Raw genomic sequence first — 141666 nt, 5'->3', positions numbered from 1 at the left:
GGGGGTGTGGCCTTTTTGGAGGGCGTATGTCATTGGAGTGAGAGGTACTTTGAGGTTTCAAAAGCATTATTCCCAATTAGCTCTCTCTGCCTCGTGCTTATGGCTAAGGATGTAGCTCCCAGCTACTGTACCATGCCTGCCTGCCTGCTGCCATACTCTCTGCCATGATGGTCATGGATTTGCCCTCTGAAAATCGTAAGCCCAATAAACTCATTCCTATGTAAGTTGCCTTGATCATGGTGTCTCTTCACAGCAATGGCAAAGTAACTTACATAAGACACAGTTAAGATTTGAATATAAAAGGAAGCCATTTTAGGGTCCTCCCAATGTCCTTAAAATCTGGCTGTGGGCTCCACCTTCACTTCCAACGGGGTCGTTCGAGACTGGAAGGTACAGAAATGAATTTTGCCATATGGCACTGGCTGGATAACCTAGCACTAACCCATGGAAAGACATATGCTTCTGATCCTTCGACGGTGTCACCTGTGGCTGGTTTGGGGGCAGCCGTGAAGTGATTGGCAACAGCAGTGGTACCAGCTAGGTTGGTGGCCCCTTCATTACAAAATGCGAGAGAATTTTTTTTTTAAACAAAATAACATATTTGCAGTCAGGCATGGTGACACACACCTGTAATTTTAGTACTTAAGATGTGGAGGCAGGAGAATCAGGGGTTCAAGTCCTGTCTGGGCTCCATAGTAAGTTTATAAGACCCCATCTCACAACTCAAAAAAGTTTTCTGAATGAAAACATTCAGATACCCAAGCATATGGAGCCAGCATCCACCCATCAATAGATTTCCTTCAGCTGCAATTTATGCTGTCAGTTGGATGAGCACTGTGCATGAAGACAGACAGACAAACCTGCCTTTGCCTGTGTGGGCATCAGGCTAAAGCCAGGAGGAGAAGCAGGATCTTGCTCGGTCCTCTGACCAAAGGGAAGGGAAGACATTTATTTCTCTTGCTGTTTGCCCTCTGCGGACAGATAAATAAGCTGGTTGGGGGCTGGTTGGGGTCTGCAGGCTTCTGGAAGCTTCCTGTTTCTGGTGGGGGCCTGGTCCTGGCTCTCCAGTGATGTGTTTACACAGCTGTGAGGACCAAGAGACTCCACAGATTCAGGCACAGTCCTCCCTCTTCTACAGATGCCCTATCTCTGGCCCCGTTGATGGGATCCAGTCCCCAGCCATGGTTGCTAAGAGTCATGTACAGGTCACAATTCAAAGCAATGCCCAGTTCCTCCTACCACCTGCCCAATGCTCTGTGCATCGGAGGACCCAAGACTATCTGATGTATGTCTTGGGGTATGCAGGGAATAGGCACTCAGAGACAGAATGAGGGGTCTTTGGGGAGAACCAGACCTTGCTTCTTTTTTTAAAAAAATTTATTTATTTTATGTACGTTGATGCTTTTCCTGCATGCATGTCTGTATGAGGGCATCAGATCCCCTGCAACAGGAGTTACAGACAGCTGTGAGCTGCCATGTGGATACTGGGAATTGAATCCCGGTCCTCTGGATGAGGAGCCAATGCTCTTACCTGCTGAGCCATCTCTCTAGCCCCAGACCTTGCTTCTTGCAGAGTCTGGAAGGCCAAACCTTGCTTCTCCTTTCAGACCGTGGTCATGAGGACAATCTGGGGAGAGCTAACCTCCCTGGATGCAGAGCACGATCATTACCTGGCAAACTCTCGGAGTACAGGCCATGTGCCTAGGCCCAGGTCTTCACCCAGCTCTGCCCAGGCCAGGCAGGGAAGGCTCTAAAGGACACACACACACAGCTCTTCCTCTGCAAGGACACTGGGCCATTTATCAGGGAGATAAGCAGTGGCCAGAGAGCGGAGCTGGAAGGAGCTGTCTGCAGGAGATTGCCCAGGGTCACTCAGAGGTCATAGGAGGAATCACATCTCCGCCCTGGGCCCACTTCAACCCCCACCCCACGCTGTGAATGCCTGCTCCCGCAACTGCAGGCCACAGGCACCTGGTCCTTGGTGAATAGGCTGCTTTGGCCCATGCAGATTATGCATGTTTCCTTTTGGCTAAGTTCTGCACTAGCAGGACCCCTGTGATTCTGTCTCACTGACATAAATGGGAAACTGAGGGACAGGGTCTGGCTTTGGCTTCCTCTGCTCAGAGGAAGCCAACACAGGGCCATGGCCTGCCCTTTGCCCTGCTGAACAGGGTGGGAGGGAAGAAAACTCATGAAACACCTTACTAGGTGAAGGGATAAACGGCGCTGGTTGTCTGGCGGAAGTCACAAACCATGGCCACCGGAGTTAGAATGGGCTTTCTTAGAGAGAAGAGGGGATGGCAGAAGCCAGGCCTGGCAGAGAGGAAACAGAGAGAGAGTGTGGGGGTTCAGTCCGGCTTAGGGCTGGGACGCGGTTGTCCACTGATGACGTAATAAGGCGCCAGACAAGACCCCGAGCTGGGCATGTACAGAATCCTAACGCTGGGCACTTACTATAGACATTCATGTGACCTCTGTGTGGTTCCCACCATGGTCTGGAGAAGACAGACAGTGCCCAGATTAAATTCACTAGGCCTAGGCCACATCTCTTACACGTAACCAATTTGAATTTGAAGGCTGGGCACTTGGAGAAGTGTTCCAAGCCAGAGTGGACCCCTGTCAGTCCATCGTGGTCCTGGGTACTGACTGGCAGAGGCTAGGACAAACCCACCAGGTGGAGGAAGTTCTAGGGTCCTCCTGCCCGGGTAGAAGCTATCAACCCCAAGCTGTCTAAATGTCCCGCATTGTTCTGCCTCTCCTCCCTCCTTGGGCATTCAGCAGGGTTCAGCAAATGCTTTTGGACAGCCAAACGTGGTGACACATGCTTGCAATCCTAGCACTCAGGAAGCTGAGGCAGGAGAATCGAGAGTTGGAGGCCAGCCTGGACTAGGTAAGAGAGACTCTGTCAAAAAAGAAAGAGAAAAGAAAAAAGAACAACAACTGAACAGTTGACTCAGTGAGGAGTAAACACGTGAGCATAAACAATGACAATTTTTTTTTTGTTTTTGTTTTTGTTTTTCAAGACAGGGTTGCTCTGTGTAGCCCTGGCTGTCCTGGAACTCACTCTGTAGACCAAGCTGGCCTTGAATTCAGAGATTCACCTGCCTCTGCCTCCTGAGTGCTGGGATTAGAGGTGTGCGCCACCACGGCCCGGCGGATGACAACCTTTTAAGAGGGTTTTTATTACATTTCTCTATTTATAGTGTGTGTATACACATGCACACGCCATGGTACACATGTGAAAGTCAGAGGTAGCCTGCAGGGGATACTTCTGTCCTTCCACTCTGTGGGCTCTGGATACTGAACTCAGGTACCTTTACCCTCTGATCTATCTTTCTAGCATATGACAAGTTCCTTACTGGGGACACGTGTGTCCATCATCTGCTGGGTCCCCATGAATGCCCCATTAAAAAATGACAGTGCCCTCTTTGAAAGCTAAGGAGTTGAGCCTAGGCCTTGGATTACAGAGATGGGGAAGAGGAGGAGGAAGGAGGAGTGATATGCTTCTCCTAGCTGGCACCAGACTTACCATCCCACTCTGGTGAACACTTTCGAGGCTCCCTCAGCTGGCATGCCTGAGGGCTAGTGTATTCAGGTGTTAGACCTCAGGATCTAGGGCAAGTCTTGGAGAGGAAATGGCAACTTCCTCCACACTCCAGTAGATACAACCCAGATATTTGCCTTTGAGTTCGTCTGACAGGCGAAAGAAATCCCAGGGGGGATTGGAGGGACCTGGGGCTCACAACTGTCTTCTAGGAGATTCTGGATCCTCTTTAGCCTGGGCCTTGCTGGGAAGGCATGAAGGTCCAGATTCGGATTGGAAGGGTCCCTGAGCTTCAGAAGGGAGCTTGTGGTCATTACAGTCATGCAGAAAGAATTTCACAGATCTGCTGGATGGGTGCCATCCTAACCACCCTAGGCCCCTGAAGGCTCCCATACTGAGTGGCCCTTCCTTCAGTCTGTCCAGGGGCCTCCACCCGCACTCCAAGATGGGCTCATTTGGACTGGGAGATATGAAAAGGATTTTTGCTACATGGCAGTGGTCTAGTGACCTGACATTAAACCATGAGGAGACACAGTCTCCAATCTTTAGGACGCATGGATTTTGGCTGGCCCCTGACCAGAAACCAGAGCAAACCTTTCTCAGAAGTGGTTCTGGTATTTGTATGGGGAGACGAAGGTGGTGCTGGCTCCAGGGCTCCAGACAGAGCAGGTAGGTCTCCTCGGGGGACAGAGCAGCTATGATCACAGGACAACCAAAGGAACCTAGGGAACAGCACATTCTGCCCTGGCCCTGCCCCAGACACTGGCTGAGCTCAGTTTTCCGGTACTCTCTTGTTTAATTAATTCTCATGACCCTGGGAGATTTGCACAATTATTAATCCCTGTTTACAGATGAGGAGCTAAGGCCCAGAGGGGCTAAACCCTGCCCAGAATCACAGAGCATCAATAATCCTCATACCCAGTGCACACACTCAGAGGGACTGACACTCCCCAGGGAGGACCTCATTGCTTAAGAGCCCAGGCCTGGCGAGGGGTTCTGGGCCAGCAAGATCCCCGATGTGGGATCCTGGGACACTTGATATCCCCATCTCAGGCCCTTCCACTGGATGCCGGTGAGGTGGGTGCAGGAGCTGGTGGTGGGACCGGGACGAGCCAGAGAAGCAACCCAAGCCCATTGCTAGAGAAAAAAATGGTTTCAGCTGATGTGGACCAACCCCCTAGCACGCCCGTTATCCCAGTGGAGGGCAGATGTGGCCTTGACTACATACCACAGGGGCATTCACAGACATCCCAAGAGACATCCTCGGGGCCCTCCCTCTCTGTGCCTGCGCACACACAGATCCCCCACCAGGGGCTCCTCAAAGTCTCCCTTGTCGACCATGACTCTGCATACTTGCTGTGGACAAAGGGAGATGAACAGAGCTGAGGCCCCAGGAACACGTCCTGACTAGGGCTTCGGGGCTGGCCCAGACATGAAAGACAGCTTAAGAACCTTGACTCTGCCATGCCCCGGCTCCTTCCTCCTCCATCTCGCCTCTCTCCCCTTTCCCCTACGGTGTGCTCCCACCTTCCTGTCACCTCAGACACTCTTCAGTCACAAGGCAGACGTGGTGCTCTCCTCTACCTCTGGGTAGCTAGCTGTCTGGGGTGAGGTTGACCTGTGATGTCCAGAGCCTCAGCTAGGCTTCATGCTTGCCTCGGGCAGAGCTTGAATCGCAAGGAACAGGGGACCCTCAGGCCTTCGTCTGTCCCCGTAGCCGTCCTGGGCCCAGTTGCACAGTGGGAAGATGGGGGTGCTCAGGGTGGGTGTGGCATCAGAAGCTGGAAAGGAGGAGCTGAAGCTTCAGGAGCGAAAGGGGGGCTGGAGAGGGCTACGCTCACCGCCAGGGCTCTCCAGAGTGGGTCACGGCTCTGGGACTTCCCCATCTCTGCCCCTAGCCCAGCACCTTCCTATTTCCTGTGGCCCAGGAGACCAAGGTCAGGCAAAGCAAGCCACTTGTGACACACACACACGTCCTGTGGCCTTGGACCAGTCAGGGCATTATACTCAGCTCAGCCTCTCCATCTATCAAACGGGACAAGGGATGGAAGAGTGTGTGCAAAGGTGTAGGCCTCAGGGACATCCACCTGGATCAAGAGACAACCCGTGGGCCAGGCATAGTGTTGCATGTCTTTAATCCCAGCACTCGGGAGGCAGAGGCAGAGGCAGGTGGATCTCTGTGAGTTCAAGGCCAGCCTGGTCTACAGATAGAGCTCCAGGACAGCCAGAACTACATGGAGTCCTTGCTTAAACAAACAAACAAGACAACTAGCGACTGCAGGCTTGTCACAGCCCTTTCATCGCGGCCTGCTGGGTCCCCTTCCGTTGAAATCCTGCAACTTACTTCACCCAGCCTGGCCTGAGATTGCTCAGCTGGAGAACACTGGCAGGGCTGCCTCTCAGTCATCTGTGGCCTGAGTGCAGTGAGGGCCGCCGAGGGCCCGCCCAAGAGGGGGCCACCGGAACCCTGTGCTAGCCAGAAGAGGCCCCAGTCACTGTGTGCCCCGAGGCTGCCAATCTCAGAGCGGTGAGGCACAGAGCCACTCTGGGCTGCCACAGAATACTAGAGAACTAGTCACAAGGGCCACTGGGCTCTCTCTGATCACCGGCCAGTCCTAAAGCCTAAGGCCCAAGCCAGGAAGTCCTCTCCTCATCCCTGCCTCGACTGGGCTGTTCTTTTGCTTTCTTTGCCTAATGGCAGCTGACCAGCTCCATCCAGATGTTGCCCCTACCATTTTCCTTGGCCTCCCCACTCATGACGGCAATAAGACCCACCCACTCCCAAGTGGGCTCAGGCTCCATCCCTATCCCCCGAATTCCACCACTGGGGGCCTCTCAGGTGCCCAGTGTCAGGTCTGGTGGATCTTTGGGTTGAGGCTGGCTAAGGGACCAAGAAGCGTGTCACGTGATGAGGGAAGCAAAGGGCTGGGGCAGAGGACCACGGGGAGCTTTCTCTTCGATCCTTATCTGGGAGGGTGTAGGGCGAGCAGGCAAGGCTGAGCCTCGGCCTGGAGTCTCCAGCCTCGAACTGGCACTTTCTCCATAGGAAGGAGGAAGCTGCCAGGGCAGATCAGGCCTCCTGTTGCCCTCATGGCTGACTATTCCTCATCCGCTGGGGGCTGGGGTGGCAGGGCAAGGAATCCATTCATGCTGGTGACTTCTCCGGGAGCCATGCCAGCTCCATGTGCAGGCTGGAGAGCCGTGATTGATCGTTCTGTTGGGCCAGCACTGGGGGGAGGGGACGAGGCAGGAGCTGCACCTGTGTCTCGGGGACAGTCAGGGTCTGCACAGGAGTCTGCTTACTTGGGATCAAGGACCTAAGCCTACCACCTCCTGAGCACATCAGGCTGAGCAGCACTGAGGAGGCCAGGACTGGGAGCCGTGACGGGGGGGGGGGGGGGGGGGGGGGGGGTTGGGGGGGGTTGGGGGGGGTTGGGGGCTGAGGGCTCAGGCGGCTGCTAAGAGTGGATGGGGCCCAGGAACAATCTCCCTTTGCAGCACTTTGGATAGTTGACCAAGACCAACCCTGGGCTCTGAAGAAGCTGGTCTAGCCCCAGCCTATGCTTGGACTGCCATCTTCAAGGGCTTCCCATCCAGCTCTCATTCCTGTCCCCACCCCACCCCGCACTGTCTTTTCAAGTAAACGTTCCCTCACCCCTATCACTGTCCTCACAACAAGGTGACTCAGCCCGCGCTGCCTGTCTGTGACCCATGGAGCACACCACATGCTTGAGGAGAATAGGTGTGTCTCATGGGATTTTTTGTGATGATTCAGTGTGCACACAAAAGGCTTTGTGCAGAGCCTGAACAGAGTGAGGCCACACTCAGGTGGCAGTGGCAGGAGCTTTCATGGTCACATCGGGTCTTGTCCCGCCTGCCTCTCCCAAACTCCTTAGGTTCTGTTCAGACTCTCCCCATTTACCAAACAGGAGTCTGGGACATACTAGGGTTAAGTGCGCGAAATTGCGTAGCTGTAGGGGGCACAGTTGGGGGCTATCCTGACCTGAGTCCACATGAGGGGCATCTGTGGCTCTCAGGGTACTGCTAAACTCTAGGTTCCCAGGGGAGGAGCATTGGCTTTCGCCTGGCTCTGCCTTCAGCCCTCTGGACAGCGCATGTGGGTGGCTTGGCAGCCATTACCTCGAAGAGATGGGTCCAGGGCTCTGCAGGAATCCTGCCTCTCTCTCCCGTGCTACTTTTCCAGGTCTGGAGGTGGAATGGGAGTTGACTCATTCTCCGTTTCTCCAAGATGAGGGGAGGGTCCCCTGAGGCCGGGCTGATGCTGCGGTGGTGGTGTGCCGTGTTAAGAGAGGGATTGACCTTGCGGCTCTGGCCAGACATCTCTGCAGCTCGGCGTTGGGATTCCAGGCACATCCAGAGGCTGCAGCAGAGGCTGTGGGGTGACACCAGCGCTTGGGTGTGCGTGGCCAAGAGAGGGACGAGAGACAGACAGACAGACAGACAGACATCAGCCTCTGCCTCTAGCACCTGCTATGGCCTTGTGAAGGGGGGTGCTGAAACACTCCAGGGAGGCTGTGGGGGGCCTGGAGGAGCTTCCATACCCTCCCTGGCCACATGTCTCTTAGGATTCCCTCTGCTGCCTGCAGGATTACAGCTGAGTTCTCTGGCTCTGTGCCTCAGCAGCCCTGGATGCCTTGGCTTTGTTGCATGAAAAACAGGGCGAATAAAACCTTGCTGTGAGGACAGGACGGAGCGTTGTGTGTCTAGAATGGAGCTTGGCACACAGGAGGGCTAAAGCTCACAGCCTGCTTTTCCCTGCCTCTGTGGACATCTGTATTCCTGGGAAACAGAGATCCTGCCTGGGTGGACAGGGAAGGGCATAGGTGTGGGACCACAGGCTGGTGGGAGGGGACGATCCCCGTGAAGGAGTCTGGACAAAGCTGACAGGCTGACGTGAGTCAGGGATCACAGAGCAAGTTAGAGGCTGCCCCTTCTGTGCGTTCAGGCGGCAGTTTCCTCGGGGCAGACACACTGGGGTAGATGGATTTCTGGGCTAAAGGCTGTGCATATTTTCAGATCTTTTGACTCAAGTGGCCAAATGGCTTCCAGAAAGCAGCTCAATATGCCTTGTACCTGAGGAGTTATAGGATAGCTGGGGAGAACTAAACCAGGTCTGACTGAGCTACCCACCCCCGTGCTGGTAGCTCAGTCACACCTGGGGCCAGGGTGAGTCCACCTAGGGCCCTACCACCATGATCTCAAGGCTCCATGGCCTCATGGTCTCTTCTCTTGGCTCCTCCCACTTTACTTCCTTCTTTAGAGACTTGAGAGGGAAGGAGTTAGCCCTGCCTTGGGGCAGGAGGCAGGGAGGAGGGGCACAGTCAAGCCGCAGCCTTCATCTATCCCTGGAAGAGGTGATACCAGCTCAAGCAGGAGGCAGCCGCTGGCACAGAGGGATAGCCTGAACCGGGGTCCATGGGACAGCCTGGTTCCTAAGCCTCTCTGTAAAGCCAGGGCCCAAGACAATGCAGCTCAAGCCTATCCTTCCTGTCCAGGCAAAGGCCGGGTCTTTGGGGCCCCCCATCCCACCCCATTTTATTGAACACTGGCTTCAGTGTCCACACTCATGCTAAGTATGAACCTAACGGAGTAAGTTGGAGAGCTTTGAGTCAAGTCCTGGCCCCAGATGTCAGGGAGGAGATTCCTTCTGGGAGGGGAGTTTGGCAGAGTCCGTTGCCGCCAGTTCAGGCACAGGCTCAGGCTATCATGGTCAGGGGAGAGCTAACCTTCCTTCACAGGTGTGCCCCTAGGCACCATGGCCTGGCACACTTCCTTCCACCATTCTACAGGGTCACCAGAGTGCATGCCTTGTTTAGAGGCAGGCTGTCTATCCCTGTGTCCTCCAGCCACGGCAGATGCCAAGGCGGGGCTATTTGCACTTTGCATGGCCCCAACAGTGCAACTCCAAACCCTGGGAGGAGAAGCCTTTGCGGTTGGGGTCAGCAGCACCAGGCACTGATGGGTACCCGGGAACCACTGCAGCCATTCCCTGTGCCATAGTCCATGCCACCCGCCCTTAGGGTGATGGCCTGGGACAGGTAGAAAGCCCATCACAGTTGGCCCCAGCAGCCTGCACCCCTAAAACTTTTTGAGCACCCTCTGTGCATGCACTACTACTGTCCTGGGAGGGGCTGTCTCCTCTTCCCTGGGGCCCCAGGGTACCCCATGTCTGATGAGGTATCGTCATTGTCCTCATTCAAGTGAGACTCAAAGAATTGAAATGACCTGCCCAAGAGTCACACAGAGGGTCCCTCCTGACGGTGGGCTACAGACCAGTCTGAGGGCAAAGCCAGACTGAGCTGTCTCCACAGACATTGCTCCTCTGAGATCTCCGATTCTGCCCATATCCTTTAAGGAGGGCAGGAACTCACGGCGTAGGACTTGCAGTTACAGGCTAGAGAGGGCAGGGCTGGCCCTGGATCACGTAGCCTGGAGTCACTGACTGGCCCAGGAAGCCATGAGTGAATAATATACAAGGAGGCACTAAGGAGTTTCACGGGTACAGGTTGCTGGCCCAGCAGCCATGGGGCTTTCTGTTTGTCCCATGCCGACCCTGGCTGCACTGTTTTATGGTTTGAGTGGTAAAAATGCTTTCAGGTTACTCTGCATAAATCTCAGTGTGACTGTTGTTTCCGGACTTAGGCAAGCTGCTCTATGCCTAGTCTCCATCTAAGAATATCTTAGATGTTGCCACTGGACCCAGCGACAATGCTGGCTGGCCTTGCCGTTACTGAATCTTTGTCCCCTTCCACTCCATTGGGGGCGGGGGACAGAGTGGAATCCCCTCGTTGGAACTCTCCAGAAACATGCTGGCTACACGACACCAGAGTGTTTGGCTTAGCAGGTATTTTGTAAGCACTCAGAATCTGAACCAGGGTCATCGTCAATAGCAGTCTGGCCAATGTGCAGCCTTAAGGGACCCTGGGATCGAGACCAGGAAGGACCTGGCTGCAAGCCTGTGTCCCTTCGGGGGTGGAGCTACAGTAAGAATGCAGAAATGTAGCCTCCTGGCCCTTCTGAGGACCTCTGTGGCTTGTTGCACCTCTTCTTGGGGTTTCAGTGGCCTCTGCTTAGGACAGGCCCTCCCTGGGCAGGTGCCCTTGACCTAGAAGCTGTCCAAAGCCTGAGTCTCATTACCTCAGCCGGATGGCAGCTACAGAGGATCATCTGAGCTTCCTAGAGGGGCCTGGTCTCCATTGGCTGTAGGCCAGGCTCCCATTCCTCCAGGCATCTAGGCAGTTTCGCCCTCTCAGCCTCTTGGATAGAGACTGTTCCTGAGTGGCACTGCCTAGGAATTGAAGGAAGTTGAACATGTCCGAAAGTGCAAGCCTCGCTCCTCTGCTGGGGGCAGGGCCCCCAACTTCCTCCCAAGGCTCTGCATTCTTCGACACCAAGAACTCTAAAAGCTAGGGTATCAGCAAAACTGGTGACTGGGGCAGGGTATCCTTGGCCAGCCTGGTGTGAGAGGGCACCCACTTCTACCCCAGACTACCTAATGACGGCCCAGGCTGAGCTCAGCAGCCTTCAGCCAAGGCAGTACCTCTAACCCTACGTTCCTAGGAGGCCTGGGCAAGCGCCCAGGTAAGGATGCCAGGGCACGTGGCTCTGGGGAGGGCTGAGCTGGGCATTTCTTGCTGAGGGATGCCAGGGCTCCACTCCCCTGGAGGGGTAATTCTTTAGGGTTAGTCAGAGGAAGTGAGGCAGGGTAAATGGGTAATGTGTACGCAGGGCCGCCAGGCCTGCAGGGACTATAGCAGCCCAGCCTAGCAGGTCTCCCACACCCACACATACTGTGTTTGCCCTCCACATCCAGCATACTGCCCAGTGTTCAGGGGCCACCCTGAGCCCAGTCCCATATTCCAGCTCTCTCCTCATCTCTGCCTCTTACCTGCCAGAGACGTTAGAGTCACAGTACATATGGGTTTTTATTATTTTAAGATTTTATTTTTTAAAAATGATGTGTATGTGTTGGGGAGTATGCACACATGTGTGGGGGTGCCTGGGGATGCCAGCATTTGAACCCCCTGAAGCTGGAGTTACAGGTGGTTGTGAGCTGCTGATATGGGTGCTGGGACCCAAACTTAAGCAGTGTGTGCTCTTAACGGCTGAGGTATTCCAGCTCTGTCAGTATGGTTCAGGTGGCCACTACCTCAGGGCCTCAGGTTCTTATCTGTGAAATGGGGATGATGGTGAATCCATCCATCCCCAACACATGAAGGCTACTCTCCAAGTGTGTTCCACTCTCAGGGTCCTGAGTTTGAAAAAGCCTGTCCTGGTAAAGTCTATACCCATGCTGTGCAGAAGGGCCAAAAAGTGCTCCTGTTGGAGCAGGCTGCTTGGATGGCTTAGACTGTGTGGCTCTAGACAGCTGGGATCCCCAGACCCATTGCCTTGACCCATTGCCAAGACCCCTGGGTCTTTGGACCCATGGAAACTATCAATGCCATTATGGCCTTCAGGCCAGAGGTACATGGAACTACAGCTTGTCCTGTGTCTCATAGTCCTTGCTTCTTTGGGAGGAAGTTGGGCCCCAGATGGCTGGATTCTAGTCCTGATCACAGGAGGTAGTGTGGTGGTGGTGGTGGTGGTGGTGGTGGTGATGGTGGTGGTGGTGTGCATTTTGTGTCTTGGTTTCCAGATAAGAGTTTCTTCACAAAAAGCAAGGTAAGGGCTCATCTCAGTCTTCCCTTTAGCCAGTCCTAGCTCAAGCCAACCTCTTGAGCCTCTGTGTAGTCAGTCAGGCATCCACAGTGGGCTGAGGCTAACCCCAAAATGAGTCAATCTGGCTTTGGACTAGCTCACATTATGGAAAGCCACTACCATCAGAAGGCTACACAGGGGCAAGAACTCAGACAAGAGTCTGCTTTCTCTACCCTCGGCACAGGGCCCCTTCCAAAGGCTGTGCTGCCCGGTTCCATCTCAACGCTCCCTCCTTGGGGTCAGGCAGACTGGGGACAGAAGGCAGGTGGAAGATGCACATCTCAGCATAGCCCACCTGGATGGACCCTGATAGCCCATGGCCCTGCCCCCTCCCCACACGGGGAGACGGAGGCTTAGAAGCAGGGCTAGTATCCTCATAGCGAGCCATAGAGAGGAAGATAGGGATCAGGAGGGTCCCTGGGACCCATGTGGTTGGACCAGACAGAGTCCTGGGCCTGGCTGGGGGTGGGGGGGCAATAGAGCTCTGTCCGGCAAGCTGTTGATTCAATCCAACAATGATGAAACGGCCCCTTTGTCCTGCGGCGCCAAAGTTGCTGTGACTGGAGGAGGCGTGACGTGAAAGGGTCATTGTTCCCACTTGGGCAGCCACTCAGGGAGCTGGAGGACCAGCCCATGGCAGGCTTTGTGCCAAGGCTGTAGCCCTTGCCTGCTGCCCGTGGCTGCTTGGGATGTCCTGGGCTTTCTGCCTCTGACCCATGGCCAATCCCTCTTCCTCTTGAGCCAGGCTAGACACAGGTGTCCCTCTGAGACCCTGGAATCAGAATTGTGTAGATCCTGAATGGAGTGCTGGGCAGTTCACTTCACACACTGGTGAACCTCAGGGACTGTAAGTGCCACCCAGAGCTGAAGGTGAAGAAGGTGCTTTGTCCTGGGGCAAGGAAACATGTCAGTGACATTCATATCCCAAGGCTGTAGCCTCAGGGGCATCTCCTCCCACCCACCACCCTGGGGCACCTTGCCAATGAGGAAAGAGAAGCAGAGGAAGAACTTGGGTGCTCCTAGCCAGCGCAGTGGGAGTTTATCTTTATATCCCCAGACCTGATGGATGTCCTTGCCCCATGGACACCCAGTTCCTACCCTTTGCCCCAGTTCCTAGCCTTCTCTTCTTCCTCCAAGCCCCTCTCCTGAACTCTTTGTAAAGCCCAAACCTGATCAGGTGCTTCCCCTGCTGCCAACAAGCCGCAGCCTGCCCCCCCACCCCCACCCCAGATCTCATGTTCTGGTGCTGGCATTCAAAGCCTCCCCCAAGGCACAGAAGCAGCAGTCTTTGGGGACAAGGTTACCTGGATCCTCCCAGTCCCGTGCAGGAACACTGACCCAGACTTCCCAGGCCAGATGCAACTTCAACTGCTCCAGCTCTCCTGCGCTTCTTTCTCTCCCCTCAGGCTCTACAGCTCATGGTGGGTGTGCTCAGGAATGTCATGGGGGTCCAGGACAAATAAAGCCCCCTTCCCCCTGCCCCAGGGGAACTGTCTGGCTCCAGAGCCCAGAACGCCTCTGTGCACCGCTCCAGCCCCCCCTCCACTGCCTTCTCAGCCATTGAGCATCAAGCTTCAGGCTGGGCCTGACCCCAGCTAATGAACCCCTCCCCCAGCCCTAGCTAGGCTTTGGCTCTGCTCTAGACTTCTCTCCCTGGAGGGATGCAGCTAATTAACCGAGAGGGTTTAATTAATCAATTAGTGTGGCCTCCAGACCCCTCCACTTAACTGGGGCAATGGCAGATCTTTTTGAACAGGAGTGGCCAGAACCTTCTCTGGCTGGAACCTAGCCAAGGGCAGGGTAGCAATGAGGGTGGGCAGAGGCAGCAGGGGCAGCCCCGTGGGGGGTGCCCGGTGCCACCTCCTCAGCATCACTGTAAGCCTGGACAGGCAGCGTTGGGTAACCCGACCATGTGAAGGGATGAAAGGGGGCAAGCCCTCTGGGGACCTAGGCAAGACCTCTTTGTGTGCAGTTCACACAGACAGATAGATATTCAGAGCCGACCATGGTCCCCAGGTACCCCGGGGGATGGCAATGAGCCTGGCCCAGGGTTGATACTGCACAGGGGCTCATGGAAACCAGAAGAGACGTCAGACCCTCACTTGGAGAATGAAGTTAAGGAAGGGCTTCCTAGAGGTGAGGGCACTGGAGATGGGCTCAGAGAAATGACGGATAGGAGGGAGCCACTTGAAAGGGCTGGTGGGAAATCCTACCTTCCAGAAAGAGAAAGTCATACACACAAAGCCTGGAGGCGGGATGCTTAGAAAGTTCGGGTTCGCTGGAAGATGTCGCCCCCTCTGAGGAGCCTCTTAGGCTGTGTTTCCTATTAGAGCTGGCTGCCTCTGCCTCTCTGGTCTTCCAGCTTATGTGCTCTGGGAGGACAGTGCTGGCTCCATTCCAAGTTCCCTTCACTGTTGCTAACTGTCCCCTTCCCAGTAACCTACAGACACACTGGAACCCCTCAGCGGGGCCTCCATGTTCCACTTCCAGAGACACGGCTCCTGGTGATGTTACGGTTTAGGAGGGGAATCGAGACCAAAGTCTCCTTTAGGAGTCGGTGAGATGGGTCCGTGTGCTTGCTGTCAAGTCTGACAACTGGAGTTCGAGCCCCACATGATGAAAGAAGAGAGGTGTCTCCTCTAAGTTGTCCTCTGACCTCCACAACATGCCCAAGTGCATGAATGACCATACAAACAAATTCTTTAAAAAACCTCAAACACCGGAGGTCGCTTTTGTCTAGCAGCCCAAGCTCAGTGCAGCATCGTCCTAATCATGGCTGCGCTGCTCTGTTTCAGCTTCCTCATCGCCCATTAGGGTTAGCCCAGCCCCTCCTCTGAAGGCTGCAGGGAGGATTACATGAGTTTATCATCTTAAGCCTGCAGGACACCGAGACCCAGAACGAGGGCCACGCTGGGTGTGTTATTATTATCATCACTCTTGCTGCGGTCAGAACTGCTGAGGATCCCACGAATCAGCACAACCCCCGGGTAGAGCCAACCAGGAGGGGCATGCAGGCCAGACAGGGGCTCGGGCCACAGAGGGGTGCTTAGCTAGGTCTCTAGCCTCTGCCAAGGACAGGGGACTTTCGGTTTTTGCAAGTCAGCGACCATAGTCCAGCAGGAAAGCCAAATAGTCCTGTTCTTTTCCTTCGGAAGCCAAGTCAAAACAACAGAGCACAGGTGTTTGTCCCAGAAATGCCATTTCTGGGCACAGTGCCCTAGGGAGAGAATCACAGATGTACAGAAAGCACACTCCAACTCTCTGTCCGGAGGTATGGAAGGGACAAGGCAGAAGTTGGACTATCAGAATGTCTAATGACCAAGGGGGTAGTTATCATTCAGCCTCTCTTTCCCCCACAGGAACAGGGTAGAGAAGAGTAGAGTTCCAGCTCTAGGGGTCTGGGGCAGGTATGAGCAAGGCTTTGCCTCTGGGCCTTGCCCATGCCTGACACACACCATTCCTAGCTCCCAGCTCTTCAGAGAGGAAGCGAGGCAGAGCTAGGTAGAAACCAGGTCTTGGTTGGGTCAGAGGGCCTAGAGGGGGCTCCCAGAGGTGCTGGGCGGGGGTAGTCGGGTCGGGAGGCTGTGGGGAAGGAGATAGGGGTAGTATAGGAGACGAGCAGATCCAAAGACAAGACTGGAAAGGAGTGGGCTGGGAGATGGCCTTTTCTAATGGTTAACATGGGGATAGCCAGAATCCATGCTGAACTCCAGAGCAGAGCCCGGAGGAGCAGTTGATAGAGCTGGGACCAGAGACTAAGCACCCTCTGCTAAGAGCATTCTGACTCCCTAGACCTCAGGACCAAGTGAAGAAGGGTGTCCCCTAGAAAGAGAGGAGGGAGCTGGGCGGTGGTGGCGCATGCCTTTAATCCCAGCACTTGGAGGCAGAGCCACGAAGATCTCTGTGAGTTCGAGGCCAGCCTGGTCTACAGAGTGAGATCCAGGACAGGCACCAAAACTACACAGAGAAACCCTGTCTCAAAAACCATTTAAAAAAAAAGGAAGGAAGGAAAGAAGGAAGGGAGGGAGGGAGGGAGGGAGGGAGGGAGGGAGGGAGGGAGGGAGGGAGGGAGGGAGGGAGGGAGAGGGACAGGCTGCTGGAATCTGAAGGGGTCTGCTGCTGGAGTGGAAAAAAGCCTGGCCTGGTCCCACCTTGTCCTGGCAGCCCTTAGACTCCCCCCCCTCCCCACCCCCACCCCTCCGCCAGGGACTTCAGCACTGGCCCTTGGGCTCCTCTTGGGTACCGAGGCCCAAGTCCTTGGGACAAGACTGAGGGATGGAGTTTGAGGGCCAGGTCTCTCCAGGCCATTGTCCTCATCAGGCTGGGCAATGACTATATGAAGGTGGCCTGCCCAAAGTCCTCAGTGAGTTGGTAGCGGCTGTCCCCTGAAGGGTGCCCTTTCAGCAAGGGTGGGGCATCCTATGTAAATCCCTATGGCTCACATTCCTAAGTCTCTGAGAAGGACCGTGGGGTTGTGCTTTCCTGGGACAGGGAAGGATGGGGAGGGAAGAACCCGAGGATGCTGCCTCTCCTGGGACCCAGTGTAGAACATAGGGAAGAGTGGTACAAGGTCCCCTCCGGAGGTACAAGAAGGGGCTGAGACCCATACAAGTGTGTGTGTGTGCGCACGCGCGTGCGTGCATGGTGTGTGTGTGTGTGTGTGTGTGTGTGTTCATGTGTATGATTTGGCTAGACTGGCTGGCCAGCAAGCTTGAGGGATCCTCTTGTCTCTCTCTCTCTGCCTTCCTAGCTGGGATAGCAGGCTAGTGCAATGATTGGCGTTTATTCTGATGCCGGAGATCGGAATTCAAGTCCACGACTAAACATCTCATCTTCCCAGCCCCAAGGACCATCTCCTAAGGTTTGGACCCACGAGGCTGGCAGTCAGGATTTAGGCCCTGGACATGGATCCAGACAAATTGGGACCCTCTGCTCACTCACATATGACATCTGCTTCCTGTAGGGCCAAGTCTTGTCAGTCCAGAAGATAGGTTGTCTCACTGTCAGCTCCTGGGCCACGTGATCCAGCCCTTCTGACCCATCATGAGTGACTGCCTAGCCTCATCATCATCCCCTGACCCGTACACTTGCTCTCAGCATTTAGGACATCTGACAGTGCCAATTAGACCTTGACAGCCTTGAACCGGAAGTCACTAAGGGGCCTTTTGCCCCCTTAAGAGGTCTCCTGTGGAAAGAAACGGCTCTCATTGCAGGCCCTCGGGTGAGAGGATGCGTGGAAGAGCCCATAGAGTGCAGAAGCTCTGTTGCAGACAGTATCCTTGGAGGTGTGTCACAGAAGCCCCAGGGAAGGGGGTGGCCACCTAGGCAAGGTGGATTCCCGCCTGGCCTAGAGGCCTTGATGCGGCTCCTGTGGCCCAGTCAAGAGACAATGAGAAGGCCCCGAGAGCTTTTAAATGCTGGGATTTAACGTCCAGGTCTGGGAAGGGCTGATGTCACTCAGGCATACACGGTGGGAGGAGGTTGCCGCCAGAGGCAGGCTCCCTCCTTCATCTCTGTGGGACTTGCTCCGACCTGTTTAGCCTGAGAAATAAGGAGGCCTCACACATGCACATGAGTGCGTGTGCGTCTGGCCTCTCACAGGGCCCAAGGGAGAAAGGTTTCCAGACTGATGGAGGAGGCAGGGCATTGAGAAAAGACTCCAGCTGAGGAGTGACTTACTCCCTGGTACCCCTCTGCCCCGCTGTGGGGATACCTGAAGATTCTGAAGGTTTCTTGGGTCTGCTAGGTCTCTGCATCAGACAGGACCAGTCCAGGGAGGCTTCTGGGACAGGAAGGGTGCTACATTTTGGTGCATGGAACAAGCAGGGAGAAACGTGCCGGAAACAGGCGCTCTCCCTGTACCAGGGAGTCGAGGTTCACGTAAACGCGCTCCTTAGAGAAGGCCGACTCCCGCACACCCTGTGGCTTCTTGTTTGAAGGGTTGATGACCCAGGGACAGCCGGAAGGGGACACAGACCCCAGCCCCTGAGTTTGCTGTGCACTAACAGTGGGAGGGAGAGGTCAGGTTCCACCAGGGCCTGCTGCCCTCCCCCCATACACCCGCCCCGTTTGGGAGGCATGAGTGTCTTCAACCTTGAGGGTGGCAGATAGGTAGAGTGGCCCCTATCCTAAAGGCTGTCTTTGCCATCCCAGGCTCAGAGCAGGGCCACCCTAGGGAAACGAGCATCTTTCGTGTGGTCTTCTTGTTCACACCCCCCTCAAGGTGACTCGTCCATAGTGCTTCAAGTTCTTCTTGGTGTCCAGCCTTAGTCACTCTTGCTGTTGCAATCGGATTCATTTATCAGAAGACAAGTTGAGGGCCCATTATCCTGCCACCCAGGCTGACATCACAGAGCTTTCCCTGGGGCATGTTCCCATTCCTGGGACTGCCCAGCCAGCACAGGAAATGGCTGGTGCATGAATGTGCCAGTGAGTAAGTGGCTTGATCCTTCTCCCATGAGAATGCTAAAAAGCGGCAAAGCAGTGGAATTCTTTGGGTTCCTGGGGGAAGAGTCTGAGAAGGCAGAAACAGGGACCTTAGAGGGCTAAGAGGGCCAGAAGGAGAGTGACAGGGTAGAGCGGCCCAGGATGCTGCCCGAGAGCCAGTAAAGCCAGTGTTCACCCAAAGTTCAGGGAAGGCTGGCGTCTGGGGATGCAGCCAAGGATGGGCTTGGGATGAGCAGAACCCATGGAATGGAGGATCGGCTGTGACAGGGCAGAATAACAGAGTCCACAGGGGTGGACTCTGGTCCAGAGCTGCATGGCCTCACCTAAGGTTTCAGAGTGGGGAACCAGGGCACAGCTACTCAGCCATGATCTGGACCACCGCCCCCTAGTCTTAGCTAGGCAGTGTGAGGTTGGAAAGATTTTTTTTTTTTTTTTTCTCCAAGACAGGGTTTCTCTGTGTAGTTTTGGTGCCTGTCCTGAATCTCGCTCCATAGACCAGTCTGGCCTCGAACTCAGAGATCAGCCTGGCTCTGCCTCCTGAGTGCTGGGATTAAAGGCGTGTGCCACCACCGCCTGGCTGGAAGGAATTTCTACACAATGAGGACATCGAGGGTCAGAGAGACCACTGGGCTTAAGAGTTTATGGTTGGGAAGTGATGGGGTTGGCCCCCTTCATGCACTCCTAAGCCCTCTCAGTCCTCAGCTTGAGGAGTCTGTTCAGGAAGTGACTGCCGTTCCCACCCCCAGAATGTCCTCGGGCACACTGGCACTGCCAGGCACTTACTCGGCCTGTTAAGGGCCCAGCCCCCAGCCAGGCGCCCGCGGGCTTCCCCGGCCGCAGGCAAGGGCACTGAGAGGGAACAAAGGCGCAGTCTCTGCCTTCTCAGACACCCACCCCTGCCTGCCCCTGGCACAGAAGGACCACAGCCCTGAGTAGCAACCGCCCCTTAGCCAGCATTGAGAACCTCCACTTCTCTGGCCTCCGACCCGCAGGGATGTGAGGTCCTTGACTCTGAAGTCCCAAACACTGAACTGAGGCTGCCCGTCACAGCAGATAGTTGAGGCACCGATGGTGGAAGAACTTGGTGTCTCTCACAGGCCAAGCGGCGAAGGCAGTGACTGTCCCGGTGCTCTGTAACTCGTGAGCAGCAAGGAGACGAGGTCAGAGAGGAGCCTGGAGACAGAGGGGCAAGTCCTGGGAGAGGGGAGGCTGCCCTCACCTGAGCCTGCCTACCCACCTTGCTCCTCTGTCCACCTGATGCAGGCCCAGCCTAAGGGGATGGAAGCACATCTCCCAAAGGGGCTGCTGCCCACTGTGGCCCTCGCTCCCCAGAGCCGCCTATCAGTGGAGCCCCAATGGAGGCCTGAGCATGCCCATACCCTCACCAGAAAAACAAGCGAATCATGCCAAACACGAGAAGATGAGTGTCTCCGTGAGCTTGGCTCTACCTAAGCTTTTTCAAAACAGGGGTTCCTCTGTGTAGCCCTTGGCTGTCCTGGAACTCACTCTGTAGACCAGGCTGGCCTCGAACTCACAGAGATCTACCTGCTTCTGCCTCCCAAGTGTGTGCCACCACTGCCCGGCTTGACTCTACTTTAAAGATAGTGACCGAGAAAGGCTTCATCCAGAAGCCTGGGCTGCTCCCTCCTAGACTGGAGCACAGAGTCCCGACAGACCCTAGGCAAGGTGAGGCTCACTCTCATGGAAACAGGCCACACTACTTCTGCCTCACCTCCCCAGGCCCTTATTGAACACCATGACTCCATTTAAAGAAAAAATAATATTTATTTGCAATATAAACAAAGTCCCGTTGCTGGCTCGGGATATATATATATATATGTGTGTGTGTGTATGTGTGTATATATATATATATGTAGGGTCACAAATTTTCCTTCATAAGATCACAAAGCAAAACTGGCCACCCTCTGGTATACCCTCATTTACACTCTGATCCATCTTTCTAAATTGGTTTTTTTTTTAATGAGAGAGAGAGACAGACAGACATACCATGTACAGCATGGAAGCTTTTTTGTCAATTTCTCGACTGTGGCAAGATTTTTAACCTGCTGCCCTAAAGAATCCCTGAAAACCACCCCTGTGAGGTAAGATGTGGTGGGGTGGCATTTCTGTGGCCTCGTTCGCTGCCCACTGTGGGTGCTGGCTCCACCAGGATCCCAGCACTCCCCTTTCCGTTTTGCATGGTTTCTGATGAGAGGAGGCTTGAAAAGGAATAAAGCCGGAGGAGCATTATGGAACCCGTGGCTTTGTGCTATGGATACTGGGTGGCAGCCAGAGCCTCAAACTCCCTCCACTGGCCTGTCCTTGCCCCACCTGCCCCAGCGCTTCCTTGGGTTGCAGTGGGTGTTCAGTTGCCCGCAGGTAAAAGGCACAGGCAGCACAGGCCAGGGCAGGCCAGGGCAGGTGTGCACCTGGACTAAGGGGCTGGGAGTGGTGACCGGATCAAAGCCACGGAGAGGGTGAGGGAAGAGACTGGGAAGGCAGGGTGGACCCCACCATCCATGCTTTACCCAGGCACTGGGGGGGGGGGGGGTCCTCTCTTCCCAGTTAGAGACAGAGGTGATGACATAGTAGAAGGGAAATTAATACAGGGCCAGGGCCCAGCCCTCTTAGGGACTGAGCCCACATGGCTAACACTACTGCTTGGCATTCCCCTGTGGCAGCACCTCCAGCCCTAAGATGTGGCAGAACCACCACCTTCTGCCTCGGAGAGGTCTGCAGGACTCTGAGAAGGTGGGCAGGAGGGCAGATAATCCAGAGACCACCAGTGCCCACCGAGTACAACTCGCAGCAACTGGCCAGTGCACGTGAGGCACTGAGCTGGTCTGGGCCACAGGTAGGATAGGTGTGACCAGGGGTCCTGATGCCTGGAGAGCAGCCTCCCACCCACTCCTTCAAGAATGGCCTGCTGGGAAAACAGAGGCTTCACACATGTGCAAAATGCATCTGGTGAAGAACACGTGGTTTGTCTTTTCCACTGAAAACAAAAAGAAAACACGCCAATGGTTGCTTTTTGAAATAGGAAGAAAAGAAACTGAGAACACATCTCTCTCTCTCTTGCAGATTAAGGGGTGAAATACTGGTTTATACATCCACTGTTGCATGTAGTCCGAAAAATAACACTTTTTGTTAAAAAAGAAAGAAAGAAAAATCAAGAAGATCTCGAATCATCTTGGTGCTCCAGGGAGCTTGGATTTATCTGCCAGAAGTAGTAAACTCAGGTCTCTGGATATGTCTTTAAAAACAGTCACAATGGCTGGGCCATCAGCAGAATGGATGTCCTGGGGCAGAGACAAAGCCCCACTGGCCCCCAAGCCACAAGTCTGAAAGTTGAGGCCAATGCTCACTTCAGCAACCCACGTCTGGAGAGCTAAAGCCACTCCGGCAAGTGCCACCACAAGCGGCCTGGCTGTGGGCCCTGCCCGGGACAACATGGGAGCTCAGCCTGGTTCTCTGGACACAGGTGACATCTGTGGGTTCTTCAGGCCAGGGGAGCAGCAGGCTAGGCCTCCCCCCGCCATCAGGCCCTGTGGAAGGCTGGGAGACCCTGGTGCTGCGCCCATCAGTTCCTCAGGCCTCACGTGGACTCGAGTGTGTTGATTGGGAACAGGTTGTGGTTGGTGGGTGTGGAGAAGTAGAGCTGTTCACTGGGAGCATGGTTGTCGCATGGGCTGCTGAGCCCCAGCGTCCGCTCAAAGTCCAGCAGCTGCCCCATGAAGTTGAAGTTGGGCGAGATGTTAGACTTTTTCCTTTTAACGAAGTCATAGGCATCGTTGAGGGACAGGTTCATCTTTTGCATCAGGTAGGCTACAGTAACTGTCACGGAACGGCTGATGCCTGCCAGGCAGTGCACCAAGACACCACACTTCTTGGAGCGGGCTTCATCTGAAACAACAGGAACACGGGTCAGAGTAGAGCCATCTCCAAGAGACCTCCCAACAGGTGGGCGGAGGGGTCACAGCAGAAGAGCTGAGGCACAGAGGGCAGTGGCTGGCCAGCACAGCCTGACGCTTGAAGGGCCTGATAAAGCCCAGCCCAGATGGCGTGGCAGAAGACAATACCATGCTACAGCTGAGCCCTGGCTGCCCCTGTGCCTCAGGGTCCTCCTCGATGCAGCTTGACTTCATTTATTCTCAGGACTTTCGTAGGGACCTGAGCCAAGGAAGGCTTCACCAAGCACGATTACTGTCACCGTGGGGATCACTACTGGCCCCACCATGGCTGCAAGTGGTACAAAGGGTGTCACCCACATCCTCCTGATGGCACCACGGCCAATAAACCCATGTGTCAATGTGAGAACAGAGGCAGAAACAAAGTGACAAGGCCACACACACACACACACACACACAGAGGGTCCTTCTACTTAGCACCTGCTCCCATGGGGACTCCTAGCACATCCTAGAGAGTGGGCTTGGGACAGGCATCTGTGGAAAGAAGTGGGTAGCCGGGCCTGGCATGGCCATGTACTCTACCCAATCAGTCCCCAACACCTTAACTCTAGCTCCTGAAGACCCAGGGATGAGACGACATCTCTGACCACAGCTAGTTCCCTTTCTTCCGCTCGTGACCCTTTGGTTTCCCTCAGGGCCGCTCCAGACCCCTCTGCCTGGCACACAGTAGGAACTCCACAAACACCGACAGAGCTACTGGCCCGTGGTGCCGGGACCTTCTCCCCTAGATCCCACGGCAGCAGCCTCTTTCTGTACCATTGCAGCCAGTGACATGAACAAGAGACGGACCCAGGGTCCTTAAGATCCCTGCTTCCACGCCTCCTGGAAGCCAGGCATACAGTAGGCAAGTGATGCTCTCCCATAAGATACACTTGGTCACCCATAATTCTTTACTGCCTCTGGCCTGGCAGGTTTCTCCTCATGGTCTCTGTTCGTCTGAGGGAATCTACTCCTAAGCACACAGTAGGACTGACGGGCTGGCCACCGGCTTTGGTACTGGGGGCAGGATTGGCAGGAGAGGGGACAGATAGGGAGGGCTCTGTGAAGGGTCAGGCGGTCTGACTTTGAAATTTGGGGAAGGGGTGAAGGGAAAAGCCCCCAGAAGGCTACATCACAGTCACTCCCAGATGACCCACACTGAAACTTTTCCTTCAGTTTTCAGGCTCAATCCTGTCTCACTGGGTCCTAATGGGAGGCTGGGACCCCGAGATTCCTTCACTTGTCAAGTAAGGGGAATCTTCCCTTCCACCTCTGTATCCTGCTCTGTTTCCTTGTGCCTCACCAGAAATGGAGGAGAGCTTTTAAGAATAAAACCACCCACAAGCCAGGTTTAGTCCTGAGCAAACTGGGGTCCCCCTCTCGGCACCCTCCATCTTTGTGGGAGCCCAAACGCCGAGGTAGCACCGCCAGAGTGCTTGGCTCCGTCCCCTGGGGCAGGGCTGGAAGCCCTGGGCAGCCCCTCCCTCCCCCAGGCCTCAGCTTCCTTCCTTCCTCCCAGCCTGGGCACCTAGTTTTGGTTCCCAGTAAGCGGATGAGGCGGGGAAGCCTCCCACTTCCTGTTGTTAAAGTTAGCCCAGCCCAGCTGACACCAAACGCCCTCGGCTGGACACAGTGGCCATCAATCTGGAAAACACTGCCCAGGTCCTCTCTCCCTCTGCCTCTGGAGGCTGGGCAGAAACAGAAGCGCCAGGCTCAAAGGGCACAGGGTTTATGTTTATCCCGAGCCTGCATCCTTTCCTGGCTGCCTGGCTAAGACTCGAGGCCAGAGGAGATGACCTCCAAGCCAGCTGGCCAAGGAGGAAGCAGGAGGGGGAGCCTGAGTCAGCTGAGGTCGGGGATGGAGGCCTTCCCCAAGCTGCCTCCACTTTCTTCCATGTAGGCAGCTAAGAGCATCTGGGTCCCACAGGGGCACGTGGGGGCATCCCATGTCCGAAGCTGCCCGTTTGGGGTCAGTCTGGCTCCAGGGCTACCTTCTAGCCCTTTCAGATCCACAATAAAGCCCAAAGAGGCATCGTGACAGCCCCATCCTGGAGGGACACATGTGCCGAGGCGTGATGCAGAGCAAGTGAGACCCGTGGGAGTCTGTAAGCTGTGATGTTTCAGCTTGCTGCGCTCGAAACTACAGCAAAGCCAGAAAAACACAGGTCGGACCAGAGAGAGCGCCCAGGAGGGGATGAGAGCTGGGGGAGTCCAGGATTCAGGGGACCGCTCAGGTCCTAACAGGTAGAGGGGCCTGAGGGACTCGGTGAGTCACAGCAAGCATGGGTACACCCACGGGCACACGCTGGCACATGCAGAGCACACACAGGTCTTGACAGGCCCAGTTGGGCAGGGGCGACACCCAGCGTCCCTCACACACCTTGCCTCGCCCACCCACCCACCCACTCTGCCCATGTGCACAAAGACACTTACCGATGAAGCTGATGGCCTCAGGGAAGAACTGAGAGAGGTTTTGGCTCCAGTGGTCCGAGATGGGGATCTGCTTGTAGGTGAACTCGCCACCATGCTCAAAGGCATTGGGCAAGTTGGGTGTGACATTGAGGATATATTTGATGCCGTACTTGCCAAGTATATCCAGGTTGGTAGAGTCCTTGGCACAGCCGAGGTAGAGGTAGGGCAGGATCTGGACCGGGAAGGCTGGCTGGCTGGACGGCACAGGGCTGCCATCCGACTCAGTGGCACTGCTGGGCAGCTCCCGGTCTGACTCGCCATCCGAGCAGTCAGAACTGATGCGCAGGCCCCCCAGGCCCAGCACAGAGGTGGGTGGCGAGCCGCTCGGAGAGGACGAGCTGTCCACGTTTGTCTCGCAATGCTCTGAGTATTCCGTCTGGAACTTGTTGAAACCACCTGTGGCCAGGGCAAGATGGGGGGCAGGGGGGGGGTGTCTGGTGAGTCCAAAAGGGCCACAGAAGACTATTAACGGCCAGGATTCCCCATGTCAAAGGCCCATACACAGCATGTCCACGCCAAAGGACAATGTGACCATGCCAAACACATGGCACGTGAACCCACTCAATGTGGGTCTTGCCATCAAAACTAATACCACCTCACAGATAAGGAAACTGAGGCCTAAGGTCTGAGTCCTTTCCCATAACTCCAGGGATTATTATGGGGTTGATTCTTGACAAAGAGCATCTGAGGACAGGCCCACATCTCTCTACCACACCTGAGTGCCCAGCAGGAGCTAATGGGTAAAGAAAAGCCAACGCTCCATCTCAGGCTAGCACCTGTAGGTCAGCAAAACCCATTCCAAAATGAGAGAGGAGCCAGAGCACATCCCTGGGCCAGTCAGAGGCAGAGAGCCTAGGCAACCGCACTTTGTGGAGGATGGTGTGAAGGTACCGCTGGTCCCTTCCCCCAGCAAGAGGGGAAATGGGTACTAGTGATCCACGTTTCTCGGGAGCCCTTCCTCAACACAAGCACCCCCCCCCCATGTGACCCACAGAGAAGGGCCATGGGGGCTATACAAGGACACGAGAGACAAGGAGCACCATGCAGCTAGGCATGGCCCTGCGGCACCCGAGGGTGCCGCAGGACTCCCCTCCCCTCCCCGCCTGTCTGCTACCAGCAAGAGGCCATTTTGGAATGTTAATTGGAAACACCGGCTGCAGCCACTAGCCCCCCTGCCGGCCGCCTGCCAGCCTCCCCCCTTCTATAAACTCGGGGGCAACCGACTGAGGACACCCCCCCTCCCCAACACACACACCTGGGCCACTGCCCACATCCTGCCCAAGTGCCTCCAAGAAGCTGCAATCCTGGCTGGTAGGGGCCATACTCGGATCCCCGAGAAACCAACATACACGGCCCCCATGCACAGGAGGCTGGGTGATACTGTGAAAGGCGCCTTCCCGATCCTAGCCTTCTAATGACACGGATTCCAGGCGAGCTTGCGGGCCCTGCTCCTTTCTGGGTCCCAGCAGCGATCTCTCCCCTCCTCGGAGGAGCTCAGGGGGAGCCTGTGCGCTGTTGCCTCCCCATCAACAGGGGGTGGGGAGAATTAATAGGAAGGGGAAAAGTTTGTTTCGGCCACCGAATGGTGCCGAGAAAGAAGACCCAGATTGGGTACCCTGTGCCTGGCTAAACCCACGCCTTGGGGGATGGCTCCCAGAAGAAGGGCGGATTCGGGCCAGGGGCGACGTGGCGCCCGGCCTGGCCAAGCGTGTGGAAAGGAAACAGCCTGCAGCGAGGGCGCCAGGGAGCAGCCGCGCAACCCCAATGCCGTCTGGGATCTAGGTTCTGCTCTCACCTTGGAGGTAGTAGGCCTGGCAGCCGTCGTCTCGCAGCTTCTGCAGGAGCAGGCCGAGAACCGAGGCGGGAGCGCCGGGCTCCGGCTGCCACTCAGCCGTGGCCTCGTCGTAGAGCAGCACCGTGGCTGCCTTGCAGCGCGTGGCGAAGCGCTCCTTGTCAGCATGGTTGGGAATGATGGAGCGGATGGGCAGATTGCCCTTGCGCAGGCGGCGCAGCATGAGACCCGGGATGGCCAGGTTGATGGCCGTCTCGATGTGCGAGGACTCGAAGAGCTCGTGCGGCCGGCAATCCAGCAGCAGAAGGGACGCGCCACCGCGCGCCTCCAGCTCCTCCTGCAGCCACTCGGCGCTCTTGCAGGGCATGGCCCCCGCTCCCGTCGTCGCTCCCGCCCCGATGCCCGCGCCGGACCCAGATCCCGCACCGGGCTCCGACCCCGCCCGGGTGCCCCCAGCCGCCGCCGCCCCCGAAGCCGACATGTGCGCCCGCACTGGGGGCCCGCGGAGCTGGTTTTTCATGGGGAGCCCGGGGCCGGGGCCGGGGCCGGGCAACCCAGCCCTGGGACGGCGCCCCGGCCGCGCTGGCCCCAGCCGCGTCTCCGGGCGCCCGCCTCCCGCCGAGCCGCGCGCCCGCCGCCCCGGCCTCCCAGCCTCCGGCCTCAGTCCCGCCCGGCCGGCCCTCCGCGCGTGCCGCGGCCTGACAGCCCCAATTAAACCGCGGCTCCGGCGGCCGCGCGCCCGGGCGTCCTCCGGGAGGCGGGGCCGCGAGGCCGGCGCCTGGGCTTAAAGGCACCGCGCCTCCGCAGCCCCTCCCCCGCAAGCTGCGCGGGAGCGCCCTCGGCCGGCTCCTGCGGTCCCGCCTCGCCGGGACCTGGCTGCGACCCTGCCCAGGGGGGCCCAGCCAAGGTGCCCTCGTGGATCCCCTCAGGCTGAGCGCCCAGATCTGTGCCCTGCAGGAAGGCTGCACGGGGACCCCACCCAACGTTTACAGAAGCAGAGTTTCTCCGGGATTGGGGCGTGGGGGGCGGCCACCCAGAGCCAGCCTTTCCTCCTCTCGTCTGTTATCCCCATTCATTCTCTGACCTCGTTCATTCAACAAATGGAAGCTGAATTCCTACTACGTGCCGTGCTCTGGGTCGGGCGGTCTCAGTTTTAGAGGACCCCATCATCCCCCTGATGGCCATAGGTTCCAGACCCGAGTTGGGAGGGTCTTAACCCCAGCAAGTCTGCTGAGGGAGTCATCACCTAGGTGACTCGGGGGTGGGATGGTTCAAGGACCACTGTCACCCACCGCAGGCGCAGCTGGAAAAAAAAACCCTGAAAGGACCATCCCTAGGTAAGGGAGCGCGAGCGCTTTAAGAAAGCTTTTTACAAGTGCGGCGGTGACTAGCGCGGAGTGAAGCGCCACGTGACTTTCCCACTGGGGCGGGTGGGAGGGAGAAAGCGCTCCATAATCAGCTCTCCTCCACCTCCCTCCCTCTCCGTGCACCAATCGGCTTTTGCGGTGGGCGGGCACGCGCGCGGCAGCTAGTCAATCACCGCCGAAAGAGGCGGTGGGGAAAGGAGGCGGGGCCCGCGGCCGGCTCCACCCAGCTGGGAGTGGGCGGGGTCTCGCGGAGCTTGGGATATAAGCGCTCAGGCGGGCGGGGACCGAGGAGGTACATGGCTCTGCAGGTAGGGCTGAGACAAAGCGGTTGCGCTTCGGCGGCGGCGCGCGCAGGACCTACCGTGCGTTCTTTACCAAACTGAGGTGGTCTTTCCTGGGAGAGAGCTGTGTCCCCCCGCAAGTCCCAGGTGCATTATCTTGACAGGCAGGGTGGCCCAACTTGAAGCTTAATCCCCCACTCTGATGGCCAGTCTTCTCTGAGCCGCCTTGCTCCCAACCCCGGATAGGGGGGCCGTGGTGTCAGGTCAGGCTGTAGTTAGAGTCCCACTTAGAGGGTCTCCTCCCCGACAGCCGTGGGAGCTCTCTTCTCCGTTCACTCCCAGAAAGGTCACAGCAGGGCAGCCAGAGGTCTTGTTAGCGGGGGAATTGTAGATGTAAAGGGGAATTGACCCTTTGGGGAGTACTGTTCTGGGGTCGCAGGACACTGCTTGTAGACAGAGCTGGAGTCCCACTGGCAGGACCCAATCTGTCCCGCCACTTGCTCATGTGTCGTATGACCTGAGAATGTTTCTCCCTTCTTGGCCTCAGTTTTGCCAACAAAAGCGCCAATTTGGGCGGGCTGTGGTGGCGCCTGCCTGCCTTTAATCTCAGCACTCGGGAGGCAGAGGCAGAGGCAGGTGGATCTCTGAGTTCGAGGCCAGCCTGGTCTACAGAGCGAGATCCAGGACAGCCAGGGCTACACAGAGAAATCCTGTCTCAAAAAAAGAGAGAGAGAGAGAGAGAGAGAAGGAGAGAGGAAGGAGGGAGGGAGGGAGGGAGGGAGGGAGGGAGGGAGGGAGGGTGTGCACACTAATTCAGACAATACTCAAACTGTCTCTCCATCCATCGTCCTTCCAGCTAGAGAACAACCACTCAGGATGTACTCCTGGGGGCAGTCTGGGCGCTGGTTGTTGGAGATGGATGGATGCAGCAGCAGTCCCCCAGGGGAGAACGAATGTGGACTGTGACTCATTCATAGCAGACCTGAGGGCTGGGCCCCTGGAGCGGAAACAACTGTTCCTCCTCCAGGCACCAGGCTTAGCATCCTAGGTGCTTGTCCCTCTGTGCTACCAGGGTGAAACGCTCATCTCTGTTCTCCCCAGACCCTCAGCAGCCTAAATAGTCTCTTTTCTTTTAATTTTTTGTTTGTTGGGTTTTCAAGACAGGATTTCTCTGTGTAGCCCTGGCCAACCTGGAACTAACTGTGTAGACCAGGTCGGCCTCGAACTCACAGAGATATTTACCTGCCTTTGGCTCCTGAGTGCTGGGATTAAAGGCCACCACCACCTGGCTTTAATTTAAAAAAAAAAATGTTGACATGTTCTGTCGGCTTGTACATTCGTGTATTACTTGTGTGGGTGCCTGATGCCCACAGAGGCCAGAAGTCAGCACGGGATCCCCTGGGACTAGAATTACAAATGGTTTCGAGCCACACAAACCCAGAGACCTTTTTCTTTAGGAGGAAGGTTGGGCTTAGGGCCTCTCCTCAGGTGAGTCCGTAATTTACTAACATGCTGTCACGGAGACATCCCCAGAGGGGCGAGCTAGAGTCATATTAGCAAGAGTCCACAGGTCAGGCCAGATCCCACTGCGGGCAGGCATGCTTCCCAAGGCCTGGGAACAGGAGGTGGGGAATCAGTGGGTTGGCCCAGTGATGCCTCAGTTAAAAGTGACAGCTTTGGGGTGTTCCTGTGGCCCACTGCTTGCTCCCTCTCCCCTCTGGAGCCCCTCAAAGGACATATACCTTCAGGGTGGTGGGAATTGGAAATGCTCCTGGGTGGGGATGGGAGTGGGAGTGCACTCAGTAGGGATGGAAAAAGCAGTTTAGGTGAGGGCGACCACATGGGGAGGGGATGACCATGGGAACAAAGGGATGCAGGAGAAGCCTGTGAGAGGCGGGCAGGGTCAGGGCATCACCCAGGTTAGAGGAAAGTCCCAAAGCCTTGGTTCTGAGTGAACACTCAGGGCCTGGGAGTCTCATAGATGTTGGGAGAAGGGCCTTGAAAGAGATGTTCTGTTTATCGTGCTGGGAACCTGGTGCTCCCTCCCTTTGGACATTCTTTTTTATCTCTCTTGCATCTCACAGAAGTGCCTACCTTACCAGGGTGACCCTGAGGGAAAGGTAGAGCAGAGGAAGGCTTCTTTCATAGGTCTGCACCCCTGAGGAAAGCAGACCCCAGAAGGGGGTACACAGGTGGGTTTACCTTAGCTCTCTGCAGGGAGAGTGAGCCTCTTCCACACGTCCAGGCCTTTGCACCATTGTTGTGTGACAAAACTTCCCAAGGAGATGGCAACACACACACACACACACACACACACACACACACATCTACTTACTGCAGATCAGATAGAGAGCCCATGACAGACCAAGGTACCAATACCACCAAAGTCCAGTTTGGTGAACCAATGACTTTTATTGGGTTACTTACAGGGATATGGGTGAGGAGTCACTTTGGGAGCAGAAATAACTCACAGACAGCGGCATCACCAAAGCCCACCCCAGCACAGGTGACAGCTCACAAAGCTGGGAACCTGGAGCACCCTGCACAGCCTGCAGGCAGACCCACAGGCTGGAGAGCGTCCTTTCCAAGGGACTCTGCTCTAAACCTCTCCCAGGCAGCTCAGCTGGCTTCTGCTTCTTCCTGGCAGCTGGGCTGGTTTCAGGGTCTTCTTTGCAACTTGTCTCCGCTCTTCTGTGAGGACAGCGCAGCCTTTATTGCTGACTCTGACAGGGAGGGGCCTGGTGAATCTGGTCGGTGTCAGGGACTTCCTGGAGCTATTTTGAGTTGTTTACCTTCCTGCTTAAGGAGCTTCCCTGCAGGATGGAATATTTCAATCTCAGAGGAAACTGTTGCACAACAACCATCCCCTGCAAAGGCCTGGACAGTTCTTGCCCCTAGCCATTGCCTACTTTCTGATCTCAGCCTAGATGTCACTTTCCAGGAGCCTCCTCTGATCCTGCAGTCCGATTAGCTGCAGCAAGCTTCCAGGATCCTTGTCCCCATCGGGTCTGCATTCCGTCACAGTGACCGGACAGTACACCTACAGATTTCCTCAGTTTGGATGCCCAGGGATATGTATGGTCATCTGCTTCCTCTGTCCCTGTCTCATCCCTAATTACCTGGAACCCACAAGGCGCGTTTGAAGCTGCTTTCCCTGTCTGTGCACATCCAACCCAGAATGACGGAGGACAAGCCTGGCCATGATGGGGGGGGGGGCATTTCCTGCCTTTCGCTGCTCTCTGGCAGGACAGATGTGAACTGGTGTGCCCCTATCCCCTGTGTGGCTTGGTGACCCCCCCTGCTGTGTCACCAAACATGGATTTTTTCAAGATGGACAATCATGTTGAGTAGCATGTCCTGTAGGTAAGGGTCACCTTCCTGCCCTCCTGAGCCCAAAGAAGCTAGCACACATTTAGGGTGAGCACCTATTTACTTTATGTATTCTTTCTCCTTTCTGTAACCCCTCCAACTTTTTTTCTTGTTTTTTGTTTGTTTGGTTTTTTGTTTTGTTTTGTTTTGCTTTTGAGACAAGACCTCTCTTTCGTAGCCTGGGTTGTAGCCCAGGCTGGCTTCAAATTACAAGCCTCATTTCTGCCTCCTGAAGGCTGGGACCACAGGTGTATCCTATGATTCCAGCTAAGAGGGTGACTTCCTAGGAGACCTACCTACCATCCCCTATTAGAAATGAGTAGGGGCTGGGGCCGTGAGGAACACTGCAGTCAACGACTCCTGCTGCTGTTGGCTCGGCCACCCTGTGCCCAGTGAAGCTCCCCCATGCCACTATTGGAAACTCATACTCACTCTGCTTACCCTTGCCCCTTGGAACAGCTTGCTCAGCCTTTGGTGGGTCATTCACCTGGGTAGACGTCCAGGCAAGTAGGTGGGCAGTAATCTGTGAAAGACTAGTCCTGAACAGAACTCTTGCTATACATGCTCATATGTTTGCATCTACACACACATATACATTCAAGAACACACAACATAGGCCCTGAGACATGCATGCATCTCCCGAGGGTCCATGCATGCTCACAGCCACCTAAGTGAATGTGCACATACATTGTTTGGATGCATGCACATACTCAGCTCCAGCCTGGCACTTGCTGCTCCTCTTAGGTGGGGCAGACGGGCTAGCCAGAGGAACTGTCCCACCAAACCAATGGGAACCTCACTCCTTCCCCCAACCCAGACCCACTGTCTCCTGTTGGTTGGTTCTAGGGTCTCAGTGGTTTGAAGTTCTTGAAGGATGAGGATTCCACTCTTGGCTTACCCCCTGCCCTCCCCCTAGCCCCAAATGACAGTCCTAGGGCACAGGGTAGCTGGGAACCACATCTGCCCAGATGTGTGGGCTGAGCAGGTGAGAATGCAGAGCCTTGGGGAACAAATCATCAGAGCAAGAGATAGGGCCACGTTCAGGTCAATCAGAGCTTGGAACATGACAGGACAGAAGCGAGAGCCTGGGAATATCTGTGGGAATCTGATCCCAAGGCTGCCTAAAGAAAGCAAAGGAGAAGGAGAGAAAAGAGCCAGCTCTTAGGCCAGCCTCCCACCTGCTCCCTCTCAAACACTTGTTTGTGTTTGTTTGTTCTTCAAGATAGGGTTCTTTGTGTAGCCTTGGCTGTCCTGGAACTAGCTCTGTTCACAGAGATAGAGATCCACCTGCCTGGGCCTGGGCCTCTGCCTCTGCCTCTGCCGAGATTAAAGGCATGCACTACCACTGCCCAGCTTCTCAAACACTTGTTGAGCGCCTGCTCTGTGCTAGGAAAGATACAAGGCAGGAATGGACTTTCATGTAAGAGCAGAATAATCTAAGTCCTCCCCACCCAGCAGGACAAAACAGAACCTCTCTACATGGAGTCCCCGTGGCTACTCACTCTGAGAGTGTGCCTCTCTCAGCCACAGGCCCCATCTCCAGGAACCAGTCTGAGAATGGGAAACAGGAGGCAGGAATCCACATGGGGCAGTCATCCATGTTTTACTCCAGGCAGGCATTACTAGTCAATTGCAGCACTTCTTGCTAAGCCATACCCTGGTTTCCAAAACCTTTACAGCAAACATTACCAGACCAAATAATTGTGATAGGAAAAGGGCATAAAACCCACTTGTAGCCAGGCCTGGTGACACAAGTCTGAAGTCCCCAGCTATCCAGGAGGCTGAGGTGGGAGGCTCCCAAGCTCAAGGCCTGACTCGACTATAGAGTGAACTGAAGGCCAGCTTGGGCAACCTAGCGAGACCTTGGCTCAAAAATAAGAAGTAGGGGCTGGTGAAATGATTCATTAGGTATAAGCACTTGCCACTGAGCCTGTGGATCTGAGTTCGATCCCGGGGACTCACAGGTTCTTCTCTGACTCCATACTCATGCCCTTGTACTGCAAAAACACAAAGCCCCTTCTTTGTGGTGGGCTCTCAATTCACAGCCATACCAGCTGTGGCCTCTTGGCTCGCCCCCTCACTCACGACCTTTGACCCTCCCACTCCCTGTTCCAGACACAGTGCTCCTGCCCCCACCCTCTGAACTCATCCCATCCTCTTCCCAAGTACTGGATGGAGATTGAACTTCGGGACTCTCTCACAGTAGACAGGCACTCTGCCATTGAGCTCTATCTCTAAGCCGTTTTGTTTTTGAGAAAGGGGCTCATTGTGTACCTAAGGCTGGCCTTGAACCCTCAAGCCTCCCACTTCAGGCCCATTCTCTCTCTGGAATTACATGTTTATGCCACAGTGCCCATCATCACCTCTTGAGTTCCCGAGGTGCCCCCGGCTCAGGAAGTTTTTCTGCCTGGCCACGGCAGGGTCTGTTCAAGCTCCGAATTCTCCCTTTCAGGGTCCAGCAGTTCCCACCCTTTACCCACTTATAAGGCACTTCATCCCCCGGGGCCTGGTCCCTTCCATCGCTTGAGTACCACCACCCACAGTGTCAATCCAGAGTCCTGGAGCAGCTAGGCCTCTCATTGGCCATTCCAAGTTCTTGGTATCCCTGAGAAGATGGGGACAGCTGTGCCGGCTGGTTCTGGGCAGGTGAGGCCTGCGCTGCCCTCTCTTCATGGCCATTTCTTGCTTTCACCTCCTCAGCAATTGTCCCAGACTCCTCAATGAGGTGAGCAAAGAAGGCCTCCGACCGTTGTACAGATGGGAAAGCTGAGGCCCAGGAAGGGAAGTGTCTTGCCCATTGGCTTGGCACTGGTCCCAGCCACTTACTCATATACCCACAGGGCCGGGGGTGAGTCATGGTGGCCCAGGTGATGGGAAGGAAACATATAAACATGAGCAAGTGGGAAGGGCAGTCTAGGGAGAGGGTGGAGGACTGCCTGGGGCTTCCAGTAGGAGTTCCCACACACCAGCCCCCTTGGGCTTACTGGCCAGGTGCACATCTGACTGTGTCCAACATGTTCCCCGGGCTTTGCGTCAGCTCTGGGACCATTGCCAACTCCTTGGACAGATGAAGAAACTGAGGCCCACGGTCACAAGTCAAGCTGTGGCCAAGGCCTGGGTCCGGACTAAAATCCAGAGCTCCTCCTTCTCTGCCAGGGTTCTCAGTTGGTTCCAGGCTCCTCTGCCCTCCCCCACATCTCCCACCCCCAGGTCGGAAGACTGTCCACCACACTCTTGGACTCTTTGGCTAGCCTCTGACGAGGTTCATCTGGCTTCCTCTTGGACACTTCGCTGGTTCTTGCTTGGGTGGTGGCGCCCTTATCGGTCCCTGTACTAGAACCTGCCTTCCTGCTTTTGCCTTGGACTACCTTCCTTTCTTCCCCAGACTCCCCTTCTGAGCCAGAGCAGACACCTGTGAAGTAGCTGTGTCGGGATTAGAACCCACCCCAGCATGCTTCTAGAAGCTTCTATGTTGTCAGCCATAAGCATCTGCTCCTATGATTTAAAATGTGTTGGGGCCTCCCTGTCACGTGGTATGATTCTGGAAGCCTCTCACTTTCCATTCCCCACGTGGCCTTCAGTATGTCCCTTCTGACCTACCTGGAGATGCTCAGTAGGAGAACCTGGAGCCCAAAGGCTCCCTGCCCCAGCCCCTGCTCTCCCCTTTGCCAGGGCCTCAAATTCCTGTCAGAGTTCCTCCTTCCCCTGCCAGGATCAGTATGGCATACCCTTCCTCCACAGGCCGAACCAGAACTCTAGCCTCTTTGTGGAACTTGAATCCTTAGAATCCCGAGCCTGGGTCTAGGCCCATACCAGCACCCCTTAAGCCCAAAGAAGCAGTGAGGGGGGGTTGATTCAGCCAGATGCTCCATCCGCCAACACTGAAGTCATCTCTGGAGAGCCAGGAGCCACTCCACAGCCTGGGGACATCAGGTAGGCTGCTGAACATTTTCTCGGGACGCAGAGGCAGGCTGGGCAGAGAGGGAAAGGGGTCCCCACACTGAAGTACCCTGTCCTTCCCTCCTCTGTGGAAGGCCCTGGCCAGGCAGCACCCCCATGAGCCCTGCCTGGACTCTGAAGGAAGCAGTGCTTTGGAAAGCAGGGTGGTTAGCTGCCTGCTGCTGCTCACCCTGTCGTCCTTGGCCTCTGTCCCTGCGCTTCTGGTCCTTTTGTGGCTACCTCAGCCAGGAAGGGCCTAGAGTGCCTATGGGTTGGGCCCTGCTGACTCCCCTAACTCAACTGTAAAAAGTAGTGATGGAGTTGGGGGTCCCCTGGTTCTGTCTCTCCAAACGTGCCTATGGTTTTTAAACTGGGAGAGCAGGAGTCAAAAGGTTCTTGACAATCAAACCAGTCCCACCTCTGAGGCTGGGAGGGTGGAGCAGGCCAGGAATTCCCAGGGCACCTGGCCGGGGCTGGCGGATGTGCCAGGGGCCTGGGCTGGGCTTGCCTTGGGTGGGCAGGTCTCTCAGTAACTGCTCGGCCTAATTGCCTCATTAGAATCTGCCTGTCGCCCGGGCCTGTCTGGTCCCCTCCCTAGCAGCCTACGCAGCCCTGTTTTTCAGGAATCCCTCCTATGAGGCATTGATAGTGACAATGACGGTGACCATGATGATGCCAGGGAAATGGCCTGGGAACCACCTGGCCTGGCCAGACCCGGGCGCCGGCTTGAGGTCCCTGTCCCAGGTTTCACACCTAGTACAACTCACATAGGCTGGGCTGACCTGGAGCTGCCTGTCTCCAGATTGGTGGCGCCAGGAAACAGATTGGGGATGCCCCTATCTGGTGGCTGCCCCGAGGCCTACTTCTGCCATATCAGCAAGTGTCCCAAGGAAGGTCCCCCTCCATCCCAGAAAGCACATAAAAGATTGTGGAAGGGTGCAGAGGTTCAGTGAACTTTGACTCTGTTCTCTAATGTGAGGACAGGATGGGCACGAGGCTGGCTTTGCCGGAAGCTGCCCGGTCTTCCTCCTGGCTCTCAGCTCTAGCTCATGAGGAGAGCATGAGCCAGAAGGAATGGTCCACACCTTAATCCCAGCACTCAGGAGGCAGAGGCAGGCGGATCTTGGATTTCTATGAGTTTGGGCTAGCCTGGTCTACATAGTGAGTTCCAGGCCAGTTAGAGCTGCATAGTGAGACTCTGTCTCCTAAAAAAAAGTAAAAAAGAAAAAAAAAAAAAAAAAGAGGAAGAAAAAGAAAGAAAGAAAACAAAGCGAGGGAGGAAGGAAGGAGACGGCAAAACCAGAACTAAAATCATCGCTCTGACTCTCATTTCCAGACAGGATGTGGGACTTCCAGGCAGCTCCAGGAGCCACACGGAGACCCGGAGAGCTGAGAAGACATGGGCAGTCCTGTCACTTGGGATGGCTCCAGGCGGGGCTCCAGCCCTTGGCCCTGCATCTCTCCCTTGGCCTCGCTAACTCCCAGAGGGAAGCCTGGCAGGTTCTTAGTCAGAAATGCCGGGGAAGCACCTCCGTGGCCCAGGGGGCCGCCTGAGCATAGATGCTGTTTTGTTCTCATGCCCTATAGGAGGTAGCAGGAGCCGTCTTGGCCTGGTCCAACTGTGTCAGACAAGGTCAAGTACAGACACCTGCCAGGCCATACACTGTGACTTTCAGGACGGAGTAGGGATGACATGGGGTGGGTGGGGTGGAAACTGGAAAGCCCGAGACAGCTGGTCCCAACCCCAGCCCATCACGGCCTCTCCCCCAACCTGTTTCTTTCTCTGTAAAGGGGATTGTGGGATGCCATGCAAGGCCTCTAGGAAGCAGGAAAGGCCTACGCATGTGCGAAAAGCCTAGCCTTCCCCTGCCCAGCCCTCTTTGTGTTCAGGCAGGAGGGGAGAGAGAACCAGTAGAGGACGCTGGGGGGTGGGGGGCTCTGGAGCCGAGTGCCGGGAGGGTGCGGGACACCTGGGGGGGGCGTCTGGAGCGGAGTGCCGGGAGGATGCGGGACACCTGGGGGGGGGGTCTGGAGCGGAGTGCCGGGAGGGTGCGGGACACCTGGGGGGGGGTCTGGAGCGGAGTGCCGGGAGGGTGCGGGACACCTGGGGGGGGCGTCTGGAGCGGAGTGCCGGGAGGATGCGGGACACCTGGGGGGGGGTCTGGAGCGGAGTGCCGGGAGGGTGCGGGACACCTGGGGGGGGGTCTGGAGCGGAGTGCCGGGAGGGTGCGGGACACCTGGGGGGGGGGGTCTGGAGCGGAGTGCCGGGAGGGTGCGGGACACCTGTGCCGGCATGTGGCTAGAGTGGGCTCTGGGCAGAGGCTGGCCCCAACCGGCGGTGAGGCAGAGACAAAGGCGCTCTTTTGAACCTCGAGCCAGTGGCTGCCCCATCCCCAGGCTGATATTGCCGTGGGGTGGCAGCGTGGACACTCCCAACAGCCTGGGCCTGCCCGTGCAGGCCTCGCTGCATGGGAAAGGCCCTGCCTGCCAGCTGGGGCCTCAGCACCCATGCTGTCCCGCCCACTGCCTGCTCTCCATAAGGAAGGAAGATCAGGCGGGGAACCACCAGGGCCCCCGGCCTGACTCAGGCATCCTTCAACCTCTAGTCTTGGCCACAGTGTCCCCACCTCCACCCCCGCCACCATGGGCTCCCGCCCCGCTCTCTTCTTAGCTGTCCCCGCCATTCAGTGCCCACCTTTCCTAAGAGCCAGAGGAAAATGACTGTTCTGACAGTATTTTCCAGAATGGGTTCCAAAGAACTCTAGGCCCACTAGGTACACCTCTGTACAAGAGCTCCCGTGGTCACGCCTCTGGAAACAACTCCACCGGATAGGAATACACGGAAGGCTCTGACGAGTCCCGCAGGGAGGCTGCGGCGATACCTGTCCATCCTGGCATTTCCCAAACTTCGGTGATCAGAGTGATCAGCACCAGATTTTTTTTTTTTTTTCATAACCTCCAGGGAATGGGTCTTTTAGGAGAATGTGGCCTTAGGTTGCTTGGTGGCTATTCAACATTTTTCAGATGGGAAGCTGCAGCTCCCTAAGTTAGTAGTGGCTCAGAACCCCCAAAGTCTGCCCCAGGGACCCTGGGCTTTGCCTTTTACACGGGTCCAGCTCCCCACTGGGAGCAGAGCTCCTAGTCCAGCTACTTGGGAGACTGAGGTACTTCAAGGGAGGGAAGAGGAAGAGCCAAGACGGCCTGCCTGGCTATACTTCCTTCCATCAACAAGCCGACTCTTGGTCATGGCCAGTTCTTTGTGGTCTCAGCTTAGAGCTGGTCCGGGCCAGACAGGGACGAGGTGGGGAATGTAGGGGAAGCTGCCCCTCTGCACACGGGCCTCGGACAGAGCACCCTCCCCAAGCCGGGGCCAGAGTTGGGTTACGAGCCCTGAGGGTCTCTTAATGAGTTCCACATGGAGTGGATGGCTGAGCGAGGAAATGGGAAGGGGCTGGGGAGGAGGAGAGGGGCCCTGGGAAGGGATTGGAAACATATGGCTGTGGAGGAAGCCAAGGCAGACTCGGTCCCCAGAAGCTCTACCACAACTCCAGATTGGCAGACAGGCTCCCAGGCCCCTGCAGGAGGCCCCAGGCCAGTGGTTGGATGGGGGTGGTGCAAGAGGCCCCGAGGAGGCCGCTCTTGTCTCTCAGCCAGAAAAAGCCCCAATCCTGACTCTGCTTATCCAGGGTCCCGGACCACAGTGGGTCGGGGGAAAGGACCTGGGAAGCAGGAGAAATTGGGGACCGAAGGAGCCTCACTTCTGGTGACTAGTGACAGTGTTCTCTCAAGCCCTGCCCTCTCACCAGGCCCGCTGGTCTGAGGAGCTAACCACCAGCCTGAACACCACCTTGGCTTTCTCAGCTAGGGCATGGGGAGGCCTGCCTGGCACATGAGTTGTGTGGAGGCACCTGGCTTGGCCTGGTGGTTGGAAGTCCACTGGGGAAAGGCCATACTGGTATGTGGTGGGTGGTCGAGTCCAGTAAAAGATGTGTGGCACTGGGCAAGGGCATGTGAAGGCACCATGGAGCACAATGGACCCCCCCCCCCCCCAGGAATACTGGCCGAGCCCCAGTGGAGTCAACAGAGGCTGAGCTGGCTGGCTGGCATGGGAACAGCAATAATCCAGGCCCACCTCTTGAGTTCCTATCTCCTCCCCGGGCCATGGATCCTGTTCCACTGGAGACAAACCCAGCTCTTGGAACTGTGCATGAATTGTCTCAGCAAGTCTCCAGAGGACCACAAGGCTCCTTCGGCCGCCCCTCCATGCTATCAGTATGAAGGCTGAGACTCAGCGGTGAGGTCCTGCATTCCTGGCTGCAGAGGCAGTGTGTGTGAAGGCCCTGGGACTGAGGGGGATGGGACTGAGGGGCCCACTTGGCCTGGCTTTGGAGGAGGCTGAGCAGGAGCGCCATGAGCTGTCCATAAGCTTCCTGTTACCTACTGTCTTTCAGTTTGACCCTTTGGCAGCTTGAGAGCTGTGCTGAGAACCAATGGGGTTGCCGGGGGCAGGCGTGGGAGACCAGGTTGGAAAGGCCTGGGCTCCTTGCCAGGCTCGCTGTTGATCTGCAGGAGGGCTGACGAGGCTCATGCTCTTGGGGAGGTTGGTGGTCGGCACCTGGCATCCCTGCCTGAGGCTTCCACTCCCACCAGAGGGGTCTAAGGACCTGCATTTCCTTCAGATCAGAGGCCCTGGTTTTCAACAGGAGACTAGACACCTCTCCAAAGGGCTGTGAGCATTCTTGTGGGATCTCATGACTGGCCTTATTCTCGGTGCATCTCAACCACTTGGGGGAGATGGTCACAACCCACATTCCAGGGGCAGCCTCAGAACAGAGGTCAGTCTCCCAGCTCCTGCCGGAGTCCACAGCAGCCTGGTTTTGAGGACAGAAAGTTCCTTCTGTTTCCAGGGAGCAGGCATAGGTGTGGGCGCATGCGAGCTGCTGCCTGGGGAGGCAAGAGTGCTAGTTACATGCTTTTCAGCTCCAGGTTTCAGAGGCTTCCGAGGGACAAATTCTGCAGCAGCTGTCATGGGAAAGATTCTGAGCCCTGCGCAGGGCTGGGGAGAGATGAACATGTCCTGCCCTGAGCACGAGGGTTGGGTCCTTGGCTGGGGTCAGTCTAAGGAACTCAGCGTGGAGGTGGGCTGGGTTAGTGCAGCAGTTTCTTGAAGAGCAGGGTTGTTCTAGAGGGATCTGTCAAGCAAGACCCTGGGCCAAGCCAAGCCTGGTGGAAGGCAGAGGAGGCAGGGGAGCGGAGCATTTAGAAGCAAGGACACCATTCTTCCAGGGCTAGGGCTGAGATCGAGGGAACACACAGGCCTGGTTAAACATGAGCCCAGGAGCTCAGGGACATCTAAATCACCAAGTGCAGATGTCCATCTGGAAGGTGGAGATGGGTAGGGTGTTGGTGTGTGTGGCTTCATTACACTAACCTGTGGGCCCACCGGGGACCCACCAAACAGACTAAAGGACCCCCTTCCAAGAACAGATGCTGTGCCCGAAAGAGAGAAGTGGAGGCTGAGAACAGGAAGCGCAGGAAAGCGGGCTTCCTTCCTTCCTCCCTCCCAGTGAACAGACTTCTCCATGCAGTAGGAGTGGGAGGGTGGGGTGGGGGAGGGGTGGGGGTTCTTTCACAACTGACTGCAGGCCACTGGCTGGTGGCCTCATCTCAGTGAAAACACCTACCCTTGCTCTATAAATAGGCTCTCTGGAGAGCGCTTCCACATGCAGGAGGCGCTGGCCCCCCCATGCTTCCTAGCAGCTAGGCATCATGCACTCTGGGCCGGCTCATGGTCCACCCCAGCATAGGTCCACCCCAGCACAGTCATGAGTGCCCCACAGCCTGGGCCAAAAGGCAGAGTGGAGCTTCTAGAGGGGCACTTCCTTAGTGTGCTGGAAGTAAGCCCACAGCGCTCACGGTGCCGGGGCTGGGGTGGGCTAGTCTCCCAGGTCAAGGAACCAGGCCCCATGGCCAAGCAGCAATGTTCACAGGAAATGGAATTATGCCCTGGGGCAATGATACTGCCTGTCACTGGCTCCCTCAGCAAACTTCTCCTCAGCAACCCAAGGTGGGTGTGGCAGGGGGAGGGGGCTGTTGGTGAGAAGCTGCCCCTGTGGCCTCTGGCCCCCCTTGGATGGTCCCACACCAGTTTAGGCTGGGGCCATCTAGGGCCTATCTTGAGCCAATCATTAGGAAGATGAGGTTGATGACGGAGCTGGGATGGCAGGGTGAGGGTGACTCAACCTGCACTCGCTTGCTCAGCGGGCTGGGTTTCCGGGGTTCTCGTAATCACAAACATCCACTCCCAAACCTAGGCTAGCCCTAGTGGTGGCCGAAGTGGCTTTTTGCCTCCTCACCGCTGGAGATGCCTGTGGCAGGAGCTACTGAACAAGGAATGAAGGCCACCTGGAGTTCTGAGCCAGAGACCCTGGGCCCACGAGTCCCCTCTCTCCATAGATATGTAGAGCCAAGTGCCGGGAAAGAGGCCTGGCTGTGGGGTGATAGACAGTCATATGCTATCCACACTCACACCGAGTATTTTACAGAGTCCAGAAAATAGGAGGGGGCTTTTCTTGCTTTCTTTTTTTTGAGACAGGGTTTCTCTGTGAAGTCCCAGCTGTCCCAGAACTTGTTCTGTAGATCAGACTGGCCTTGAACTCATGGAGACTCACCAGCCTCTGTTTCCCGGATGCTGGGATTAAAGGCATGCGTGTGCCATCAACTGCCCAGCTGAGGGGACTTTTCAAGACCAAAGAGCCAGAACCTGGGCAATGATGAGGAAGATCATCATCTCACCTCTGCTGCTCTGCCCACTACCAGGAAGAAATCATGAGCCGTGGCAAAGTCGTAAGACAGAGACCCCAGGACAGAAGGCAGGAAAATGGGAGAGTGCTTGCTCCAAGGCAGAGACTGTGGAAATAGCCACAGGCCTTTGGGGGCTCTTGGACCACACCTGTTAGATGCCCTTGAGTGTGTGTGGGGGGGTGGCACTCAAAGATGAGGGGCAGGTGGCTTGCCAAGTGTGGTTAGTTGTGGTTAACTTGACAAGCTAGAGTCATTTGGGAAGAAGGGTGGACCCTCAACTGAGAAGATACTTCTATCGTATTGGCCTGTAGGCAAATCTGTGGGACACTTTCTTGATTGATTGGTGTGGGAGGGTCCAGCCCCTTGTGGTGCCCCCCTCAGCTAGTGGTCCTGGGCTGTATAAAAAGGCTGAGTGAGCCATGGACAGCAAGCTGGGTTTCTCCATGGCTTCTGCTTGAGTTCCTGCCCTGACTTCCCTGAGATCTGGATGGGTAAGATAAGTTAACCTTTCCCTCCCCAGGATGCTTGGGGTCAGAATGTCTCATCATAGCAGTGGAGGCAAACCATGGCTGGGAGCAGGCTTGGCCACTTATTCCTGGGGCTGCCTGGCACCATTGTCTCTCTGATAGTGCAGGCCCATGCCCAGGAACCCCCGCAAGCTGGCCAGGGCAACTTAACCAGATATTTCTTAGGGGAGGGAAAGAGTTAGAGCCTCTCTGGGAGCTCAGTTATTAAATCCAATCGGGAGCCATCGCTGAACTTTCAGAGGGCTGCTTTTGTGCTTGGAGCAAGGGGGAGGGGGTGGGAGCAGAGGCGCTATCAGGCAGGGCCGATCTATCATTTGGGGATATAAATACTGTAAGAAAGGTCCATCTACATGACCTCCAACCTTGCAAGGCCCCCAAGTCCATTCAGGCCCTCCCCCGGCCCCCGTGTTGGACTCCCTAGCGTTCCAGACAGTTGTCCAGCTCAGGGAGCTGGAAAGTCTTCACAGGGGTAGCAGATGCCAGTGTAGCTAGTCAACGCCCGGAGTGGTAAGAGGACTGTAGACCTCCTCCCCAACCAGGTGCAACTTGGGTCCCCAGCTTCTTGGAGCAGGGAAGTTCTGAGTTGGTTCTTGTGGGAGCAAAAAGGACCCTTTGGGAAGAACTTGGCCCTAAATGAGCTTTGGCCCTTCCTAAGTCTGCCCTGGGCATGGAAGTAAAGATCACCCCTCATTCCAATGGAGGCTGAAAAAGCCCAGTGGTAGGTAGAATGTGAGCCTACTGAGAACTGTACTTTCCCTAATCCCGAGGTCACTGCGGCTCTACTAAGGAAGGTGTGTGTGAGCTGTGGAAACACCCCAGGAAGGCCGCTCTCACTTGGCAACAGCAACTCCAGGAAGGAAAGGTTCATTTGGTTCACAGTCCATCATGGTGGGGTAGTCAAGCAGCATGAGCTTGAAGCAGCTGGTCACCTTGCACCTGCAGCCAGGAGGCAGAGGGGGATGGAGGCTGACTCTCAGCTCCCACCTCTACCTGTTTTTTGAGACAGGGTCTCACTGTGAGAACAGGCTCAAACTTGGAGATTCACCTGTCTCTGCCTCCTAAGTGCTGGGACTAAAGGCGTGCGCCACACTCGGCCTGCGCCACACTCGGCCTGCCTTCACCAAAGGAGCCCATGCCGGGTGGCAGATCAGCATGGGAGGGGTGACCAGGTTGGCTCCACGAGCTGCACCCTTTGGGTAGCAGCCAGCTAAAGCTCCTGGGACGGGGTGCTTGCTACCTCCTGAAGCAGCTGAGAGGCTCTCCTGCCTGCCAGTGCAGGCTACCAGGCTCTGCCCTGCAGCTTCCCAGGGAACCCCAGCTGCTGTCCCTGACAATGGGCTCTGCCATCTAGTGGGACTGGACAGAGTGACAGGGTCCCTTGAGTCACTACCCTGCACTGGCACAGGGCAGCACCTAGAGGAACAGAGGTCATTGCTTCAAAACTCTGTAACCATCAGAGCCTCAGATAGGTTGGACCGAGTATTGAGGGGCACAGCTGGGGGCAGGCAGCTGTACCCCTCAGGCAGCTGTATCCCCAAGGTCTGACTCTGGAATTCAGCTCTCCCCGCCTAGGGCAAGCTGGAGGAGGCAACCTCCCACACTTGTGGTTTATCAGAAATCAACACAGGCTGGCCCTCTTGCCAGCCTGCACTCTTAGACATTCAGGCTCTCCTTCTGGAAGCTGCAAGGGCTGTGAGCATGCTAACTAGCCGGTACTGACGGCTTTCGGGGAGTTCTAGCACCGCACCCACCCCAGGGCAGGGCAGGACAGTATGTTACGGGATAAGGACCTCCCTGGTTGGCTGAGCCTCAAGACGCTGAAGGCTGAAGGTACAGGCAATGCAGACATGGAAAGCACTCACTCTGGCTTTCCCAGTCCAGATGTAGAGGAGGGGCCCCTGGAAACCCTCATGAATGAATGGAAATGGGGTGCTCGGGGCCTCCACACCCTGACAGAAGCCAGTTAGGGGAAGGTGGGTAGTACACAGGGCTCTGGCTACCCTTGCCCTCCAGCACCCCTAAACAGCACAAACAAGGGTATCCTTGGTCTCAGAAACAATCCTCCAACAACGCACCCCCAACCCCCCTGTTGCTGTTGTGATTCTCTTTACGGGCCCTGGGATGGAGGACTGATCAGGTCTTACCCAGAACAAGCCATTCCTGCAACAAGTCAGTCAAATTGGTTTTAATTTTCAGATTCCTTTGTTCTCATGAAGAAGTCACAGGCCCTGGTGAATCTATGTGGTGACAGAAATTAAAGAATTTGCAAAGGCCCTGCCCATCCCACCAAGCTTGTTCCTGAACAAACCTGACTCAGATGGGCCGACTGGGGGGTGGTCAGATGGAGAGAGAATTCTTGGTTCATCCAAGCAATGAGCTGCCAACTTAGAAGCCAGTCAGGGACCTGAAGGTGAGGTGAATGAAAACCTAGCAAGGCTCTCTAGACAGTGCGCCGCCATCTTAGGACTCTGAGGAAGCGCACAGTCCAAGTGGTTCCTTTTGGTTAAACCGAGTGTGGTCCTGCCAGCAGGGTCTCAAGTCTCCCTCTGTGTGGCACTGCCCACCGGGAGCGTCCTATGGTCGGGTGGGGAGGCTCCAGTACAAACAGCACTTGGGGGTGAGGGAGCAGGAGCACCCAATCCCAGCCTGGGTACGGATGTGGCTCCCTTTATTTATTTACTCATGTCCTGTACAAATCCCTAATGGACTGAGCTCCTGATTCTTGCCCCCGATCATGATGGCGTTCTCTGCATGATTAGCTGCTGGTTCTCCAGGCACTGCTTCAGCTTGTCTTCTGCCAGGGTCAACCGCTGCTCCAGGATGGACACTGTCTGCAAAACAAAGGGGTCAGTTCAGGACGCAGAGCCCACCTTGCTGCCCTGGGGATCACCATAAGCCACCAAGCCTGCTGCCCAATGCCAGTGCCTCGCTTCCCACCAGCGGGCTCTGCCTGGCCTCTCGTGCCTTCTGTGCGCATCTCTGGAGTTTGTGGGCAGAAAAAGATGCCTTGTGGGGAGGCAGGTGGCAGATCTCACAGCCCTTAGCCCTTCTCCCAAGACAATCATGGCATAAGGAATTTTGACCCCTAGCCTGGCCCAGGCTCTGTCCATCACCAGAGACCATGGACCACCTCTTTCTGGGAAGGAAGTTACCCCGCAAATGACACTACTTCACCGGGTCCTGCCCAGGACACAGCCCTGTGCTGAGGGAACTCTTCCCAAGGTGGGCAGGGGCTAAAGCTGGGAGTGAGTCCCCGGAGCCCAGAGGGTGGGCGCTCTACTTGTGTGGGTCCTATGAGGACAGAGTGAGACAGTGCCACCTGGGGGTGAGGATGGGGGTGATCACTGGCAAGTGGCAATGCCACGTTGATCCACTTACTTCCACACACCCAGCACCAAGGCTGCCTACGGATCCAGTCACCTGAGGCTGTGTGACTTCACGGACCAAGACCCGTCTTGCAGACAGGGCTCCCACACAAGTGGTCTACTTCCTCTGGCTTTGGGCGGTGTCAGGAGCGGACAGCTGCATACTTCTCAGAGCGGCCACCCATCCCAGCCTGTCCCACCAGTCACGCCTACCCTAACACTTGCTGGGTTGACCCACGCTCAGCTGGTCATTTCATTTCCCCCACTGAGGGTTGCTGAGTGCCTACTGCATACATGAAGGCCACACCAGCCACTGGGGATAAGGTCACTGCAGGCCAGGCCACTGTGAGCGCAGCAGGCTTGGTGACCACAGGCACTAGGAAGGTCATGTAATTTCACCAGTGAGATCTCTCAAGAGAGACTGTCCCGTTCCCTGAGGTCCCATGAAGGCTCGAGCTTGATCCAGAAGAGAGCTTTCATGCACTTGATAAAATGGAGACATTCTGGAAGAGTTTCCCCTTCACTGCAGCTGTGAATGTGGACAGCCTCCTGCGAAGACGTCAGACGTCACTGAGGTGCCCCTTCTGAATGAGCTAGCCAGGGATGGGAGGACCGGGCCATAGGGCAGAACCTGGGAAGACCTCTGCCTGTGGAACATGAACTGGACCTCCAGAGGCAGAGCGAAGCTCAAAGAACTCATCATATCCCCAAGCTGGCCAGCCAGCCAGCCAGGACCGGGTCTGCATCTCGTAAAAGTGGCAGTGGAAACAGCCCCCGGCTGGCCCGAGCAGCATTCCTGGAAGTTTCCATTGGCTGCTGTGAAACTCACACTGCCAAAATAATTCTTCTTCCAGACCCTTTCCGACAGACAGTCGAGACTCAAGGCCACAGTGGGGGAGCCTGGCTGGTGCCATTTCCTTTTCTGACTTTTTTTTCCTTCCTTTTAAAATTTTTAACAGGAACCCAATTTCCAAATGCAGAGACTGTGGACTCCGAAAACAAGAGACGTTGGACCAATGGCAATACTGGGGCCTCCACTTGGTTCCCTCGGAGGGAGGCCCATACTTCAGGCCAGCAGGAATGCGGTCCTTAAATACGTCCATATTAGATTAAATGGAAGAGAAAAGCACCCTCTGGTTCACAGCCACTCACTAATGGAGGGTGCTGGGCCCACCGGAGACACTTGGTTTCCAGTTCTGAAGGGGGGGGACGCCTTCCTTGCTTCGAAGCCTTGATCTAAGCACTCCAAATTAACCTCAAACTCGTGGCAATCCTCCTGCCTCAACCTTTCCACTGGTGGGGTGCTAGACAAGCACGCCAGGCCTAGCAAAGGACACTCTATAGGGTGCCCCTCACACCTGCATCTCCCCACTACTCTCTAGCTTCACTCCCTGCCAGGCTTGAAGAGTCACGCCATCCTTATGTTTGGACAACACTTCCCCTGTCCGTTCTGCCCCGAAGCCTGTTCTGCCAAGGGGCCAGGTGGCAGTGACCACCAGGGGTAACTACCAGGCAGTTCCAAGACCCATTGATCTTAATGTGTTTTGAGCCTTAAGGATGGGCTTGGACAGAAGGGGCTTTCTAGATATCTGTACATTAGAATGCTGCCTGGCATCATCAGCTTCACATTTTCTCCTTGATGACCCTACTCTAATAAAGCACACAAGTTCATTTTCACAAAAAACCATGATCCCCATGACAAAGCTGGGACCTGGAAACCATGTTTTTTGTTTTTTTTAAACACCTTAAAATAATATTCTACAACAGAGAGAGAACAAAAGAAAAAAAAATCCTGCATTGTTACAGGGTTTTGCATAATGTTGAATGCTTTCTATATTCTTGGAGGAGGTCTGGCTGGCTGTCATGGATTCTCCCATGAAGTCTGGTTACTGCGTTGTAACTTGGCTTTTTTTTTTTTTTTTAAATGCCGAATGCCGTTTATTGAAGGAGGGAGGAGGTCTTAAATACAGGCTTACAGCACAATGGGGGAACCCCGGAGGGCAGAAGTTCGCTACCGATGTTTTACAATCTTGCATCTAAGCTGAAACCATGTTCTTGACGTCTGCTGTGGTATCTCAGTGAGACTGTAACTCACATTAATTTGGATTGTATACCCTCCCAGAAAAACTCGAGTTTTTTCTTCTTTTTCCTTTGTTTTGGGCCAAGGTCTCCTGCAGCCCAGGCTGGCCTTGAACTCACTATTAAGCTGAGGATGGCCTTGAACTTCTTTCCTGCCTCTGACTCTTAGTGCTAGGATCATAGGCATACATGAGTCACCAAGCCTGGTTAACGCCCAGTTTGGTGCTGGGTATCAAGTCAAGGCTTTGTGCAAGCTAGACGCACGCACTCTACCGACTCGGCTCTATCTCCAGCACATGATGTGCCTTTCTCCCCGGCAATGGAACAGTCCCGCCAGGGCATCTGAGTAGCAGGGTTGGGCACGCTCAGCCTGATGATGGAGCTGAGCAAGGCCCTGGCAGGGGTCTGCATGGGTCACAGCACTGTGGGAGAGGCTGCCGCTGTGCCAGCACCTAGCGGGGAGGAAAAGGGCATCTGGGTGGCATGTAGGACATCTGGGGCACCCCTGGTAAGGACTAACCTAGGCCACTGCATGTGGCCTTTTCATAGTGTGACTTTTACCTGTGACGAGCACATGCCTACACTAGCGTCAGGTGCTCAGAAGGCTCAGTAAATACTGCCTCACTGTCCAAGGACTAAAGCAGTTGCTGTTCCCTCTTCGTGCCCAGTGCCCATGCAGGGGAGCCCAGTCACGGGGTGGCTAGCTGCTCACCTCATTTCAATCCCCTGGGGCTTCTCCTGTCACAGAGGGTCTGGACTGGCTGGGCTAGGAAATAAGGTCACACCTTACTCTCAGAGTGTGAGTGGGACTTTAAAGGTGCACCTGCACTATTAGGCGTCCATGCCACAGCCCACCAGCCTTGATTTTCTTTTCTACAAAGGCAGATGAGAACTAGCCTTCCAGGCCCTCCGGTGATCCACGCCGTCTCCCAGCGTGCTCTGGCCAGAGAGCAGAGCCCTAGCCCAGTCCCTCAGAGGGAATTGTGTCAGGTCAGGTGGCAGGTGCCCAAGGGAGAGCACCTGTCACAGCAACTTCCAGCCCCAATGTCTAAACACAAGCCACTAAACCAAAGTGTCTAAACCAAAGACACTCACTGCTCAGGGCTAGCCAGCAGCCCTGCCGCATACCTGATAACACTGAGAGTACTTTCCAGATCACTGGCGTCCCCTCCTGCGCCTCAGGCAAACCATCTTTTATTTGCCTGAACACTCAGGTTTGGCGGTATGGCAGAAGCCATAAAAGCAAGAAAAGATAAATGTTGGGGTTGGTGAGATGGCTCCCCAGATAAAAGCACTTGCCACAGCAGACTGCCACTCTGAGTCTGAGCCCTAGAATCCATGGTTGAAGGACAAAATCAACGCCCAGAGTTGTCCACTGACCTTGACATGCATGCTGCGGTATGCTTGTGTGTGTGGGTACATCATACATACACAATTTATTATTATTATTATTATTATTATTATTATTATTATTATTATTTTAAAGAAGCTGGGCAGTGGTGGCGCAGGCCTTTAATCCTAGCACTCGGGAGGTGGAGGCAGGCGGATCTCTGTGAGTTCGAGAGTCAAGGGCAGCCTGGTCTACAGAGTAGAAAAAGAGGTAATGTTATAGGGACAAGTTTATCCAGGAATCAGTAGGCGGACAGGTGCCCACTGGTTTAAGGAGGCACAAGGCAAGCTTTACACTGGCCAGGGGCTGTGCTGGCCTGCCTGGCCTCAAGCTATGCCAAGGAAATGAGGCAGAGCAGGAGCTGAGGAGGAGCTCACCAGGCAAGAGACAACCTCAGGCGGCCAAGGAGAGAGGGCCTCAGGCCCACAGCCCACTGCATCCCAGAGCAGCAGGAAAGAGCCGCAAGGCACTCTGGCTGCTGCCTAGGAATAGTCTGGAAGAGGCTGCACCGCTGTGGGAAGGCAAGGTGGAATCAGGGATGTGAGGGCGGGTGGTGGAGGGGGGCGCTCAGACTGCAGAAAGGGAAGCCCTGGAGGAAAGTAGACAAAATTAGAGAGCTCTCTGAAGGGTGAGCCAAGACTCAGGTTAGAGAAGAAGAAAGCCCAGAAAGACAGGGAGTGTGAGGCCTGTAGTGGTCTGAGAAGAGGCACAGTGAGCAGCAGAGGAAGTGTTTCTGAGTGGATCTTCACTGTGTGTGTGTGTGTGTGGGGGTGCAGCTGGAGGGGACAGAAGAGGAGGGGAGGACAGTGAATCCACAGCCCCTGATGCAGGAAAGGAGAATCCAGTCTGGCAGGGCCAAGGGCAATGCTGGGGTGCTGCTGAGCCCTGTAGGCGAGGGCCAGGGAGGGATTGGCCAGCCCTGGAACTGATGGGAAGGAAGTATTAAGGTACTGGGGTCCAAAACCAAGAGCACAGTGAGAAGCGCCTGGGCAGCCCTTAGCTCTGGGCAGCAGATGAGGATCCAGGAGCTGGGGCTGGGGGTGGGGCTTCCAGTATGACTCATCCTGGGCTTCTGGAGGAAAATCCTCCCAGGACTGGTTCAACAATGGTGTTCTCTTTTCATTCTGATTTTCCTGCAAGGGGAGGGAGGCAGTGATCTGTCTCCCTTTAGGGCAACATTCACAGGGCAAGTGTGTCTTCTCTCACTCACAGTTCAAGGCAAGTAAGACATTTTATTTAACACCATGAAGGGCCTTATAAACAGTCCAAAAGGAGCTGACTTTAAAGTGACAACCTTTATTTTTAGTCACCTAAGAACTATGGTGATTCTCAAAGAAGCTGTACCAAAATGCCAAGCCTGAGAGGTCTGACACCTAGGCTCCCCACCCCAAGTGGCAGAGGAACACAGCACCAGGGTCGTTTTGATAGATGACTCTCTGTACCAGCAGTAGTTATGAGGCATTTGCTGAAGGCCTGCTAGTTTCCCAAGAGAGCTCTGGGACCCCAAACAGCTGAATCCAGCTCCTGCATGTGACCAAAAGCCCACACTGGTCACATCAGATGCTCTGCATAGGACCGAATCTGGGCTTGGGTATCTCTGTTGGCCTGAGGTGACTGAGGAGAGAGTCTTGGCTTCTCTGACTGGTGTGACTGGGATTCAGGCATTCTTTGACTGACCAAAGGAAGCCAGGGCAAATTTATAGGGCCTCCTCACAGGTGGCCACAGAGCACTTATAGGCTCTCCCTAATTCCAGAGAAGAGCTCTCTGAGTACGGTAAAGAGCAGTGAGAAAATCCAGAACCCCGAGACTACACTTTCCTCTGAAAAAGGGTGAAAAGTGAAAAAAGGTCGGGTACAACTTGTATGGTTGTCCCTCACACCTCAGGGAGTGGCACATAGCCCTTGACATCCACATATTCTCTCCCTGGGTCTTGTGGCCTTTTATTTGTCCCTTCTTTCTCCTGATGGCCATCTCCTGCCCAGTCTCCTACCTCCTCACCACTGACCTCCCCTTCCTGTAGTCTCCCTGGCCTCTTTCCCTCTCTGGCCGGTTTTCTCTTGAGGTGGGCTGGTCCTGCATCTTTCTACAACATTTTCTTCTTAATTCTTGCTTATTTCTCCTTCTTCTTCTCCTTTTTTTTTTTTTCCCTGAGACAGGGTTTCTCTGTGTAGTTTTGGTACCTGTCCTGGATTTTCAACACAAAGTGAAAAGTAGGATAAAAGAAGAAATAAGCTGCCGGGTGGTGGTGGCTCACGCCTTTAATCCCAGCACTCGGGAGGCAGAGGCAGGTGGATCTCTGTGAGTTCGAGGCCAGCCTGGGCTACAGAGCGAGTTCCAGGACAGCCAGGGCTACAGAGAAACCCTATATGAACTGCCCCCCCGCCCCAATAAAAGGGAAAAAGAAGGAAGTTAGAGTAGAGGTTCCAGCCCTGCAGCCGAGAGGAAAGGGAGGGAGGAAGTCTCCACTGCTTGTTGCTGTCACTGTGCACAGGTCTGAGCAGGTACGATCAAGGACGATGATATATATGATGCTGGGACCATCATGCAGGCTGATGGCTGCTGAATGAACTCTGGGCGAAGAACGGACCCTAGTCACCTGGTCCCACAAGCAGAGGAGTGGATGGCACTTCAGAACACAGGGCACAGGGCACACGTTCAGAGGCACGAACCTCCCACAGCCGCTGTCACCACGAGCTATGCAGAAGGCCTCTCTTGTGGAAGCTGGAGCCTGAAGAACCACAGGACACTCAGTGGGTCCAAAGGACCCACTCAGGACACCCACCAGCTCTCATTACCACACACTTGCCAGGCACCTACACACACAGCACAAGGGGCTCTGGTTCCTGAGGGCTTCTGGACACTGCCGTGGCCAGCACAAGTCTGGAAGGGCTGAGTTTTGGCGAAACTGCTCACCATCACTGACGGTAAGTGCCATGATAGCAGGAAGGAAGAAGTGAGTTTTCAGGCATGTGGTAGGCCAGCCACTCTAGCTCTGCTCCTTACACACATGGCTAGACTCTCAGAAGGGCTTCCGCATGTGCAGAACTCACTGCGGCTTCCCTCGGTCACCCCTACTGCCACTCGGCTCTGGGGCCCTTTTTCCTAGCAGTTGCTGCTTGCCCTGGCCAGAGCACTTCCCTATGTCCAGGTCTTGTTCCCTGGGAGATAGCAGAGTCCAAGGAGGAGGAGCCAACCTCCTGGGCTTGTTCTGAGAGCTGGAAAGCAGGAACCGTGCTCATGAACAAGGTGCTAGGCCAGGTGACCAGATGGAAACGGAACGCCAACATCCAGCCATATACCAAGCCTTCCGCCTGGGCAAGAGGAGGAGGAGGAACTAGTCTAGAGGGAAGCCTGGGCCTGGGCCTGGGCCATCTTCCCTAGTCTGATGGGGCAAGATCCACTCTGGCTAGGAAAAGGCAGGACTGTTGGACAGAGGTAGCACTTGGGTGTTTTACCCTCGTAAACAAGGTAGCCAGCAGGGCCTTTACATGAGGCCTCTGTAGAGAAGGGGCTACTGACAGGTTCAGGTGGCTACCTATGCTCCTCTGGCCTCCTTCTGCACCAGGACACACCACACCCAGCCAGCACCGTGGCCCCATACCTCCCTTGTCCTACTCCGGGGTTTATGTCCTGCCTGTCCCCAACACACACATCTCAGCTTCCTAGTGACTCCTTCTCTTAGGTCACCTTGATGTCTAGTCTTCCCACTGCTTCTGACATATCCCTCTCCTACCCAGGACTTCAGACTCCTTGCTGTGACACTCCCGGGGCACTTGTGGCCCTGGGCAGACGATCAGCACTGCTTCTCAAAGGCACAGTCCAACCTCTCTCCCAGGATTCCTTCCTGGGCTCCAGTTCATGCTTGGGGTCTGCCTTCCTCCCCTTCAGCGTGGCTACAGAAGGGGTGTGAGCCCCCAGGAAATGTCACAGCGATCCCCAGTGAGCTTTGGCCCGAATGACAAAAGAACAGGCTCCAGACTTTGATGGTCCGTGCTCATATCTGAATTTGACCGGCTTGCCGACTGGCCTTGGCTAAGCTGCCTGACTCAGTTTTCCTGTATGTAAAAACACAGGTTTCAGAGCTCCTACAACACACAATCAACAGCTCGTGTTTATTCACTTACTGTTGGGCTTCGAACAGGGTGCACTGTGGGAAACATGACACCCCTAGTTCTTGCCCTGGCTGAGCTTTGGGACAGTGGGGAAATCCACTGGAGTCCCAAAGAGGGTATCCTGTGGTCAGTCCTGAGAGGGTCTGAGCCACTGGAGTGCACAGGGTCTGTGGCTTCTTATAACTCCATCAGACATAAGTCTGCTTTTAATCGTTTCCAGAACTGGGGCTGATTTGGGTTCCTGAGGAGATCTCTCTGGAGGGTCTGGGGTTCCCCAGTAACCCCCTCCCTCCACCAAACACAGGATTCAATTATTAGCGGCTAAGGAGTGGGAGCTGCTCTTGGTCAGAGGGAATGGGTGCAGTTACCCTGGCCCACCGCTGTGAGTGAGAGCAGCGGGCTGGGGAGATGAGCCGAGGCTAGCCATGGCTTCAAGAGCCTGGCCTGGACGGTGCTACACATGATCTAATTCCTTTGGTTCCTTCCATTTTAAAGATAGGAAGTGTGGAATTAATCTCACTGTAGCACAGTTTGACTCCGCTCAGACGCTCAACATCTAAAACAGATGCAGCAAATGGGGAACCTCTCTCTGCTGTGAGGTCTTGTGGGATGCTGGGTATGCAGCCTGCCTCAGCTCTGCTCTGTCCCTAGCAGGCCCCAGCCTCATCTCTTGGTACATGTCCCTATGTGTGTGCACACATGTGCACATAGGAAGCCCTGCCTTGCTAATGGTGCCCTGGCCAGTTATATGTCAAGGTGACAAGGGACTGGAGGGGCCAACTTGGTTCCCTGGGGACAGGCTGCCAGTTTGGTTCCCTGGGGACAGGCTGCTGGTTTGGTTCCCTGGGGACAGGCTGCCGGTTTGGTTCCCTGGGGACAGGCTGCTGGTTTGGGTTCAATCTTTCCCACCACTCAGCCTGCCTCCTAGGTCACAGCCCACATCTAATGATTTGTTGCAGAGGGGTTTTCGACTCTGAGGGTGCCAACACTGGCCTTCAAGCAGCCTCTCAGTCAGTCGTCCAGTGTCCGTACCACAAGGGCAGGGTTTTGGAAAAGTCTTGTTCACAGACAAGTCCCAAGACACACTTAGAAAGTACTCGATGGACAAATGTTGAGTCCTGAGTGCTGGGCGAGTGTCAAGAACACAGCTCCCCGAGACCAAAGGACAGCTCAAGTGGGTGGTGAGTCTGCCTGGCTGCTGAACAGCACTCACTTCATTTGAATCCCTGGATATGACAAGCGTGAAGGGATGGGAGGGGAGGGAGATGGGGGACAGAGACCAAATACCCTACCCTCGGTGTAGCCCTCCTCTGGCTAGCCTTAGGAGAAACAGCCTGACTTCAGCAGAGCAGGAAATGGGGGAGACAACATCAGAGCCAGAATCAAAGAATCTGTGGGTTCCTCCTTGTCCAACCTCAGCTCTGATTTGATGACTTACAGCTTCACAGCCTGAACTCCGGAGGGAAGGAATGGAGGTCCCCTCTTATGATGACATCTGACATGCTGGAGTGCCCAGGCGCACACACAGCTGGCCCATAAAACACAAGAATCTATAGAAATCCCTCAGAATCGCTAACCATTCCCCCTCAGCCCACAGGCTGCGGCAAGCACAAGCTTTTGGCTCCTGGAGCCATGGGTCCGAGCTCTGTTTCCCATTATCTCAGGGATATAGGATTTCTCTGATGTTTTCACATGCCCAGGCCCCATCTCTACTGAGGATTAGCTCTCTTTGGGATGTATAGGAAATGCTATTTTCTATCAGTGGATTAGCTACTGGATTAAGGAATTTTGACTAATTTACCTTCTCATGGCTTCATAGCAATTCCTTTCCGACAAGCACAGCCTTTCCTTAAAAGGAGACACCTTTCCTTAAAGGGCCCACCCCCTGCATCTGTAAAGCCAGATGCTCCTGGGCCCTATAGAGTGCTGCTCACACCAAAAAGGATACCAAACCACGGCCCTGCCAACGTGGACCTGGGTTTGGGCACCTCTCCTTGTCAGCCGTGTGTGGCCCACCCGGGAAGCCAGGTGTCTGACAGAACCCAGGATACAGTACAGGAAGCCAGGCAAGTTTGTCCAGTGTTCTGTACGCTGGTTCTATGTGAAGTCCAACAGCACTAAGTAGGGGCAGAAACCCTGGCCACCTTTTGCAGCCTCAAGCCTGGGAGACTGCTCTGTAGCTGGGAGGCCTGGAAACCCCTAGCATGGCCAGGCAAGCTGGCTGCAGCTCATGCCCAACAGGACAGCTGCAGGGACAGAGAAGCGCATGTGTCATCAGGTGGGTCTTTAGAAGTTTCCCCTGCCCTGCCAAGTGTCCACTGACCCACCAGTGAAAATCTGCTTCGCCGCCCTGAGTCTTCTAGAGGTACTAGCTAGGCCCAGATCAGAATGAGTCAAAGAACTGTTCTTTCCAACCGCCATGCTAGTGAAAGCTCAACACGTCTCTCTCTTCTTGCTCCAGCCCCCAAGCTATGAAGAGGGTTTGTGCTTAGAGTGCAGGCTGGGATCAAAGTGAGTGAGTGGAAAGAGCAGGACCTGTGGCAGCTTTCCCTGGCTTCGCTGCAGTGGAACTGCAGCAGAGAGAGAGCTGCAGCCACAGGGTCGGCTGTGGCTTGGTTAATCTCAGAGCAGAATAGGCCTGTCTGCAGCTGCCTGCCATAAAGCTCTCACAGGCCCCTTCTTGTGCTCTGTGCTTGACCCTTCCTTTAGAGGGCTCCAGATGAACAAGGACAAATTACAGGAGTTCCCTTACCCGTCTCTAACCACATCCTGCACCAGCCCGAATGAGGGGTCCATGCATGTGTCTCATATGTCCCCACCCCCCACTCCTGCTCACCATCTTCCAGCCCTCCCCACTCCTCAGATCTGCTTGGAGCCTCAGAAGAAATCTCGTATGACTGGCTGTGAACATTCCCAGGCTCCAGAGGTAACCACAGCCATTGCCCAGCCCATTTCAATCTGCTGCTTCTTTGTGTTGGGGGTTGGGGGGGTACTTTTCACCACAACCGCAGACGGGATAGAGGATGGAGAGCAAGAGATGTCTGCCAGATCCCCAAGGGAGCTGCCATCCAGCCCCCCATGCAATAACAAACACGAGCTAGTTTTGGAGAGCAGCTAATAAGCTTTGTGCCACGAGGGGAGGCTGCATTCTGCCCTGACTTGGTACTTGAGGAGGGAACAGCCTCCCCGACCCTTCCCTATTGTAAAGCCACAGGAGTCTGTGGACTGAATGCCAAGCCAGCAACAGGGCTGGGGAGGAGGAGCTGGGGACCAGACAGATGTTCTTACTCTCGCCGCGCCTGCCTCTGCAGCTGGCTAAAGGCGGGCATCAAGCCTGTCCCTACCCCAGGTTACACAATGTCTTCAGTCCCTCGTCTCCCAGGAAGTAGCCTCTTAACAGAGAAACAAACAAGCCTCTTGTCTGCAAACCCCCAAGTGGCAGGGGCTCAGGCTGTTCTGAGCTTGACTGTGGCTGAAAGGGTAGCCCGTGAATGCCCGTAGAGAGGAGGATGACAAATCCACTCTGGACCAAGCCTGTGCGGCAGCTAGTCCTGCTTGCTGCAAACCCTGACGTGCGGAGGTGGTTTGGGTGGAACCAACACGCATCCTCTTGGAAGCAGGAACTGCAGAAGGCACGCAAGGGGACTCGCTCTGTACCTTCCCGACACACTGGGTTTGGGATCCCATGGGAGGACCAACCCTAGGGAAAACATAACTACTAAAAATTCAGTCTGTTTCTGCAAACAATAGCTGGCCTGCCTGGCAAAGAAGGACACTGAAAGCCCCAGAGTAGCCAGGCCTGGCCCATAGCACAGAGGCATGCCCTAGTAATCCCACCTTTCCCACCAGTGTGGAACTGGACACTTTACCCCAGGAGCCCATGAAGCAGAGAATTGCCAGGATTTAGCAGGACAGGGGTGGTTAAAGGTATCTAAATCCCCAAATCAAACAAAAACCCTTGGCCTTGTTGAATGATATCAGCAGGGCTCAGAGACCTGAACATTTAGCAAACTCAACTGCCAAGGAGCCCCAAAGCAGCAGAGCTTGTAGGGCCTGGTTCTTCTTGCTTAAATTTCAAGTCTTAGATTAGCACCCCAGCAGCCTCTATGAGCCATAGGAGCCTGACTGTGACGTCACGGCATGGCTGGGGCTAGCCTGAAGCATTGCATGCTAGGGAAAAAAAGTTGGAGCAAGAATTTGCAAGAATTTCATGGCTTGGTATTTTTAAAAAGCAGCAAGATGTGAAACTGGAGTCAAAAATAACTCTGCTGTTGGCTTCTGAAACAAAACCACCAAGACACTGGCTAAGTCTGTGCTGGGTTGCTCACAGAAGCCTCCCAGGCTCCTGGGTCACTGGCCGTATCTCCATGCTCCACCCCATCTCCTGCAGAGACCCAGGGCCTCAAATGCTCAGGAGGGTAGCTAGCCCCTGCCCAGCAATTCTCGATGATTCTCAGAGTCCACAGAGGAACACAGGGGAGCCAATGGGGGCAGTGAACTTGACCAGGACTCTACCTGCCTGCTAGCTAGCTTTCCAGCATCTCTACAGGGCAGAAGAGGAAAGGACATGCAGGTCAGAGCCTATGCTGGTGTCCCTCAGTATCTGACATCAAGCAAGTAGGTCTGGCAGCCCTAGGGTCTGGTTTAAGTCCTTCAGATCTGGCCATGAGGACTACAAACCTGGCGTGGTGGCAGAGCAGAGTTTGAAAGGCCTCATGGGAAGACCTGGCTTTACCAGAGATGCTGATGTCGCTGACCACCTCACAAGACTGAAAGGTAGACACCATGTAGCAGCACAGTGGTTCTGTCTATGCTTGTGAAGGGTAACATGGGAAGTGTGGTGGCCAGTGATACAGAAACAGCAGGAATGGACACTCCACGGGCCTCTATCTGCTGGACTAGAAGCTTTACCCTAGAGAAAGCCTTAAGAAGGAAAGCCCAACCAGAGCAGCCGGGCCTTTTCACCCTTCTCCTGGCTATTCTGTACACCCTACAGCCTTCTGGGGTTGAGCCAGCTTTGAGAGCAAAAAAGACTCAGGCAGGCTCAACACAAGAGTGATGTGAGCAGCCATAGGACAGGTATGTATTGGGTGTGGAGGTGATGAGGTTGAAGATGATCTCATAGCAAAGTTCCCCCCGGGAGAGACAGAGGCAGATGGATCCCTATGAGCTGAGTTCCAGACCAGCCAAGGCTACATATTGTCTTGTTTTTTTTTTTAAAAAAAAAAAAAAGAGGCCTCTGCTCTCCCAGAGAGCCTGGGTTTGGTTCTTAGCACCCACATGACAGCTCACAATCATCTATAACTCAGAGGCAGGCAGATCTCTGTGAGTTTGAGGCCAGCCTGGTCTACAAAGCGAGTTCCAGGAAAGAAACCCTGTCTCAAAAAACCAAAAAAAAACCAAAAAAACAAAAAAACAAAAACCCACCCATACACATAAAATAAAAATAAATAAATCTTAAGAAAAAAGAAACACCCACATTTTCCCCAAGCCAGTTACTGTTGGCGTCTAAGACAAAAACCACTAAGCTGTTGGATGGCCCCACACAGCACTCCTCACAGCGGCCTCCCAGGCTACCCCAGGCTACTGTGTAACTGGATTTAAAGAATGACTGCATGAGAAGCATGCGTCTTCGAAGAACTTCGGTCTTGGTCCTGAATGCCTTAGTCCAGGTTCAAAGACCTGTCCCTGATTTCCAGTGTGCACAGAACTGCTTCACTGGATGAGCCGTCCTGCTGGCTCCACGGGAAACTTCGATGAAGACACCCCAAATTCCACCCACACTGTTTAGCAAGGGGTTGAGGGGAGGCTCTGCCTATGTACACTAAGATCAGGACCACCTGCTTCTTGCCAAAGCCATGGGCTGGGTAGATCCAGGTACAACAAGCCAGACTAAGGTCTTATCAGCACCTGGCAAGATGCTAACTGCTGGGAAACCCTGAGGTGAGGTCAAGTGAGGGCTGCAAAGGGAAGCCTTGGAAGAGCTGAGGCCTCAGCTAAGCATCAGGAGGATGTTCTCAGGGACTTTCCATCTAAAACGACTGGAGGGGACCTGAAAGGTCAGGCCAACCTGAAGACTGCCTATTGGGATTACAGACAGCAGGAGACGAGCAAAGGCCCATGCCTTGCAAGGTCATTTCAAAACTTGTGTTCCTCTTACATCCTCTTATAAATGCCATGCACACATACTCCTTTCTGAGACAGGGTTTGTGCAGCCCTGGCTGTCCTGGAACTCACTCTGTAGACCAGGATGGCCTCAAACTCACAGAGATCCACCTGCCTCTGCCTCCCCAGTGCTGGGACTAAAGGTGTGCACTACCACACCTGACTCATAAATGCACTTTTGAAAAGTAATGCAAGTGATGAGTGCACTTTATAAAAACAGGGGATTCTCTAAAAGGTAAAACCAGCACAACCCAAATGCATGTACAGTCATGCGCGCGCGCGTGTGTGTGTGTGTGTGTGTGTGTGTGTGGTGTGTCTGTTACAGAACTGATTTCCGATGTTGCACAAACTCCAAGAGCAGTTGGAATTCTGACAGACCTAAGGCCTCTAGCTCCCAGGGGGCCAACTTGCTGGCTAGGGAGACTAGATGCCTCAGTTTGCTGATCTCACCACCCGCTGCCTTGACCTGCAGTGAAATCCAGCGCCAAGGTTTTAGGAAGTTGCTTCCCAGGAGCCAGCCTGTGACAGCTCTGCCTCTTGCTGAAGTCCGGGTCTCTCTGTCATGTCTCTGTCTCACTCCCGCATCCCTCAGGCTTCTGCTGGGTCAGGCTCCAGCTTTGCTCTGTTCAGTGTCCAATCACTCCTGGGCTGCTGCTGCTTCTCTAACTCCCACCAGAGGACCCAAGGTGTCCATGCCTTGGCTGTCCGTGCTCCTTATACATGGCTCCTAGCTTTCTCAATGGTCCCAGTTGCCTGCTCCCCCTTAAAGCCTGGCCCTGGCATCAAATTCATTCAAGGAGACTTCTCAGGAGCGGGACTGGGTTTCACATAGGAACTAACACGGAATGGGCTCAGTGAATGGGTGTGCACAGAGAGAATCACCACTTCTACGTAAGGGCTGAGCAATGGCTCTCTTGGGCAGAGGAGGGTCCAGCTTCAGGAGGCAGTAGAAGACTGGGAGGAAGGCCTTGTGTAGTGGCAGTGGCAGCCCCAGGGCGGCTCCTAACACAGCAGGATCACACAGCACTGCCGGGCACTGCTTGATGAGCTAGCTCCACAGGTGGACACAGTTTATGTTCCCCGAGGCCTGGCGAGTGGGGGCTGGTAAGAGCATGGCATCCCAGGCTTGGAGATCAGGGCACAGGAGGCTTAGGCTGTCCCCAGATCACCAGTTAAGGCTGCAGTGAAGCCAGACACACACTGAGCCCCAAGAGGGACTGCTCAGATTTCTGACTTCAGGTCTGCTCCTTCTAGAAAGACTGCTGAGTGAGGGTGTCACCCTAAAGAGCTGAGATTTTTCTATCTGTCCCTCAAGTGGAGGCAGACAGACCACAGACATCCACAGAGCTGGTCTTGCTCCCTTGAGCTGTCCCCCCACACCCAGACTGTTTAAGAAGGTAGGCTTTTGTTTATTTCTATTTTTCTGGTATTTTGAGAAACCATTTGGCCGTGTGGACCAGGCTGGCCTTACACTGTTGATCCTCTTGCCACAGCATTTCAAGTGCCAGGATAGCCAGTGTGAACTAAGAATTCATCTTTAAGAACTAGGGTGGTGGTGCACACCTTTAATCCCCGCACTTGGGAAGCAGAGGCAGGCGGATCTCTCTGAGTTTGAGGCCAGCCTGGCCTACAGCACAAGTTCCAGCACAGTCAAAACTATATAGAGAATCCCTGTCTCAAAAAACCAAAAAAGAACTAGTCCTCTGTAACGTAGCATGGGAGGACACGTGACTCACTCGGGACTCATCCCTGTCCACTGTCTACTGCAGTGGCTCTCCCTGGAAGGATGTTCTGTAGGATAGAAGTGAAAGGGACCCAAGAAGGCCATCTCTCTCTAGGAGACCACACAGAAGTAGACGTCCATGAAGAGAAGAAAAAGGGCAGTAAGTGTGCTCAGAGCGCACAACACATGATTCACAGGGACCTCACTGAGGCAGGGGTCAGTCCTGAGGTGGCCAGAGCAGAGGGCTTTAAGACTAAGAACAGAGTGAGGAAGAGCTGCCGAGGGGGTAGACCCAAGGCCAGCACTCCCAGACTAAACAGCGAGCCTGGCTGAACAAGCCACTTGGAAGGAAAGGCAGCAGTGGCTACCTGGTTTAGGCCTCAGGAGAGGGCTGGTTCCGTTTGGACTAGGTCTAGAAAGCAACCGATGACCAAGCCTCCCAAGAGTATCTGGAGTAACCCGATATACCTGGTACAAAATTGGCCTGAGTCTATGGCCTCGTGTAGGGCTTCGTGGAACCCAGGCTTCCTCAGGACATACTGGGTTCAAGGGGAACACTTTTCATTTCATGGCACTGAGGAACAGAGGATAAGACCACCGTGGATTTGCAGAGACCAAACACTGTCAGGTAGGACAAGGGTGTCACAGGGCATCCACTCAGCTGCAGGCCCCTTCTGCTCTGTGCTACAAGGTCCTTACAAAGCTACTATCAGCCGGGCGGTGGTGGCGCACGCCTTTAATCCCAGCACTCGGGAGGCAGAGGCAGGCGGATCTCTGTGAGTTCGAGGCCAGCCTGGTCTATAGAGTGAGTTCCAAGAAAGGTGCAAAGCTACACAGAGAAACCCTGTCTCGAGAAAACAAAAAACAAAACAAAATAAAAAAAAGCTACTATCATACTCCTGACTGCTAACACAAAACAAAGCCTCCCATGTGCACCCCAAATGAGCAAACAGCAGGAAATGTTTTCAGTGTTATGCTCCTGTATTTTTAGCCACCTTCTCGGACTTAATTTCCAATTTTAGCCTGTCAAGTCCTAATGACTCCACCTCCCCTGACCTCTCACTTGATGGGGCTGTGAAGAACCTGAGGCGGTTTCTGTCAGGCCCGAAGTGGGTTTTTCATCTTCAAGACTTTGCGTGCCGCTCACATCTCTTTGAGCAGGCTTTCTTCTCAGGGGTTACCAGGCTTTCCAGTGTCTGTACATTGTGCTCTGGAGTCCCACAACCCTGACGCCCGCCTCTCCCTTGGGTGCTTCCACCTGCGGGCTCAAGGCTGACGCTGCACGGGGGATGAGACAATGTGGAGTGGCTTTTCTCACTTAGCCCAAGGTCCAGAGTCAGGCAGAGGCCACCAGGTGCTTGGGCTCTAAGCACCTCTACTAGCTGTCCTTCGCATTCCCCCAAAGGACCACACGAGCTGCACTGGGGATCGCCATCTCCTCCCCCTGCTTTTACGACCCTTCCTAGCAGACCTCGTGTCCCTCCCACAGCCTCATTCGGCACAAGCCAGCATGGGCCACGGGGGAGTCCCTGCCTGGCAGCTAAAGCCAAGGCACCAGGGGGACAGAGGCTCTTTCGGCCCGCCCCGCCCCACCCCGCCCCACCCCGCCCACTGCGCCACAGTCAGCTACCGTGGGATCTGTGCGGTCCCTCCAGACCATAGGCAGGCTGCTCTTCTGTCGGGGCCTCCCTCACAGGTGATGCTCCTCTGGGCATACTCCAGGGCAGCTGCTACCTCTTGCCAGGATATTTTGTTCATAATGAAGCTGCTATGCTATAAACTGCAAGTTGCCAATGTAAGTTAAGCTCTGGAGAGTAGGACCCACATTTTCCTTACTGATGGAGGTCATGGGCAGGACCACAGTAAACACTTACTCACAGATTCCTAGATCAGGCACGAGCCAAACTCTGCAGAGATTCAAATCCGCTAACCACTACCACAAACATGGAGCCAAGCGCCCAGACCACGTGTGCATTACAGGTCAAGGCACCAGAGTTTAAAGAACCAAAGGGTTTTTTCCAAGGACACCTAGGGAATAAAAAATGATACTGGGTCCAAACCCAGGTTTGCAGAAACTCCAACTCACTAATCCCAGCATTCTGGAAGGTGAGAATGGGATGAATGGACAGTACTTCTCTCAAGGAACCATTGTGGCTTCAGCCATACCCAGTGGGCAAACTCTAGCAGAAACCTGTATGGTGATTTTGGAGTCTGGTGGCTTCGGCTTACATAGCTCCAACAGCCAGGATCCCAGGGAAGCCACTGATATTTCAATACTGTAGGTTGGAAAACAGGTCCCTTCTCTCTCTCTTCTCTTTCTCTCCCTCTTCCCCGTTCACACACACAGAAACACTTTATTTATTTTAAAAGAGTATCACACTATGCCGCCTTGGCCAGCCTGGAACTTAATATACAGATCAAGCTGGTCTCCAGAGTGAGTTCCAGGATGGCCCCTGCTACACAGAGAAACCCTGTCTTGAAAACCAACAGAAAATGCCTGTGTAAGATCAGGCAACAGGCAAGCCTGTAGGGCATTTTCTTAATTAGTATTTAAGGAGGCACAGTTCATTGTGGGTGGTGCCATGTGGGAAGCCAGCTCCCACTTTTACCCAGAGTACTCTTGAGGAGAGAGGGATGAGAAACTTGTAGATAGAAAGATAGTAGGGATTGAGACAGACAGAAACACAGGATAGCTTCGGGAGGACCTGGATCAATATCCACCGGCTCCTTCTGTGGCTTCAAAAGGGCTTTTTATAACAATGCCAAGGGGGGGAGCAAAAGACCTCTCCATTGCTAGATCAAAGCACACCGCACAGCCAAGTGCAGACCCTTCCAAACACCTGGTAACCACACGTGGTCTAGCCATCCTCTTGTGCAGCCTGATAGGTAAAGCAAGCTCAGATCTCACTAGGAAACCTCTGTGGGCTCCCACAGTACCACCCCTGAGCTGGTGGTCCTGGATTCTATAAGACAGCAGACTGAGCAAACCATGGGGAGCAAACCAGTAAGCAGTACCCCTTCATGGCATTAGTTCCTGTCTTCAAGTTCCTGCTCTGTTTGAGTTCCTGTCCTGACTTCCTCCAATGACAGACTACAATGTGAAAGTATAAGCCAAACGAACCCTTTCCTCCAACTTGTTTTTGGTCATGGCGTTTCATTACAGCAACAGAAAACATAACTAAGACAGCCATGATGCCTTTGATCCAGTGAAGGACACACTGAGTTCATGAGGAACACGAAGGCACTGTGAGCTTCTATTTTTAAAACCCCAGTACTTGCTGGGCACGGTCACTCACCCACACCCCCCCCCTATAACCGCAGTGCTCAGGAGGCTGGGGTAAGAAGATTTCCAGTTCAAGGTCAGCCTAGGCCACACAGAATGACCCTCATTAAAACAAAACAAACTCAGTACCTGCCAACCAACATCAAATGATTCAAACGCTAGAGTAATGCAGTAGTGTGTGTGTGTGTGTGTGTGTGTGTGTGTGTATGCGCGCGTGCACGCTTCCATCAGGCCCTACCTGTGTGAGGACGTCCAGCTGGCCCACGATGTGCTCCAGCGTGCTGGTCAGCGTCTGGGGCACACTGACAGGCTCTTGGGGCTGGCCTTGCACTGACTCCAGACTCTTGTCTCTGGCTGGTGGGCCATGCAAATCCATTTCTGGCTAAAGACAGAAAGAGAACAGTCCCTCAGTCTATTTAGTACTTGAGGAAACAAGGAGGGAGGATCATCTTCAAAGACAGATGATCTGAGAAATCGGGAAACTTGAGGAAATGGCTTCTACGTGTCAGCAGGAAAGAGCAGTAACAGGACACACACCCTTCCAACACATCGAGATTCACACATCCATCGTTCACAGCAGAGACTGAGAAGCAGAGTTGAGTGCCTGGCAGTCCAGACTAGATGGGGTCTGGGCAAAGGGGCAGGTGGACCCGAGTGCCCTCCGAGTACTCCCAGAGGCCCTCGGGGAGCTGCTCCATCTCTCACTCCTCACTCTCAGGCACTATCCAGGATGCATCTTGGAGGAGCCTGAGACACAAAGACTGCATGGCCCTGAAGTCACCTCTTCTCTCAGACAGGAGTTTAACTTCAAGTCCACCCTCCCAATACTGGCTGCCCCAGGCTTCACTAACGCCTTCCTAAGGGCCCAGCACCTGTGGCCTAGCAATGAGAGGGGATGTTCCAGATCCTGCCCTACCCCAGACCCCCTGGAAAAACAAAGCTCTCTGTGTGACTGTTCTGCCCAGGACCCACAGGACAGGCACAGCTGGCTTGTTTCGTACAGGACTCTAGGAACGGGAGGCAGCTGGGTTTTTATGACTTGAAGGGTCACTGAGCCCCTCTGTACTCAGATGCAGGCTTCTCCTGCCCCAGGAAGCAGCCTGCGTGTGCTGGGCAGGAGGATTCCCTGAGCATGGGTGCCTGCGGGCAGGTCAACAGATGCCACAGTTCCAATGCCTGCAGCTCCACTGTGTGCTAGTGACAGCCAATGCTCTGGGCCACCCCCAAGTTTTGGTGACCCACAAATGTCTAATGGACATTCCAGATGTACCATGTCACCCTCAGGGCTCTGTCCCTCCAGTCCACCTCCTTCCATGCCCCTCTCTTGTGTCGGTGCCCTGGCATTCACACCACATTTTCCTCTCCATGGGTGCTTTCCTTACACTTCTCCCTTGGCTAGAAGTACACTGCCCTTCCCATCAGGAACTCCTCTGCCCCTGCATACCTGGCCCTCCTTCTTCCAGCCCTGTTCCTCTCCACTTTGTCTCAGAACAAGGGCTAGAACACAAGCACATCAATCAACGCTGGCTTCTCTAGGGGCCCGGCCACGGATCTGTTGCCCACTCCTGCCTGTCCTCATCACTCCTTTCCCCACAAACCCAGGACATCACTAGGCTCAAGGCTTATGAACCACCCACGCACCACAGAGCCAAGCCTACTCTACCCGGAAGCCACCCACCTCCCAGAGCACAGGCAGTGGAGTATACTGGGTACCTCTGGGTACCTAGGATACGCCCAGCCCTGGCCATACTGGGATGCCTATGGACCCACAGTCAGCAGATGGCTGCTTACATCTCCTCTCAATGTCTTCCCTCCTTGACTCATCTACAGCAAGCCAGCCCTGGCAGATGCTCACCTGGATTACAGCACAGTCCTTGAAAAGAACGGACCCAGGAGAGGACCCCAAGTGACAAAGGAAGAACACAAGGACAATTTAGCGTGGGGAACTTACCCACACATTTTTCCTTTATCAGGAAAGAGTACTGATCGCATAAACCACAAACTCTCAAGGACATACTGATGTGAACTTGAAAATGACAGATCTGGTGGCCAAAGAACTTGAGTGTGAGACATGAGCCGGAGGGACATTCTGGAGGAAATTAGTGCCATGCCCACATGCCCATGTTGACATGTCTGCTGGGTGATGTGGCCACTTCCTAAGCTCTTCTAGTCCTTCCAGGGACAGAGCACTTCAGATCTCAATGCCTACTCAGAAGCTCAGTCGAAAGGGAAACACTTCAGAAGTCTGCCAGCCTTGCCAAGAAAGCTGGGGTCTACCACAGTGATCCCTAGGCCCAGGCAGTTCTGTCATTAGTGAGAAATGAAAAGCCAGAGAGGCCTTGGCTCCCTCACTGACCTCCACCACTGCCTCTACCTCCTCATCTATAAAACGGAGTCAATGACTGAACTCATCTGAAGTCATCAGCAAGGTGAAGTCACCACCTTGAAAAATGTTCTCAGTCCTGTGCCCTCTCCTTCCAGACAGACACACTCTTCCCCTAGGCACCGAGGCCCCACGGCTCTACCAGAAAAGACTACTGAGAGAAGGTTACAGGCTTCCTGTCCCCACAGCAGGCATCCTCATGGGGTCGACCAGCCTGGTGCTGCCTGCTGCCCGGGAAGGAGGGAATGGAAATTCAGAGTGTTTCTGCAGAACAGCCCAGAAGCTGCCAGTGCTGAACTGGGCTTCTGGAAAGAGTGGATGATGAGGTGGGGGTGGGGAGTGAGCGCCAACTTTAGCAATCTCCCTCTGAGCCAAAGCTGAGCAGATCCGAGGGAGCAGCACGGGCGAGAGCCATCGTGCTCCACGCTGGAGAAGTGGCTTTGGGAGAGAAGCGTGTTCCCATGGATACCATGCTTTCACATGGGCTGTCTTCATGTCACAGCAGGAGACTGAGAAGAGAAATGCAAACCCAGCACTGGAGGCTAAGGCAAGAGGCTGTCAACTAACTCCAGGGTAGCCTGTGGTCACTCACCTGCACTCCGGCATCCAAGAGCTGGGGCACTTCCTGCGAAGCCTGGTGAACAGGCACAAGAGCAGACATGGGAGAGCTAAGTGCCAGGGCGAGGAGTGGCACTCAGAGTAGCAGGGCCCTGAGTAATGCCGAGGGCAGAGTGGCCACAGCAGTGCTAGAGGAGAGATCACACCAGCTTACAGCAAAGCATCCTGGGGGCTTTAGAGGTTCTCAGATGTGACCCCTATTCTTGCAGGCATCAGGGACACAGCTTTGGTCATGTCTGTGAGGTGTTTTCACAGGTTTAACTGGGCAGGAGTGGCCCACCCTGAATGTGGGCAACAGCATCCCACAGGTTGGGGTCCCAGACTGAACAAGAACTGAGCGGAACAGTGGCACCCGTCTCTTCTGCTCCCTGACCTGCAGACACAGTCTGACCAGCCACCTCATGCTCTGCACCTTGCCTACCCCACATGATGGACTGTATTCTCTCGAACTGTGAGCCAAAATAAGCCCTCCTTCCTTAACCTGCTCTGATAGGTACTTTTCCAAGCAGGAGAAAAACTAACACATCCAGTGTATCATAAGCAAACTCCCAACTAAGACCAGCCTATAAGTACAGCTCCACACTGTGCCACTTATGTCAAATATTTTAATACCAAAACCACAAGAAAGATCAATCTCCAGACTTACCTACTTAACTTCATGGAAATTTCCCTTGGGACCCATAGGTGACCCTTCTCACATCCTGGAGGAGGATCCTAGGCTCTCTCTCACAGGATGCCTGCCTGGGTTTCTGTTTCTTCAGTCACTACCCTGCCAGGTGTCACCATGGGCTCTGCCCTCCACACACAGCAGGGATGGCATTAAAGTCTCTAGCTGTGGCTGATGCTCAGTCACCCAGGCACACGAGGAATCAAAGCATGAAATGTCATTAAAAACAGACCTGAACAGTCTGCAGGTCTGCAAGTCTTCCTTGTCACAGCAGTCACTCTGGGCTGATCTCCTACCTGGTCAGCTGGCTATACAAAGGGCCTAGGACACTGGGAGTTGGGGCCGGGGAGCATGAATCCCACCCTAACAAGAAAAGAGGGGACAATCTAAAAGAATCAAGTTTTTTAGCTGGGCGGTGGTGGCGCATGCCTTTAATCCCAGCACTCGGGAGGCAGAGGCAGGTGGATCTCTGTGAGTTTGAGGCCAGCCTGAACTACAAAGTGAGTTCTAGGAAAGGCGCAAAGCTACACAGAGAAACCCTGTCTCGAAAAACCAAAAAAAAAAAAAAAAAAAAAAAAAGAATCAAGTTTTTTTACTCTTCCAGAGAATCTGAGTTCTGTTCCTAGCACCCACATTGTGGCTAACAAACATCTCTAATTCCAGTTCCAGGGGATCTGACAACCTCTTCTGATTCCCTTGGGCACCAGGAATGTGGTGCACATATATACATGTAAAAACACTCACACACATAAATTTTTAAAAGAAAGAACCTTCCCCTCAGCCTCCACAAAAGCCAAGGTTAGGGATACAGCTCAGAGTACTTGCCTAGCATGTCCGAGTCCCTCAGTTTGATCCCCAAACCTACCACATAAGACCGAGCACATGCCAGTTGGACAGTTACTTAAAAGTCTATCCTATTATAAGCTTTGCATTATGCCCATTATATGTTCTAGCCATACACTGTAAGGAAACAGAAGTGTATATCCATAGAAAATATGTATATGAAAGTTCACAGCAGCTCTTTTTTTAAAAATACCAAATAGCTGAAAATAACCCAATGTTATCTATCAATAACCTTAGATAAACAGACTGTGGTATAGCCATTCAATTGAATGCTCCTCAGCAGTAAAAGTTTTGAATTATGTAACAACACAGATCAACCTCAAAATAATTAGGTTGAAAGAAACCAGATCAAATGAGCAAGTAATTGTATGATTCCACTTATATAAATTCTAGTGCACACTAACATAGACAGCAAGTCAATGAGCAGGGCCGGGGAGATGGCTGTGGTGATATATTGTGTCCCCAATAAATTGTGTTCCCTAATAAAATTTATCTGAGGGTCACAGAACAGAACAGACACTAGATTAGACACAGAGGGCAGAAAATGGTGGCACACATGCCTTTAATCCGATCACCTGGGAGGCAGAGATCCGTCTGGATCTCTGTGAGTTCAAGGCCACACTGGAAACAGCCAGACATGGTGACACATGCCTTTAATCCCAGCACTTGAGATCTCATGTCTTGCTTGGGAAGGACACATGCCTTTAATCCCAGGAAGTGATGGCAGGAAGCAGAAAGGTATATAAGGCATGAGGACCAGGAACTAGAGGGTTTTTAAGCTTTTAGGCTTTTAGCAGCAATTCAGCTGAGATCCATTCGGGTGAGGACTCAGAAGCTTTCAGTCTGAAGATTCGTGGAAACAGGATCTGATGAGGAGTTGTTGAGGTGAGGTTAGCTATGACTTGTTCTGCTTCTCTGATCTTCCAGAATTCACCCCAATAGCTGGCACCAGGTTTTTTATTAATAAGACCTGTCAGCCGGGCGGTGGTGGCGCACGCCTTTAATCCCAGCACTCGGGAGGCAGAGGCAGGCGGATCTTTGTGAGTTCGAGGCCAGCCTGGGCTACCAAGTGAGTTCCAGGAAAGGCGCAAAGCTACACAGAGAAACCCTGTCTCAAAAAAACCAAAAAAAAAAAAAAAAAAAAAAAAAAAAGACCTGTTAAGATTTTTATTACAGAGTCAGGCGCTGGTGGCACATGCCTTTAATCCCAGCACTCGAGAGGGAAAGCCAGGCGGATCTCTGTGAGTTCGAAGCCAGCCTGGTCTACAGAGTGAGATCCAGGACATGCACCAAAACTACACAGAGAAACCCTGTCTTGAAAAAAAATTTTTTGTGTGTTACAGATGGCTCAGTGGGTAAAGGGCTTGGTACGAAGACACAAGGACTGGAGTTTGTATTCACAACACCCCATAAATCGTGACAGGTGTGATGGCTGGCCTAGAATCCCAATGTTCCGGAGGTGGAGACAAGAGAATTCCAAAAGCAAGCTGGCTAGCTGGAGTAGCTGAATCAGCAAGATCTGGGATCAATAGATAACTGAGTATCAACCTCTGGCCTCTACAAGCATGTACACACAACCGCATACACATGCACCCTCATGTTTACATATTACTCACACATACATGCAAAAACACCAAATAAACCCACCTCACAATAGCTGTGCATGATAGCACACGCCCTTAATTTTGGCAGAGGCAGACAGATCTCTATGAGTTCAAGGCCAGTCTGGTCTACACAGTGAGACCCTGTCTTCAAAAAAAAAAAAAAAAAAAAAAAAGTCTCAAAAACAAACAAAAACTCCACAACAAGTAAGTCAATTAGTAGTTGCTTGTATACACAAAGATGCACAAGGAAATTTTTGGAAATGAAATATTCTGTACCTTGATTGTGTGTGTGTGTGTGTTTAGGGGGTGTTTGCCAAAGCTCAGAACTGCTCATTTTCCAAGGTGAATACTACCATTTGTAATTCCAAGGCTCTATCAGTCCCCCCAAAGACATATTAAATCTACAGTGCCCAGGAGCCCTCCTGTCCTCACACACCACACCTGACATCCCACCACTGCCTCTGCACCTCCTCCCACAGAGCATCACCACTCATGGGCTAAACCGCAGGCCGAGGACTCTAGCGAGAGGCCATGAGGCTTGCCATCAAAACGTGAATTAAGTCCCACGTGTGTGAGGCAGAGAACCTCATTTCAATGCAGTCTCTCCAGTGGAGGGAGGAAGGAGCTGACTCCACAGGCAGGGTTCCCCAGCAGCCCTTAGCCACAGGGATCCATGCAGAGTCAAGTAAGAACTGCCCACAGCGGGCAAGAAACCCGAAGCAGCTGCCGTTTGACTGAAAGATGCTGTGAGCTGAGCTGCAGGTCGGTAGATGGCTGATGATTAACATTTGCTCAAAGTATACAATTGTTCACCCTGGACCTTGTCCTCTGCCCAGCCTGCTCCTAAAATGGACAAGTGTTCAAGAACTGACCCATGGCTTCAGATGGGGCCAGAACAGGGAGCCTAAGGTGACCTAGGGCTGGGTTCTCACTCATTTCCTTCTTGCACAGCCTTGCCTGGTCACTGCCTACTTAAAACATCAAAGCATATCACTGAGCTTCCAAAGACTCACTGGGTGCCACACTAGAAGGAATGGGTGGACACGGACACACACACACACACACACACGCACACGCACACGCACACGCACACGCACACGCACACACACACACACGCAGAGACATACAAACACACAGACACAGAGACACTCAGACACACACAGAGACACACTCAGACACACATGCCCACAGACATACACACAGATCCATACACACAGATACACACACACACATACATACACACATAGACATACAGAGATACACATACATACACACATAGACATACAGAGATACACATACATACACACATAGACATACAGAGATACACATACATACACACAGACATACAGAGACACAGACACATACACATTCAGACACACACACACCCCGTAGTTAAATCCTTTCACTGTAGTCTGCTCACTTAGCAAAAGGAGTTCAGAAGGTGTCTCTCTGCCCTGACGTCAGGCCTTCGGCCGCTCTCAGAAGCTAACGGTTGCCTTTGTGTTTTCTGAACCTGACCCTGGGGAGGGAATTAAAAGGCAGAGCTCACTTGGACTCGGCCTTATGCCAGCTTCTCACGTGGAAGGGGCACGGCTAGCTTCTGAAATCACATATATCTGCAGACTGGATAAGACTATCGCCGTACTTGTCTTGTAACTTAGGGTTCCAGCATGGAATCCAACAGGAGAAGAAACTTCTGGTACTAAACATAGCTCTGAAGCCATGAGGAATTCTGGTTTCCTAAAAGCATCTAATTGTTTGGCAGTCTGGACAATGTTTGCCCAAGTGTGAGCCTAGGATTTGCTCACCACTGATGGCTTTCTAGACTTATCAACATGCCTGGTCCCCTCACCAGCTCTGGGGAGGGCAGAGTGCTGGGTCATTTGCCTAAGTCCTGGAATAGACATACAAGATCTGGGGCCAAAACAGCAGCCTCAAGGCTGAATGGGACCCTCTGCAACCAAAGACCCCAGACAGGTCTCAGGGCTACACCCCGACTAGCCAGGCTCTCACTGCTGGGAAGCTGAGTTCATGTCTTTAAATGGATGGCAAGGGATCCACGGGCCTGATTAACACGTTGGTGCCAGGACCCCCTGCCATGCAGAACCAGTACAACCTGGGTTTCAGGACCAAAGGCAACATGGTACACCTTTTCATGTCATGACTTCCCTCAGAGGGGTAGGGAGCGCAAGTGATTCCACTCCAGCTGGGCTGCTCTCAGTCAGGCCTGTGGGCATGAGAAAATGACACACAACAAAACACAGAGCCCTACTCTGCTTGCCCCAGGCCTGGGACAGCCACTCCTGGGCTCACAACCAAGCTGGCCCTGCAAGAGTCTCTAAGCATTTCCCACACAGAGTGCGGACTCTACAAAAGAGGAAGAGAATGCCCTGGCCGGCAGGGTTCACATCTGCTCTCAGGAGAAGTGAGGAGGTCTACTCTCCTGAAATGACCCAGGAGTGAGGGAGAGGGAGCAATATGAGCCCGAGAAGGGTAAGCGTCGAAACCAATGGAGACCTTAAGAAAGCAACTAGCTATATGCCCATCATGTAACCAGAACATTCCAGAGGAGGTCCCTGACCTCTGTTCCTGGGGGCAAGAAACAGCAGCCGACCGGCCTTTTGGTGCTGAAGTTTCTCAGGTGATGGCCATAGCACAGCCAGAGCCGCACACACACTGGCGGTAGCAAGGTCAGGTGGGGGGTCAGGAACCCAGGAGAGAAGTGGGCAGTCACTGAGGTCTAGATCCTTGAACCTGGTCCACGAGAGCCTTAGAGCAGATAGGGCCTTCCCGAGGAAGCCCACTTTCCTGCATACAGTCTGTCTAGGACTTATGTGGAACACACCCCTGGAGCACTTCATGGCTCAGCTTGCCACCCAGCCTGAAGACCTGAGTTGCTGGGTCCCTGGGGCACACATGCTGAATGGAAAGAACTTAACTCCTGCAGGTTGTCCTCTGGCCTCCACATACAAGTGCTGGCAGTCCACACACACAATAATAATAATAATGCCAACAATAACAATAACAATAACAATAAAAGTACAGATGTTTGCCAGGCACAGTGGAGGAGTACTCCTTTAATCCTGGCACTTGGGAAGCAGAGGCAAGTGGATCTCTATGAATTCATGGCAAGCCTGGTCTACATAGGGAATTTCAGGCCAGCCATAGCTACTTAGAGACCCTGTCTCAAAAACCAACCAACCAAACAAGAAAAATAACTCAAACAAAGTCTTAAAAAGGAGCTAATATTACATATTTAGGGAAGACAAACCAGAATAAAGGTGAGCAGTCAGACCATAGGGACTTTAGGAAGGACACAGCGTAGCTAATCAGCCAACCTCCTACTCACTCCTGGGAAACAGTGCTCCCTTGGAACACATACGGGTCTCTAATCAGGGCAGCTCCTGTTCAGGTCAATTCCACAAACACTTCTTAAGGGCCACCACAGCTATGCTGAGTCTCTCAGGGCTATCTAGAGACGTCTGCCCTCCATATAGCAAGTGCCTGGAGGGCAGGGTGGGAGATCAAGAATTCTAATAAAGCCTCAGTGTTGACTGTAGTTGTTTTTTGTTTTTTTAAAGCTTAAATTGTTTTGAACTGATTTTAGACTTATAGAAAAGTGACAAAAATCGCCCATCACCCCAGTGTTAGCATCTTACAAAACCACAGGACAGTGTCTGGATCAGGAGAGCAAGACTGGGAAATGCCACCACCCAAAGTGAGCAGCATCTGGATCAGGAGAGGACACTGAGAAATGCCACCACCCAAAGTGAGCAGCAGGCTTACGTGAGTTTCACAGTTTCTGCAGCTAACGTCCTTGGGTCGCCAGCGTAGACCCAAGGATATTACCCAGGATTCGTGTGTGCGCGCATGTGTGTGCCTGCACACACCGGTGGAGGGCAGAGGTCATTGTTGGCAGTCTTCCTCGGGGCTCTCCACTTTATTTTTTGAGACAAGATTTCTCACAGAAGTTGAAGCTCACAGATTGGGTTAAGCTGGCTGCTCAGCCAGCTCTGGGATCTTCCACCTCTGCCTCCCACCACTGGGATTACAGGCGTGCATTGCCACACCTGGCTTTCGACGCGAGTGCTGGGTTCCAACCTCAGGTCCTCACACTTTCCCGGCTGCCCCGTTCCTCTGGTCCCTTCACTGCGCTTTATTACTAATCCAGCTTCCTGTAATCTGTGTCAGCTCCTCAATCTTCCTTTGTCTTTCATGACTGACACTTTGGAAGAACATTGGTCAGTTACTTTCTCAAGTGGCTCTCAGTTTGGTTTTGCCTGATGTGTCACGTGGCTGGATTCAGGTTACACTTTGACACTGCAGGGTCTGGGCAGACAGGACTTAACGCTGAGGGCGGGCGCTGACCTACATCAGTGGGGACTGTCCTCTCTCCAAGTTTCTCCAATGCAAAGCTATTATTTCTCCCTATGTAGTTAATTTTGGGGGAACTGGATTTTAAAGAGGGAACATGCTGCTGTCTTTACACTCTCCATGTGTCAGCCCAGCTTGCTGAGGGCTGCAGCTGCCCCACAGATGAGAGCCATCTAATGAAGATGAGCGGCAGAGAGACGTCTATGGAAGACGAGGAAGCTTTTGGTGACAAAGAGGAACAGTAGCAGTTTATTTATAGATCCACTTGAAGACAGATCATTGTAACTACTGGAGTTGAATTTTAAAACTCCAGGAACAAAGGCTGGCTATTTTAAGTTTTCCTTGCACTTAGTTCAATGGAGAGTGTCAGAGCCACGGACCATACCCCAGGCATCACTCCCAAGCTCTGGTAATTCATGTTTTGCACAGCATAATAGTACATAAACTAGGCTTGCCAAGACAGACACCCAGGCCTGATGATCCACTCAGCAGAGGCAGCTGGCCTTAGATTAGCCAGAGTCCTTTGCCAGTGCCCCATGCTTCCATGGGAGGCCATATCCCATGGGGTCTCATGGCCTCTCTTTTTCCCAGAAAATGAAGTTGTAGACAGCAGAATGGCGGTAGTTACACCATTCCTCTCTCTCCCTCCTCCTGCAGGCTTCAAAGAGGGCCAGTACCTTATCGGATGCCTGCTCCAGGTCACTAGCAGCAGCTTGCCACCTGCCCACCATAGTTCCAGAAGAGACGGGTCTCCCTGAGGACAGTGGGTCCAGGAGCTCCCCTTGTCCCTGGCCTGACTCCAGCTGCAGGCCAAAGACTCTGAACCCCTCTACCCTGAACTACAGGCAGGACAAGAGGAGTATTCATGTAACACGAATCTTAAAAGGTCTTATTAATGAAAACAAACCCAGAGCCAGGTATTGGGGTGAACGCTGGAAGATCAGAGAGACAGAACACAAGCCACAGCCACCTCACCTTGGCAATTCCTCGGCTGATCCTGTTTCCTCAGACTGGAAGTCTCTGTGTCATCATCCGAATGGATCTCAGCTGAACTGCTGCTCAAAAGCCTAAGAGCTTAACCAGGCTCTAGTTCCTGGTCCTCACGCCTTATATACCTTTCTGCTTCCTGCCATCACTTCCTGGGATTAAAGGCATGAGTCACCATGCCTGGCTGTTTCCAGTGTGGCTTTGAAGGCAGAGATCCGGATGGATCTCTGCCTCCAGAATGAAAGGATTAAAGGTGTGTGTGCCACCATTTTCTGGCCTCTATGTCTATCTAGTGGCTGTTCTGTCCTCTGACCCCAGATAAGTTTATTAGGATGCAAAATATATTGGGGGACACAATATATCACCATATATTCAGATAATAGGGTGATACACAAGGGTGTTAACGCTTTTTATATCCTTAACCGAGCAAGAGAACAATACAATTTTTCTTTTCTTTTCGATTATATGACAGGGCCTCATAACACAGGCTGGCTTTGAAATTGCTATGTAGCAAAAGATGACCTTGAACTTATGATCCTTCTGCCTCCACTCCCAAGGGCTGGAATTACAGTCACACATCACCACAGCTGTTTTTATTTGGTGCTGGGAATCAAACCCAGGACTTTGAGCATGCTGGGCAGGCACTCTGCCAACTAAGCCACATTCCCAGCCCCACAAAATGACATTCTTGACACAATATGGGAAAATGTGAACATGTTCTAGGTATTGCTAGGAAGAAATCACTAATTTTGTTGAATGTGGCAAGAGTATTACAGTTATATAACCAAGGAAAATCCTTATTTAGAGTAAAATGTTATATCTGAAATTAAAGAAATGCTCTGAAGGCTTCTAAAAAATGTGGGGAAGATGTAAGGTTGGGGACTGGAGAAACCAGGTGAGGGGTTCGTGGGGGCTGATATGTTATCTGCTCCACTCTGGTACTAAGCTGAACATTTCTGTCACACAAAAGCTTTTGTTTGTTTTGATAACAAGTGCTGTGGGCTGACGCCAGCCTGGGGAACCCCAGCAGGAAGCAGGGCCACCTTTGGGGCCCTGAGATCTGCAAGCATGGGAGGCAGATGGCTTTGCCCAAACCCAAAGAATGTCTGCATGAGTCTTTGGCACTGCACAGAGAAAACCCCTGATGGCAGTGACAATATTCACTGAACCCATAGCAGTGTCCAGACCTTCACAGAAACTAACTGTAAGATAATCTCCATGGAAACCATCTATTCTGATTTTTTTTTTTGCCATGGTAACCAATAAGAACATAAACATAAGTATTATCCAACACCCTTACACCACATGGTCAACACTACTAGCCAATCTGGAAAATATAAAATGCAAAAAGGGTTTTTCCATTTCAAATGAAAAGAAATTCTGGAACTCTATTCCAAACATGCAGCTTCCACCACCCTTTGTGGCTTGCTGGCTGCCCATATTAGCCCACACCACCTGCTGCCCAAGAGACAAATGAGGCCAGAAGTTACTTTCTTCATTCAGTCTGGGACCATGAAAAAAATGCCTCAAGGAAAGGGCCAAAGGCAGGCAGTGGGCTCACACACCCAGCCACAGTGCTCAACGATCCCAGGATGTCCTCCACATCCTCATTTCCTGAGCATCCTTTTCCAGGCACATGCTGTGGGGAGAGCAAAGCTCAGTCCTAGGGCTTCGAATAACTGATGTGGGAAGGAGCGGCTACTCTGGGAAGGGGACTGCCCTGGGCAGGTGTGGTAGAAGAGTTTCTAGGGCTGCTGAGATGGCTCAGGAGTAAAGGTACTTGCCACCAAATTCGGGACCTGAGTCCAAGACCCACATGGTAGAAGGAGAGAACTCCCGAAAGTTGTCTTCTGACTTCCACACTTCCACACACACACACACACACACACACACACACACACACACACCTTAAAAATAAAAAAGCCCAGACCTGGTAGCACATGCTTTTAATCCTAGTACTCAGGAGACAGAGGCAGAAGCAGGTAGATCTCTGTCAGTTCAAGGCCAACCTAGTCTACATAGTGAGTTTTAGGACAGCTAGGGCTATGTAGAGAGACCCCTTCTCAAAACAAAGGAGAAGAACTTCCAGCCTCCTGACCACCAGGGAAGAGCTGAGAGCAGCCCTGCTGGGAACAGCATCTCAGAGGAGCCGAGCCAGACTCGGGCATCTGGACTCGTCTCCACATGGGGCTTCCTTCTCCCCTTCCGGCTTCCTGGGTTTTGAAAAGCAGGACAGAACCAGAGGAGGAAGAGCCCCACTGCCGCAGCCCCAGCTCTCCCGCACTCTTTACTCTGCAGCACACAGCTGGCCAGACCGTTCTGTGGACCTGCTGGCTCTTACATGGGAAGGTGACTTCAAAGTGTGGACTGACAGGGCTAGAGGTGGCTGGTCATCACCATTAGCAAACGGCAGTGACACAGCAGTGGTTGAGACGACAGGTGTCTGAGGGCGAGGTGGGCCTTACAGGGCTCAATGGTTTGGCCACCCCATTTTTGTCTCTGACTCGGAACCAGCTCCTCACATGCAAAAGGGGGGGGCTACCAAGAGCCCCGAGCCCACAGTGAGGAGGAAAATCTCCCAAAGAACTCAAAAAGGGGTATTATGGTCTGATTCACGTGCTGGGTAAATCATGATACATGCAGGACTGAACTCGAGGCCTCTGGACTTCGTGTGGATTCAAGAGTTAGCAGGCTCTCTTCAGGATGGGAGCTGGCCTAGGTGCCCTCATGTCTAGAGGATGGGGGCTGGCCTAGGTACCCACAATTACAGTGTGAAAGGTAGGAGACAGAGACAGCACAAAAGGAGACACTGGGGACAGTGTAGAAAGCAGTGGCCTGGACATGGAGATTTAAGGACAAGTGACTAGATTAGAGGCAGAGCATCTAGTGGCAGCCAGGAGATAAGACGGGAAGACAGGCCTGGCAGAGGCCTATGGCAGGGCAGCATCTTCCTTACTGACAGTCATGGCTGGTAATAGTTCTAAGCAGACTGACGGGTACCCATAGGTTCAAAGGTTTAGGGACAGTGAACAATCCTGAAGGTTCTAACCAGACCTGTACCCCTTCCCCACACCCCTTTTCCACTGGAGTGGGATGAGAGGGATGCTGAATCTTCAATCACCTCTCCTAAGCTGTAGCTTCTACCAGACACAGAAATGTCTAGGATGCAAAAAGACTCCTTGTCTAGGATGCCAGACCCTGCTGGAGAGACTGTCTTCCAATAGACCAATGGTTTTCAGAATGGGTCCCTGCACTAGCAGCATTAGCATCTCCTGGAAATGGGTTGGAAGTGTAAGCTCGCTACCAAACCAGACACTCTGGGGACGGCCCAGCCAGCAGTAAGTTGTAATATCCCTACACGGGCTATGATGCCCAGCTGAGTTTGAGAACCAGCTGGAGGAGCTCAGGACAATCAATGTCAAGTGTTAGAGAACTGGCTTGGCTGGGCACAGTAGTGCACTCTTGTAATCCCAGTACCCAGGAAGCAGAGAGAGGCAAGCAAATCTCTATGAGTTTGAGGCCAGCCTGACCTCCAGACCACCAGCCAGGATTACATAGTGATTGTCTCACAAGCCTGTCTTGATCCCGATACTGTCAGGAAAGTCCAGCTAACATGGCTTAGGGACGTCTGCAAATGTCACTTTGTGCAAACACAGTCCATCTTTGTAAGATTCCCCTCTTCACGCCAGAAAGGCACCTGAGCAGCCAGATTACCTGGCATACCCTGGACTGTGCCCAGACCCGCAGCATCCCATGTCTGCAGTGGGAGGCACTGATGATCACACCTGACCAAAGGTGGTAGGGAATCCGACTCCAGAGGCCCCCGAAGACAGCAATGCCATGGCTCTGCATGTGAGTGTGCATTCACACACACGCTGAGCCTGGGTATTTGTCCTAGGTCTGAGGATGCTGAGAAGAAACAGGGGAGACCCCTCTGCTTCTTCATTCAAAGGTCTCTTGGTTTTGCTGCACCCAAGGGGGACAGACTGGGTCTAGAACCATTCACCAGCATGTCATATGACCTCTGAGTCTAGGTTCCTCCTCTGTATGCAGAAGGCATGAATGAATTGTACCAGGAGCCACACAGAGACATACAACCAGGTAAGTCGCAACATCCCCATTGTTCCCTAGTCACCCCTCAAAGCCCTCTGAGATGTGCAAAGCTCCCCAGGAGCCAAACAGGGAGGGATGGGTCCTTCAGGAGGGGTCTGCTTCCCCATTTCCCACCAAGCTTTCCTCAACGGAGAGGAAGGGCGCATGGGCACAGCTAGTCAGTCAGCAGGTGCACAACACACAACATATGAAGAGACACAGCTCAACTACCAGAAATGCCCTGCACCCAGAGGCAGAGGCAGTTCCATAGGTTGGGGGGATGGGCCCTGTGAAAACAGCCCTTTTCCAAGCTGTGTGGCTGCTGGGCATCTGATTCACCACAGCAGGCAGAAAGCCAAGAATTCAGTTTAACAGTCTTGAGGGACCAATAAAAAAAAAAAAAAAAGAGCCAGAATGGGGTCAAGTGGAGAAGGGAGAAGTTCTTTTTTAAGATACATAAATCTGGGGTTCATTCTGCTTCAAATACCCTCAATGACCCTCCTGCTAAGCATGCTTTTGAATTTGAATATCTTTTGCTTTATTTTGTGATGTTTTGTTTTGGGGGGCGGGAAGCTCCCCTGTAGCTCATGCTGGCTTCCAACCTCTTACACAGTCAAGAATGACCTTGGAACTCCTGATCTTCCTCCCACCACCTTCCAAGGACTGGGATTATAGGTATGTGCCATTGTACCTAGCTTAAATCTTTATTTCTCACTACAAAAAACAAATGCCAAAACAGAAATCTGTGTTCGGGAAACAGACCCAAGTCTGAAAGTCAAATTGCTAATAGCCTGAATATTTGTGTCCCCTATAAAATTTATATGTTAGAATCATAATCCCTAACATATTTGGAATTGAGCCTTTGGGGGTAACTAGGTCATGAGGACGGACCCACCATGATTAGGATTACTGTCCTTATAAAAGGTTTTAGCCAACACTGTTGTCTACTACAGAAGAAAGACAGAGGGAAGGAATTACTTCTGTACCACCGGATCCTCACCAGTGACTGTCAGTGCCTTGCTTGCACACCCCAGCCTCCAGAACTGTGAGACATGAACTTCTGTTGTTTAAAAGCTACCTAGTCTACAGTATTTTGTTACAGCAGCCGAAAGGCACCAAGACACAGGTCTCCTCTTTGCCTTCTTAGGTGAGGTTCCTGTAAGGAAAAGCTAGGTCATGAGAAACCACAAGCACTTAGAACCCCCCAGATCCTCAGCACAGGGCAAGTATCTACAGAGCAGGAATCAGATCCCTTTAGCACCCCAAAATCAGAACTCCAAGGCAGCACCCAAAACAAAAACACAGTCATAGCAGGTGACGACAGCTTTGTCCTCAGAACCTGGGGCACAAGGCTGGAGAGGGAGACCTTAAGGAGGAGGACTCGGGCTATGGGCAGATGTTCTTAGCTGAGACAACCCCTTTTTCAGGGAAGGTTCTAGCACTGAGGTTCTGAGATTCCTGGGCATCTTGTACTAAGGAGTGCTGAGGGCGGTAGGCGAGGTGTGTGTAGGTGTGTAGGGGTGTGTGTGTGTGTGTGTGTGTGTGTGTGTGTGTATGTTTTGTTTCCACCCACCTCAGAGGTTTATTTTCTTATCTGCAAGCTCAGAAGACTTGGGATCTGTCATTTAAAAACACAACATATGCTTGCAAGGGTCTAAAACCCTCCCCAGGCCTCACAAGGACCACCTGCTGTAGGGAGGAGCCAGCACCAAAATTATCCCAGTCAGCAATGCATCACACCCCTGTCCATGCCCCTCACCCCCAATGGTTTGGACACTTGATCATTCTGACTGCCTCTTAAAGGACAGAAGAGGGAAAAGGAACATTCTTGAAATAGCTACAGCTTGGTGAGCACTCGCCATGTGCCAGGAACAGGGCCAAGTGCTGCTTGGCATGCCACCTGTGAAATCTCATGAAGGAGGACCCAGTGACTCCCAGGTTGACAGAGGAGGAACTGAGACCACAGAGATCTGGCCACTGGCTGGGGTCACAGCGCAAACAGGGCAGGGACAGGATTCAATCACTGGTTGGTGGGAAGCCAGAAGCCAAGCTCTTAACCACAGGTAAGCTTTTCTCCTTCAAATGCAATCTTGAGAAGTGAGCAGAGAAAATCTCTCAACCCCAGAGATAAGGTTAATGTCTAAACCGGAGCAGCCAACCCTGCGAACTCAGGAAGTGGGTTGTTTTTTTTCCCTCTGTCAGCTTCATACCTAGAACTTTGTGCTCTTGCGCCCCTACCCGACTAGTACAACCCTCTCAATTGCATAATGGGTCTCTGATTGTGGCAAAAATAAGGGTAGATCCAAATAACGCATCTTTGTTAATTAAAAGTAGCTTTAAAAAGCTGGGCATGGTGGTACACACCTTTAATCCCAGCATGCAGGCAGAGGCAGGCAGATATGAGTTCAAAGTCAGCCTGGTCTACATAGTGAGACCTTGTCCAAAAAAAAAAAAAAAAAAAGGGTAAAAGTACTTCTGCTGCTAGGGTAGAAATCTGTCCTGGAGAAGCTTGAGATTTGGGGTGGGCAAGATGCTACTCCAAAATCAGCCAAGACACAAGGGTCCTTCTGCGTAAGGGACAGACCTTTAAGTACCAGGAGGGCAAGAACAGAGGGCAGAAGGTCAGGGCTGCAGCAGGAAACAGGGCTAAACATTAGACCCCTAAAACACCAGTACAAGTATCTGTTACAGAGAGGCCCTTGTGGTACCCAACCGTACCCCTCTAGGAGGCACTCATCTGCCCCAAAGCAGCCCTTCCAACCTTCTTTCAGGACAGAGCATGGAGACTCCTGCCCACTTTCAGCCCACAGCATGGCCTGGAATCCTTCATGTGCAACTTTCCAAGCAGAGAAAATGCTACAGTCACGAGCCCTGAAACCCCCCTTTGGACAACTCAGCCCAGAACAGAAGGAAAATGGCACCCATTATTCTCATTCTGAATGGCTGGGAAGTGGCTTGTGCTTTTCAACATGAAATGTGCCTAAAAATAAGCTGTGAATCTCAACCAGAGGTTGAAAATAGCTCCGCAGTGAACAGAGCTCTGCTTGAAGTGAGTTTAAGGACAGCCTTCCTTCCAAGATCTGAAAGCTGAAACGTCATAGTCACAGACGGGGTCACAGGCGGGGGGCTCAAGGGTGAAGGGACCTCCACAGCCTCACAAAGTTGTCCTTGGCGTCCTCTGTTGGTTGGGGAGCAGCAAGGGGTCCAGGCAAGGTCTGCCCCTCAGGCTTCCAATGGACACAATGGAGAAAACACATGGTCAGAAGTTCCACATCATACTTGACTCTATGAACTCTCTGAAAACCCCAAATGTCCAGGAGCATCCACTCTGTTTCAGTGCCTAAGGCGATCTGGAGACAGAGATGAAGGGGCAAAGGGCATCAGATGCACAGCAGAGCGGGATCACGGCTCTTTGAGAAGTCAAACCACCCTGGTCAGCCACTAAATCTTTTATCAGGCATTATTGCTGAGCCAGGTAGCCTTTGGGCAGGAAAGGCAAGAAACATGCTCCAATTTGAAGAAAATCGAGTTGTTACAAGGTGAAAAGTTTTTTCTTATTGTTTACCGCCATCTCTGAGACCCTGAAACTTGATAGACCAAACAGTATTCTTACAAAATGGACTACCGGAAACATCTGATTGCTCTGGTCCACCCCTGGTGGAGTCCAGAACGGAGCCAACCGAGTGGAGTCCTCACACAGGCCCCTGGAGCAGCTTCCTGGAGTTCCCTCTCCACATTTCTCCACACCCCGTGCCTCAATCATGCCACCGCTCTCTTCCGGGGCTCCTCATGAAGGAGGAGCTTCTGCAGTGATTCTAGCTGGAGACACCTGACAACATCTGAGACACTTCTGGTCATCAAAACTAGGGAGCAGGAGGCCACCAGCATGCACCGGGAAAGACCAGAGACACTACTAAAGATCTCACAGTACACAGGACAGCAAACACTCAAATAACTATCTGCCCCGGATATGAACTGCTGAGGTTGAGCAACCCCGAGTTCCTGGAAGGATGGGATGTGGGCAGAAATGGAGCGTGGGAGCCTGTCAGCTCTGTTCACAGGACACAGTAGTGCTCCTGGGCTCCCCGAGGAGCAGAGCACTCTGGCCAGCCAGGAATCTGAGTGCCGGGAAAGGCTCTGGAAAGAAGGGTAGGAACACATTAACCAGCTCCCTTCCCACCTCAGGGGAAAGCCTAGTCATCACGGTTCCGCAAAAACTAGCTGCCTCCAGCCTAGGAGGATGAAAAAATTGTGGAGAGGATGTGGATGGCTTACTGAGACATGGTTAAAATGGTCAATTTACACACACACACACACACACACACACACACACACACACACGCACACGCACACGCACACGCACACGCACACACACACCAGGCCTAGCAATACTCTGGCTTTCTTTCCTCCTTTCCCTTTCAGAGAAGTCTCTCAGGCAGCAGGAGTCTGTGTGGGTGGGTGGGTGTCTGTCTAGAAGGCCTACCTGTCCTCTCAAGACTCCACAAGGGACTTGGGACAAAAAACAAGAAGTTCTTTTTTTTTTAGAAGTTCTTATCTCGACCAAGAATGGGTCACGATTACTCTGTCACTTCAGGAGTCTTCATGAGTGGCCCGTGGGTTCTCTGAATCCACTGAGGAAATGGAGGCTTGGGGAGATGAGGTGCCCTGTCCAGGGCTGCCCAGCAGGGTTCAGAGCCAACTCCATGATGCCAACTCCATATCCTGCGCCCTGCTTGAGTCCCATGTGGGACAGACCACTGGCAGGACTGGAACAATAGCTCTGCCGTGGGCCTCAGAGCAGTTTGGGGACAGCTGGCTGCCTTGAGTCCTGATGAGCCTTTCACCTGCCAACGCCCCACCTTGTCCTGCTGGCTTCCTCTACCCACGTGATCACACCATAGACTGTCGGGCCGTGGAGCTCTGGGAAACAAGGTGATATGTTCGCCATTCTGAGTGGGGCTCAGGGACAATATCATTTTCCAAGTTATTTTCCTAACAATTATAAGAAAAAAAAAATACAGGCAACCTCACTAACCATCAAAACCACACCGAGATTCCACCTCAGCCCAGTCAGAATAGCAGACATTAAGACACAAAGGACAGACCTGCCAAGGGTGTAGATGAACGGACCACTTAGGCCTGTTGGTGGAAATGTGAACTAATAACTACCATGGAAGTTAGAATAGAGGCATCTCAAACAACTAAAAGGAGATCTACTGTGCGGCCCAGCTAACCACTGCTGGATATGTACTGGAGGAACAGAGACACTTGCAGCATTATTCACACCAGCTAAGTTACGAAAGGAATGAAGTTAGGTTATTTGCAAATGGATGCAACCAGTGACGCCCGTAGTAACTGAATCAAGCCAGTCTCAGAAAGCAAACTCCACATGTTTTCTCTCACCTGTGGCTCCTAGGTTTTTTTGTTTTGTTTTGTTTTTCGAGACAGGGTTTCTCTGTGTGGCTTTGCGCCTTTCCTAGAACTCACTATGTAGACCAGGCTGGCCTTGAACTCACAGAGATCCGCCTCCCTCTGCCTGCCGTGTGCTGGGATTAAAGGCGTGCGCCACCACCGCCCAGCGGCTCCTAGGTTTTATATACACTCCTGAAATTGTATCCAGACATATGACATGGAGGTAGAAGTGAGACTACAGGGAACAAAGGAGACTCCCAGAGGGGAGGAAAGAGAAAGGGAGAGCAGGGGGTTCGGAGAAATACGCTCGATACTGGCATGAATCTTTTTATAATAATGATTTTTAAAAACATGGACTTTTCTTCCACCTGGATACCAACCATTCCCAAGAGGCAGATAGCAGTATCCTCCCAGGATAGGAAAGGGCTGCCCCACGGGTGGCAGCCCCTGCCCCCGGCAGCCCCCGTGGTTATTTAGCCTTGCTCAGAGGGGACAGCATGGTTACACCTGAGAACTACAACAGGAACCACCTACTCACTCTGCAAGCAATGAGCACACACAAAGGTCTTAGCAGTGCTGATCTCGCCATGAATGCCTTAGGGAGTCATAGGACAGAAGGCAGGAGCAACACACAATCCTTCTAGGTAAAAAAAGATTCAGCAAGCTGGGTGGTGGTAGTGCACGCCTTTGATCCCAGCACTCAGGAGGCAGAAGCAGGCAGATCTCTGTGAGTTCAAGGCCAGTCTGGTCTGGAGAGTTAGTTCCAGGACAGCCAGGGCTATACAGAGAAACCCTTTCAAAAAACAAACAAACAAAAACAAATCAAAACAAAAAGAAAAAGAAAAAAAAGGAATCAGCAGCAAGGAGAACATCAGTGCAATCTAGAGAGCACCAACTAGCCCATAGCTCAAGGCTCATTAGCAAACACTCAGCAGAAACAAAACCTCCCAGCTAAGTGGCCAGTCAAGGGGAGATCCTTGGGAGAAAACTGTGGGCTGGATGTGGCCTACTCTGGAAGCAGCTCGAGCATGCGGTAGGAAAGATTCAGCTATGGAGCCACAGTAAGCCCAGGACAGACTAAGGAGGCTTCCTGCTTCTATTCTGAGTTCCAGCCTTGACTTGCTGAGGCTTTGGGTGAGCCGCTTCCTGTTGTTCAAGCCAGTTTCCTCCTGCTAGGGAGGCCATGGTGCTTCTATGGTCCAGGGAAGAAAGATTTAAAGCTTACACCTTTGTGATCACAATCTTGACTTATTTCGACTAAAGTTGAATATGGGTCTATTTAATGAGCCTTTATCAGTTATCATTTTTCTGCCAAATATTTATTCTACAAAATTAGTTATTTTTATTCAGGAACACTGAATGCCCTTTTACCAACAAAGGTACTAAAAATGGTTTGTGGCTGAGGAACTTCCTCTCCATGGTTTTTTAAAAAAAAGAAGTGAGATTAACCAAACCAGGGTCTTCTCATCCGTCCCAGCTGAGGCCTTGTGTCCTGAGCCCTCTAGGAACACGTACTTGGGTCCGTGGCCTCACTCTAGCAGCAGCATGCACCGCGACAACACTCCCCACCCACAGGGCCAGGGTCCTGGACACTGCAGCTGCTCTGTAGCTTTTGTGCCTCACTTGTTCATTCTAGATTGGAGTCAAGGCACCAAAGCGGTATTTGATAGACCTTCCCAGGGTTCCTTTCTAATAAGAGAGACGCCCCCAGGCCTCCTCGTCTCCAAGCCAGTGCTGCTCACTGTGACCATCCCAGAGTTACATGGCTCAAGCCTGCCTGCTAAGCCACTTACCAGATTCCCAGCAGAGCTGGCCAGGGGTGGAGGCCTCTGTACTTTCACGTCTCCATAATCAACAACATCAAAGTTACTCTTCCAAACCATCACCTACAAGACCAACAGGTACAGAGAATGAGGGGAGAAAATGGGCCCAGAAATCAACCCCGAAGTTCTGAGCTAAAGTGGTTCCCGTCTCACACCCCAACTCTACTCTGGACCTGCCCCACACCCCGAGGAGTAAGCTTTGGGAACAGGCCTGTGGCACCAGGATGGAGTACCATCATGTAGCCATGGAGCACAGTTAGACCTGAGCACCTGCTTGTCCCTCTACCTGAGTGTCCTAGATGACTACTCAGTGTCAGGATCACTGTTGAATCCATTTGTTCCCTTTCTCCATCTATCATCTGTCTCTCTGAAAAAGAAGCTCTTGAGGGTGGTGGCCCTGTTCAGGACACTGTGGGAAGATGTGAACATGAACTCCAGGCCACCCACTGGGTTAATGGCAGATCTCTACCCCTTACTGCGCAGTTTTCAACCTGTGGGTCGAGACCTCTTTGGGGGGTCTTTTACCCCCAAATATCAGATATCCTGCATATCAGATATTTACATTATGATTCATAATAGTAGCAAAATTACAGTAATGAAGTAGCAATAAAAAGTTTATGGTTGGGGGTCCCCACAACATGAGCAACTGTATTAAAGGGTCTCGGTGTTAGGAAGGTTGAGAACCACTGGCTTACTGTGAGTCCTAGGTGAGGGATTTAAAAGATCCCAGCTCCCACCTCACAGGGCTGCTAGGAGGCTCACAGGACACAGTGTAACACAGTTATTGGCATCAGGAAATGGATACTAACACACTCATTATCCTAAGCCCAATACGTTTAACAGTAAAAAACATACTTCTAGCCAGGTGTTGTAGTACAAATACTGAAGGTAAAGGCAGGCAAGTCTGTGAGTTCAAGGCCAGGCTAGCCTACATAGGTCACCCAGCACCACAGTGTGAGATCCAACCTCAAAACAAACAAAGTAGCTTCAGTGGTTAAGAGCACTGGCTGCTCTTCCAAAGGACCCAGGTTTGAGTCCCAGCACAGATATTAACCACCTCTGTAACTCCAGTACCAGGGGATCTGATGCCCACTTCTGGTCTTCACAGGCAGAACACCCACACACATTAAAAACAAATCAAAACAAAAGTTAGCAGTGGTGGCATACGCCTTTAATCCCAGCACTCGGGGGACAGAGGCAGGTGGATCTCTGTGAGTTTGAGGCCAGCCTGTTCTACAAAGTGAGTTCCAGGACAGCCTGGGGTGTTACACAGAGGAATCCTATTTTGAAAAACCAAAAAAAAAAAGAGAAAAGAAAAGAAAAAAGTTAAAGATATACAAATAAATGTTAAAGAATTTCAAATAAGTAAATAAATACACAACCACATGCAGCATCTTCCCAAGCAGGATGATGACTGAAGGCACTTCCACAAAAGCTTAGGCAGCAAGAGCACCCCCTACTGGAGGCTAGAAACCACAGGAGGCTGGCTGCTTCTGGGGTTACTTTCGGGATGGAATGGCTGGCTTGGCCATCACAGGAGGAAATCATGCAACATGACCAATAGTTAATGGAAGCCAACGAGGCCACAAAAAACTAAACCAAACCAAAACAAAACCCCACCACTCTATCCCCCAAGATGAAGACTTGGCATGCCCTAGACACCCCCCACTGAGACACAGCACTTCTTAGGAAGGCTCCTCACCACTCCCTGAGCAGTTCCACTGTTCCCAGCTCCAGAGGGATGGGCTCGTGAATACCTCATTTGTCAGTTTATGAAGGGAACGTTGGCATATGCATACCCCATGTACAAGGTCCTTGTATAACTGTGGAGACCATCATTCCTAGCACCAGAGTGGCCAGCGTGAATGCAGAGATAATACCCAGAAATACATGAGCAGATGTAAAAAGTCCAGGGAGCTGACAGCCTTGCTGTCTGAGGATGGCCACGACAGGGTGAAGCTTTCCTCTAGGTTGCCTCTTGTTCTGTGTGACTTCGTTTTAGCATGTACATCTACTATACAGTTAACGTGTGTATCTGCCATAGAGTTCCCGTTTTCCATGCTCACCGGAGGCTCAAGACTCCTTTACCCTCCTTTCCCTTCCTTTTTGGCTGCTAGCTAGGACCTAGGGCTGGAGTGGCTGTTATCCAGGCTGTGGACAAAGAACCTTTCGCTAGCCTCTGCTTTATTGGAAAATCAGTACATTTCACTGCAGCTGGGACTCAGGGGAGGCCAGAGGATTTGTCTAGGCTGAGCAGCAGAGCTGTGAGGCCAGTACCCAGAGGATGAGCATTCTCGGCAATCCACCAGACATCAACTGTGTTCACAGCCACTGCTCTTCCCTCCAGAAACAGAGGACTGTGTAAATACTCTGGGAGACTGCTGACAGGTGCAGTCCTCAGCGCTCCACACCTTTCCCAGGCCAGGCTTTGAGCTGGGCACCAAGGTCAGAGTACCCCCCCCACACCCCCCACACCCCCCTGCAGATAAGCCCTTGGCTTTTAGCAGTCTGGGAAAGGAGTCACAGGGGTGACAGGATGAAGCCTCAGGGCAAAGGGTGATGAGGCGGGACAGGACTTCCTCTCTGCAACCAAGGATACAGAAACCGCTGACCCTTTCAACATGCAGCAGGCCAGGAAGCAAAAGGCAGCAAGAATGGAGTGGAGGCTTCCAGGGAAGAACCAAGGCTCCACAGTCATGCGGGCTCAGTGCCTGTCCCTGTCTCTGCCACCTGCTGGGACTGTTTTCTCATCTATAAGAATAAAATAGGAAGACTCGCCCCACAGGACTCAGGAGAACTAAATGAGCTATGAAATTCTTACCACACTGATGCATTACCAGATCTGCAGTAAGTACCTAGTAATTCTTCACTCTTTATGTAATCAGGAGGAAAAAAACAAAACAAAACAACAACAAAAAAATCCCTGAAAATCTTCAACTTTTCCCCCACAATAATTAGCTCAAACTCCTTCCAACCCGTTCTAGTCTGAGACACTTCCACAGGTCACCCCTGAAGGAGACCTGCTTGGGGACAGCAACTGCTGGGACCCCAGCACCGCCCTACCCCCAAGCTCCACCACATTATCTTCACCATGACTGTAGTCGCTGAAGCCATCTCTGATGACCTCCAGCCTCCTGAGGGGTTCTGAGCAGGATCAGCTCAGACTCCTTAGGCCATTCTTTCTTACCTGCTCATCAGAGCCTCCAGAAGCAAAATACGCCCCCGTTCTTGAAAAGGCAACGGTGGTAGCAGGTCCCTGGCAGAACAAACAGAATAAACACCAAAGGTCAGCTGAACATGGCAACACACCAGTGATCCCAGCACTTGGGAGGTGGAGGCAGGGGAATCAGGAATCCCAGGCCAGCCTGGGTTACATAAGACCCTGTCTCTACATACATCCTACAACCCCCTCGGTCTAAACGCACAGTTAGTTCCTGGAAGACAGCAGCGGTGGGACGAGGTCTGAGCACTCATTCAGCACCAGTCTTCCTCAGCCTTTGTCCAAGAAGCCTGCCCGTGGTCAGGTACAAGAACTGCTGCTGGACCTCTGCTCCCAAACATCTCACCAGACAAGGCCAGGCCGTGGGATCAAGGGAGGGCAGAGGAGGGAGCAGGACATTCACACTGGCAGTCTGGCCAGGCGGGCATCATTTCCATGGCTTCCCTAACAAGAAGCAGGGGGTCAGAGACGCACAGCTGAGATCAGCACGCACCTCTCTGAGGCACATCCACAGTGCCCTGTTGTAGACCAGAGAAGTGGGAGCCAAGGAGAAGCCAATGGCCCAAATGAACAAGGCCAAGTCAGGGGCCTGAGCACAGGAAGGAGGCTGAGGAGGAGTTACTGAAGGTGCTTGGGGGTGGACCAAAATGACACCAGTGTCCCTGCACTGTCCGTGCCATCTTCCTTAGCTGGGGCCGGGCAGGGTAATGTCCTCCTCTGGCTTCCTAGGTCCAAAGGTCCGGGTGAGCATCCAAAGGGGCATTTCAAGTGCATGCTATGCAGCACTCTCTAATAAGCACACCCCAGCTGAGAGGGGATCGGGATCTCCCACTCAGAGAACAGTCCTCCCCATCTGCCTGGAATCCATTCCAGAAAGATATGCCAAGCAAGGTCACAGCCACAGATGGAACCTTCTCCCTTCCAACTGAACGTCTACCATGGCCAGTGCCTGGCATTCTGCTGGTAAAACCAGATCACAATTTTCTTCTATCTGTCACAAAGGTCACCCCAGTTCCTCTAGGCCAGCAAAGTATAACAAGGACTGCCCACAGGAGGGGCTTTCAGCAACAGAGCCCGGGCTAGAGAAAGGGAACATGGAAGACACCCTGCACTCAGAGCTGGGAAGGACCACCACGGCTTAGGCTGGCAAGAGACCTCCCAGCCACAAGCAGCTGCTCTCCCAGGACACAGGCAGCGAGCAGGGCTTCCCAGGCTCAGGCACGTGGAACAGAAGGTATACGCCTGCCCTTGCTTCCAGAACCCACTTCTAGTTCTTCCTCTCAGAGGGGCTCACACTGGGGTGACGAGGCAGGAAGAATTCCACATGGCTAGCACTGGCTCCGAGCCCTGCACCTGTATCAACCCACCTAATCCCCAGAGGACAGTGTGTGCCTTTACCATTCCAAGTTGGGAGAACAAAGCCCAAGAGGACACATACAAAGCCTATGCCTGCCTGTCACCTCCCTTCTCCAACAAGTGCATTCACAGGCTCAGGCCTATCCTACCCCCAGCAGCGCCAGGAATTCTAACCTACCATTAACCAAGATGAAGTGGACCACTTTTGCTGCGAGGGAACAATGCCCACTCATATCCATGAACAGTGAGTGTCAAATCCCAGGTGCGAGGCCTGCTGGAGCATGTGACTCCATTCTGAGTGACACTGGCTGCATTTGCCGAGTGGAGCTGGGGAACATCCCTCCCAGTGGACAGCTGGCAAAGGGTCACAAGGCTGACGGAGGAAGGCGATACATTTTCAAAGAAAATCTACTTGACTGCTGACAGTCTTGACCATTTTCAGACCTGGAACTTTCTAATGAATGTATGGCAGTGCTATAAGACAACAAGATGCTTTTCATTTTGAGGAGAAAGACATGGAGGGAAGGAAGGAAAGGAAGGAAAGCAGAGTGCGGACTTTCAAAAGCAGACAGGCCCTTCGCCCGCCCACCCAGAGCTCCCGAGAAGAGCTCCAGGAAGGGCCAGCGACCAAGGGAGCACACACTCGTGGCTCGCACTGCCTGTCATCACTGCACCACCAGCTGCCAGGCTGGGAACAAGATGTCAGCAGCAACAGCAGCAGACTCCGAGAATGCGCCCAGCTTAAGGGGGGATTAGGGCCAGAGGACAGGTGCTAATGTTCTGGTGCTTTCCCAGGAGACCAGGTCTCTCAGGAGACTCAGGGATAAGCGAGCAACCAGGAGCTCTGTGGGGCCCACACTCCTCCCCAGTGGTGCCTGTTTACTGAGAGGCAGCAAGGCTTCTGCAACCAGGCCTCTGCATTCCTAGAAAGAGCAGCGCTCACCAGAGGCTTCTGCCAGTCTGCTGAGAGCCAAGCAAGTAGCCTGGAGCACTCCGAGTGCAGCCTGTACCCCCAGATTGTATCACCAGGCCACTGGAGCCACCTCAGTTCACGAAAGCACAAACTATGTTTGCCCCGATGACAACATCACACCATGATGTGTTTCTCAGATGGTGACTACACAGACCAGGCCTCCTTCCTATGCTCAAGTGTTCTGGAGTTTGGCTCTCAGGGCCTGGACAAACCAGCCTCCGTTGATCTTGCCCTTCACCAACATTCCAGCCTACTCTACTGCTCAGTGCCCTCAAAGGCTGAGCCAAAAAAGGTCTCTTTCTCAGTGTTCCTCCTAGAGCTCAAAACTGAGCTCTTCAGTCATTTCACTCTCCCTTCATTTTAAATAAACTCATTCAAGGCTACAAATTTATCTCTGACAGCACCTTAGCCAGATCCCAGAAGTTTCTAGTCTGCAACACTTTTGCTGTCATTCCCTTCCAAATTGTCAGTTTTGACTCAAGTTCTTCTTTAGGTCATCAGTTATGTGGAAGTGACTGAATCTAAGGTTTCCAAGCCAAGGGGAGTTGGGGAGTTCGGACACAACAGTGTCAGTGATCAAATACGGTATGTTCTAGCTTCATGGCAGCCTAGTCTTTTCATCTGATCAGCCACTCCTGGTGCACTGGAGGCCAGCTCCAGGCATGGACGTAGCCTGATTCTTTCACCTCAAGGCCAGGTCTTCCCTGGTGCCTCCACAGGGACTGGAGTGTGACTTGAGCATTTCTTGCTGGGTCTTCAGCAATGTAGATTCCAGCTGCCCGCACCCCCAGCAGCAGAGTGGTCCATATGCTGGGGACGCTGTCCCTTATCTGCTCCTGACCACATCCATGCGATGCTTCACAAGCTCAACTAGAGTCCCTCCCCTCCCCCGAAGTTCTTTAGGAGGTGATTGTTCTTAACCTGTCATGAACACACGGTGTCTTCCCTGCTCTCTCTCCTGACCTTACCATACCCGGCTGACCTCACACCCAGTCATTTCATCCCATGCCTCTTCTTGTCAACAGGACCTCAGAGGATCTACGCTGCTGATTGTTTTCTCTGCATTTTATTGAACTGTTTAGCATGCACACACATGCACCAGGGCACACATGTGGAAGTAGGGGGACAACTTGCAGGAGTCGGTTCTCTCTTTCTACCATACAGGTTCTGGGCAGAGAGCTCAGGTCATCAGGGGCTGGAGAGATGGCTCAGCAGTGAAGAGCACCGACTGCTGTTGTGTCACTCTGACTGGTTTAATAAAAAGCTGAATGGCCAATATCTAGGCAGAATGTCCAGGTACGGAGGATGCTGGGAAGAAGGGCAGTCACCAGGAGATGCAGAGCAAGCAGGATGGGCACTACAGAGGTGAAGTAATAAAGCCATGAGGCAAAAAGTAAATGAATGGAAATGGGTTAAGTTATAGGAGCTGGTTAGAAACAAGCCTAAGCTATCAGCCCAGCTTTCACTGTCTCCGTGTCATTATTGGGGAGCTGATAGTCCCAACAAAAAAGATCTGACTACAGACTGCTCTTCCAGAGGACCTGGGTTCAATTCCCAGCACCCACATGGCAGCTAACAACTGTCTACAACTCCAAGATCTGACAGCCTCACATATACATACATGAAGGCAAAATACCAATGCTTGGCAGCAAGGGCCTTTACCCACAAGCCATCTGGCCAGTTCTCTGTCCATTTCTATGAATTTACTTGAACAGCAAGCATCAGGCAAAACAAAGAGAAGCCCAGAGTGACTAAGTTAAACTGCACACTCTGATACCTTTAAGCACATCTCTGGACTCTCCTCACACTCGCCAGACTCTGTGACACCTGATTCTGACCATGGTACCTTAAGAGCCCAAGTCCAAGCAGGTGCCTTGACACCCCACGTACCAGCAAACAAACAGGGCCGTCACGCCGCACATGCCCTGAGTAGACAAAAAAGCAGAGTGGCCATCACAATGACCAAGGAGGCCAAGGGACTTCTGGTGTGGGTGCTCTGGCCTCTGACCCTGTGTAGAAATTCAGTCCAGCACACCAGGTGCTTGTATATCCAAGTGGTGACCCACAGGGACATTGCAGCTCTGTGGAGGAGATGCTGCCAGTGGAAAGCAAAGCTCTCTCAACCCTGGCCCAGGACACCTGCTCCTAGCTCTTAACTCTGGATTGCTAGAGGGTGACAGAGGGCCAGGCTGACCAGGGTTTCTTACAATGGTACACATGAGATACTACTCCCTGTCTTCACGGCCCTTACACTTCCAGAGGAGTCCAACCAATACCAGGTAAGACCCTAGTGACTATCAAAATACTCCTTCAGAACAAAGTGATTGGACAAGGGCTAAGTGCACTCAGGACACAGGGTGGAGAGACATTCCAGCTCACTTCTACTGCTGCGGCCCCAAGGGCAGCCCAAGCACCTAAACTCCTCTCCCCCACTTCCCCAACCCCAGCCTAGGGCCTGGCATGGCCCAAGTGTCCAGAATACATGTGTGGGTCCCTCAGAAGCCTGAGCTCCCGCCATGAGCACAGTCAGCAGCCTCTGCCCATGCCTAGGCCTGTGGCAAGTGTTCCCACCCACATCAGGGTAGCTGTCTGCACTCGCCGGATGGTGTGCAGCTCAGCCACTTCACGGTGACGCTCTGCAGTAACATGCATACCAACTGCACAGCCATTAATACCAGATTTAACTCCCTGCCTACAGCCCACCCACCATCCTCTCCCAAATAGCTCTAGGGGGTTTAAGCCAAATGAGCATGGCTCAAGACTATGTTTCAGAAAATACAGAAAAACAAATCTATATTTCTAGCACCTTGCCCCCACACTTGCCACACAGATCTGTGAGGGCCCTGCTCAGGGCACGAGGCTTCAGATGACAGCTGCCGTTGATGGGAAAGCCTTTCCCTCCCTCTCCTGCCGGTGTTCCCTGACGTAAAATGAGGGGGCCCCACGGCAGCTCCTTTACAGCTCCCCCTTCCCAGATCTGCACTGCATGGGGAGACAAGCTGGGATTCGTTCCTCCCTGCTTAACGGCTGCCAGAGTGGCAGACTCCCCAGGCCTCAGACTCAGGGCAGGCCCGTCTCTGGAGCTGACCTGACCAGAAGAGCGGCAGTGTCCACTTAGGGTTGCATCTGGAGGCTTTAGACAGCCCACTGCCTCCCACCATTGCTCAGAGGCTCCAAGCTAAGGCCGAGTGTTAAAGGGCCAGGACCCATGCAAGTCCAAGCCAGCAAAGAACTTAGCCAGCTCTCTGGCCTGTCAGCCATGTCACTCAGCAACCTTCCCACAGAACCTCTGAAGAGCCAGCCCCACATGCCCCCAGGTGCCAAGCAACAGGAGCTGTAAAATGGACCCTACGTAGCTCTGAGTTCCAAAGTCGAGTCTACATGGGAATACCAGAAATCTTTATGTCTACAATACACTGGCCAATTTCTAGCCCTCCAATGGTCTGAATGCTTTTGTTCTAACAATTCATGTTAAAGTTTAGTCCCCAAAGCAACAGTATTCCAACGTGTGGTCTTTAAGAGGAAGCTGAACCATCAGGCACTGCCTTACAAATGGGATTAGGGCTCTCATGGAAGGCTTGAACACAGGGGATTTGGCTTTTTTGCCCACCTGTTATCTGCCAAGTGCGGTGGCACACATGGCACAGGACTCCTCCCCTGAAGGATGTGGCATCGAGGTGCTACCTTGAAAGCAGAGAACAGCAACAGCCCTCACCAGAGGCTAGCACCTTGACTCTGGACCTCCCCACCTCCAGAGCATGAGAAAACAACTTCTGATCTTCATAAATTTCCCAACTTGGGACGTTTTTTAAATTACAGCTGTTGTTTTGAGGCTACAGCACATTAGCAGCCCAGGTGGCCTTGAACTTGAAAACCTTCTGCCTTAGCCTCCTAAATGCTGGCACTGCTACTGTGTGCTAGCTACCCTGCCTGAATTTGGGGGCATTTTGTTATAGCAAACAAAAAGAAAAACAAACCAAAGCAACCCTGCTTACCCCTCAGAGTGAGCCCATTACTACACAGTAAGAGCCCCTCCTCCACAGAGTAAGCCCCTAGCTCAACAGAATAAGTAAGTCCCTTACCCCAGAACGAGGCCTCCCACACAAAACAAGCCCCAGCCACACAGAGCAAGTTCCTCACTCAAGAGCAAGCCCCTTGACCCAGAGTAAGCCTTTAGCTCAACAAAGTAAGCACTCACCCAAAAGCAAGTTCTTTGCCCAACAGTGTAAGCTCCTCACCCCACAGCGAGACTCTAAGCCTCACAATGGGGGTCCTTCACCCTATATTGAACCCCTTGAGGGTTCATAAATATTTCATTATATTCAACAGGGGAGGCTGCATATATAGAATGCCCTTCAAGTGGGCCGCTGGGAAGTCTGGCCCATCACACAACAGAGAATGACCAAGTACCACATGGTCAGACTCCTTGGCTGATATCAGCCTTCTACATCCCCACAAAGCTCCAATCCAAGAAACCCAAGGCTGACTGGGTGATCCTGACTCATCCTGGTGCTTGGCAAGTTACTTCGTGCTAATGCCCTTGTGTCTAAGGAGACAATGGAAAGATACATTGAGGCAGCTGTGGCCTCAATCCAGATAAGAACACCACCCAAGCACTGTAGCCCTGACTCTTCTTCCTCCTAGGTGGGACCCTCCCCTACAGTCTCCCCAAAACCGCTCGCTTAGGCCTTGCCCTCATGACAGGACATGGGAGCACAGCTCTCCAGCATGCACACCCCTCCCTCCTCATCGCGGTCTGCTTCCCCATATGACTGTGAGGCTGACCTCCCCAGGGCTCCACCCTCAGCTCGTGCTCCTCGTCCTCCTCCCACATGTGTGCAAATGGAAGTGTAAGAAAGATGCTGTCAAGCCGGGCGGTGGCGGCGCACACCTTTAATCCCAGCACTCGGGAGGCAGAGGCAGGCGGATCTCTGTGAGTTCGAGGCCAAGCTGATCTACAGAGCGAGATCTAGGACAGGCACCAAAATGACACAGAGAAACCCTGTCTTGGAAAACCAAAAAAAAAGAGAAAGAAAGGTGCTGTCCCGCTTGCCAAATGGAATTCCCTGTGAGAGCTTTCTAGGGATTGCGCCCAGGGACTGCCACAGTTGGACCTCCCCGAGTTGAGCTAGTTTCAAGGCTCCCTCCTACTGGGCCAGACCAGGTCACCCAGCAATGACGCTGGGATACAGCAGCCATGGGGCCTGCTGCCATCTCACCCTGACCAGTGATGCGGAGCCAAGGGTGAAACCACAACTCGAATGTCAGAGCCATGTGTGACAGGCAAGTGAGAACAGCAGAGACATCTCAGCTCTGCTGTCCTGAGACGTACAGAGGCCCTCAGTGTCACCTGTCTGCAAGTGTTTTCAAGTCTGCCATCCCGCTCATCTGCAGGACAGACTCACGGACACTCAGGAACCACTACAAGCCCCAGGGCTGCTAAGCCACACCCAGCTGGGGGGGCTGGTAACAGCTGTGCTGCACCCCCATCATGCCATCGCCTCCTGGAACAGAAGGGGAACGCTCAAGTCACCAGAGCCCACTGCACTTCGGGAAGATCAAGGCCTGGAATGGACTTCACAAGCACAGGGCCAAAGACTGCTTACCTGTGGGACTGGGGCCCAGTGGTCTACATAGAGTCTCTTGTGATGTGGCTCCCAGCTAGACCCTCTCTCAAGGACTCAGCCAGAGATGAAGACAGAGAACTTCATGGAGCTTAGCCAAACCTGCTTCATAGCAGCTGACAAACCCTCTCAAGTCACAGAGAGCCCAGAGCAGCCTCCAGGGATGGAGTGGATCAAACTCCACTCCCGACCACAGCTCTCCATAAGCACAGAGTTCAGTCCAGCTGGTGGGCTTTATGTTTGAACCAACTACCCAGATAATCAAGGCTGTTTTACCTGTAACATCCTCCTTTTTGGGAAGCTGACACTGAACTTCCTCCAAACAGGACCAAGTGGGTGAGCTGGAATGGGCTGAGGCAAATAAGGCTCTTTCTCCAGCAGCCTTGACCCCACATTCTCTCTCTTGCGTCAGCCCCGATACTCAACTTTTCAAACCAGAAACACTCTGTATCTTTTGTAAGCACCCCAAAGAAAGCCCAAAGCAGCCACTCCATCCTGCAGAGGGTGAGGACACTGGCTGTGGAGAACAGCACTGAGCAGCCACTCCACCCTGCAGAGGGTGAGGACACTGGCTGTGAAGAACAGCACTGAGCAGCCACTCCATCCTGCAGAGGGTGAGGACACTGGCTGTGGAGAACAGCACTGAGCAGCCACTCCATCCTGCAGAGGGTGAGGACACTGGCTGTGGAGAACAGCACTGAGCAGCCACTCCACCCTGCAGAGGGTGAGGACACTGGCTGTGGAGAACAGCACCGAGCAGCCACTCCACCCTGCAGAGGGTGAGGACACTGGCTGTGGAGAACAGCACCGAGCAGCCACTCCATCCTGCAGAGGGTGAGGACACTGGCTGTGGAGAACAGCACCGAGCAGCCACTCCATCCTGCAGAGGGTGAGGACACTGGCTGTGGAGAACAGCACTGAGCAGCCACTCCATCCTGCAGAGGGTGAGGACACTGGCTGTGGAGAACAGCACTGAGCAGCCACTCCACCCTGCAGAGGGTGAGGACACTGGCTGTGGAGAACAGCACCGAGCAGCCACTCCACCCTGCAGAGGGTGAGGACACTGGCTGTGGAGAACAGCACCGAGCAGCCACTCCACCCTGCAGAGGGTGAGGACACTGGCTGTGGAGAACAGCACCGAGCAGCCACCACCAGCGGAGTGTACAGGGGCCTCACGAAGGGCCTTGAAGAGGAAGGAGGTAGACAAAGAACACGTGTCTCTAGAAAGAGCTAGGATTATGAAAAAAACGTGGGCATGGAGCAGATTCTGGGCAAACCCTGGCTTCCTGATCAGCCTGCAGAACTCTGAAGAAGCCAAGCCTAGGGATACCCTGGGCCGGTGGTACCCCAAAGAGGGCTAGATATCAGAGACCTCAACAAGAGAAGCTCGTGAGACCTGTGGCAAAGAATCCTGTTCCTGTATTGGACGGGGGGCTTAGAGGGTGAGCAGAGAAAACATCTGGGCCTTAGGTTCTGACTCTCACCTTCATCTGAGCCGTGGGAGACGGGCAGGGCCCGCCCACTCTCACCCAGCCCTCCGAGAGCTTTACAGACTCAGTCTGCCCCTCTAGTTTACCGCCCCCGCCTTAACTGCAGTCCTCCCCAGCCCAGGCTGTGAGCACCAAAGAGTAGGACATGACCTCCATTTCATGTCCCTCCTGTCTGACCCAGGGAGCAGGGAGCAGATGACAGACAGCTGCAGCGAAAACCATGTCAACAGGTTTGCCTTTATGTGCTGGATAATGCACCAGAGCACGGGATGACATTTGCAATCCACACTGAAGTGTCTTGGGGCTGCGAGAAGTCCACTGTTGAAAGGACCCTCACAAAGAGAGGGAAAGTCTGGACTGTCATTTGTATGCATCTGCTTACGAGTTGTTTCTGAGAAGTGCTTTTGTTTTGTCCATGGAGAGCGGGAGAGGTAGCTTTCACGGGCCCTCCCGGTGACACGGGAGTCTGAGCCACTGGCTTGCAGTCGCTACACCCTAGGACACTGAACACTGCACCTGGCTGTGGTGGCCCAGGGTAGACAGGCCTACTCCTCCACATGGGAAGGCAGGGGTTCACCACTAGGCGAGAGCAAGTAGCTTTCAGGTCCCAAGAAAGAAGAAAAGGCTATGTCCTCACCTCCGAGAATGGCCAGAAGGCCTGCATGTGCTCTAACAGAAACAGCCAGGGGAGCCTTAGGCTAGACACTCCCCACCTGGCTGTTGGCCCAGGCTACACAAGCTCCCCCAGAGCACCCCTCAGCCCTTGAGGACCTGACCTACTCCTTGTCCTGCCTTCCTCCAGCTCACAGGTGGAGAGAAGGCCACACTCAAAATCTCTGAACTCCACACTCCCCACTTGCACATGGTGACTATGTTCCAACAGAACACACTCTGGTGACTGGTCTGTTTAGCAGGAAACAGCTACGTCTCAACTTCCTGGCGGGGTGTGCATGAGAGGCCTGGCCCCAGGCCAGCTGCTGGTGAGAACTGCTGGCAGGCCCAACTCCTGTAGATGACCCACAGGAGCCACCATCGACCAAAGAGTTCAGAGGGCCGATGCTCTTTGAAGCCACAGACTGAAAGCTTCTGCTCCTTTGATTCAATGCCAGGAATTCCTAAACAAACAGGCAGATTCTCTCTCCTGCCCCAACCTCTGAAAAACATGTCTTTGTCTCTGAGGTCATGAAAATTAGTGCACCCCAGAACTCCAATGGTGACTACGGTTCTAAGACGCTACTCAACCACCAGACCGAGGAGCCTAAGCCCTTTAGGGGACTGATTCCATTCAGCCCACACCTTTCCCAATCTTAAGGTCCCCACTCCCTTCTCAGGCATACATACCAGGTTCAACCCCAGCCATCAATCGAGGTCACAACAAAGGCCTATCTCAGCTCCTGCAGATGCCAGGCCTATCTCTGCGTCTCACTGCATTGTCTAGGCTGAGATGGAACCACAGTAGGCTCCAGGGGAAGGCCCCCCAGATGAGCCCCCTCAGGTGAAACCTAGCCATGCACCTGCATCAAAGCTGTGCTTCCGCCCCACGCCATGCCAGTACCCTCACCTGGTGCCCATGGAGTGTGTAGAGCAGCCGGCCCTCCATCAGGTCCAGGATCTTCAGGGTTGAGTCGCTGGAGGCTGTGATGAGGTAGCTTCCCGATGGGTGGAAGGAGAGGCCGTTCACGGCTGCACTGTGTACTGGAGAAAGGACAGCCATCAGGCACTGCGGGGAGGCCCACAACACAGCTGAAGCCTGGGACGGGCACTGAGAGTCACCGGTGCCTCTTGGCCTTGGGGGACCAGGCTAGGACAGCCATTACTTATCAAGGTAGGGAACCCTACATGGATTTCTCAGGAGAGTGGCACAATTTATGGATGGGGACCAAGGGCAGGCAAAGGGGACACAATGAAGAAACAGAGACAGCGAGCAAGAGGTTCCCATGCTCCTTCACCTTCCCCTAACACTGCAGTGAAACTGGAAGAGAGGAGGCAAACAGTGCTGAATGTCTGACAAGGCAATGTGCTATCCTGCAGGACGGACTCGTGTGGGGACAGCAAGCACAAGATGCAGCCTGTCAGGGGCCAGCAGGGCTTCAACTCCCATCCTCGTCTCCCCGCTGGCCTGCCTTGTGACCCTAAGCAGTCACCCTGACTGACCCGGGCACCTTCTTCATCCGCACCACAGCACTGCTGGGGCTGGCCTGGGGATGGATGCTACCAGTTCATCTCAACTGAACCCTTGGACCCCAGTGAGTGCCAGCATGGGTGTCCCTCTCCTCTGGCCCCTGTGCCCTTCGACTCTACTCACTTAGCATCCATGACTCCCTTCCCCACCATCCCCACCAAGCCTACCATCTATTCTGGTGCCCCTCATTCTCCAAAAAGCAGTCACCCTGACTTTGGTGGCTCGCCCATCTGTAAGGCCTTTTCACCCCTTGTTCCCAATGGGCCTAGAAGTTTCTTGCCCTGTCCCTGATCTTCAAGCTCTCCACTTAAAGTCATCTCCCCTGGGAAGCTTTCTGAGGAGATAACTTCAAGATAAACTCCTTGCTGGGCCCTGCTCATTCGTCCTTCCAGACACCACAAGCCTCACACCAGTTCACCGCCCCTCATGTGCTGTGTTCAGACTCCCATCTGCTGTCTGGGGACGTCACCACCTCCATCAGAGACCAAGCCAAGGGCCTCACTACTGGCTCGGTGGCTGGCACCGAGTGGGACTCAGAAAATGGAGCAGGAGCAGTCACTTAGGACGGCTGTTCAGAAGGAGGCCCCTGAGGCTGCACAGCCCTTCCCTGGGGCTGAAGGCATGCTGTGGATGGAGCTAGCAGAGAAGGGCAGAGCCACGTCGTCCCCCAGGGGAAGGAGCAACATCACAGCCAGCGCATGAACCTGCTCATCATCATCAACAGCTGCTGCAAAGACCTTCAAACCTTCCTGTTCACTCCCACTGCTCTACTGAAGAAACCAGAGCAGCCGAGAGAAGCACGACCCTGATGGGTTGGCATTGCCACAAATAAAGAGGCAAGTTCAAAAGCCAGGCTCTCCCCTGGGCTCTGGGAGGATGCAGGAACCTCTGCAAGGCCCTCAGCAGAGCCCACGAGGATTACAGGAAGCCTTAGATGCTAAGCACACTGGTGTAGTGATGTGTTGGGGAGTGTGGAGACATGTTCCCAAGCACACTTAGGGGAGACAGCCAAGGCTTTATGTAATCTGGTATTTATATCTGAACAGCACGTTCCAATGACACAACCCCAGGAGGCAGCCTGCAGAAGATCTGAAGGCTTCTGCAGCCCATTCCTGGAGACCCTCAGCCTGCCCCAAAAGGAAGGCCACCCAAGCCCCACCTAAGCCAAGAAGCAGAAGTAAGGACAGTGACAGAAAGGTGAGCATGGTGAGGCATGCTCAGGGAGCCTGGGCCTCCCCTGAACCACCAAGACAGCAGCGGCACACAGACATACATACAGGAAAAACACCCATACCATATGTACAAAAATAAATGAAAATTAAAAAAAACACCTCTTGAGTAGGGTGGGGGTGCAGAGATGTTTTTAGGAACCAGTGACCAAAGAACTCAGGACTAAGAATTTCAACTCCAGCTCCTGGGCATGACAAGGGCAAGCCTGCTGAAAGCCGGTCAGGAAAACCCCCTGCCAAGGTCCCAGTATGCAGGAGCGGAGGCAGGCGGATCTCTGTGAGTTTGAGGCCAGCCTGGTCTGCAGAGTGAGAGTTCTAGGACCGCCAGGGCTACACAGAGAAACCCTGTCTTGAAAAACCAAAAAAAAAAAAAAAAAAAAAAAAAAGAAGAGAAAAAGAAAACCATCTCTCTTAGAAACCCTGTGAACAAAACACTAGGGTGCGTGGGACCCAGCGTGGGAACGGTGGGCAGACTCCCAGACCCTTCCTACTGAAGAGCTAGATTTGCCTTCCAGCTGCGTGGCTGTAGGCAAGCCTCACGCTCTTTGTGGGTGAAGCGGGAGTGCCCATGTCTGGCTGGTCACCCAGGCCTGTGCCTGGATCACGGACTTGCACATGCCTGTAAACCACAAAGCACATTCTGAGTTCTGGGATGGCGGGGGCTGCTGCTCAGATGTTTGAACAGTCTTAATGTGGGCTCTGAGCATATGGCGCTTAACCCACCTCCACGGGAAGTGGCACTCCCAGGGCTCCACCAACCCATACTGCATTGGGAAATCAGAAATGCTCCTTGCATTGATAGGCCAGAGCCAAGAAACTCCTTCCCTGGGAGGACAGTCAGTCAGCCTTAGATAAACAGTGACGGTTCTCTGCTGAAGCTCAAAGCTGAAGCAAGCACTACTCCAACAAGAGCCAAGGGCAGGAAGCATGACCATGGGGCAGCTGGGTGCACACTGCAGTCGCACTAACTGCATTCTCTTAGAAGAGCCCATCAGCCTCTCAAATCAGAAAGCTACTTAGAAGTGTCTAGCAACCACCCAGCATCACCAGGGGAGACATTCGGAATCACTGCGTCCTTAGGATTTCTTGGGGATCTGGAACAGAACAGAGATCAGAGGTTGGCTACTCCAGTACTGAGAGGCCTTTTTGAGCAATCAGCCTCCAAACAGATCCATGGGCGCACTAAAGAGGAGTGCGTCTCCCAAGCACTGTTTTAGCCATAGGGCTCTCTGGGAAGGCCCTAGACTTGAGCAGACCTATCCAGAGTCTAGCATCAGACAGTAGAGTGAGAGGGTTCCCCCCTCCCCGCCACCCAAGTGATCCCCAAGGCTAAGGGGTGAGTTTGCTCTCATGTGAACACCTACCAGGTGCCACAGCCTTGTGTGATAAGCTCAGGAAGAAGCTGGCTGTGTTTAGGCTGCCAAAAGTCCCCACAAGGCTCCACCACACACCAGGACCGCTGACAAATATGACCCTACAGCCTTGCTGAGGAGTTCTAGCCCAAGAGGCAAGGAAGCCGGGTGGTGGTGGTGCACGCCTTTAATCCCAGCACTCAGGAGGCAGAGGCAGGCGGATCTCTGTGAGTTCGAGGAAGTGAGTTCCAGGAAAGTCGCAAAGCTACACAGAGAAACCCTGTCTCAAAAAACCATAAAAAAAAAAAAAAAAAAAAAAAAAAAACAAGAGGCAAGGAGAGCAGCAAACATCCACTGAAAGCTTTCAGAGGAACCTGTGGGTTACAGGCACTCTGGTCCACTCGAAACTCGGCCTGGATGCTCACTCAAGTCCACACACCTCCTAGCTCGGCCAGCACCGAGCTGTCCTGCTGCCCGTGACCAAGCTCACTCCCTTGGGAGCCCACAGCCCTCTCCGCCATCTCCTCTCTAGTGTCCCACCTCCTGCTGACTCCTCCTGAGACCCCGTCCTCCTGCCTCTGCCTTCCCCCAGCTCTCCCATGAGTCTCAGTCTGGCTGCTTTGGAGACCTTGGCTCTTCAGTGACCCTCCAATAATAAGAGCACAGAATGTGGCACTGGCGCTTCTCACGTCCCAGATCCCAGGGCCCAGTGGGACCCTCCACCACCCCAGCATCTGCTTCTGCCTCTACTCACTGTACACGAGTGGTCCCCGTGGTCTGACCCTCTGCACTCTGATGCCTGCTACACTCGGCACGGAAAGCCGTGCACCAGTGGCCAGGGGCTATCACCCCCACACACCTCACAGAACCTTACTCAACACTTGTCCTCTCAAATGCCCCTCATCCATTTGCTCCTTGAGTATCATGCCCCAGAGCTGCCAACCACGAGGATTTGGAACCTTAGGTTTAGAGGTGGCACTCAAGGTCCTTCCAGTGAGTGCATGCTGCTTTAACTCATGAACACCAGCTCTAGGCTCCTGATCCATCAGGGAGACTCGGACTCTGCCAGAGACAGCTAGAAATGCTCTTCTCCCAGCGTGGGGATTGTGTGGCACACAGCACGCCAAGCACTGCACTAGAATCCCTATTCGCCCTCTCTCATCGGATTACCGCTCACAGGTCACCCCTCACAGAACACAGCCTGCACTCCCGGATGCCGCATGCCCAGCTGCCACATGCCCTGTCCCTTTCCTGCCTCCCCCCTCTGTCCAAGCCCTCCTGGCTCTGCCGCCTTCACCAGTCAACGTGGAGATAATGCCCAGTCTCCAACCCTGGGCCTTCCCTCAGCCCTGGCCCGGAACAGAAAAAAGAAGTCTCTGAGCCTGAGGGAGGCTCACACCTCTCCAGATGGAAGGCTGAGCTGCACAGTGCTGTTCTGCTCTAGAAGCCGGGAAAGAATACCAGTGGCAGATGTCTAGGCTCTCAGAATAGAAAGACCTGGTTCTCGTGGCTACGGCCTGCCACCTGGTGGTGGTGGAGTGTACTGTATGCCTAGACGAATCCCGGTAGAGCCAGGAGCAGCAGGAACTGTCACTGTTGCCAGGCTGTGCCAGCCACTTTCCATTCTTCACATGAGCTAACTAACGCCAACCCCATAGCATATGAAATCAACGTAAGATGAACCCTGTCATTGTCCCAAGAGCTCCAAGGAGTCAAGTAAACCCGCCGGTGTCACACAGCTGGGAATGGTGAAGCTGGCTACAGGACCCACACTCCACTCTCTCTGTCCTGTCCCAAGCCAGGAACTTCTCCCCATTCCAGGTCTGCTCACCTCAGTGACTCGAGAAAGCGGTGCGACAGCTGAGAAGCAACCAAGAAAGTGCTGCTGGGGATACTGGGTAGCCAGTGCTAAAGACAGCTCCCGGCCGAGCAGCGGTGGCGCACGCCTTTAATCCCAGCACTCGGGAGGCAGAGGCAGGCGGATCTCTGTGAGTTCGAGGCCAGCCTGGGCTACCAAGTGAGCTCCAGGAAAGGCGCAAAGCTACACAGAGAAACCCTGTCTTGTACACTTAACAGCTGAATATATATATATATAAAAAACTTGGGAGTAATAACAGGTCAAAATTTACAAAATAAAGTACTGTTCTGGTGTGGGAGTTGTCATGGCTGTGTTGAAGTGACTTAACTGTGGGATATTGACTATCCATTGAGATGGATTTGTTCAGCCATTTACATTAATGAGCATTTAAATGCAACAGATACCATTTCAGGTGACTTAACATGAATGAATAAAAGTCAATGATATTGGAGAAAATTAATTTTTAAAGAGAAAAAAGAAAGAAAAATTTAAAAAAAAAAAAAAAAAAAAAGAGACTGAGCTTCAAACCAATGTCAACTCCCCACTGCTCTGCCATTCAAAGGTGACAGTTAAATAAGGGGCCTGGGCCTGGAAGCGGAGCCTGGCTGCAGCCACAGACAATCTTCTACTTGGTTCACGGCTCTAGGCAGATCTGTGGAGAATACCATGAGGCCAAGCTCCCACCAACAATGACCACTATGGGTAGGGCTGGGCCTGGGCCTGGTGAGTCACTCCAGCAATGAACCAAAAGCCTGGCACTGGCCGTCTCAGCACCAGCCGCCGTCTCACCGGGCTCCCTTTGGCTGGGACACTGTTCACCACTCACACTGATAGTGCTGCAGCAGCCGGTGAGTCCGCACGTCCCACACCTTCACTGTGTTGTCCATGCCCGCGGCGGCGATGCACGTCCCACTGGGGTGGAAGTCCACGTAGGTGACAAAGCTGGAGAGACAGGACAGTCACGTGCCCTGAGAGGTCCTCCTGGGTTAGGATGGACCCAGAAGTGTCCTGTCCACAGAGTTCCCTCAACCTGGAACATGCTTCTTTACCAGGTGGCCAAGAAAGACCAAGAGGTAGGTGACATCAGTGGCCAGCAGTGAAGTAAAGTAGACTTATCAGGGACCGAATCCCTCCCTCTCTTCCCTCCCTCCCTCTCTTCCCTCCCTCCCTCCCTCCCGACTTTCTTTTGAGACAACAGCTCACTGTTCATTATGTCCCCAGACCCATCTTCCCACCCCCTTCCTCAGTACGGAGATAACTAGCGTGTGTAACCATGCCCAGCCCACTGCTGAGTTCTCAGGACAAGCGGAAACAGCCATCTTCAGACCAACAAGTCAGCCAAGTTGCTCTGAGCTTCCTTTGGCCAGGGCTAGCTCCAAGACAGGTCCTGCCAACTGAGGCCCAGGTGGGAAGGAAGGTCCACCAGGGCTACAAGAACTACTAATCCATCTGTCTCTAGAAGACAGCCAAGAGCACTATCCATGGTACTCGGGCACTGTGGAGGGGCCCCTGCCTGTGAGTCCCGGCTTACATAAAGAGGAGTAAAGCTGCAATCTGCTTAGACACTTAGGAAAGCTAAGTCTTGCGCAGAGGCAGGCTCCTCCTACTCTCCGTGTATGATGTGGCACAGAACAAAGAGCCACTGGCTGCTACAAGAACCGGAGGCTTTCATTCATAAATCACCACCACGGGTGATGCTAGGTTTTAACACGCGGTTTAGAGGCTGATTCAATGCTCCGAGAGACACAGTATATTCTGAGAACCAGAAACTAAAGGGGGAAAGGGACCAAATTATTGCATGACTTAAAGTGAAGTGTTTCTGCTCTCTGTGGGGTGGGGAGCAGGCTTAACTGTCCATCCACAAAGGAAAAGGTACAAAGCTCATAGAAAAGGCAAGTCAGCCAAAGAGCAGCAAGCAGGAGCACCTGCAGATGGAGGACACAACAGGGACTCACCCGCCATGCTCACAGTATGAGTGGACGCACTCCCGGCTGGTCTTGTCCCACAGCTTGACAGTCTTGTCGTCACTGGCAGACACGATGAGCCGCCCGTCAGGGGAGAACCTACGTTGAACAGGGCATGAGCGCACTACTAACCGACTCTTAAGAGGGTTACCTCTCCACGGCCTGCAGCCACCTCTCCCCGCATGCTGTTTCCTGATCCAGGGATTCTTTGAGCCTTTTAAGCTTTCTGTGTTATTGTTGTTTTGACATAGGGTCTCACTGTGTAGCCCTGGCTGGACTGCAACACTCTGTATGTAGATCAGGCTGGCCTCAAACTGTGGCAATCCTCCTGCCTCCCAAGTCCTGAGACTACAGGTGTGCACCACTAGGCCCAGCTACCTGACCCAGGAACTACTAGGGTTCCATGTGCTGCTCTAACACCTTCAGTGCTCCCGAAGGGGCGTCCCTCTGAGATCCATCCTCTCCAGTGCCCACAGTCATCATGCAGCAGCACAATGCACAGAACACCCAGAGGCACCCGGCCTGTAGCAATACACAACTGGTGCTGTGTGATGATGTACGGAGGAGAGCAGGAGCCCCACATCGGTACATCAGCAAAACACAACGGGCCAACAAAACACAGGGGGGCCTGAGGCCCCCCATCAGGGGCCTACTGTGGACACCATGCCCCGCCCCCCCCATTCTTAGGTCCTTGAGCATAAGACCTCTCAGAACAGGGCCTTCCCAGAAAAAAGAACGGTTCTGTCCTAGGGAATAAGTAACTTCCACGGTATCCGCAGAGGAAGATAACTCAATGGTCCCTAACCTCTGACTTTCATGGTTTCATGGCCACCCTAACCCCTCCTCTGGAGCAGAGCTGTGACATGAGAAAGCTCTGTTGGAAGGAGCTGAAGCAGCCACAGGCAGGCATATCTGTGTCTGCAACTCTTCAAGTCACCTGGCACGCTATGTCACGGCACTGCCGCCCACCCCAAAGCCAGGGCCTCAACATCAAGCCCCCACCTAGCAGCTGTGGAGCACAATTAAGCTCTGAGGAAAGTGCTGTGGGATGGTCTGTATGTCAAATGTGTTGCTCGGAGTGGTCAATAAATAAAACACTGATTGGCCAGTGGCCAGGCAGGAAGTATAAGCAGGACTAACAGAGAGGAGAACTGAGAGAACAGGAAGGCGGAGGGAGACACTGTCAGCCGCCCCCATGACAAGCAGCATGTGAAGATGCTGGTAAGCCACGAGCCACGTGGCAAGGTATAGATTTATAGAAATGGATTAATTTAAGATGTAAGAACTAGATAGCTAAAAGCCTGAGCCATTAGGCCAAACAGTTTAAACAATATAAGCGTCCGTGTGTTTATTTTGTAAGTGGGTTAAGGGACTGCCGGGGCCTGGCAGGACCCGGAGAGAAAACTCCTGCTACAGGAAAGTAGGCGAACCCGAGTGCCAGAGAAACGTGGGTTCAGGCCCAAACTCTACCACCTACCACTGCATGCCCCCGGGCAAGATACTCTTCTGAGCCTGTTTCCTTTTCTACCAAATGAGAAGGACGCTCCCTAGCTGGCAGAACTGTCCGGAAGGAGGAGGGGTAAATGCACAGGGTGCCGACAGGAGCTCGCTGCTGCTGCTGCTGCTGCTGCTGCTGCTATCCTGGGAGTTCTCAGCATCCCTGGCAGAGGGGCATGGCTGACTAATATCACACATGAGCTCAATGAAGCTCCCGACAAGCTCAATGCAGCAACCACAGCTGTTGACGTAGTACAGACTAGGAAATCAAGGCTCAGGGATACATCAAAGAGAAGCCACACAACTTGCCCAAGGTCACAGGCTGACACAGTTCCTCTCTGTCCCCCACAACCCCTGCATCCCCCCGGGTTTTCCAGTCAGGGAATGCTCACTTTGCACAGCGGACCCAGTTGATGTGCTGGCTCAGGGAAAATAGGAATCTCTGGCGATGAGTTGACCACACCTTGACTGTCTTGTCATCAGAGGCTGTCACGAGCGACTGGCCATCACTGCACCAGTGGACACTCCTCACTGTGGCCGTGTGTGCACGAAACACGGTTGACTCACCCTTGCTGTGAGGACAGACATCCAGACTCAGGAGATTCACAATAGTGACATGAGGAGCTACAAGTACAGCAAGTTCTCTCTGCCTCTCCAGGCCTGACTGTCCGAGTCTCCCCTCAGAAAGGCAAGAGCCTCCCCAACAGAAACAAAGTGCTTCTCCCCACCTCTACCCTCACAAGTCCTTCCAACCCAAGGAGACAGCCCCAACTGAAGCCCTCTGCTGGCACCTCTAGAGGTCACATGTCCCACTGTGACCAGCTCAAAGCCAGGATAAGGACCCAAGGAGGGACAGCTCCTACACCAAGTCCCTCGATGCTGTCAGTCCCTTGATCCATAACTCACACATTGGGGACCCAGATGCGAACAGTCTTGTCTCTGGAGCCTGAGGCAAGCAGGTGTCCTGACGGGGAGAAGTTCACACAAGTCACAGCGTCCTTGTGGCCCGTGAAGCGATAGGCACGTGACTGGGGCTTCATGTGCCAGATCATGAGGCATGAGTCCATGGAGCCGCTGGCTGAGGATGGTCGGTGACATGATTATTCTCAGATCTCAAGAACCTTGAGCACCTGCCTCATTGCTGGGGACACAGGAGAGCAACAAGCCCAGCTCCACCTGCACAGGCACCCCCAGCAGGGCAATGAAAAGGATCCCATGGGATGGCCCACACTTCCTGACTGCTGACATGGAGTTTGGAGAGTTATGGCCTGGCAGTTCTCCATGCAGCAGGCCAACACAGGATCTTGTATAATATTAGAGGGACCAGCCTTAATATTATACATCCCAGGGGCTCAGGAGAGAGAACTACTAACGGCGAGGACTATTTTCAGGAAATATAATCTCAGCACACCGAATTCTATAGTCCACTTGCTTTAATTCCTCTGGCATAACATCCTTTATACACAGCTTCAGTTCTGTTCTCATGTCTAGCTCCTTTCTTGCCTGATTTCTCTATATTTATCCACTGTCCCTTCTAGGTTCTATCTTAATTCCTTCATCTAGTTCTGTCCCTTCTAGGTTCTCATCTATCTAGTTCTTTCCCCTATCAGCTCCTCTCACATCTCCTCTCTCATCTGGCTCTTCCTCATCTTGTTCTTCCCTATCTGGCTCTTCCTCATCTTCCATCTCATTCCTCTAGTCCACTCTTTTAGCCCTCCATTCTAGTTCTTCCCCATCTCATTTTGTTCCTCTCAAGTTCTTACCCATCTAGTTCTTCCATTCTCTTTTCTCTTCTCCTCTGCCTCCTGGAAGTCTCCGTATATAAAGGGAGGGTCCGAGCTAAATTGTGTAAAGCTATTACTTAACGTCCACCTCTCCTAGGTGGTGTCTCCTTGTGGAATTTACCGTAAGTCAGGAGACTTGTATGTGGGCTGTTATCATTGTTAGTCCACCTGGGACTAACAATGGGCGCCCACCTGGGTGGTGTTTCCTGTAGTCCTTGAAAGTGGCCAAGGGAGATAATCTGATTCCAGAGAAAGCCTTTCCCGAGGCTGTTCTTTAAATACCTGGAATGTGTATGTCCAGAGAGTGATCAGTCCACACTGTTAGCACTTCTTAGGGAAAAGTCAATTGGGAAAGCTATGAAGGCACACATGATTTTCATAACAGAATACAGCTGATATATAACAAGCCAAGTAACACCAAAAACTCCTTGGAATTTGGCTTCCTCTGGAGGAATTCCCTGATTCCTCCAGGTAGTGACTTTGCCATAACCAGCTGAGTTCTTATGATATTCCTGTGGCCCGCAGCAACAGGAACCAGACTGACAGGCCATTCACATGCCATTTCTGACTGCAACCCAGGGTCCTATGAAATGACCCCTGTGGGCTCTCCCCAGTGACACTCTGAGAGCACAGGGGCAAAGGCCTCCTGACACTCAGGGGCCAGTCAGACACAGAGGCCTTTAACTATGCAAAGGACCAACTTGGGGCTAGAGATGGCTCAGCGATTAAGAGCACTGGCTGCTTTTCCAGAGGATCCGGGTTCAATTCCCAGCAAGCACAGGGTGGCTCACAACAGTCTATAACTTCAATTTCGGGAAGTCCTGTGTCCTCTTCTGGACTCTGGGGGCACCATACACATGCGTGGTACACAAACATGCAAACATTCATACAAATAAGACAATCTAAAAATAAATTAAAAATAAAAGAAAGGACCAAACTTAGCAAGACACCTAAGGAGGGAAGAGAGAAAAATGGCTTCAGCTCCCTCTTTGCTTACAGCAAACCACTACACTGACGGCTTCTGGCAGGAAACCTCAACAACAAGATAAAGAGGCAAGCCTCATCCGTGGAGAAAGGAGGAATCTGCAGCAAGAAAGCTATTTAGGAACAAACATAAGGAAGTGTACAAGGAAGGGGCAGTGGTATGGAGTTGGGAGATGGACCTCGTTCAACATCTTTCTCACTAGTAGGTCTCTGTAAAAAGAAAATGTGCCACATTCCCGAGGGCAATCAAACTGAAGACTCAAGAAAAAGGAGCCAGTTTGGGGCCCACACCACAGTGCAGACTCAAGAAGTGGCCAGGATGTGGAAAAACCTAGACCCTAGTCTCTCAAAGGATGCATGACCAGCATGCACAGAGCCTGAATGGATCTGCACCAATTCCTTTTCGTATATATTATAGCTTCCAATTTAATGTCCATTATGGGGTTCCTGAGTGTGTGGAACAAGTGTGTCTCTGATTGTTGTGCCTTCTTTTTGGGTTCTTTTCCTTGTTTGTTTTGTCCAACTCTGATGCGATAGTTTTTGTTTTATCTTATTATATTTTGTTATTATCCCTTAGGAGCCTGTTTTTTTCTAATGTGAGACAGAAAGGGAATGGGTCCAGATAGGAGGGGTCGTGGGAAGGAACTATGAGAAGTAGAGGGAGGGGAAACCATAATCATGATGTATTTTGTGAGAAAAAGAATCTTTTTCAATAAAAGGAAAAAATTAAAATAAATAAAGGCTGCATGACCCTGGCAAGGCTGCTCACCTCTCTGAGCATTATACCCTTGTCATGCACAACGGAGCTCATGGAGCCTCATAAGCAATACAAAGGACTAGAAAGACAGCACGTCCTGGCTGTACCTGCTGCTCCCACACCAGTCCTCCCAGGAAGAACCTCAGCCCTCTCAGTTTAGAATCTACAGCCCAGACAAGATGGATGCCTTCTCTTACCCAGCTGCTTCGTGTTGAGACTGAAGTCCACACTGGTGACTGCATCTCGGTGGCCCTTAAAATGCCTCTCCAGTGAGGGGTCATCCTAAGGGAGAGCAAGGTCAAATGGGTAAAGCCCGAGGAAGGGGCTTCTCTGGGACCAAGACTCTTCCTATAACCAGGAGATGATGAAAACACTCAAGGTATTTTTTTTTTTTTCTGAGACAATGTTTCTCTATATAACAGTCCTGGCTGTCCAGGAACTCGCTCTGTAGACCAGGCTGGCCTCAAACTCACAGAGATCTACCTGCCTCTGCCTCCTAATTGCTGGGATTAAATGTGTGAACCACCACCGCCTGACCACTCATTTTTATAACTTGTATATAGGAATTCACTAAAAACTATTAGAATAAATGAGTAAAGTAAGGAGACACAATCTGCAAACACAGGCCGATGAGCAGATGAATCAATAAATCCACAACAAATAAAACCAAATATGGGCCGAGTGTGGCGCCACATACCTTTAATCCCGGCACTCAGGAGGCAGGGGCAGGTAAACCTCTGTGAGTTCTAGGTCAGCCTGAATCTACATAGTGAGTTCCAGGCTAGCCAGAGCTACACACAAGACTTTAGGAGTTATACACCAACCATAATAAGTTATCTCCTTCCACCCTAAACATCAAAAACTTAGGAAAAAAAATTTTAGGAGCTCCAAGGAACCCAGCTTGGGAAAGGACATTACTATGGCATAGCACAGCCACTGCTACCCCACAAAGCTGTACCCAAAACAAAGGTGAGGCCCAGTGCCCAGCTCCACCCCCAACACACCTGCCAGACCACGCCTTTTAACAGATGGAGTGGTAGTTCAGGGGGAGGGCTCCAACTAAGCAGCAAGTGCCCATTCTGTCTCTTTTCCTCACCTGAGCCTCTTGGAAAAATAAAGGCAAGGCAGTGTCCATCCTAGGCTCAGTGTGCAGAAGCATGCTCAGGTCCAAGCCTGATCAGTGGGACCCCCTTCCCAATGCCCTCTTCCCTGCGTAGTTCCCTGCATGTGGGCCTCCTCTCCCCTAAAAACAGTGTGTTATTATTTATGTAAACAGAATATTAGACTGGCAGTCAAAAGTCGAGGTTCTATTTTTGCCCAAGTCTTTAGGTGCATCAGGGCCTCGCCAGAGCACCAGGCACTTTGGAAGCGAACTCTTATTTAAAAGGCCAATTTGGAGTCCTTTTCTGGACTGAGAGAGAGGTCCCAGTCGGTCCCAGGTCATGCTGCAGGCCTCCCACACCCCAGGCATCCCAATGGCCTACTGTTTCCACCGATTGGAAAGGACGTCGCCTCCAAGAAGACATAAGAAGAGGACTGGATGACGAGGCTCACACAGGTCCCAGGCCACGACAAGGCCTTGCATGTGTCTTCTTTGCTAAGCCGCAAATCCCTGAGGCAGGGACCTGTTTGCTCGCCCGGGTTGTCCAGCATCTGGCCTGGCGCTTGGGGAGCTGAGTCAATGCCCAGACCTTAGTGGGGAGGCAACCCCAGAATCCCTCTCGCGGCCATTGCTCCAGCTACCCAGGCGACCACTCTACAGGGACTTACCGGGGTGGGAGCGGCCATGGCGGGGCTGGCAGGGCTGGCAGGACCAGCAGCACCCCAAAATCCCGAGGTAGTGGCGGCGGCAGTTGTGCCAGTTCAGTTTCCGCGCCCCCAATCGCCGCCAATAGCAACGCCGGCGGAGTCGCCGCGTCCCGCCCACTGCAATTAAAGGAGAAGAGCCCTATGTTTTTCCCCGCCGACCGGAAGTGGGGCCGCTCGACAGGCGCCAAGGTCTCGTCCTCCAGCTTCGCCCGATGAGATAACCCGCCGAGTAGCCAAAAGCCTCAGTTCGCCGTCACACCTTCCTTCTGAGAACTTAAAAAAAAAAAAACCTAAATAAAGGTTTCGGGCCTTCGGCTCATCGTCTAGCTCAGGTAACAGAGCGCGCAGCCCTCCGGGAAATGAAGTTCTACATAGCACTTACCCTACAGTCTAAATAAAGGTAGAACTACATTTCCCGAGACGCCCCGGGGTGGGCGGAGCTTTACCGTTCAGGGTGACGGCCTTAAGGATACCGGAAGGAGGACACTGGTGTTGCCGTTTGGTGCTGCCTTCAAGCTTCCGCCCAAGGCGCCATTGAGAACCGGTTACTCGCCCATCGGGACCTCAGGATGATTGGTTCCTCCGAATGCTCCTAAGCGTCTATTTAAAAGGGCTGGAGCCATTCAGAATCACAACCATGGAGTAGAGAGACCTGTGTTCAATTCTTAAGTCTCTCTGGTTTTACTGGGTGACCTCGGGAAAAATGTCTTCTCCGTTCGTCCTAAGAGTGAATGTGATTGCAGCCTGGCCTTCTCAGAACTCTTCAGCCTTGAGGAGCCTTTACATACGCTATGTCTAAAAGAAGACCATGTATTCCCATCTCTGCGTAGTCTGGGTGATCATCTTGGGTTCGTGCTTACGTAACCTGACCCTAGCGAAAGGTAAAGGACGCAGTTCCCGGGCCTGACCAGCAGAGGCCGTCCTTTCTCACTTCCTGCAGTGAAAGTGGGGGGGGGGGGGTGCCCTAGTGACCTTTTTTCCTACTGCGCTTCCCATGGGAATCTTCCCAACATGCACCTGAACTGGATGTTTTGTAAGATTCAAGAACCTTCCATCACCTCTCCTGGGTAGGCCAACTTGTCCATACTCCAACACTAATTAAGATCTGGATGTATCCTGAGGTTTCTTACCACATGCCTAGGCTTGAGACCGTGTCCCTAAATCAGCAGGGACAGTAAACTCAGAAACTGGCGTGTGGAGAAGTGTATTTGGACCTCAAAGAATGACTCACTGGTTAAGAGTGTATACGGCTCTCCCAGGGGACACAAGGTCGATTCCCAGCTCCCCTGTCAGATGGCTCACACCTGCCTGTAACTCCAGCTCTAAGTTCAACACCTCAGGTCTCCTTTGGCACCTGCGCTCACACGCATACACACACACACACACACACACACACACTTAATTAAAAATAATAATTTTTAAAAAATGTCTTTAGGAAAGATAGCAAGAAGTGGATATATATTTTAATTATGCTGGCATATAAATGGTTCCTTTACATTAGAAATATTTGGGCCAACTTAACTTAGACACTGTGAAATTCCCAAGACAAAAATAGTTGCTCACACACACAATACGGTCTGGATTGTTCAGCACTGTTCGGGGGACAATTTCTCAGTCTTCCCATAACAATATTCAGTTGTTCTCTTGCCTGTAAGTGTCATGAGCACACCATGCCAGAAACATGATGGACACATTTGTATATTTCTACAATGTCGAAATGTATCGAATAACGATAAATTCACAAGCTATGTCAGTTTGTTTGAGATAGGGTCTCTGTGTAGTCCTAGCTTTCCTGGAACTTGCTCTGTCGACCAGGCTGGCCTCAAAATCACAGAGATCCTTCTGCCTCTTCCTATAGCAGTCACAGATTCTTTTATTTTATTTTATTTTTTTAAAGATTTATTCATTTATTATGTGTTCTGCCTTCAGGCCAGAAGAGGGCACCAGATCTCATTACAGATGGTTGTGAGTCACCATGTGGTTGCTGGGAATTGAACTCAGGACCTCTGGAAGAGCAGCCAGTGCTCTTAATTTCTGAGCCATCTCTTCAGCCGCCGCCCCCCTTTTATTTTTATTTTTTAAGATTTATGTGAGCTGAGTGGTGGTTGCACATGCCTTTAATCCTAGCACTCATTCAGGAAGCAGAGGCAGGTGGATGTCTGTGAGTTTGAGGCCAGCCTGGTCTACAGAGTGAGTTCCAGGACAGTCAGAGCTACACGAAGAGATCCTGTCTCCAAAAACAAAACAAACAAAAGATATATGCATATGAATGCTTACCTACATGTATGTATATACACCACACATATGTTTGATGTCTACAGAGGCCAGAAGAAGACATCAGATCCCCTGGAACTGGAGTTACACACAGTCGTGAGTTATGTGGGTGCTGGGAACTGAACCAAGGTCCTCTGCAAGAGCAGCCAGTGCCCTTCACTGCTCTCTCCAGCCCCAGCCACAAGTCCTTTATTCTAATCTTTTTCTTTTTTCTTGACTTCATTGAGAATATTATGGGGTTGCCACCAGAGAAGAATGCTCAGACGTGTGTTTAAGCCAACAGAAAGTCTTATTAGCCAGCCGGCACCTACACGGGGTGTTTGGGACCTGAGTGTAGCACTGAGCCTTTCCCAGGGGCAGCTTTTAAACACAAAAACCATATTCTTGCCGGGCGTGGTGGCGCACGCCTTTAATCCCAGCACTCGGGAGGCAGAGCCAGGCGGATCTCTGTGAGTTCGAGGCCAGCCTGGGCTACCAAGTGAGCTCCAGGAAAGGCGCAAAGCTACACAGAGAAACCCTGTCTCAAAAAAAAAAAAAAAAAAAAAAACCATATTCTTGCTTGACACACTTCAGTTAACAAGAACTGTTAGCCAGAAGAGGAACCACAGAAGCCAGAAAGCAAGGTTAGTCCATTTAGAGATTTCCCCATAAGCATGGACTTGGATGGATCAGGCCTTTGTTTTAGTTTTGGCAGGCGGTTCTCTCTGTGTGCTGAGTTGACAGCCTGAATGGTATAGTAACTTCTACCATGAAGTCAGTTGGGCTAAGGTCTGGGGCCCTTTTACAAGAAGGGTCTCATGTAGCCCAGGCTGGCCTCCAGATCACTACATAGCTGAAGACAATTTTGAACCCCAGAGGATACTGCCTCCATTTTTGGAGTAGAGGTTTGTACTATCGTGTTTGGGTTATACAATGGTGGAGATTGAACCCGGGGATTCGTGCATGCTAGGCAAGCACTGGTCCAACTGAGCCCCATGATTCCAATCTTAAATACTTGTATCATGGTTGGTGCCTAGACAGGTAGTGATAACCTACATGCACAAAGAAATACCGAGTCATTCTGCCTCTGTGTTTGCATTCACAATAAAGCCAGCTGCTGCTGTGTTCCATGGAGTCACCAAGGGCAGGGCAGAGCTGGAAAGACACTCTTTCACACAAAGTGGAGTAATTAGAGCAGGGCACAGCCTGATCTCTGTAGCCAGCTAAATATTCAAGGCACGTGCTGAGGGGTGGGGAGTGGGATCGGGGGTGGGGGCGGGGTGGGGCAGGGAATGCAGAGAAGTCTGTCTACTAAACTTGGGATGTTTTCTTGTTGGGTGGCAGCAGGTTTGTCTGTTTTACCTGTTCGACACCCTTGGTTTAGGAATCTTCAGTTCAGAAGACTGGCTTTAAGCAGGCCCAGTGGCTCAGCCCAGTAATCACAGTTACTGGAGAAGCTGAGATAGGATGATCACAGGTTCTTAGCCTGCCTGGGTCACGGAGTGAATGTGAGACCAGCCTGGGAAATACAGTAAGACCCTGTCTCAAAATAAAAAGTGAAGAGCCAGGCAGATCTCTGTGAGTTCGAGGCCAGCCTGGTCTACAGAGCGAGATCCAGGAAAGGCGCAAAGCTACACAGAAAAACCCTGTCTCAAAAAATCAAAATAAAAAGTGAAAAGGAGTTTAACTAACCCTTTGTCCATACTCCTGTAAGTAACTCAGTGGTTCACCCTCTCTTCTGGTACACACTAACTAACTAACTAAATATTTTTCAAAGGAAAGGACCAGTGAGATGGCCGAGCAGGGAAAAGTGCCTGCTGCCAAGCAAGCCTGGTAATTGAGTTCAATCCCAGAAGGTATGGGAGGCATGGAGGTCCTTGTACTCACAGAAAAGCACTAAGGGAATTAGGAATGTTAAACACACAGGCTTGTTCTTCAAAGGAAGGGATTCATAACCTGTTATCCACCTAGAAGGCTGGGAATGGATGTTGTTAATAGCCTGATGACCTTTTTCTCTATCAATGTGGCGAGACCATGTGGAAATCTTTCCCCACACCCTTATTGTGAGCTTGTCAATCTACAGAACCTATCTTTATGGAAGGTGTCACATGTACTTTACAAAGAGTTTTGATATAATCACATCTTAATTGCGCATATGAGATGGAGTCCATTGTCACTAGGAATATTTTCACCAAATTTTACTAAGGTGTTTTTGTATTTGTTTGTTTGGTTTTTTTTGTTTTTGTTTTTGTTGTTTTGTTTTATTTTTTGAGACAGGGTTTCTCTGTGTAATTTTGGTGCCTATCCTGGATCTTGCTCTGTAGACCAGGCTGGCCTGGAACTCACAGAGATCTGCCTGGCTCTGCCTCCTGAGTGCTGGGATTAAAGGCGTGGGCCACCGCTGCCTGGCTTTACTAAGTTTTTAATATGCCTAAAATAAACTACTTGGGGTCAGACTTCCTCAAGTTTGAACCAACACTGGCTACTTAGTGGTGTTGAACCAAACTACTTTCTTGCTTCCTTTGATCTTGACTCTTACACACACACACACACACACACACACACACCACCACCACCACCACCACCACCACCACCACCACCACCACCAAAGAAGGAACCTACGTGGTGGAAGCAGAGAATCAACTCCTTCAAATTGCCCTTTGACATCCACATGTGCACCATGGCATGTGTGTCCACCAACACAAAAATAAATTAATTAAACAAATGTAAAAATATGTGTGTGTGTGTGTATAAAAAAGGAAGCTGAGGCTATAGCTCCATCAAGGCCCTAAATTCCATCTCCAGTGCTACAGAATAAAAAAGAAAGTTGAATTTGGAAAAACTTAAGAGCGGGCAGTGGTGGTGAATACCTTTAATCCCAGCACTTGGGAGGCAGAGGCAGGCAGGTCTCTGTAAGTTCGATGCTAGCCTGGTCTACATAGCAAGTTCCAGGACAGCTAAGACTACATAGAGAGACCCCACCTCAAAAGAACAAAAGAAGGAAAAAGAAAAACTTATATAAAATAGTTTTGCTCCAACCAAGAGTCACAGGAAGATTCTGCTCAATCTCCAGGTCTCCTCCAGATCTTCCCAAATCCCAGTCTTCCCTCTCCCTGTCCACCAGGGAAGAGGGAAGCCCCACGTCAGTGAGCAGGTCTTTTGCCTTTCCCACTCCATTAGATTGAACTGCAGTTTTGACTGGACCTCCACGTTGTGTCAGAGTTCAGTGTTTGAGGAGCCTCCTTGCTGGAGGGAGCTTAATGTTGAGGGCCTACAAGAGGCACTGCCTTTTCAAGCCCTGTACCAGAAAGTCTCTGTCCACCTGCGTGAACCTCATCTCATCATCATTCTACAGCCCAAATTCTCAGGCCATCCCGGGATGGAGTGAAGACAGAAATAGGAAAGGCAGGGACCCCACTCTTCAGCCTAGCCCAGTCCTGGAGAGTCTATCAGGGCTCTCAGGCAATCTGGTCTGTATCTGCCCATGGCCTGGGTTTGAAATTCTGCGCCCGGGCAGCTCAGGGCATGTCCCCAGGGTTAGGCTGGTCTGGGGATGCATCCAGGCTCTGCCCCCCCCCCCCAAAGCTGGATAAGCTAGTAAGAGTCACACTGCCTCTCCCAGCCTGGTGTTCTCAATTATAGTATAATCATAGTTCTATACTTGCTACATGAGGGTGGGGACATCCCATGAGCTATTAATTCATGTTGGAGCCTGATGTTTCTCTGTCACTTAATATGAAATGTATGACATCACACTTCCTCTGCGCCAACAGTCTAGGCAGCGCCTCCTGGCCGACTCCCAGTGCTCTTCCCAGCTCTCTGTGCTGCAGCCTCGCGGGCCTCATCAGTCATTGAACGAGAGTGTGCCTGGCTCCATGCTCGGGACTTTTATACTGGATTCAATGCCAGTGACAACTGGTTCTGACTGTCCCTCCATGAGGACTTGTTCAAACATCGTGACCACTCTACTTAAAACATCAGCCCTCTCCTCCCTTATCCCTGCTTCATTTTCCTCCGGTGACATATTGTCATCTGCACACTGGGTTTATTTCGTTGTTGTCCTTTGTTGTTGTGACCGGGGTCTCACTCTGTAGCCTTGGATAGCCTGAAACTCACTGTGTAGATCAGGCTGGCCTAGATTTCATAGAGACTGGCCCACCTTTGCCTCTAGAGTGCTCAGATTACAGGTGTGTGCCACCACAACCGGCCTTGTTTCTTATTTTGTTTTGTTTTGTTTTCAGACAAGATCTCATGTAGCCTAGGCTAGTCCCTAATTCACTATATAGCCAAAGGGGACCTTGAACTCCTAATCTCTTGCCTCTGTGTCCCAAGTTGTGTGACTTTGGGTGTGGGCTGCCTTATCTGGCTTAGGAAGGACAGTTTGTAGGTAACACACTCAAGAAAGGTCTGAAATGAGAGATAAACAGAAGCATGTGGATCAGGACAAGGCAGATGAAATCAGGGGTAAAACCAGATTGTAAGGACAGAAAAACAGACTGGATCCTTGGGAATTTGTCTCCGGTAAACCACACACCCTGCCCTAGAGCTACAGTGAAATAAAAGAGCTCCACATGCCCCTCAGGTGTTTTAGTTTTGTTGTTGTTGTTGTTGAGACAGGGTTTCTCTGTATAGCCCTGGCTGTCTTGGTACTCACACTGCAGACCAGGCTGGTCTCAGACTCACAAAGACTGCCTGTCTCTGCCTCCCAAGTGCATGCACCACCATCGCCCAGCATACTTTGTTGTTTTAAACAGCTTCCTGTATACTAGGCTGGCAGCAAATTCATCATGTAGCCTTAAGAGAATCGTGAATTTCTGATCCCCATGCCTCTGCCTGCTAAATACTTGGATCAGGCATGCTCACTATGCCCAGTTTATATGGTACTGGGATGAAACCCAGGGTTTCATCCTTATCATGACAGGATGGTGGGGGGCGGATCTAAGGCACCAGACTCAAATGTTGGGCCTTGTACTTGCTAGGCAAGCATCCTACCTAGTGAACTACATGCCCAGCTTAACATCGCTGATGTTGTTTGTGATATGGTCTCACTATATATCCCTGGCCAGCCTGAAAGTTGTTCTGTAGACCTGGCTGGGCTTGAACTCAGAGAGATCTTCCTGCCTAGTACTAGGATTAAAGGTATGTGCCATCATGCATGGCCTAATGTCAGTGTTTTAAAACTCTCCAGGTGAGTCCTATGGACAGCCAGGCCTGAGAACCCTGGCTCTGGACTAGTAATGACCAAAAGACTAGAAACCTAGGGCTGTGCAAATGTCCATGTGCTTTGTCCAACATGGTATCCACTGGTCATATGTGAATACCTGAACTGTGGTTAGCATGCCTGAAGAACTGAATTCTTCATCTTATTTCACCTTAATTCATTTAGATGTAGTTAGCTGTATATGGCTATGGCTACTATATTGGCCAGCACAGCTCCAGATTATGAGTTGGCTCTGTGGCCTCAGGCAAGTCATTGACCACTTGGACTTTAGTCTTCTGGAAAGGTCATGAAGGGATGTGGTGCCCAATCTATGGTACCTGTGGAAGTTTTTTGGCCTATGCCCCAGTATCCTGGTAAAGGCAAGGGGTCAGGTATACTAGTCCAACCTAGATACCTGGAACAGGACAGAATGAGATTGGCCATAACTCCTTCTGCTCCATAACAGGGCTTCTCTGGCTGTTTCCAGAGTATTTGAGATGGGAACATAGAGGTCAGAGCATAATGGGACTTCAGGAAGTAGCCTGAAACCAGACTGTCAGGAGAAAATAACTCTCATCTACTGTGTGGATAGATAACTAATGCAAATGAAGTCTTTTTTTTTTTTTTTTTTTGGTTTTTCGAGACAGGGCTTCTCTGTAGCTTTGCGCCTTTCCTGGAACTCACTTGGTAGTCCAGGCTGGCCTTGAACTCACAATGATCCACCTGGCTCTGCCTCCCGAGTGCTGGGATTAAAGGTGCACGCCACCACCGCCCGACTGAAGTCTTTTTTTTTTTTTTTTGGTTTTTCAAGACAAGGTTTCTCTGTGTATCATTGGAGCCTGTCCTGGAACTCACTCTGTAGCCCAGGCTGGCCTCGGAACTCACAGAGATCTGTCTGCCTCTGCCTCCCGAGTGCTGGGATTAAAGGTGTGCACCACCACTGCCTGGCTGCAAATGAAGTCTTAACCATGACCTCAGGAGCAGTGCCGTACTAAGCCCATTTTACTGTTTGAAAAACTGAGGCACAAAGTTGGTAAAGGAGGCACTAAGATTAGAACCCATCTGTCTGCAGGCATGACCTCTTAGTTCTGCTGTATTCAGGGAGAAAGACTAAGAGGTCTGAACCAGTTTGGGATGCTGCAATACTTAAGGGGGCTCTGGAGACTTGCCTTCCCCCGACAAAAGCGATGGAGCCAAGACTGTCCCAAAGCAGCCCGTCTCGTACTTAAAAGTCCCTAGTTGTCCTGTGAAGGTTCACTGTCACTCAGATGGTTGTATTTTTATTTATTTATTTATTTATTTATTTATTTATTTATTTATTTATTTATTTATTTTGGTTTTTTAAGACAGGGTTTGTCTGTGTAGCTTTGCACTTTTCCTGGAACTCACTTTGTAGATCAGGCTGGCCTCGAACTCACAGAGATCCGCCTGCCTCTTCCTCCTGAGTGCTGGGATTAAAGGCATGCACCACCACTGCTTGGCCAGATGGTTTTTTTTTTTTAATTCTTTTTTATTTTATTTTATGTAATATTGATGTTTTGCCTGTATGCATGTTGTGTACATCACATGTATCTGGTTCCTGCGGAAGCCGGAAGAGAGTGTTAGATGGAACTGGAGTTAGAGACAGTTGTGAGCTTCCAAATGTGGGTGCTGGGAATTGAACCGGGGTCCTCCAGAAGAGCAGCCAGTGCTCTTAATCACTGAGCTATGGCTCCAGTCCCTGGTCATAGTTTTTAAGACTGTTTTTATTTTCAGTAGTGGGGATTCAAACCCAGAACCTTGCTTGTGTTAAGCATGCTCTCTACCACTAAGCTACATCCCTGGCCCTTTTTGTTTGTTTGTTTGGTTGGTTGTTTTTTTTTTTTTCCAAGACATGGTTTCTCTGTGCAACTTTGGCTGTCCTGGAACTCACTCAGTAGACCAGGCTGGCCTCAAACTCACAGAGATCTGCCTGCCTCTGCCTCCTGAGTGCTGCCCTTTTTTGTGGTGATATACTGTGTACCCTAATAAAATTTACCTGAAGATCAGAGGACAGAACAAGCAACTAGATTAAACACAGAGCCAGGCAGTGGAGGCACACACCTTTAATCCCAGTACTTGGGAGGCAGAGCCAGGCGGTGGTGGCACACACCTTCAATCCCAGTACTTGGGAGGCACACACACCTTTAATGGCTGGGTGGAGAAAAGTATATAAGGCATGAGGAGACAGGAACTAGAAGCCTTTTCGGCTGAGGAAGCTCATTCAGCCAGAGGCCCATTGGCTGAGGCTTTTCAGGCTGAGGAGTGCTAGAGGTAAGAGGTGGCTTGTTCCTTTGTCTCTCTGATCTTTCAGCATTTACACCAATATCTGGCTCCAGGTTTTTATTAAAAGACCATTTAGAAAATTGAGCAACAGTTTTTAATGTGGTGCTTTGCCACAGCATACATGTGGAGGTCAGAGGATCACTCTGTGGAATGTGTTCTCTCTGCCTTTGCATGAATTCCTGGGATCAAACTCAGATCATCAGATTTGCGTCATCGGTGACAAGGGCCTTTGACTGCTGAGCTGTCGTACTGGCAGCACTTGATTATTTTTGTTGTTGTTGTTGTCTGTTTGTTTTTTGAGGCAGGGCTTCTCTGTGTATCCTTTGCCATCCTGGAACTTGTTTTGTAGACCAGGATGCCTCACACTCAGAGATCTGCCTGCCTCGGGGTGCTGAGATTAAAGTCGTGTGCCACCACCGCCCTGCCTTTTTTTTTTTTTTTTTTTTGAGAGAGGGTCTCACTGTGGAATTCAAGCTAGCCTTGAACTCATGATGTAGCCAGGCCGACCTTAAACTCCAGATTCTCCTGCCTCCACATCCCGAGTGTTTGTTCAGATTATGTGTGTACCACTGTGCCATGCCTGACTGCTCAGGGGATCAATAGGATGAGTCCCCCCAGCCCACGGACTCCAGGGGATGCAGGTGCAGTGGAGAATCCACGGAGGTCTTGCTATAAATGTCAATTCTCAGGCCTGCTTTAGTTGGCTTCTGTCAGGGAAGATGGCAGAAGCTTGCTTGAGTTTGCAAAGGTCCCCATGGTGGCTGTGATGTCGTCGTGGGGCCTCACTGGAAAGGACATCCCTGCCTTGCCCTTAGGAAGCAGGGGAACTGTTATCTAGCTGTGAAGCTCTGACCAGGAGTACAAGACAAGTCCCAGCTGTGACCTCATCTTGCTTCATGATTCCATCTGGTGCCTCAGTTTACAGACTAAACAAGTCCAGGTGTCCTTTTTCTGTGCCATGTCAGTGCGCACGGCCTCCCATGGTGGCCCTGGCAAGCCCACAGACTGTCCCATGGTCAGAGCCAGAAGGTTCTGAGATCAGTTCCAGGTCTGTCCTCCTTCTCTTCCTCCACTGGCTCTGACCTGGACTACCCACTCTAGTGGACAGCTGCAGGGAAGCAGCTTTACCTTCGGCCTGCCTGACTGCTAGATATACAGGAGATTCTTCTGGTCTCAGCGGATGGATGTGGTCAAGGGGCACATCCAGGCCTCACTTCACCACACCGTCCTTTGCACTGGCTTACCCCAAATCTTTGCTTTGTAAGATCACGCTCTTCCAGGTCTAGCCTGCCAATCACCTCCTCAGAGATGCTTCCTATGACCCCAGGCTACACCCGAAGGCTCCAGCCTCCTCCCTGCTGAGGTGGTTGGGTTTGTCTTCCATGCTAGAACTGCAGCTCCCTGGGGGCAGACAGAGATTGATGGTGACCTTTGGGGCACTTGTCCCTGACAGAGCACAGGAAAAGCCATCCAGACTTGTTTAGCAAGTGCCGGCGGGCGGCCATGTCAGAGGAGCAGCAGGTGGCAATTGAAGTTCCTGGTGTCAGCTCACCAGGAGACAACTCCCTGATGGGTGAATCTCGAATAGACAAGACCCTGAGACCACAGACGATCCTAGAATGTTTTTTTTTTTTGCTTCTGCTGTGCCTTTACATGTTTGCTGCTGCCATCTTTCTCTGGCATCTACCATGGTGTGAATGGGTGGGGGAGATCCCCACTGCCTGTAATGTAGTGTGTTTATCTTATGGAAACATCCTATTCTACTGGGCATTTTTACCTGTGGATTATTATGAAGATGAATGATATCTTCCTAAACTGTACTGTCTAAATGATAATAATAATAATGTCAGTTTATACAGAGTTTTTTAAAAAAATTCATTTATTTTTATATGCATTGGTGTTTTGCCTGCATGTATGCCAGATCCCCTGAAACTGGAGCTACAGACAGTTGTGATCTGCCATGTGGGTGCTGGAAATTGAACCCGGGTCCTTTGGAAGAATAGCCAATGCTCTTAACTACTGAGCCATCTCTCCAGCTCCTATACAGAGTTTTGATGAATAAAAATAAAACAAGGAAGTGTCACACAGCTAGAACACATGAGTTTCTATTAAGGAGCCTTATAGACTGTGGCTTAGGTTAATGATTAAGAAAAACAACTGGGCCGGGCGGTGGTGGCGCACGCCTTTAATCCCAGCACTCGGGAGGCAGAGGCAGGCGGATCTTTGTGAGTTCGAGGCCAGCCTGGGCTACCAAGTGAGTTCCAGGAAAGGCGCAAAGCTACACAGAGAAACCCTGTCTCGAAAAACCAAAAAAAAAAAAAAAAAAAAAAAGAAAAACAACTGAGTCCTAGTAGCCCAGCTAGCTTAAATTCTTTTAACATTAATATTGGGAGATGTGTTCACAGGTTTCAGTTTTCATCATTAGCTGAAACAAAGCCTTAAAATAGCTTCATGTTAGATCAGATGTTTTGATAATAACTTTAAGATGAAAAACCCCAGGAAACCTAAAGTTCACAAGGACACATAGCTGAGGTAAAAAATACAAAGCAGCCCAACTGTTACTAGCTGATGTACTTTCCTGCTAGGGTTGGTTGATGATCAAAGATGATGGTTAATTCCTTGTGCCCATTCCTGCCCTCCATCTCCTGATATAAGAAACTGTTGATGAAGTACAGCTGACTGATTGGTTTTTTTGTATATAAGAAACTATTGATGAATGAGTATGCACCTTAAAGATCTAAAGTACAGCTGACTGATTGTTTTTTGTATAAAAATTGTGATTCCTTTAAGATTCCTTATAAGATTACCTTTTGGGGCTGGAGAGATGGCCTGGTGGTTAAGAGCTCTGATTGTTCTAGAGGTCCTAAGTTCAAGTCCCAGCTTCCACATGGCAGCTCACAACTGTCTGTAACTCCAAGATCTAACACCCTCACACAGATATACATGCAGGCAAAATACCAATGCCAATGCAAATAAAAATAAAAAAAGATTACCTTTCAAGATAAATAATAAAGTGATTGATTCTTTCTTTGTAACCGCAATATGCAGCCTGTCAACAAAAGAGTTGGCTGGGAAAAAATACATTTTTGCTTGCTCATGTTCAGTTAATCTGTAACAAATTACTTAGATTTAAATGTGTGTGAGTTGTTGGGGTGACTTTGTTTTTAATCATGTAAGGGAGATGAAAACATGGTTTTACTTGTACTCATATAATCATCCACTTGAAAAATAGAATGTAACCACATTATGATTCCTGTATTGTCTAAAAGATTTTGTTGGGGAATATAAGTTGTAAGGATAAGTATACAGTAGAAGAACAGAGAAATAGAGAGTAAAGAAGGAAAGCATCAAGAGTGTCTTTTTCCCTAACCCTCTCAGATAGAAAAGTCTAGTACATGCCTGTGCTGTGGATTTCCCTTTGAGCCTTGTGCTGCTAGAGGCTGGCCACCCAGGCAGTGATAAACAAGTCATCTCCTGGAATCCACAGACATTGGGAGATCCTTCCCACCATCCCCCCCCCCCCCCCCGTGAAGCCTGGGCTCAGGGAGGGGCTTCCTATTCACTCAGGAGCAAGCAATTCAGTTCCATGGCTGACTGTGGAATGCTGCTATGTCCTTAGCCCGGTTACAGGGTTCCACACATTTAGAGAGTAGCATGTGCATCCCAGGCCCTGTACCTGCCTCAGCAGGCGGGCTGGTGACTGTTGAACAATGGAAGGCAGACAGGACAAGGGCCACAAACAGGCTGAACTTGGTGAGTGTTCTCACTGGAGTTCAACTCATCATGGGGCAGGGAGGCACTCCAGTGGCAGAGTAGAGGCTTCTGGGAGCAGAAGAAACATCAGGGAGGGCAAGATAAGGGGAGAATCACAGAGATAAGCAGAAACAAACTCACCCTACAGGGTGAATTCACTCCTCAGAGGCTGTTACCTCTTGGCCCCACTCTAAGAAGCAAGAGCTCACCCAGGTGGCAAAACCCTCTCTATGAAGGATCATTTTTTATGTCCCATTCAGGTTCATCCATGAGTCACCCAATCACTAGGTTGTACAAGGCAAAGATTGAGCTCCAGAGAGAAAGTGGCTGGTCCTCAGGTCCTGGAGAAGGAGAGAGAAAACACTTGTCCACCTCCCTGGGGTTCACACATGTTCCCTCCATTGAGGTCCATCTGTGGGTCCCCACGGCCAGGATAAGGCCAGACTCCCCATGGTCCACCTGCTCAGCGTCTTCCATCTCTCTGCCCTCACTACTGCGCCACCCAACTGGGATGACCTCACAGGCCATACCTTCCCACCCTCATCCCGGCTCTATGCATTCCCTCTCCCTGATAAATGCTATGTGAAGTGTGTGGGGAATCCTGACCCCTAGCCTGAACTTGGTCTTAAATGTCTCCTTCCTTTATGGATGCCTCATCGCTGAACATGCGGAGCCTAGGCTGCTCAGGCCAGTTTCATCTCCTCTGGGGTTCCTGGGGCCCCATCTGGTTCTAGCTGAGGACCTGAATATTCTGGAGGAGTCTGTTGCTTCACTTAGGCCCTTTCTTCGTCATATGGAATGGATGGAAGGATATGGGCAGTTATATGTGTATGTGTCACCGCTGACATTGCGCGTTTGTGTGTCTGTATGTGCACACGCTAACGGGTATTCTGGGGAATGACTGCACCTGTGTACCTATGACTGCGCATCTGTGTGCGTGTGCCTGTTTAACAGCAGCTGTATGTGAGTCCGTGCATCTATGTGGTTGTGCTGCGTCTGAGATCCTGTGTGTCTGTCTGGATCAGTGTGTGCGTGTATACCTGTGTGAGATTCTGTATGTACCTCTGCCTGTATATTTTAATCTGGGCTTTTCTGGCTGACCTGGAGAAAGGATTAGCAGTGGTTCTCAACCTATGGATCATGACCACTTCAACAAACCTCAATCTCAAAAAAAAAAAAAATGTACATTATGATAACAGTAGCAAAATTACAGTTATGAAGTACTAACAAAAATAATTCTAAGCTGGGCAGTGGTGGCGCACACCTTTAATCTCAGCACTTGGGAGGCAGAGCCAGACGGATCTCTGTGAGTCCGAGGCCAGCCTGGTCTACAGAGTGAGTTCTAGGATAGGCTCCAAAGCTACACAAAGAAACCCTGTCTCGGAGCCGGGCGGTGGTGGCGCATGCCTTTAATCCCAGCACTCGGGAGGCAGAGGCAGGCAGATCTCTGTGAGTTCAAGGCCAGCCTGGGCTACAGAGTAAGTTCCGGGAAAGGCGCTATACAGAGAAACCCTGTCTTGAAAAACTATAACAAAAAAAAAAAAAAAAAGAAAGAAAGAAAGAAAGAAAGAAACCCTGTCTTGAAAAAACAAAAACAAACAGACAAATTCTATGTTTGAGGGTCACCATAACGTGAGGAACTGTACTAAAGGGTGGCAGCATTCAGAAGGTTGAAAGCCAGTAGATTAGAAGGGTTTTACTTATATGGAGAGTGACTATAGAAACACCAGGACGGTATGGGAAAGTGACGCAGGGAAGGGAAGTGACAGTGACAGTTCTGTTACTATGTTGAGTGACAAACACTCGCTGTCACTCAAAAGCCCCCTGGGGCATGTCACACACCAATGCCCAAGGCTGTCCCTGAAGAGTGAGGGCGTCCACTTGTCCACCCATCCCCAACAGGCGCAGTTGGGCCTGGCGTTTCCCTTCTGCCCCACACAGGGCCTCGGGGCTCCTGGGACAAAGAAAGGCCTCATACCTCGGGGCTCCAGTCCTAGTAGTTGAAAGCAAGGTTTGTCTAGGCAAAAATGGCAAGAGAGAGGGAACCAGATGGAGTGTCAGCATATCTGTCCATGTTAGCAAGTGTGCTGGTGCCCTGTCATGCTCATGGGCACAGGGAGTCTAGAAACTTCTGTCCGTGCCAACCTCTGTGAGTTTGCAGAAAGATCAGCACAACAGCAAGCAGCCTGTGGCCTTGCCCTTTCTTCCTCTCCACCCTCCCTGGCTCAGGGTCTGCGGAACTGTGCCAAGCTTCTACAGATGTGACCAGATTGTTCTGGCTCTGCTTTGGGCAGCGGCAGCAGCTCCCATCCTCAGGCCGGTATGGAAGGTGGGGTCAGAGTGCAGTGGGTGCAGGGCAATGGGGTTGGGACTCCTATTGAGACGATATTAAGTCTAGACCCTGGGCCTCCTCTCTCTCAACCTTGGGGTCCCCTGGACAGTAGCCAGGGAGGCTTTGAATGTCGTTCAGGGGATGTGGACCCTCTATTTAGAGGCAATACGGTGTGCTAGGCATCAAGGAGGGGCACACTTCCCACCTCCACCTAGACATTGCCTCTAGGAACATAAGTACCTCGCTATGCTCCGCCTCCTTCTTTCACGTGGCTCTCTTTACCTTCAGTGTCCAGATTTCCCTCTTGTGAGACCAGTCTCACCTAGGATGGATTTATTTGCTCTGACATTTGCAAGTCCCTATTTCAAAATAAGATCAGATTCACTGACAGCAGGGGATTGAGTTGGATGCATCTTTTAGGGGAATACAATCCTGGGGTAGTGCCTGGTGCATCCTTATCTGTCAACAAGTAGTGTCTGAAACAAGAGCAGACAGAGAAAGCTGAGAGGGATCAGGCAGGCAAACTTTTCTCGCATGTACCCACGTATTCAAATGAGCGTGTGTATGTGTGTGTGTGTGCGTGTGCGTGTGCGTGTGCGTGTGTGCGCGTGCCGCATGCCTGGTTAGTTACATATACACAGGAAGCATCAGCCATGGTGTTACAATCAAGAGGTCTGGCTCAAGTGACTAGGGAACCTCAGCTTACAAGCCAGGCCCAGGGCACAGTTATCAACTTCCTCCGTGAAAGGGTCACCAAAGTCAAAGCTTTGATCCTCAGAGATTTCCTTAGGAATGTTAAGCAAGGCCAGCCCTGACATCATGTGCAGATACACAGAGAGCCTTGGACTTCCAAGGCTACCCAAATGCGCAGCTTTGGTTTGATGGAGGATGTTGGGGGGGAGGGGGCAGGGCAGGTGTCCAGCTGGCATAGCCCCTTGTGGAGTCTGGGATCAGGCGACCTCAGTGGAGATGGTGGATAACACTTGCAGTCGAAGAAAGGAGGGGACCAGAGGGGTGCCTCTGACCATCCCTCCTTGGAACTCTCAGCCATCTGGAATCACTCTGGCTCAAGCTAAACCCCTTTCCCTACAGCTGCCCACTGGAGGCCTCCTGGGCCAGGAAGGTGGGTTGGGATGGACAGGCTTGTCTCTCTCTGGTTTCTCTTCCACTCAGAACCTTCTGGCTTCTGCCACAGGACAGCCCGTGAGCTCATCAGGATCACTGTGGAGCGAGCTGAGATCACTGGGTGAGCCGAGTTCATCCGTACCACCTTTGACCTGTGTGCGCTGTCAGGAACATGACATACTCCAGGGAATAGGACACAGGTTAGCACTGATAAGAGACTCTTGGAACCGGTGACATGACCCACAGGGCCACTCCCTCTGCCAAGTCTAGACGCTTGTGCTCCCTCCCTAGACCTCCTAGGACTCCAGGCCTGTCAAGGGCTGGGAGAGCCCCTCTGCTCCCTCCTGTGGGATAGTGCCGTCTTCTCCAGCCTGGCTGGCCTGAGAGGGCCAAGCTCCAGGCCTGTGGAGGCTCTTTGGGCTGCTCCGGGCTTCTCTCATTTAAAAGCAGCTCCCTACCCGTACTCCTGAAGTGCGGACTGTGGGGTGGAGCCATCAACAAGCCTTACCTTAGCCTCCTGGAGTTGACAGAGGATAAAGAGATCAGAAAGTTCAGGCACACAGGGAGGTTGAGAGCAAGGCGGGAGGGGCAGGGGATGGCCAAAACTCCAGTGGTCAGCAAGGGCTTCGCAGAAGAGCACGCTCTGGGACAGGGAAATAGGGAAGGCCAGCATGAGGTCGGCAGGCCAAGATGAAGGGAAGGAACATCGCAGACAGAGGGTGGCGGTAGCAGGGGCCCCGGGTAGGAATTTCTGAACTGGATTTAAGGGGTAGAAAACTGAGGGGCAGTCAATAACGTGGCTAGGCATTGCGGGTTCCTATGAGGAAGTAGCTTCTAGAAGGGAGTCACTAGTCTGCTCTAAGCTGTGGAGGGACGGTACTTAGTTTGGGCTTTTGAAAGGGCTCTTGCCCTTGTGAAGTGCGTTAGACAAGTGCTCTGGCGCTGAGCTAGGTCCCCGGCCCTCAAGTACTTCTGGAGACCCAGTAGACCTCACACTAGATGCTCTTAGGACGGGTCCTGTGCTCAGCTCTACTATGTTGACCCCTACCAAGGGCTGCTGGGACACGTTGTCACTTGCCCTCCCAATGAATCCAGGGGAATCATGAGGCCTGTCTGTCATCCCCGTTACCTCCTCAGTAGTACCCTGCTCAGAGCTGTCCTGATGGCCCTCAACACTCCTGAAAAAGTATAAACTGACCAGAATGTGGACTCTGGGACAGTATGATCGCGCTGTGCGACTCTAATGGCCCCTTTCTTTCTGGGTCTCAATTTCTCCACCTGCCAGTGGGAATGTGAATGGAAGAGGCAGTTCTAGTCTCTTCTAGCTCCCGTGACAGGGACACCTCCAATCCTTTGGCTCCTCTGGTGTTCTCTAAGTCTCTACTCCAACCACATTGCCCAAAGCCTATTGCTAATGAAGATCCCTGCAAGGTATCCTTGGAAGCAAAGAGAATCCAGCCATTCCTGAGGCCTGGGAGAGGCTCCCTGAGGCAGGTCTGCTGTTCGGTTGTCTACAGGGCTGGAAGAGTGACTCTCCGGCTTGTGAGGATGACCTCCAGGTACCCATCTAAAGCCTCTGTAAATAATGTCATCTGAGCTCAGAGGATTGGTCTCTGGAGACAAGGAAAAAAGCCGTCATGAGAAGCTGCCTTGTGACCTGGAATAGTGTCGGGCAGGGTGGGCACTCTAGGCAGGGTGGGCACTCTAGGCAGGGTGGGCACTCTAGGCAGGGTGGGCACTCTAGGCAGGGTGGGCACTCTGAGCACCCGTAGGTGGCTGTTGTTCTGGGATAGCCAAGGTGGTGGCTCTCCCTGGTGTCTTTCTTGTTCCTTGATCTTCCGAGATGCTCAGCCTCCACAGAGAGTCCAGAGAATCAATGTATGAAGCTCTGTAGTCAAGTTCCCTTGCCCTGAGCCTGGGGAAAGATCAACTGATGTGTACCTAACCCAAGTCCTCTCAGGGTCACCAGGAAACAACGGAGGCTTTTTTTTCAAAGAGCAACTGAGTGGCCACTCGGTGCCAGGTCAACTTGAAGAGCCAGAGAACACAAACAACATTCTGAGCTGATGTTTTTCCCTGTGACTAAATGTGTATTAGATGTTCTCGAGCATTCTGTGGTCAGGCGAGTTAGTGTATTATATAATTCACAAGTTCTGAAGAAAGGTGAGCTGGTTTCACTCTGTGGGTTTTGGCAGGGGTTGTGAGCAAAGCCGTGTGCATGGGGATGTGGGCGGAGGAGACGCTCTGTGTGCTTGTTTCCCAACAGCTGAGCACAGGACCCGTCCTAAGAGCAGCTAGTGTGAGGTCTACTGGGTCTCCAGAAGTACTTGAGGGCCGGGGACCTAGCTCAGTGCCAGAGCACTTGTCTAACGCACTTCACAAGGGCAAGAGCCCTTTCAAAAGCCCAAACTAAGTACCGTCCCTCCACAGCTTAGAGCAGTCTAGTGACTCCCTTCTAGAAGCTACTTCCTCATAGGAACCCGCAACGCCTAGCCATGTTATTGACTGCCCCTCAGTTTTCTACCCCTTAAATCCCGTTCAGAAATTCCTACCCCTGCTACCGCCACCCTCTGTCTGCGATGTTCCTTCCCTTCAGCTTGGCCTGCCAACCTCATGCTGGCCTTCCCTATTTCCCTGTCCCAGAGCGTGCTCTTCTGCGAAGCCCTTGCTGACCACTGGAGTTTCGGCCATCCCCTGCCCCTCCCGCCCTGCTCTCAACCTCCCTGTGTGCCTGAACTTTCTGATCTCTTTATCCTCTGTCAACTCCAGGAGGCTAAGGTAAGGCTATGGTATGACCCTGTTGAACTCAGCCCACGAGTGTGGGATGAAGTCCCAACCGTGGCACACTGTGGTTATCAATCCTGACAATCGGTTATATTGTCACTTCTAACAATGTGACATTGTGGCTATCTAAAGCATCTGGTATTTGTGGTGTTGTCCCTGTAACCAGGGGCTTGGGAACATGGCCATTTGTGATAAGTGTTTGTGTCTCTGAGGACTTGTGGCCTGAGATTGTGTATGTATTCAAGAGCTGACCAGTCTTGTGCCTGTGAATATAATCAGCAGGTTATCCTAAAAGGAAACTGGCCATAAGACCTTTCACACCTGAATTGTTACTTTAGAGCTGGCCAGCAATTTTCTGCCTGCTAAGACACAGGCCGACTGTGGGAAACTGTTCTTGAAACACAGTTACCCAATATGAAGGGAATTATATAACACACCAACTTAGCTGACCACAGAACACTCGAGAACAGCCTTCTAGTCCTAGGGGGAAATGCCAGCTCAGAGTGCTGAGTTTGTGTCCTCTGGCTCCCATACTGCACCTGGTGCTGGGTGCCTCAGCTGTTCCATGGTGACCCCACATAGCCCTAGTCATCTTCTAATGAACTGGCCAGAAAAGGGTGTGGAAGAAGGGCCTAGAGAGAGTCCTAGGATCTGAGATGAAGATTTGCCACATGAAAATAAATAAATAAGTAAGTAAGTAAGCAAATAAATAAATAAACAAATAAATAAATAAATAAAGGAAGCAGGGTGGTGGTGAGGCAGGTAGATCTCTGTGAGTTGGAGGCCAGCCTGGTCTACAGGGTAGTTCCAGGACAGCCAGGTCTACACAGAGAAACCATGACAAAAAAAATTTAAAAAAAAAAAAAAAAAAAAAAAGATTCAACACGTGCTGTGGTCAGTCTCTGTCCTAAGCCAGTTCCAAGGGGGTTCCACTGACTTCATAGTCAGTTTGCTGAACAGGCTGGGAATCAGAGCAGGCCTTCCCACGGTCAGTGTAGCAAAAGGTGCTGCTGTGGACTAATTGCAGAGCTTGTATGGCCTTATTATATATATGCCTGGGTGGCATGTGGCCACAGGGTATCCAGACCTGGTCACTTATGGAGCTTACCAGGGCAGGCTCTCGAGGGTGTCCAAGCAACTGGGTGCCCTAAGATGATCTTAATGTTCCCCAGCCTCTCTTCAGGCTCCTTGCTGACCAGCCATCAGCTTCTAGCTTTCCACATCGACTTCTCTGATGACACAATGTGCCCAAAGACTAACAGACTACCCCTTTTCTGGGGCCTAGGGACCCACGCCAAACTCATTCACACACAGTCGGCATATAATCCTCATTCATGTATGTACTGCATTCATTCATCAACAAGTACTCATTGCGTATCCTGGGATGGGATGCGGGGACCAGCTTGTTGCCCTCCAAACCTCCAGGTCAGGTTAAGGAAACACGGCTCAGAAGACCTCTCTGTGGGAAGCTAAGCAAAGAGGAACCCGGGGCTTAGGGGGCTTGTGGCCGTTAGCTGGGGAAGCCCAGATCTGGTGTCACAACTAGTCACTGCGTCCAGCCCGATGGACTCTGGGGGTTAGGTAATATATGTGGTGTGACAGTCCCCTCCTGCCAGCTGTCCCCCCAGGCTGGGTCTAACATGGTTACCCTGCTGGGCCCCAAGGCCTTCTCTGCCTGAAGTTGAACCCCAAGGCTACAGAGCTGTCTTCTCACCCCACAGAACAAGACCCTCTCTTGACTGGACCCTGCAAGTCAAACCAAGTGGATGGAGTTACGGCTGTGGCAGGCTAGAAGCTGAACGGGCCTCAGCCCATTCCACGAGACCCTTTTCCTGACCTTCTCCCATTGTCTTGTCTTTTTTGAATAGCCTTTAACTCCTGAGGTGACCTCAGGCCTTCTCACCCTTTCCCTCCCCTGTCCCATCCCCCAGGGCTCTTGTCACCACCAGGGCTCTGAAAAGAACCTACAGGAATAGAATGGCCAGGATGGGATCCCCTCCCTACAGTTTTCAGAAGGTCCCAAGGAGATAGCTTCCACGAGCAAGCTCTAACAAGAGGCCACAGCACAGTCCCTAGCAGGGTGGAGTTATTTTCTTGACAATTCATTTCCAAACAGATCATCACTGCAAACCACCTAAGGGTGCCTTCACAATGAGAAATTATCCCCCAGGAGCTGGTGAGGCGGCTTAATGGTTAAGAACACTTGCTGCTCTTTCAGAGGACCTGGGCTTGGTTCCCAGAACCCACATGAAGGCTTACAACTACAGTTCCAGGGCATCTAACCCCTTCTTCCAGCCTCCAGGGCACCAGACATACACAAGGTGCATATACATGCAGGCAGGCATTCATATATACACATAAGATAAACTAAACCAAAAAAAAATAATAAAAGCATTTATCATCATCACTCTGGGAATGTAGCTCAGTTGATAGCCTGATTATCCTGGATGAGGCTGAGTTCAATCCTGGCACTGCATAAATCAGCACTTAGGTAGAGGCAGGAAGACCAGGGGTTCAAGATCATCTTTAACTACCTAGGGAACTAGAGGCCAGCTTTGACTAGAAATCTTGTCTCAAAAAAAGAAAATTAGCACCCACATATTAACAGTAGTAGGTTTTGTCTTGATAATCTACGGCCATAGGGTCTCCATCACTTTTTCTTATAGTTTTTATGCTATTATTGTGTGTGTGCGACATAGGTGTGTAGACACAGGGGTGAAGGTCAAAAGACAACCTTGGGAGTTGGTTCTCTCCTTCCACCCTGACGTGGGTTCTGAGGACCAGGTCATTAGGCTTTCATGGCAAGTGCCCTTACCCACTGAGCTGTGGAGCCCTCCCTCTACATTATTCCAGAAGTCCTTGTGCCTGGCATCTGTTATCGGTGTGTGTGCCCAAGCCCCATGATCCCTTAGTGCCTGAAATTGCTCAGGTCTACCAAACAGCTAACGTAGAAAGGAGGAGCTGGGAGAAGGACTGAGGATAAGGGATGAAGGGAGAAGAACTGGGTGAAGAAGTGCCTCGCTTCGCCTCAGGAGCACCAGACTCCCGGACTGCTGAGGGCTTGGCGGACTAGAGCCTTCCGGCTCCCTCACTGCCCTCACCTCTGTGGGTCCCGAAGGCTTCTGGGATGCAGATCCCAGGTCTGTCTTTCAAAGGCCTTTGCTCCCTAGGGCTGCAGAGACGAAGGCAAGGCCTTCCAGCTGTCGCTGCTCCTCTGTTGACCCCACTATCTCAAAGCCACAAGACAGTCGTGGAGCAATGGAGGGCTGGCGGGCCCCAACCTCCAGCTGCTCTTACACAAGACTGTTAATTCAGTACCAGGAGTCCTCCTCCTACGGTTCTGGCCTTACTTCCCCCACCAGTGCCTGAGGGAACCCAGAGGGGACTTCTGGAAAGACAGAGCCCATGGTGAGCCCCTTGGCCAGCTGGTGAGGAGGTGAGCAACAAGGGAGAGGCAGGTCTGGCTGGAATCTGACTCGAGCTCTCTGAGGCTTTAGACGCGTCACTTTCTGAGCCCTCCATTTTCTCATCTGCAGCCAACAACTGACACTTCCTGCCTTCTGCTCCCAGGTTTAGTTGTTCCTTCCACTGAGCCTTCACCCCAACCTTATGTAAAGACAGTACCAGTCGGGGTTCTCCTGACAAATGGAACTGATGAGATGAAGATGACCTGAGTGACGGCCGAGACTGACAAGTATGAAGTCTGTAGAAGAGTCGGTGGACTGGACACGCTGGCTAGACTTCTGCATCCCAGCTGTGACACAAGGCCTCCTCCAGGAAGTCTTCAGCTGACTACTGATGGAGGCCTACCCTCCTTATCCAGAACAATCTCCTTCATTTGAAATCAGCTGTTCACAGGTGTTAGTCACAGTAACATCTAGACCAGCATTTAAACAGGGAGCCCCATGCCCAAGCTAAGGTCACAAGTGACATTTGACCATCACAGAAGTATCGCTCACTTTTTGTGTATGAGGAAAGTGAAACTCACGGCCTGTCCTGACTGCTTGAGGCTGGAGGAAGGAATATAAGACAGGGACACTGGATAGGTGCTGGTAAAAATCAGGCTTAAAACATACATGCTGGCCAGGCGGTGGTGGCGCACGCCTTTAATCCCAGCACTTGGGAGGCAGAGGTAGACGGATCTCAGTGAGTTCGAGGCCAGCCTTGTCTACAAAGTGAGTTCCAGGACAGCCAGGACTGTTACACTGAAAGACCAAACACACACACACACACACACACACACACACACACACACTGGGCGGGATGACACACACCTTTAATTCCAGCACTTGTGAGGCAGAGGCAGATGGATCTCTATGAGTTCCAGGACAGGCTTCAAAGCTACACAGAGAAACCCTGTCTGGAAAAAAAAAAGAAAAAAAGAAAGAAAAGAAAAACTGGTCTTGAAGGCAGAGGCCAACAGTCAGCCATACTTCCTTCTTGCTGGCTGTATACAAGTTACCTATCCTGGGCTCTGTCCCATATAGGGACTAATTGTGGCACCATCGTGTACAGTTGCTTCAAAGGGAACTTGAAGTTGGCAACAGCCACAGCATCTGGCCAAACACTTGAACATATTTGCTAACTGCATTTTTAGCAACTGCCCTCCAACTGTCCTCTCTGACCATACACACCCAGATCTGCTTCCCCTCTGAGTCCCTAATCTCCCCCCTCACCGTGTGTGTGTGTGTGTGTGTGTGTGTGTGTGTGTGTGTGTGTGTCTTTGAGACAAGGTCTCAGATAGCCCTAACTGGCCTGAACTCACAGAGTTCTGTCAACCTCTGTCTCCTGAGTGCCCGGATTAAAGGCATGCGCCACCACACTGCAGCCTCTGCTCACTCTTGGCCACCACATGCGGCCTCTGCTTACTCTCTTGGCTTCTCCTCCCTTTTGTTCCAGCCCCCCCTCCCCTCAGCAGAAAGAATGCAGAATGGGCCTTTAAATGTCCATGGGATCATAGACCAAGGCCCCTGTTGTGGGTGACAGTCACGCTGCTTAGGCTAGAAAGACAAGGGGAAACGAGGGGACATGGGAAGGGAATGGAGGGGCTAGCCCCAGAGTCTGTCAAAGCCTTCAGTTCTAGCATAGGGCAGTGAGATGACTCAGCAGGTAAGGGTGCTGCTTGCCACCAAACCTGATGATCTGAGTTCAATCTCCAGAATCCACGTGGCGGAAGGAGAGAACCAACTTCTTTCTGAAAGTCGTCCTCTCATAGCCTCCATATGTGCGCTGTGGTATGTGTATGCCTCCCCTCTAAGATAAAGAAATGTTTAAAAAAGGTCGCCCACCCAGAGACAAGATTCCTTTTATACAGAGATATTTAAAAGATAAGAATGCTGAGATCGCAGGGAATCATGCTAAGGTCCAGGTGGGGTGTGTCTATGGCCTTTCTCTTCTGCCAGCTGGAATCTGCTGTTTTCCAGATGGTTCTCAAGAAATGCCCATTCATACTGGAAGATGGGTCCTAGCACCCCTGTGAAACTCTTGTCGCCCGCTGCTTTTATCTTACCAGGTTGTTGTCCTGCCCCAGGCACCTCTAGATCCACCCTATACTTTCATTTATCAAAGGAGAGGACACTTTCTGGTGTGATGCTGTACTCCTTTGAACTCAGAACTCGGCAGAGGCAGACGGATATTGGTGAGTTCAAGACCAGCCTAGTCTACATAGTGAGTTCTAGGCCTGCCAGGGCTACACAATGAGACCC

At 52.4% G+C, this 141666-nt stretch overlaps 2 protein-coding genes and 1 long non-coding RNA gene across 6 annotated transcripts; 1 reads left to right on the top strand and 2 right to left on the bottom strand.

Annotated features, from left to right (window-relative positions):
* Positions 1 to 20477: 20477 nt before the first annotated feature.
* Positions 20478 to 27574, bottom strand: Dusp7 (dual specificity phosphatase 7). The gene is made up of 3 exons (XM_006978397.3): positions 26927 to 27574; positions 25093 to 25527; positions 20478 to 22615 (listed from the first exon to the last, which is right to left on the bottom strand). Exons 1-3 carry the CDS (start codon positions 27441 to 27443, stop codon positions 22308 to 22310), a joined length of 1260 nt encoding a protein of 419 aa, XP_006978459.2. The 5' UTR covers positions 27444 to 27574; the 3' UTR covers positions 20478 to 22307.
* Positions 27575 to 45380: 17806 nt separating this feature from the next.
* Poc1a (POC1 centriolar protein A) lies at positions 45381 to 117151 on the bottom strand. 4 transcript variants are annotated; one of them, XM_076575450.1, is made up of 12 exons: positions 116657 to 117151; positions 116172 to 116483; positions 114599 to 114683; positions 111783 to 111954; positions 111269 to 111448; positions 109371 to 109478; positions 108242 to 108357; positions 102356 to 102489; positions 91319 to 91387; positions 88102 to 88194; positions 65567 to 65710; positions 45381 to 46041 (listed from the first exon to the last, which is right to left on the bottom strand). In XM_076575450.1, exons 2-12 carry the CDS (start codon positions 116187 to 116189, stop codon positions 45943 to 45945), a joined length of 1218 nt encoding a protein of 405 aa, XP_076431565.1. In that variant the 5' UTR covers positions 116190 to 116483; positions 116657 to 117151; the 3' UTR covers positions 45381 to 45942. The 4 variants fall into 4 exon arrangements, with proteins under 4 accessions (XP_076431565.1, XP_042137492.1, XP_076431566.1 ...); XM_042281558.2 differs by lacking the exon at positions 116657 to 117151 and having other exon boundaries at positions 116172 to 116589; XM_076575451.1 differs by lacking the exons at positions 116172 to 116483; positions 116657 to 117151 and adding an exon at positions 115099 to 115117.
* LOC121830981 (uncharacterized) lies at positions 116987 to 137807 on the top strand. Its single transcript, XR_006074349.2, has 3 exons — positions 116987 to 117091; positions 133248 to 133377; positions 137683 to 137807. It is a non-coding gene; the product is annotated as an uncharacterized LOC121830981 (long non-coding RNA).
* Positions 137808 to 141666: the final 3859 nt, after the last annotated feature.

The sequence above is a fragment of the Peromyscus maniculatus genome, chromosome 7 (genome assembly GCF_049852395.1).
Source record: "Peromyscus maniculatus bairdii isolate BWxNUB_F1_BW_parent chromosome 7, HU_Pman_BW_mat_3.1, whole genome shotgun sequence".
In the NCBI taxonomy this organism is placed as follows: Eukaryota; Metazoa; Chordata; class Mammalia; order Rodentia; family Cricetidae; genus Peromyscus; species Peromyscus maniculatus.
Note: the sequence above shows the minus strand (reverse complement) of the source record. Positions and strands in the feature narration are given on the sequence as shown.

Coding starts and splice junctions, on each gene's coding strand:
- Poc1a (XM_076575450.1), bottom strand. Junction 102,490..108,241: donor GCTGCTGCAGCACTATCAGT/GTGAGTGGTGAA, acceptor TCCTTTCTCCAG/TACACAGTGCAGCCGTGAAC. Junction 46,042..65,566: donor AGCTGGACGTCCTCACACAG/GTAGGGCCTGAT, acceptor TTTGTTTTGCAG/ACAGTGTCCATCCTGGAGCA.
- Dusp7 (XM_006978397.3), bottom strand. CDS start 27,443: ATGAAAAACCAGCTCCGCGGGCCCCCAGTGCGGGCGCACATGTCGGCT. Junction 25,528..26,926: donor CCAGGCCTACTACCTCCAAG/GTGAGAGCAGAA, acceptor CCCTGGCCACAG/GTGGTTTCAACAAGTTCCAG. Junction 22,616..25,092: donor TGAGGCCATCAGCTTCATCG/GTAAGTGTCTTT, acceptor CTGTTGTTTCAG/ATGAAGCCCGCTCCAAGAAG.